Here is a 144,179-nt window from a genome sequence, read left to right on the forward strand (position 1 = left end):
TGTCCCAATGTCAGTACCATAGTATTTTTTTATTACTATAGTTTTGATAGCAGGAATTATGAGATGTCCAGCTTGTTCTTCTTTCTCAGGATCGCTTTGTCTGTTCGGGATCGTCTGTGGTTCCATATGAATTTTAGACATTTTTTCTATTTCTGTAAAAAAATGCCATTGGGATTTTGATGGCAATAATATCAAATCTATAGATTTCTTTGGATAGTATTAATATTTTGGTAAAGTTAAGTCTTCAGATCAATGAGCTGGAAATGTCTTTCCATTTATTTGTGTCTTCTTATTTTCTTTCATTGACATTTTGTGACTTTCAGTGTATAAATCTTTCACCTCCTCGGTTAAATTTATTCTTAAGTACTTTATTGTTGATGCATTTGTAAATGGGATTTTCTTAATTTCATTTTGGATATTCCTTGTTATTGTATAGAAATGAGACTGATTGTTGTATGCTGATTTTTTCCCTGAAACGTTATCAAGTTTGTTAATCAGTTCTAATGTGTTTGTGTGTGTAGGCTTTGGGGTTTTCCACATATAAGCTCATGTAATCTAGGGCCCAACATAATTACTTCTTTTCCAGTTTTGATGCATTTAATTTCTTTTCTTTGCCTAACCGTTCTGGCTAGGAGTTCCAGTCCTATGTTGGATAGGAATGGTGAGGGTGGGCATCACTATCTTATTCCTGATCTTAGATGAAAAGCTTTCAGTTTTTCACCATTGAGTCTGTCGTTAGCTGTAGCTTGTCATATATGGTCTTTATTATATTTAGGTATATTCCTTCTATACATAGTTTGTTGAGAGTTTTTATTCATGAAACGGTGTTGAATTTTGTCAAATGATTTTTCTGTACTGATTGAGATGATGATGTGATTTTTATCCTTCATTCTGTTAAAGTTGTGTGTCACGTTTATTGACTCCGGTATTTTGAACCATCCTTGCATCCCAGGGATAAATCTCCCTTGATCATGTGTATGATCCTTTTAATGTTGAAAGCAAAGTTTTTAGAACTTGAGATGTGTAATCATTGTGCTTAGGAGGAATGACCTGGATTATAACATAAAAATGTCAGCCTTACATCTAGAATAGAGAGCTAATCACTTCGATCTGAGGAACACCAAAAGTCCCTTCGTTTTTCAACTCCAAAAGTGGTCTCTCCTCGTTTGCCTATGTGCACCTGATGTTTGAAATTGAAATTATACTATTGGAGATTAATTCCTGTGGCATAAACTTTTCTTGACACCCTATTACAAAGGAAACACCATTGGTTGGGAAGGAATATGGGAAATTTTCAAATATTAATCTTTTACAAATCACTGGAAATTATGTGAAAAGCTTCTTTTTTTCTAGAGTTGTTTTTCTTTCCATTAATAGAGAGGCTGGAGAGAGTCAGACTAGAAGTTTGAAGACCAGGGTGCCTGGGTGGCTCAGTCATTAAGCGTCTGCCTTCAGCTCAGGTCATGATCCCAGGGTTCTGGGATCGAGCCCTGCATCGGGCTCTCTGCTCTGTGGGAAGCCTGCTTCTCCCTCTCCCACTCCCCCTACTTCTGTTCCCTCTCTCACTGTGTGTGTCTCTCTCTCTCAAATAAAATATTAAAAAAAAAGTTTAAGACAAACTACATACTAGATGATTGTGACGAAGATAGTTCCTGAACAAGGCCTAAAATAGAGCCTACTCAGGACCATAGTAATATAAAACATTTCATTTGTGCTCCATTTCTCTCATTTACTATTTATTCAGCAAGAATTTGTTGAGTACCTATTATGTGTCAGTCACTGTGCAGGGCACTGGACATAAAATGGTGAGAAAAGCAAGCAGGGAAGGTACAAATTTTACCTTGCATGTGAGCTCTGTTGGTAGACATTATTGTCCTCTTACTTCTGGTGTATCCAGTTGCAATTCTTGGTGAAATTTCAGGCTTTACATTTCCCCAATTTTGTAGTTTCAGGGCTAGCACAAACCAGGATCTCAAAGTATACATCTTAACCATGAAGATAAGATAATGAGTGGTTTTAGGAACCCAGACTTTTTCCATGTAGCATAACTCCATCATTTGATCTGCGTGGGGGGGGGGGGGGTTGGGGGTCACACTTCACACTGTAGTTGTTTGATAGAAGATTCTAGACCAATATTTTAAAACAATCAGGAACTGGATCTGCCAGATAGAAGTAAGTATGAACCACTTGCAGAAATACAATACTAGTGAAAAACTAATTAGAACAGCAAAGGCTAGAGAATGTTGAATGAATTCGGAAAGCAGTTTAACAGGTGCAGAGGTTTAATAAAATCACTGTCTGGAAGATGTACAGAATCCCAGAATCAATGCATATGAGAGAGGGAAGGGACTTACAGATCCTCTAATCCAGCTAAGGGGAAGAAACGAGAGAGAGAACGAGGAGGAATGAAAACTTCAATGTCACATGGCAAGTCAGTGGTAGAACTGGATTCAGGACTGGCCTCCTGATTCCACATACAGTCCTCTTTTTAAACAGCAAGGAAGAGCAAGTATTTATTTAAAGAAAATTGTGCGCTCAGCATTCTATCTTATTTAATCCCTCACTTCAAATGCATTAAATTAAATTTACCTCCAATTCACTGGTGAGGAAATTGAGAATCAGAACTAACATTCCACATCTGTACTCCCAAAATTTCCATTCTCAAAGACAAGGATTAGCTCTATATAGAATACAGTGTGACTGGCACCTCCCAAGCCCAGTAAAGAGAGCTGTCCCAAGACTGGGCTTCAACAGTAGAGCCAAATTGCTTCTGGTTGGATAATGAATGTGTTTGCTCCTCCCAGTTTACTCTTCCACCACCCCCTCATTATGTAATTTGTTCTTTCATGGGGGGTCTAAGGGAATTTTTAAAACCACAAGTGAATTAGTCAAACTTGATATGGGTAGCAAAGAAGGTATAATAATGGTCTCTGTAACTTCACGGATTAGGGGCAGTCAACAGTCTATCTGTTTTCCTGCTTAATTAGCTGGGGTACAAATCCCCATTCTACCACCGTGTGCCCTCAGGCAAGTTCCTTGTTCTTTCTGAGCCTCTGTTTCATCATCTGTAAGTGTAGGTGACAATAATACCTGCCTCAAAGACTATGGTGAATTTTTTCCTTCTGACTGAGTTTTGACAATAAGATAACACATGAGTTTATTTAGTCCAGTGTTTGAATCATAGCAAGAACTCAATAAATATTAGTCTTTGTTAACCAAATGCTAGTTTCTGGCTTAAATGTACTACTTATGAGAGAGAACTCACAAAACTGGGTGTGTTTGTGGGAAAAGAGGCAGTTGGTTGGCCACTTTTCCCTGTTGCTTGTGGACAGCACTCTTCCCCATATAGAGTTACCCTCTCTATTGTCTACTCTTAGTGGTTGAAAGAGCAAGGTCCTCTAAGGACAGAGATATCATCTAGTTCAATAACCTTATCACAATACAGATGAGATATAGGAACCTCTTCCATGCTACCCAGAGAGTACCCTGGCTCCCAAATTTTGCCATGACAGATAAAAGACGGGCAGGGGGAGAGTGGGAAGAGAAGCATGTGAGCTCCTTAGAGCTCAGCTTGTAGTGTTGGGCTGGGAGCTTTTTGAAGGTGAAGTCTACATCTCATAACTCATCCACTATGAATCTCACCCTCATGTCTTCAACACAGCAAATAGAATAAATCTATTTGGGGGAATGGAGATTGGGGCTAGATTACTCTGAAGGTCTGCAAATAGATTTGAGGAACTTATGGATATAATCAGCCCAGAACCACCTTTTTACTTCCCCCACAGTAAAGTTGGAAGTTTTCCTTTTCCATCGTATACACCCTTCAGCTTCTGGCTCATGCTGTTTTGAAACATCTCCTCCCTAAGTATTTCTTGACCCTCATTTTAACCCACTTTCACCTGTTTACAAATGTTGAGGTATACTATTGTGGTAGGTCTTTAAGATCCTGAATGTGTGCCCCTGACTGGTCTCTTGAGGAGTCAGACTTTCCCATAAAATTAGGAATAAGACTCAAGATAATAACCAACAAGACTGGCACAGGCAGAATTGTTGCTGGTAAGGAACAACCAGTTGAGCTTGACTGGTACACACCAGCACTAATTATCAGCCCTGAAGAAAGCCATGCCATTATTTTGATCTTTGTATGGAATTAAAAATTCACTAAGGATTTCCCTCATTAACACCTCCCCCCACCAAGCAATTCATTCTGCTTACGCCTGGTGAGGTTATTACTGACCTTGGATCATCCTTAATGTTTTATGAATTCATTTCACAAATATTTATTTGATAGCTACTATATTGGGAACTTGACTAGGCATGAGGACCATGAAGAAGACCTCTAGAAGTTCCCAATCCAGTGGGTTCTGTTCCCCACAGGGAGTTGCCTTTGTTATTGCTCATCGTTTGTGGTTGAAAGTATGAGGTCCCGTGAATATAGAGATATCCAAAGGTATCCATGTCAAAATGTAGACCAGAAGTAGGGGAAATTTATAAATCATAGTGACATCTTCCCTAATGGGTATAAGTATGAGGCAAAGATGGAAAAAACAATGAACTCAATATGAGGGTGTTAACTAGGTCTGCACAGAGGAGGGGACACTTCAAGTGGATCTTGAAGGTAAAGTTCATCAGAACCCAGGAGTAGAATGTAAGAGGCAGGAAGGGAGGGGGATTTCAGGCATAAGGAATGGCATTTTAAAAATCCTATGCCCGATAGGCTAAGTGATAAATGTCTGCAGGAAATTTACTGCAACATCAAGTGAAAACTGTGGGCGATGAGGGGATAAAGGCAAGGGCTAGATGGAGAACCCCTTTGCATGTATCACCTTGAAAGGGTTCTCTACATTTGCTGACTCCACTTCACTAATTCCCATTCATTTTTGACTCACTGTGCTCCCCTTAACTGGCAGCCTTACTCCGAATCCAAATCTAATGGGCAGCTCCTTTTCTATCTTTAGATTACTTGACTTCTCAGGGGAGTGTGAGATGGGATAAACATTTTTCATTGCCCAAGCTTCAGCTCCCTTGGATTGTAAGATACCACCCTGTCTCTTGGATTTTGCTGATTCCCCGGACTTGCCATTTAAGTTTTCATTATGACCTCTTTCCTCTCTGCCTGACCTTTAAGTGACATGAATTCTCGGGGGAGGGGGGAATCCTGTTCTTTACCTCACAACTCTCTTTTGTCAATCTCCTACATATCTTTAATTATTCTCTATCAATGGATTACACTCATATTTCTCTCTCTAGCTCAGCTTTCCATGATCAGATCCAGTGTGTCAAATTGTGCTGAGTATTGCCACTTGTATGTTTTACAGGCTTTATGAGTTCGCCGTGTCTCATAGAATGCATTATATTTTCACCACCTTCCTCCAGTGTTCCCTATCTCAGAGACTTGTATCATTTTCCAACCAGTTGCCTAGGTCTGAAAAGCTCAGAATCATCCGGGGGTCCTTTTTCTCCCTACCTTCTCCATCCCGTCAGTCACCAAGCTGATGTCAGTTCTACTTTCTTAATCTCCTTGATATTTTCTAATCTTGGTGGAATTCCTCTCCATTCTTCTACATCTTCATGACCCCTCTCTTTGTCTGTCATCATTTCCAATATGGAATTAATACAACAGCTTTGAACCTGGAAGTCCCCAGTCTTAACCCCTTTCCAGCCTGTTCATCACACTGCTATTTGAACAATCTTCTAAAAATGGAAATCTGATTATGCCATTTCTCTGCCTAAAATTATTGTCTACAGGATTAAATCTAAAAACCTGTGAATGGTTTGGTGACCTGGCCCTTGCCTTAGCTGCCATTATAGATATGAACAAAAACAAATGTCTTGGAATGTTAGATTCTGAGTATCTAACATATCCTCTTCTTTAAAAACAATTTTTAGGGGTGCCTGGTCTGGGTGGCTCAGTTGGTTGCGTCTGACTTTGGCTCAAGTCATGATCTCAGGGTCCTGGGATCGAGCCCTGAGACCAGCTCCCTGCTCACTGGGGTCTCTGCTTGTCCTTCTCCCTCTGCCCTTGCCCCCCCCTCATGTCCTCTCTGTTTCTCTCTCAAACAAATAAATAGAATCTTTTAAAAAAATAAAAAACTTTTCTTAAAAAAACCTTTGTGTCTTACTATATGCTGTTCCTTCTGCCTGGAAGGTGCTTAGTACCATCACCCTCATAACCCCATTAACCTGGCTAGCTTTTCTTTCAGCACTCAAGTTGGAGAGACTGTCTCTTCTCTCTCCTCACCTCCCCCTGAAATCAGAGTTTGGGTGATCCTCTCTAGTCTCCTCTGCTGATCTACATAAAATCATACTATTTTTAAAATTCTGCATTGCCATTATGGGTTTATATCTGTGTCTTTCTCCAAGAGGCATTAGGGTGGAGATAAATGAGCACATTTTAAACTATAGAAGTGATAATGATAATATCACTAATATAATGCTAACAACATGTGCTTGCTGTATGTTTATCCACATAATCCTTACAACGTTGTGAAGTCGGTAGCTGTTGCCAACGTTGAACAGGACTCGGTAACAGATTGAATGTGGGGGCCGAGATGAAGGAAGAGCATCAGCTGACTAGCAGGTTTCTGCCTGGAGCAAGGGGCCAAACCGTGGGTGGAGGTGCCATCTATTGAGACAATGAGTACAACAATGCGGGAAGGAGAGGCGTTTTTGGTCAGGGTGGTTTGGGAACTGCCATTCCTTTGCCATTCTTTTATAATCAGTCTTTCCAGAAGCTTCAGGAATAAGGCAAGTAATGAATTTCTCCCTCCTATTGACAAACATTTGGAAACACCACGGTCGGTCTCAGGAAAGCAGACTAACCTTCAGGCATTTCCTCACTAGCTTGCTGGAAGCAGGAGGACTATGTTTTGAGGACCATGGCCCTCTTCTCACCTTATGCTCTCGTGTGCGGCTCCCATAAGACAGTGAAAACACCATGGCCTTGTAGCCTTCAAGCTCCTATGGTGCTCGTGCCTCCTGGCCCTCACGTGCATCTCACAGTGGGTGTGGGCGCCCCTTTACAAGATAGGGGTAGTGGGCCCTTGGACTTGCGACCCGTTGTTCTCAAAGGCTCTGCCTGAGGTTGCTGCTGGCTTAGTCATTGAGTGCATCAACAGGGACTCATCGTTTGACGCGGGTTGCTCTTTTGAATATGTGATTCTCAATGAAGACAGCCAGACCGCCAGGGCCCTTTGCAGTTTCATTGTTTACCACCAGATGGCCTCGGGATTTATTGGCCCTGTCAACCCCGGCAACTGCGAGGCCGCCTCGCTCCTGGGAAACAGTTGGAACAAAGGGCTTTTCTCTTGGGCTTGTGTGAATTACGAATTAGACAATAACATCAGCCACCCGACCTTTTCTCGGACACTCCCTTCTCCGGTCCGGGTGTGGTAACTGTCATGAGGTACTTCTAGTGGGCTCACTCCGGAGTCATCTCCTAGATGAAGACATTTGGGTGCACACCGCCAATCGAGTACCAAGCGCTCGGCAGAGCCGTGGCCTACCGGTAGGGGTCGTCCTGAGCTCAGGACAAGACAGCCACAGCATTCGGACAGCGCTCCTGCGGATTCGTCAGGCGGACAGAATTCTCAGCGAGTGCTTTCTCCCCGCTGAGGTTTAAAACGTGGCTTCCGGGGCGGGGGTGGCGGCGGCGGAGAATAGGACAATTTCCAAAAGGTCTCTCACCCTCGCACCCTGGGAGAGCACATCAGGCATCCGCCCTCTTGGACTCACACTCAGGCTCCAAGACTGTTCGGCTTCAAGGGAGCCTGTTTGGTGAAAGGTACAAAGAACTCAGTGGTTATAAATGCCATTGGGTCCCAGTGCCTACTCTCAGCATCAAGAGCAACGGGAGCCACACACCTTCCACACCTGTAGGACCCCAGTAGTTTGAGATCAGCCAAAAGGGGTGCTTTTGTGGCTGTGTTGTGGCCCATTCTTGCCACCTGCTTCATCACCTTTCACTTGGAACCTGTCTTCTCTGTACTCCACAATATACACTTCCTTTCTGTCCTCTGCACTCACCTCCCTTGCCCCCCTGAAACAGGGCTTATCTTTTTTTTTTTAAATTTATTTATTTGACAGACAGAGACCACAAGTAGGCAGAGAGGCAGGCAGAGAGAGAGGAGGAAGCAGACTCCCCGTTGAGCAGAGAGCAGAAGCGGGGCTTGATTCCAGGACGCTGGGATCATGACCTGAGCCGAAGGCAGAGGCTCTAATCCACTGAGCCACCCAGGCGCCCCAGGGCTTATCTTTTTATGTGCCATTCCCAGGGACCTAGCTGATAAATAAAAGTATATTAAAATGAGGAGTCAGCCCAGATTTTAACCTTTCCCCTTCCAAGAGAAGGTCGATGTTGAAGGCGATTCTTGCAGAGACCATGGACAAAACCTGAAGCAAAGGGAAGACCCCAGCAAAGCTACTGTCACCAGACCTAGCTGAGGTGGTTTGGGGGAAGAAGAGCCCTTCCTGGTCCTCTGGAATCCAGTGTCTCTTACTTACTTTTATTGCAGGCCCTTGTGGCACTTGCTTTCGATATTTTCTATTCCAGTTTTTTAAAAACTAGATTTTTTTCCTGGAAAATGTCAGTGATTTGTGGGAACACGGCTCATTTCGTTATTGCAGGCCACTCAACTGCTTGAGAACGAATGGAAGGCTCAGAAACTACTTGTCAAATTGATGACTGCTAGGATTAGTCCTGGTCCCAGTCATTTCCTTAAGATAACATTGGGTTTGTTAGAGAATGGTCGGGGTTAGCCTGGCCGATAAACAGAAGTCCATTATAAGTTTCAAGTGTCACCAGTATTTGACCTTCATTATGATCATTATGGGAAGATGAGGGCAAGAAGTTTTAGTTCCTGGAACTACAGTTGTCTGCTTCCAGCTCCAGTCTACAAGATCCTATAATGTTAAGCAATCAGTGTGGCTTTGATTACTTCATAATAGAGATTGATACTTTCAAAGCAGAGCACAGAATTATTTTGAAAGATATAAAACCATTTCCAGGGAGAAGTCATGCCAGAAATAGGCTCACAGATTTAGTATAACTTTAGAATATGTTACAAATCTTCATGAAGTCCAGTGTCTCCTGCAAGCTTACATTCCATGAGAGTTTCTCATCCCACCCATTCTAAATAGTATACTCTTTGAAATGACAATTTGGCCTCTACCATGAAATGTTAAATAAATCCAGGCCCTGAAACTCTTTGGGCTGAGAGAAGTTAGGATTGAGTGCCCACCACCCACACGTCCTTTGAGGCAGAGAGATAGCAAATGTACATATTATGGCCCTACTCTTTGAGATTCATTCCTGTAGGTCGATGGTTCTCACTCTGCACACCAGAATTCCCTGGACATCTTTTCTAAACAATTGGTGCCAGAACGCTACATCCAGAGGTTTTGGTGATCTGCAATGAGGCCCTAGCAGAGGTTATTTTCAGTAGCCTCCCAGGTGCATGTAAAATGTAGCCAGGGTTAAGAATCACTGCTTTGGGGGCACCTGGGTGGCTCAGTCGGTTAGGTGTTTCCCTTCGGTTTCGGTCATAATCTCAGGGTCCGGGGATCAGTAAAGATGATGATAACAATAATAATGGCTGTGGGCTCTTTGGAGGGGAAACAGCAGGGGGGTTACTAGATGCTGCCTTTAGAGACAGTGAATGCAACCATGATACCACTTTGTATGCGAACAGCTCTCTACAGTTTACAAGGTATTTGCATATACTTAATCTCATTTAATCCTCAGGATCACCCAGAAGATAGGTATTTCCTTTAAAGTTTTACAACATCTGTGAGTCTCACATCACAAGTAGGTAGGTATAGGTCTTATTCACAACAAGCAATGTGGTGAATGAAATCCCAGAGAAGGGGGGATTCGGCAATAATCTTTGTTTCTGACCAAGTCAGATAGGGAAGATAGGAATCGAAGACAAAGGGCCACAATTTACAGTCAGGGCTGCTGTGCCTATTTATGGGAGGTTGTGTCCTGCACCAGGGGATCTAGCTGAGTGGGCCGGAGGGCTGAAATCCAGTTCATTCTCTACTTAAACCATGAGCCCTGGTAGAAGTTTTGATCCCATGGCATAAAAGAATATCCATTCACCAGGGAGAACACCTGTTGGATTGCAATTACCCAGAAGAGTTGTTGTTGTTGTTGTTGTTGTTGTTGTTCTGTTTTATTTTGTTGCCATTTCTCATAAAGGCTAGCAGGAGGCCCCACTGAAAAGCTCTTTGGAGAACTTTTCAAACCCTCCTCTCCTCATCTTTTTCCTATCAATGCTTGGCTGATTGTGAAATCCTTTCCATTTGGACTAACCAGGTTGTTGAACCATTGGGGATGCCTTTAAATTCTTTCAAATTGGGACTTCTTCATTACAATAGGATATTTAGAAAATAGGACACAGAATGGTCTTCTCTTGTTTGTACAAAATTGAAAACCTTATTACTATGCTATTGCCAGCTAACCTTTTCCCATCTATTGAAGATTACTGTACATTAAAAAAGAAAAAAAAACAAAGAAATAGCAACTTTGGTAATAGCTAATATTATCCGAGGGTTTATTGTGTACTAGTCATTTCATTTTGCAAGGGTTTTTTTTTAAGATTTTATTTATTTATTTGACAAACAGAGATCACAAGTAGGCAGAGAGGCAGGCAGAGAGAGAGGAGGAAGCAGGCTCCCCACCGAGCAGAGAGCCCTATGTGGGTCTTGATCCCAGGACCCTGAGATCATGACCCGAACCAAAGGCAGAGGCTTTAACCCACTGAGCCACCCAGGAGCCCCTTGCAAGGGTTTTGTACAGACCATCTCATTCAGTTCTTGCAACATCCCTAACTAATAAGGTTAATTATTATTTAACACACTTTATGGATAAGATTTCAGAGGCCAAAAGAGGTTAAATAACTTGCCAATGTCACACAGCTTGTGAATGGGAAAGCCAGGCTATGTACTCAGGTTGCTCTAAAACAGCGCCTCTCAAACCTTGGTGTTTACCAGGATCCCCTGGAGGGCTTGTTAAAACACAGATTTTGGGGTTCCCTCTCCAGAGTTTCTGGTTCAGGAAGAGAAAGAAAGGCTGGGGAAGGGCCCCAGAATTTGCATTTTTAACCAGTTCATAGTGGTGCCTGTGCTGCTGGTCCAGGGATCACTCTCGGAGAACAACTGGTCTGATGAAAGACTTACACTCTACTGCCTCCTGTCTACCTGAGGTATGTCCCCAAAGCATACTCACTTGAGACCATGTGTGCCACGTAGGTTGTATAATTCAGTTCTTCCATTATTCTTTCTTTTTTTTTTTTTAAGATTTTATTTATTTGACAGAGAGAGATCACAAGTAGACAGAGAGGCAGGCAGAGAGAGGGAAACAGGCTCCCCGCTGAGCAGAGAGCCCGATGCGGGACTCGATCCCAGGACCCTGAGATCATGACCTGAGCCGAAAGCAGCGGCTTAACCCACTGAGCCACCCAGGTGCCCCTCCATTATTCTTTCTTAATTGTTGGGCCCACTGATGAAATTCTTTTAAGTGCCTCAAGGTAGCCAGTGTTGGCCTTATTTTCCTATAGTCATAACAACAGTGATATTGATAATACCGTGGCTAAGAGCCTTCGTGTTGATAGGGCATTTTGTATAGGATTTGGTAGGGATAAGCCTACGTAAAGGTAAATGGTGAAAGACAACCAGCTGTCATGAATGGTTCTGATATCAGCAATGATAAAATTATTGGAGACCCAGCACACAAGGAAGTTTCTGTAGAAGTACCCAGCATCTAAGCTTTCAACATTTAAGAGGCCATACCTAGATAGCAGTTTTTAAAAAGTTCAAGAAAACATATGTTGCAAGGTGTGGAGAAATATTAAAAACTTATCTCAAGCTGGGCCGCGATGTGAAAGCAATAAATGCACTTGGAATACCAGTTATATTGGGTATAAGAAAACAGGACCTGGTGTAGGTGGAATGGCCCTTAAATGTAATGTGTGTCTGACATCATGCTGAGCTACTTGTATGGGTTCAACATGGGTGGCAGGTAAGTAAGTGGTGGTCTCTGGACTTAAAGGCAAAAATGTGTGTGTCCAGGGGGCGGGGGGGAGGTGTCCTTAGCTGATAGAAACAGTCATACATTGCCCAGTGCCCTGTTCTTAAATTGTGCTCTGAAGGCTGCCTGCACCCAATCACAGTGGGGGGTGGATCTGGGAAGCAGGCTGATTCCAGAGCCTCCCACCTTCTTCTTATGCATCCATTTTATAGACTGCATGGAAGAAAGCTGACAGGAAGATGGTCCGGGTGTACTTGTTTCACAGTGTGGTCAGATGGTTGAACCCTGGGGGAATGTGAGACTTGGGATAAATCACAGAGCATGCCCCCCTTCCTCTGGCTTGTGTACTCCTCCCAACATTTGTTAAAACGAAATAGATTAAAATATATAGTGATACACACACACACACACACACACACACACACACACACACACACACCAGTGATAGGGGATGTTGCAGAACGGTTAAAGTGAAGATAAAGAACACTAGAATGCGGGGTGAGGGGTGCTTTCTGGGCTTGGGAGCAATACTGTGGGCTCACTGTATGAATACAACTCGTAAGGACTAAGAACTTAAGTGTGAGACTGGGCCCATTTTCCTCCACTAAGGACTCTATAGCCAGTAATCTGTAAAAAATAAAAAAGTGAACTTTGCCTTCTGAGAAACACAGTTCCTCCATCTGAAGGAACTATCAGACAGAATATTTTAATAGAAGATAAAAAGTAGGAGTAGAGTGACTTAGTAATGAACTTCTCCTGGAGTTTCATGATGTTTCTTGCTGCTAGTGTTGAGGGTGAAAGAGAAGGTCCTGGAGAGCCTGCCCTAGTAGGTACCACAGTATGAAGACATAGTTGCTGATGTTTTGAGTGGGGCTCAGGAAGCACAGAGAAAGTGCTAGTATCATATCATGATGAGCTGGGATCTCAGCAAGATGTATCTCCGGATCCTTGTTTTGGCTATAGAGTGGCTGACTGTTAACAAGCAGGATGGAAACTTACAAATTAGTATTATTCAGTGATCATCCGTTGACCCAGGCCTTGTCAAGGATTTAAGGTTTCTGTCCACTAATCCTTGCCTGACGACAGCTTACAGGTAAAATCCCATTTTAATGAATGTAATTTTGAGATAATAATGCTATTTAGTAAAATCATCATGTAGAACAGACGCACCCACAAATCCCTGTTCACAAAGCACTCAATCTATTAAATTAAGATGCTGTTGTTTTAATTCAGTATTTATGCTTTCTATTTCAGTCATGTTCAATGGCAAGATCTTGCCATGTAAAAAATGGAGGAGACTGACATCATACCCTCTCCAAGGCTTTGTTTTCTCATTTGTAAAATAATGAGGGGAATGAAAGGAACTAGTAGGTCTCAAAGAGTCTTTCCAGTTATAAGAATTCTGACTCTTTGTCTAAGATATCCTTAGTGTGGGCCCATGAAAGAAAAATTACAAGGGGAGATTAAGGTCAAGAGTAAGGTATTGAGCATAATTAATGACACTAAGCATCAAGGACAAGTATGGTAGAATTTACCTGCCAGGTAAATTTCACTTCAACTTGTTCCTCCATGCTAACAATCCAGATATGCCCATGCCTTACATCTCAAGGAACCCACAAAAGATACCCAAGTGTACAACCTCTGATTTTTCAGGCATTCGTTTAAACAGTGTTCATTGGGTGCATAAGGTGTACCAGGATACAGAGATAAATAAGACACAGTCCTTGACCAGTCATTGGGTACATGCTGATGTTGAGAAAGGGGTACAATGTGATAACGATTGTTGAATAGCCGGCTCGTCAAGGGGGAAGATTGCCCTGACTTATAATGTTTGCCAATCTTTATAGAGTGATTTCCATAATCACTACCACCATGCCCAATTTCGAGCTACCAGTCTGACACTGACTGGTGCACAGAATCCCTGAAAATTTAACCACACGCTCTTCTAAACTAGTACCAGCCAGATCCAACACACTTCTGAGGGGATGTGACCTTGTGAGAGGTGGCTCTCTCTGAGAGGTATTAGCTATCATCTCCTGACACAGCCCCACCCCCAGCAGCTAGGAGAACGAGTGTGTCAGTTGTGAAGGGTGCAGTTGGGTGGTACGCCACGGCACCCACTACATAGAGTGTATGTTAAAGTATTTGCTGTATTTCAACCAACACAATTCCATTTAACGTTCCATCTAGTGAAGTAATTTTAATATTCCTTGAAATATAGTAAATAAAATTTTATCTCTGTTGGGTAATCTCGGTCAAATCACCTAATCTCTGTTTTTGTTGAAGAAAGATGCCAATACTGACTTGCTTGCTAAGGATCCTGGTGGACAAACTGGCCAACTACCTGAAACAGCTGACTTAACTCATTTCCCTCCCTCAGTGGACCTGTTACTGGACTAGTTGGACCAAATGATTCATGTTTAGTGGTGCAACCAAATTTGATTCTAGTTTTTCCTTCTAAATCCAGCTTTTGCCTCGTCAAACCTCTCTGGCACTCCATTTTCCCATTATGCAATGTGTAATTATGAACAAAGGAGTTTGAACTCCTTGAGTGGCTCATGAATTAGCTCCGAAGATATCCCAGAGTATTTGAAGGAAGATTTAAGGATCAGAATACACATAGAACCTTTTAGGACAATTATATTGAAGGAACTAATGGCCATTTGAAAACTGAAAGTTACACTGTGTGTGTGTGTGTGTGTGTGTGTGTGTGTGATTTAAATCATCATCATAACTTGCTAGTTACACCTTAAAAAACTGAAATTATCAGCTCTAGGTCAAAGGGGAAAGTTTCTGGGGGTTATTTAACGAGTGTAAAAAAGTTTTTGGAAATAGAGGAAGAAATATGTAAATGCCAAAGACCAGTCATTGAACGCAGTTAAGCGTACTCATTTCCTGAGATTAAAGGTTCCGTGAAAGCACGTATAATTAATATTTACCAATATCAATAGGACCTTTGCCTTTCTTCCAGGAGCTAGAATACTTGCCAGTCATTATCTAATTAAACTAGTCAATGTACCTGTGAAATGCTTTGGAATCTGCATTTTAAAGATGTGGGCACTGAAGCACAAGTGGGCTTAAACTAAACTCATTTAGCATACCAAGGGCGAAATTGGATAGAAGACTTTCAGTCTCATGATCTTGCTGCCATTCTTCAACCGTGGCCTCCTCTAATCCACTCTATTCTAGCATAGCCTTGCCAAACAACATAGTTTTCGCAAGTCTAGGAGGAATTAGAGAGCAAAGTAATTCCAATTACAGGGAAGTTAGATTTTTAAAAGTTGAACATATCACTGATAATATTATTAGCATTTAGAGGTGAGTGTGAGCTAGTGCCATTCATTGTCTATAATGGCCATGGTAAGGGTGGGAACAGTTGTGCAAAATCTACTGGAATGTATGTTTGCAGGAGCAGGGCCATAAGTATCAGCGGTGTTTCTGAGAATATCCCCCATCCTCACCCTTTAGCCTTCTTATTCTTAGGTACTATTTTTTTAGTACTTAGCCCATTATAAGAATTGCTCCTTCAATCAACACTACCACCCTATGAAGTACATATTTATGATCTCCATTTTATAAGTGAGGCAGAGAGAGGTAAGCTAAGGGTATACAGCTAACAATGACTAGTGATGTTAAGATATAAACCTGAATCTTCCAATCCCAAAACCTCTTCATTATGCTACCTCCCATTAGCTAAATTTATTCTTATTCCTGTCTAGTATTGGCTCTGTAGGCTGTAGTCATATCTGCGTCATCCTTTTGCCGAATCCAGGGTCCTGAGCACACCTCAGTCTTAGCTCAGTGCTTCAACATCTTGATCATCTCAGAGGCGTCAGATAAAAATCATTTACCAGTTGGTTATAACACATCTATTTATTTTTCCCGATCTGTGGTTTTTGGAATTCTATTTTACTAACATATTACTGCCATAACCCTCCTGCTTTATTGGTTTCAGTAATCATCATGTATGTGCATTCGGCCTTGATTGGGGGAGACACTCAGATGCATCTCTTGGAATGGGCTCATGATGTGAAAATGACTGATGGAAACTACGTCTTTGTTCCCTATGATGCTCTGCTCTACAGTTTACTTTATAAGCATACCCCCTACCAGGTCCTGAGGAAAAACCCGAAACTCCGGGAAGCCTACGATGCTGTGTTGACCATTACAGTGGAGTCCCAAGAAAAAACCTTCTATCAAGCCTATACTGAAGCAGCAGCTATACATGAAATTCCTGAGAAGTTGGAGTCAGATCAGGTAAGTGCAGATTTACAAGTTATCATAAGTGGAGACCCTCAAACAACAAGAAGGTCAATATTGTTCCTGTGAAAAGCCTCTATTACATAGGCAACCCAATCAAGAAGAGGCAACCACGCACAAATTAAAAACACCTTTTGTTTGAAGGAAACATTTGTAAAACAAAGACACATTGTTGAAGCTTTTTTTTTAAAATTATCAAGCTGCCCATAATGACAGCATGCAGCTCTGAAGAATAAGTAAAATAAATTTTAAAAATTTAGGAAGAGGGAAACAAAGATTTTATAATAGACTAGTGCTATTCAAGGGAGCTAGACAATTCTTATGTCTGACCCAAGTTCAGCTGGTTTGAATAGTTCTAAATCTATTCAAAATCATAGAGAGCTGGTGTATAAGACCATATTAATTTTATTATTGATAAAACTGGTATTAGAGAATATGGCTTCTGTTTGTAAGCATTTGAGCTTCCCAGTACTGAATCTGAGGATTACCCAGACTTCCCTACCTAGTCAACAACATTGCAGGACCACCATATTCCAGCACCACAATGGCGTGCCTTTTGTAAAATGTACAGCCTGGAGGAGCATAGTGGAGTGTGTGCATCCTATAGGTAGGTGGCTCCCAAGAGAAAGAAGTTAGGAGGGACTGGGCTGTATATCCTTAGTTCTCCTTCCAAATTAACCAGTTAGGTTAAAACACTCCTCTTTTGTGGGAGGGAATGAGTAAGGAGGTGAGGAGAGGTCAGATGTTTTTTGCTAGTAGGGTTATTTCTGTATGAAAGGAATAGTTTGGAATGGGGAAGCATTCCTCCCTTCTAATATGTAAGATGTGATATTTACATGTGTATAAATGAATATATGTATAAACACATTTCAGATTCAAATCATAGACACTAAAGGGCCTGAGGAAGGTAAAGGAGTAGGGAGGGGAACAAAGCAGAGAAAGGAATGGAGAGCAAAGACAAAAACAAAGAGGAAACATCCAAAAAAGACAAGGAATATGGGAAGAAGGTGGGAAGGTCAAAGATACCAGTTAGATGAAAAAAATAAAGAGGTGGTTTTTGTAGGTTGGAGGCTACATGTAGAAGGCAGTCACTTTGAGAAGTATTTAGAATAACACATGAGTAGAATTAAAAGTTCTAACATTTGCTAGCATAGTGTATCAGTTATAATGCTTCTGGCTGTAAGTAACAGACTGTTCAACACAAAATGGCCCAGGTGATTTTTCTTTTCAAAATCTGAAGGTATGGGGAGCTCAAGGGTCCGTTATTCATCAGCCCAACGATGTTATCAATGAACCATGCTTGACTCATCTTTCCATTTTACAAGCCATAGCATGCTATCTTGCCATCGTTATTTGGTTGGTCTTATGGTCCCATGATGGCTGCCACAGTTCCAGACATTACATATTATAGGTGGAACTGCCTCCAGATAAAAATGGGCAATGAACTTTTCTTGTGTCTTTTTTTAAGAGTGAGGAAATTTTTCCCAGAAGCTCCTCAGGCAGACTTTTCTCCACACTTTCTTGATCACATTCATGTCTCATATACATACCAAAATCAATCATTTAGGAAGAGGAACAAAACTATCATGGTTAACCCTATGGCTGCTGGAAAAATGTGAACAGATTTGAGATTCTGTTAGCAGGGAAGAAGGCTGTCAAGGAGGCAGCTGATTGTGTCTAACACTCACATTCTCAATGATATTCTTTTTTATATCCACCATTTATTTCTTTATCCTGTGGACTGCTTCTGCCTCTGAACAAATAATTCAGATAAAACTTAGGTTTAGTTTAAGCATTGATAACAAAGATTTTGCTGATTCTTGTTCTAATAAAAAAAAGGTGACCAGCAGAAATATTAACAGGGCAGATTTTGAACTTTATTGCTACTGAGATGTTTATAATAAATCTTTCTTTTAGGAGACACACAGATGTTTAAAAACAAGTGGTCAGTTTGGTCATGAGTTGCAAGAATCCTTCAGATTCCTAAAAATGGTTGCTCAAACCAGTTGTTTGGTGTTATTTACAGGCAAGCAAAGAGATGGTGAATTTTTGTATTTTTTAGCCAATGATACGATACCACATCGATACAGACTAAGTCTTTTTACTTTAACCATGAAACGAGGGAAGGAGAAAGGTGTGTGTGTGTGTGTGTGTGTGTATTGTACATGCATATATATGAACAGATATTTTATATAAAAAATTCAGACCTACTACTTGTAATATTTGATCCAAATATTACACCTTATTACACCACAATACCTTGTGGAAAACATAAGGTAATTAAGGCAAGAAAAGAAAAGACACCACTATCTTCGTTGCTAGGCAGCATGTACCCTGCTTTAGACAAGAAAATAGAGAGGGTTAAGGCAAAGGATCTAGATCTTATAAAACAGTTTGTTTGGATGCATTTCCTCCCCCTCTTTGCAGATTCCTAGGGTATACCCTCCTAACCAAAGACTAAGAGAAGGATGAGACAGCTATCTTTGGATTTCTGCTAAACAAAACCTTCTTTTGCCTAAATTATTTTGCTAAATATTTGAAGGCAGCTGGCATAGGAGAAAGAGCATATGATAAAGAGTTAGACACACTTGGGTTTAAGTACCAGGGTTCCACTCTTACTAGCTATGTGTCCTTGGGCAAATTACTTCCACTTTTTTGAGTCTCAGTGTTCTCATCTGTAAAATGGGTTAGTGATCTGCATCTTCTAGGATTATTGCAAAGATTAAACAAAGTCACATGTGTAAGGTAACTAGCAGAATGTCTGGCTCACAGTTTCCTTCCTTTCTACTTTTTCTTCCGTGGGGCCAGAATGGCCTTATACTTACCATCTAAGTTTGAATCTGATTTCAGCTCCCTACTCTTGAAGTTTTCTAATTTCTAGCAGAAAATTGCTCATTAGTTTTAGCTTTCAAAATTATTTTGCTTTCAGAATTCCAAATGATATTTTCTTAGATCAAAAGATGTAGTGCATTGTTTGTTTGTCCCTGGACTCCTGCTGTTTTTGCCCTGTTAAGTCAACAGATCAATAATTATTTGCTAAGCACCTGCCATGCGCCATGCATTGTGTGGAACACCAGATAGAACAGTTAACAAGACAAGATTTTTGTCAGTGGTGTGTTGGAACTTTTTTCAAAAGCTGATGGTGTGCACTTTTTCCCAATTCTGTGTCCAATGGCATAATGTTGTTAGCTAGAAACCAGTCATAGGGAGTATTTACACCACAGAAATTGGTAAATGATACAAGTAAGAGCTATTTTCCTCCTTATAGAGTCAAAGGTTTTCTAGCACATCTCTTTTAAAAAAAATTTTTTATTTATCTATTTGGCAGAGATCACAAGTAGGCAAAGAGGTAGGCAGAGAGAGAGGAAGGGAAGCAGGCTCCCCGTTGAGCAGAGAGCCCAATGTGGGGCTCGATCCCAGGACCCTGGGATCATGACCCGGGCTGAAGGCAGAGGCTTTAACCCACTGAGCCACCCAGGTGCCCCATCCTATCACATCTCTTGTTCCTGATCTTTTGGGGTATAAATTCCTGTGAGAGGGACAGTAAGTGAATAAACAAACATATGAAAAACATGGCCATATTTCTTTCTTGCCCAATAACTTCTAGTGGAGTTAAAATTTCCTAGAGGGGCTATATTGCTCAGAGCAGCACTTGCAATCTCTTTTAATTTATGCTGTTCTTTAAAAAGTAAAACTGAAGACTGTCAAAGTGATATGCACACATAGTTTTAATGGTTAAGAAATGCTAAAAAGTTTGTGTCAACTACAAAGCAGTTCCTAGGCCTCCCTCCCACCTTTCATCAGAAGCAACCACTTTCTTGTCTCTTTTGCTTTTTATTCTGGTATTTACTTCTGGGTTTGTAAATACCATACCACCACTGGTCTCTCTCTCTCGGTTATCTCTTGATTAATCAATTTATCATTTATTTATTTATTTATTATTGAGAGAGAGAGAGAGAGAAGGAGAGGGGGAGGAGGGGTAGAGGGAGAAGGAGAGTCCTTTGTGTATTTTTTTAAATTTTTAATTAATTTTTTATTTTTTATAAACATATATTTTTATCCCCCGGGGTACAGGTCTGTGAATCACCTGTATATTTTTAAAGATTATTTGAGAGTGAAAGAAAGAGAGAGCAAGAGTCTGGGGGGAGGGGCAGAAGGAGAGAGAATCTTAAGCAGACTGTGCTGAGCACCAAGCCTGATGCAGGGCTTAATCTCATGTGTCTGAGTTCTGGGCCTGAGTTGAAACCAGGAGTTGGTTGCTTAACAAGCTGTGCCACCCAGATGCCCCATGGAGAAAGAGAATCTTAAGCAGACTCCACTCCCAGCGTGGAGCCTGACACAGGGCTCCATCTCACAACTGTGAGATTATTCATGCATGACCTGAGCTAAATTCAAGAGTTGGATGCTTAAGGGACTGAGCCACGCTGGCACTCCTTGATTAATCAATTTTAGACATTATTTGTTGACTTTCTATTACAGTTGAGGATTTTTAGCTCTTATATACTTCCTTATGTTCCTTCAAACCTTCAATATACGTATGCCAAAATTTTTAGTTAAATTCATATTTGGTATTTTTTGTATTATACCTATCTAAATATCATTGATTGCTGATCCATATGGTATGTTACGGTAACAGTTCATTCTGTGTGTAACTTTTGATGTTTACTGGGGTTAACAATTGTCTAATTTTTAAATTTGTTTACATTAACTTGAATTTTGAAGTCTTTCCACACTGTCTGATAAAGCTGTGGAATTTTCACAGAACAATTTTATACATGGCAAAAATCCCTTATCAGTTTCATTTGTTTTTCCTGAAGCTCTCTGTCCTCCTGTTCCAATCTAAACTTATTGCTCTCTAAAGCTTCTGCACAACTGTTATACTAAGATCTCCTTTTTCACTACCCTGGAAGGTCCTTTTCTCTTTTTTTTCTGTGCTGAATCCACTCTTGCATGAATCTTGTGGCTCCCATTATTTCCCCCCAGTTTACTCTTGTTTTGGTGGAGCACACTCTCTAGTGAGAAAGCTATAGGGATGGTAAATTTTCGAAATTTTGCATATCTGAAAGTCATTCTTCTATCTTCACTATTGGTTGATAGTTTGAGTATAAAAATCTAGGTTAAAAAATCATTTTCCCTAAGGCACCTGGCTGGCTGTTGGAAGAGCATGTGACTTTTGATCACGGGCTTTTAAGTTTGAGCCCCACGTTGGGTGTAGAGATTACTTAAAATCAACCATCAAATAAAATTATTTTCCTTTAGCACTCTGAAGACAGGGCACACTGTCTTATTTCCATTATTGGCATTGACAATTCCAATGCCATTGTTATTCCTGAGTCTTTAATGCAACCTCTTTTCATTCCTCCCCATCTCTTCCAGAAGCTTTTAAGATTGTCTTTATTCCTGATGTTAGGAAATTTCATGATGATGTCTGGGTCCTTGACATATATTATGCAGTATATATTGTGGGGTCTTTCAATCTCATTCTACCTGGGAAATGTTTGTATATTATTTATTTGATAATTTCTTCGACAACATTGTCTTTGTTCTCTCTGAAAATACTATTAGTTGTTTATAAGATTGGGTTGATTTTTTAATTGTCTAATTGTTTCTCTTGTATCATCCATATTTTTGTTATAAATTACTCTTCCTAAAAGAGCCTCTCAATTTTGCATCTTCTTTTACTGATTTTTAATTTTTTTCCCTATAATATTGTTAATTTCCAAGAGTTGGTTCTTGCTGTTTGATTATTCTATTTTGATAGCATCCTGATTTTGTTTTGTAAATATGGTATTTTATCTTATTTCTTAGAAAATATTCATTGTACTTTGAAATTCTTTTCTGCTGCCTGTGTTTTTCTCCATTTCTAATTTTTCATGCTTCTTTGTTTTGGTCTTTCTATTTCATTTTGGAAGTTTCCTTAATTCTTAATTTCCTTAATTCTCTGGTGATCCTGAATGAAAAGAATGAAGCTCTAAGAGACAGATTTGAAGGTGCATGTACATTGTGTGTTTGTTAACCAGTGGAGAAATTGGCTATCCAGCTGAAGTTTTTTGTCAGTACCTGTAGATCTTGCCTCTTGGGCTACACTCCCTTCAGGGAAGAATACTCCCATCTTCTTGGGAGTCATAATCCTGGTTGTCACTATTCTAGGAGTCATGGAGGGGGGAGACTGGGACTCTCATTGTTAAGTATAAACACTTCAACTTCATCACTCTTTTTTGTGGCTTGCCTAACTTTTACCTTCCTTTGGATTATGTGTCCCAGCTCTAGAGCTGTTCTGAATCAGTTTAACCTGTTTCCAGCAGGGTTTGGCTTTCCTTAATAAAGGTGGGGATGGCAGATGTCTAATCACTCCTTACAAGGACATTCAAAGGGCTGTCCTTCCTTTAAAGTCCTGCCTCACTCCAACTTCTACAGTACTTGATGCCTCTAATTCCTACGCCTTTGTGGGATTCTCAGGGGGGGAAATCTGCTAGATGCTTACCAACAATCCCCCTTGGGGGAATGGTGTGGAAGGTTGGTGTTTCTGTTCCTTGTCCTCCTTGTTTGAGAGCGATATTTGAGAGGAAGAAGAGACTGAGGAAAAAAAATCTCGATCTCACTATCTTCAATCAGGAAGTCATGAAGGAAAAAAAGAAGTTACAAAAAAGTTATTGGTGGATCTGGCAGTTACTTGATTTAGCAAATATTTATTTAGCTCAGATATAACATGGTTAAGAGCATGGGCTTTGAAGGCAGAGTGCTGTACATTTACTTAAGCTCTCTGTATCTTCTTTTTTTTAAAAGATTTTATTTATTTATTTGACAGAGAGATATTACAAGTACACTGAGAGGCAGGCAGAGAGAGAGAGAAGGAAGCAGGCTCCCTGCTGAGCAGAGAGCCCGATGCGGGACTCAATCCCAGGACCCTGAGATCATGACCTGAGCCGAAGGCGGCGGCTTAACCTACTGAGCCACCCAGGCGCCCCGCTCTCTGTATCTTTTCATTATATTAAGTTGGGAGTAATAATAGTGCCTCCCTCATATAGTTGTTGTGAGAATTAAATGAGTTAATACACATAAAGAGCTTGCCTGGCACCTAATAGCTCCTTAATAAATGTTTATTATTAGTGGTATTAGTGTTGTTCTTTTTATTATTATTATGGGCTCAGCACTTTGCAGGTGATACCATGGAGAACAAAATAGAAATAAGTTCTTTTCCTCAATGAAGGGGAATGGTTTTACCATTTTAGGGTGCTAAGAACACTGGGTCTAAAATTGGGACTTTTAGGGGCACCAAGGTGGCTCAGCTAGTAGGGTGTGCAATTCTTGATCTCGTGGTTGTGAGTTTGGGCCTCATATTGGGTGTAGAGATTACTTACAAATAAGGAAAATCTTAAGATAGAATAAAATAAAATTGGGATTTTTACTTATTGGTCACAAATTCAAGACTGGGATAAGGTCCTTGACCACTATTTTTCCAGGATGGTATTATTAGAGTTCTGTGTTCCTCTTCTGAAGTACAAATAATAGCAGCTCTCATGTATTCAGTGCTTACTCTGTGCCTCGTAATTAACATGAATGTTCTCATCAGATCTGTAGATCAAGCCTACAAATTAGGTATTATTATCTCTACTTCATGGATGATGAAACTGAGGCTAAGGTAACTTTTCCAAGGTTATACAGCTGCTGGCAAGTGGCAGAGCAGGGATTCCAATACTGATCTGCTAACAGAACCATTTAACTACATAATAAATTACACTGTATCCCATGTCCAATGCTTTATTCAATGTAATATTGCTAAGCGACTAACACTTTGATTTGAATGGGTTTTTCAGATTGTTTTCCTCTATCCTAGGAAGTACTAGGACTTTATGAGGACCCATGAAAAGAGAACAGTAAATCAGGGGTGCCTGGGTGGCTCAGTCGGTTGGGAGTTTGCCTTTAGCTCAGGCCGTGATCTCCCGGTCCTAGGATCTACCTCCCTGCTCAGCAGGGAGTCTGCTCCTCCCTTTCCCTCTGCCTCTCTCCCCAACTCATGCTTACTCTCTTTTTCTCTGTCTCAAATAAGTAAATAAAATCTTTTTAAAAAGAGAGAGAGAACAATGAATCAAAATGGAGGGATTGGGGGGTAGGAAGCCAGTGACAAACTTCCTAATTTAGTCTCAGGATGATTGGGCAAGGATTATCACTTTGTACCTTTAAAATTTGACTTCTGAAGTAAGGTTTTCATGCCTATATCCTTTACTTTTGCTGTATTCCTAATGCTTGTTTTCAGGAAAATGCTACTGGCTAAAAATGCATATTGCTAGAACACACATTTGGGATAATTTTTCCAAATGTGGCCTTATTTGCCTAAGCAAAGGAAATCCTCTGGATTTCTCAGCAAACCCAGGGGCCCCTGAAGCTCCTGGAACCCACTGGTTTCTATTAGCTTAAATATATGTGCCTGTCAGGGGACGTGGTTAGGGCTGAAGCATTCCAGGATGGGGCGCACCAGACACTTGTCAGGAAAGGTTGCCTGCTGCTTACAGTGGCTACACTTTGTACATCATTCTATAAAAACAATAAGGGAATCATTCTATAAAAATAAAGGTATTATATTCCTGAGTATCATATAAAATAGATTGGGTTATTAGCCATCTTTTGGCTAAGTTCAAGGGTTGAGATCATGCATTGTTGGAGGTCCCACCTTGAATAAGAGGAATTTGATTACCATCTGGTTTCTCACATGCCTGGATTTTTGTTCAAAAGTGGTGTTGCCATTTTGTCCTTCAAATGATGCTTTCTGACCCAGGTGTGTTTCAATGTATGTTTCTAAGGACAAAATGCTTTGGAAGCCAATTTTGGGTCTTGTGAGCACAGTAAGTCGGGACTGATGATGGTCAGCTTAACAACAGCATGAACCATTAAATTGAACAAATTTGAAAATCACTGCTCCTGACCCAGACCTTGTTTTCTTGGATACCAAACTCCAAGAAGCCTAGGGTAGAAGTAGCTAAATTTGCTGAATAACAAACAATCAATTCTCAATCATTTATTCATAATTCATTCAGTCAGGTTCAGGTCCATGCAGCAGGCAAAACTAATAGATTGAGTCATGAGTGTGATGTGAACAAGGTCATCCGCCTGACAGAAACTCCTGCCAATGCTATCGTGCTTCTTTGGAGTTGTGGTCAGAAGCAGGGACAGAGGGTGTGGAGACGGCCTTTTTTCCCTCACCCCATCTTCTACCTCTTCTTTCATTATTTGCAGCAGCCGCAGCTGGAGACCTTTTGTGACCAATGTTCACAGAGTGTGCCTTTGACTTACAGGAAGGGACAATTTCTACTACTGAAGGGTACCGAAGGGCACAGTGGGTGAAACAGCACCACAAACCAGCTGGGACACAAATTCAGGCCCTCACGGTGAGAGTGGGCCCTGTGACAGTTCTTTTGCAACGGAACGCTATGAATTGCTACAGCTATGCCCTTTCCTTTAGCTTCAGGTCCCTCTATTTTCGTGGCTCTGTGTGTGTATGTGTGTGCACTTATGCACATGCACATGTGTAAGGTGTGTGTGTGTGTGCGCGCGCACACACATGCGCACACACGTACGTGGGCAGGTGTGCTATGTGGTGGAGGCTAGAGAATCCTGAAAAATAGGCTTTAGGTTTCAGTCGTCTTGGAGAGTTGCTGTCAGTCAGCTCTAGCAGGGGTCACTCCAAGAACACAGAAGGCAGCATAGGCTGACTAGCTGAAAATCCTGTGAGATGGGTCAACTCAAAGGTGAGAGTGTTGTTTTTTAATAGTTTCAATCTTTGCTTTTGGCTGTAGGTAGATACAGTCTCTTTCCCAGAAGGCTCCGTGCCTTTCAAAACAGAATACTAGCATTTTCTCTGCTTTCAGGGGCTTGCTGCCCTGTGGTTTTTTTTTTTTTCTTACACTCATTTGTTTTACTAGTATTGATTTTATACTCCACCTTCCAGCCTTAACTTATTGTCATAACCTACCAAAGCCCCAGAAAACAGTCAGGCTCTCGCAAAATTCCTGAGGACCATTAAATGGAGCATCTGAGAAAGTCAAAAGGGAAAGTTAGTGAAAATGCTATTAGGGACCTCAGTGTGTGTTAGGTGACTAATTGTGGATGCACATGGCACCTGTTCGCCATGCCTCCTTCTATAGTGTGTGTTAAGGCGAATCAGTGGAAAGACATCCCTAGACAAACACTCAGGGAACTGAAATGTTGATTTCTGCCCTGCTCTTAGTTAGCTCTGTTATCTGGGGCAAGGTTTTTCACCTGAACCATTGGAAGAATGGAGCTGCTCTTAACAAAAATGGAGAAGATCATTATAGATGAAGCAGGAAGATTTGAGGTGAAAATCAGGAACTTGATTTTGGGTACATTGAAAACTAGTGTCCATGTAAAGATATCAGAGTAGGTAGTTGGCTTATGAGTCTGGAATTTAGCAGTCTGGGCTGGAAGTATAAATCTGAGATTTATAGCATAAATGTGGTATTTAAAGCCATGAGACCCGGGGAGATCCCCAATGGAGTGAGTGTTGCTAGGAAAGAGGACCAAGGACTGAGCTGTTTAACGTTCTTATGTTAAAAGATCAGAGAGATAAAGGGAAAAATAATATATACAGTCCAAACGGAAATGTCTGCAAGCTAAATTTGGTCCTTGTGCTAGACTAAGTGTTGGGAAATTTCATATGAGTTCGCACCTAAAAAAGACTTCAGGTAATGCCTATTTCAAGCAAAAATGCTAAACTAAGAATAGATAACCTGTGTTCTAGTCCTGATTTTGTGCCCCAGTCAGTGACCTTGACAGATCATTGAACTACTCTGAGCCTCCCTTTCCTGTCTAAAGAGATAGAGAACTAGACCCAATGATCTCCAACTGTAGACATTTGTGGTTCTAGACATTTTAGAGAGGAAGAAACTGAAGCCCAGGGAGAGGGTATAAATGATTTGCCGAACATTCTGGTATTAGGAAGAGACCACAGGCCACTGTGACTTCTTCTTCTGTATTGTTTTAACCCACGTATGTGTATTAGAATGCCTGGGACACTTTAGGAATACTGATTACTAGATCCCAAACCTAAAGCATCTCATTTTGTTTGTCTGCATTGGGTTTGGCATTGGTATTTTTGATACTCCTTGGGTAATTGACAACACACTGCTCTGTCAACAGGGCATGGCATTGTCCTGCTAGCTGCTACTATAATTCTCTGCATCTTGACTTGTCTTTCCAACACGAAAATGATCCATTCAATTTTAAACCCTCTTATTCAGATGAAGGAGGAAGATAGCTTTCTAGTCCTGGTGAAACCAAAGTAGCAAGTATCAGCTTTCTCTGAAGCTCGGTAAAACGGCATGACCATCGCTTTCTTGAACTCCATTCTAGAGGTGAAATGTTATGGAAAACCAGGAAGCCATGGCCTGTGGCGGGGGTGGGCAGGGATTGAGAGAGGGATCGTTCTCTCTTCCTCCCTACCTTTTTGGAATAGATACAAGTTTGTTCCCAAATCAAATTTACTAGGTCACTAAGCAGTGTGTCAGGGATAGTACACCAAATGCTATTGCTTTTACTTTAAATGTATGGCAGGCAGAGTCACGCTATCCATTGTAGAAGCCTTACTGCTTTACGGTGGCTTCTCAACAAAGCTTTGCCTCTTTGGACACCAGCAGGATATAGGGTTTGTTGATTAAAACCCACATCCTCCATGCATTACTACACTTGGCACTGTCTTTAGGGGACTGTATGTGTATGTTTATGTATGTATCATACCGATGCACATTTACATGTATATGTGTGTGGTTGTGTGTTTCAAACTGTATTCTAGTATTCACTTTCTCCAGGGAGCACATGTCTAGGAGAAGAGCCATTTTGGACTAAGACAGGACACAGACATGGACTGTGGAAACACATTATTTACAGCCTTAACACACTCACCTTCCATTCTAGTAGTGCCAGCAAAATGATTTTATCATGCATAATGCACTGGTAATTAACCTGGTAAATCTCCTTTGTGTGCCTCTTGTCTATTCCATACTTGTTTTTTTAGTGCCCTTTATAACTCTAAATCACTTTCTTAGCTTAGGAGCATAAAAATATATTGTGTATGACTGGTTTGCTCATAAAATTGTCATATTTGATATATTTAAAGATGTGAAGGCCTGGGGGAGAAAAACAGAAAAATTCAGGGGAGATACCAAGCAAGTCCTCAGAAACAATTGTTTTTTTCCTCTGGGTCTTCATAGCTCTCCTCCACTCAGACGTGCAGCCCATAATAATGAACACAGGCTTGGAATGCACTCTGAGATTGCTCTAGGGCGACCAGGGCTCAAGATAATTGTAATTTTTAAAAATATATTTCACCATTGTTTGAAACCATCTATAATTCAATTTACTTTATCACACAAGCCATGAATAATGCCAGCCTGGTTCAGCATTCCAGAAACACGCAGTTCTATGGATTCAGCCAGTTGATAATGACAGATTCATATGGAAATGGAATTGCAGCATATGTAATCCTGGACACCGACTGGAAAGAATGGGAACGCTATAGTATTTACACTGTGGAAATGGAAATGGAGCTGCTGCGGTTTGGAGGGACCCCCCCACCCCCCTGGCCATTTGCTTCCCTGGTGGAAGGCCCCCTCAAGCAGATGCACAATGCTGGTTTGCAGAAGGGAAGATATGTCGAGGTAAGGAATAGAAAAATCACTGGTAGTCAGTTTGGCTCAGTGTGGGTTACAAGGGAACCTATTTAAGGGAAGGTGTATTTTAACACTGGAACACTCAAAGAATCAGTCATTTGCATTCCGTGGAGATAAACATCTTGGCATTCCAGGTAGTTATTCTAAAATAATGAAGATGAGAGCTATTTTACAGCCTTGGAAAATCATCTACAATTTAAAAGCCACTCCGACTCATTTTCATAATGATCCCACTTCCAGAGAGGTTACTCTAAGAAGAGGAAGTTGTGAATCTTTTCCTCAGTCTATTGTTGACAATGACCTGTGATCATTTTCCCTGCTAGAAAGATCACTCCTTCTTCCCTTGATGTATACAAAACCTGTCAGTCAGTTTGCATCAGGATATCATTTCTATACCCTATCTTCTCTGAACTCCCACTGAACTAAAAGACTGTACCTCACAGCTTAGCACAAAATTGCTTTTCAATTGTTTCTTGTGTATTGATTGTCTCTCCCCCTCCCAAACATACCGCTCCTTGAGGGCAGGTACCATAGCTAATAATTCTTATGTGCACCTCCCGCCAACCAACACAGTTGGTGTCCAATAAATACTCGCAGTTAGATTGACTGATGGAACTCCTCTAGCTTGAGGAAGAGTGGAAATTCCATCAAATCTCTAAGAGCCAGAGGGGAACTTTGGAAGGATCCATATTATTCCTGTGTGAGTGTACACCACACCCTTCTAAAACCAAATGCCTCTGTTTGAAATGGACTTCAGTTTCTAGTTTGCTTGAGCGTGACATACCCTACTACCCTGATGTTAGTGTCATCATGTATTTCCTTCTGAAATCTTAGTAATCCATCCAAATGTTTAGGTTTCCTAGAGGGTAATTTACATCTCAGCGAAACCCTAATTATCAAAACCAGACTCACACTTGAAGGACAAGTGCTATGTTTTTCATCTATAATGCACAAGGTCTATGGACTCTAGTGAATTCAAAATGTCTTTTTTATTTTATGAAGGTGACATAATACCCATCATAGGTGAGATAACCTATTTATTCTCAAAAATTCTATTGCGATCCACCTTAAATTAAGGTACTCAAAATTTTCCATTCATGGACTTTTTCCTCCAAAGCAACACCCGGGTCACCCTTAATTCATGTGATTTGTTATTGTCAGAGTGGTGAGTGGTTTTATTTCAGAACAGTGAAATTGCTTTCTGTGTCCATAAAGTCAACAAGACATAGTGTGCTGTAGAAAAATGGAATTAAGTTAGGTAGATGTGGCTTGATTTTAGACTCACCAGAAAGCACGAGGTGCTGCTTCATGGTGCCCTTTATTTACAGCTTCTCTCTGGTAATGCCATTCTTCCTCTTGCTCTCTATAGGCATTGACCATGTCTGTGTGATGGTCTGACTTGCTTTGCTTATAGCCCTGCTATTAATGGATTTGCTTACTCTATATGGTACATTTTTTTATATAAACATAAAAGGCCATAATAGCCTTGTTAGTATTTATTTCCAGGAAGTCATGTTTCAGTACAATTTTTTCATTACATGACCCACTGATTTTCTGTTTTCCATAGCGGTTTACTATCCCTACTGTCCCTACTGTCCCCCATTTTGAGTGAAGTGTTTTCATGATGCCAGGAATAACTTCCTCAGCTGTGTTGTCGGTGCTGTTGCCTGTGAGTAAATATGGCTTGCCCCATTATTGTGAAATAAGAGAACTAGTACTTTAGGGTCTGTGTACTCCCTGTCTGTGCTCCCTTTTCCACTGGCAGTCTCCACTACCCACCTCTTTCCTCAAACGGTATGGCTAGTACAAAATAAAATTGGGATATTTTAACCAGTTCCAAGAATTAGTCAGACTTTGGCAAGAATCCAGCAGTTGGGAATATGGTCCTAGTTCCCAGGATTGTAGTGAGGATTATTAAATAAACTGAAGTATGTAAAACACCTAGAATAATACCTGACTCAGAGGAGGCACTCTGAGTGGTAAAGTCCTACGTCCTGCCCAAACACATGGGATTCTCCCACTGATTGCTGGGAGCCCAGAACCCTCACTTTGACACTCATACCTTTTGCCATGTGTATTATACTCCAGATTCACACTGTCCTTCTTCCTTGGACAAAAGCTATCCTAGCTAATCATCAATGTTATCATTATCAACATGTCTTTGTCTTTCTCCCTCAGATCCCATAAAAAGTGACCAACTACTCTGATGAATGAATTCAGGATCGGGGCATAAATGGCATGGCTGAAGATGGCTTAATAGGATGCTCCTTTTTCATAATCTTGGCATTTTTTAAATTTATTTATTTATTTATTTTTTTAAAGATTTTATTTATTTATTTGACAGAGAGAAATCACAAGTAGATGGAGAGGCAGGCAGAGAGAGAGAGGGAAGCAGGCTCCCTGCCAAGCAGAGAGCCCGATGCGGGACTCGATCCCAGGACCCCGAGATCATGACCCGAGCCGAAGGCAGCGGCTTAACCCACTGAGCCACCCAGGCGCCCCTTAAATTTATTTTTTATTTATTTTCAGCATAATAGTATTCATTATTTTTGCACCACACCCAATGCTCCATGCAATCCGTGCCCTCTATAATACCCACGAACTGGTACCCCGACTTCCCACCCCCTGCCCCTTCAAAACCCTCAGATTGGTTTTCAGAGTCCATAGTCTCTCATGGTTCAACTCCCCTTCCGATTTCCCCCAATTCCCTTCTCCTCTCTATCTCCCCATGTCCTCCATGCTATTTGTTATGCTCCACAAATAAGTGAAACCATATGATAATTTACTCTCTCTGCTTGACTTCTTTCACTCAGCATAATCTCTTTCAGTCCTGTCCATGTTGCTACAAAAGTTGGGTATTCGTCCTTTCTGATGGAGGCATAATACTCCATAGTGTATATGAACCACATCTTCCTTATCCATTCGTCCGTTGAAGGGCATCTTGATTCTTTCCACAGTTTGGCGACCGTGGCCATTGCTGCTATAAACATTGGGGTACAGATGGCCCTTCTTTTCACGACATCTGTATCTTTGGGTTAAATACCCAGTAGTAAAATCACATAGGGAATTTTTCATAGGGAATTTCATAGGGAAGTTCTATTTTTAATTTCTTGAGGAATCTCCACACTGTTCTCCAAAGAGGCTGCACCAACTTGCATTCCCACCAACAGTGGAAGAGGGTTCCCCTTTCTCCACATCCCCTCCAACACATGTTGTTTCCTGTCTTGCTAATTTTGGCCATTCTAACTGGTGTAAGGTGATATCTCAATGTGGTTTTAATTTGAATCTCCCTGATGGCTAGTGATGATGAACATTTTTTCATGTGTTGGATAGCCATTTGTATGTCTTCATTGGAGAAGTGTCTGTTCATATCTTCTGCCCATTTTTTTTAATATGATTGTCTGTTTTGTGTGTGTTGAGTTTGAGGAGTTCTTTAGAGATCCTGGATATCAACCTTTTGTCTGTACTGTCATTTGCAAATATCCTCTCCCATTCCGTGAGTTGCCTCTTTGTTTTGTTGACTGTTTCCTTTGCTGTGCAGAAGCTTTTGATTTTGATGAAGTCCCAAATGTTCATTTTCGCTTTTGTTTCCTTTGCCTTTGGAGATATATCTTGAAAGAAGTTGCTGTGGCTGATATCGAAGAGATTACTGCCTATGTTCTCCTCTAGGATTCTGATGGATTCCTGTCTCACATTGACGTCTTTTATCCATTTTGAGTTTATCTTTGTGTAAGGTGTAAAAGAATGGTCCAGTTTCATTCTTCTACATATAGCTGCCCAGTTTTCCCAGCACGATTTATTGAAGAGACTGTCTTTTTTCCACTGTATATTTTTTCCTGTTTTGTCGAAGATTATTTGACCATAGAGTTGAGGGTCCCTATCTGGGCTCTCTACTCTGTTACACTGGTCTATGTATCTGTTTTTATGCCAGTACCATGCTGTCTTGGTGATCACAGCTTTGTAGTAAAGCTTGAAATCAGGTAACGTGATGCCTCCCGTTTTATTTTTGTTTTTCAACATTTCCTTAGCGATTTGGTGTCTCTTCTGATTCCATACAAATTTTTGGATTATTTGCTTCAGCTCTTTGAAGAATACCGGTGGAATTTTGATCAGAATAGCATTAAAAGTATAGATTGCTCTAGGGAGTATAGACATTTTAACAATGTTTATTCATTTGATCCAAGAGCATGGAATGGTCTTCCATCTTTTTGTGTCTTCTTCAATTTCTTTTATGAGTGTTCTGTAGTTCCTCGAGTACAGATCCTTTACCTCTTTGGTTAGGTTTATTCCCAGGTATCTTATGGTTCTTGGTACTATAGTAAATGGAATCGATTCTCTAATTTCCCTTTCTGTATTTTCATTGTTAGTGTATAAGAAAACCACTGATTTCTATACATTGACTTTGTATCCTGCCACGTTGCTGAATTGTTGTATGAGTTCTAGTAGTTTGGGGGTGGAGTCTTTTGGGTTTTCCATATAAAGAATCATGTCATCTGCAAAGAGAGAGAGTTTGACTTCTTCATTACCAATTTGGATACCTTTTATTTCCCTTTGTTGTCTGATTGCTGTTGCTAGGACTTCTAATACTATGTTGAACAAGAGTGGTGAGAGTGGGCATCCTTGTTGTTTTCCTGATCTCAATGGGAAGGACGCAAGCTTTTTCCCATTGAGGATGATATTTGCTGTGGGTCTTTCATAGATAGATTTGATGAAGTTCAGGAATGTTCCCTCTATCCCTATACTTTGAAGTGTTTTAATCAGGAACGGATGCGGGATTTTGTCAAATGCTTTTTTTGCATCAATTGAGAGAACCATGTGGTTCTTCTCTCTTCTCTTATTAATTTGTTCCATCACATTGATTGATTTGCGAATGTTGAACCATTCTTGTAACCCTGGGATGAATCCCACCTGGTCATGGTGGATAATCTTTTTAATGTGCTGTTGGATCCTGTTTGCTAGGATCTTGTTGAGAGTCTTAGAATCCATATTCATCAGTGATATTGGTCTGAAATTCTCCTTTTTGGTAGGGTCTTTGCCTGGTTTGGGGATCAGGGTAATGCTGGCTTCATAGAAACAGTTTGGAAGTTTTCCTTCTGCTTCAATTTTTTGAAACAGCTTCAGGAGAATAGGTGTTATTTCTTCTTTGAAAGTTTCGTCAGGCCCTTGTTTTTGGGGAGGTTTTTGATCACTGCTTCAATCTCGTTACTAGATATCATTCTATTCAGGTTGTCAGTTTTTTCCTGGTTCAATTTTGGGAGTTTATAGTTTTCCAGGAATGCATCCATTTCATCTAGGTTGCTTAGCTTATTGGAATATGACTGTTGATAATAACTTCTGATGATTGTTTCTACTTCCTTGGTGTTCGTTGTGATCTCTCCCTTTTCGTTCATAATTTTATGAATTTGAACTTTCTCTCTTTTCTTTTGGATTAGTGTGGCCAATGGTTTATCAATCTTACTGATTCTTTCAAAAAACCAGCTTCTAGTTTCATTGATACGTTCTACTGTATCTCTGATTTCTACCTCATTGATCTCAGCTATAATCTTGATGATTTCCCTTCTTACGTGTGGAGTTGGTTTGATTTGTTGTTGATTCTCCAGTTCTTTAAGGTGTAGAGACAGCTGCTGTGTTCTGGATTTTTCAATTTTTTTGAGGGATGCTTGGATGGCTATGTATTTCCCCCTTAGGACCACCTTTGCTGTATCCCATAGGTTTTGGATCGAAGTGTCTTTATTCTCATTGGTTTCCATGAATTGTTTCAGTTCTTCTTTGATCTCCTGGTTGATCCAAGCATTCTTAAGCAAGGTGGTCTTTAGCTTCCAGGTGTTTGAGTTCCTTCTGAACTTTTCCTTGTGATTGAGCTCCAGTTTCAAAGCATTATGATCTGAGAATGTGCAGGGAATAATCTCAGCTTTTTGGTATTGGTTGAGTCGTGATTTGTGACCCAGTATGTGGTCTATTCTGGAGAAGGTTCCATGTGCACTTGAGAGGAATAAGTATTCTGTTGTTTTAGGGTGGAGTGTTCTGTATATATCTATGAGGTCCATCTGGTCCAATGTGTCATTCCGTGCTCTTGTTTCTTTATTGACTTTCTGCTTCGATGATCTGCCTATTTCTGAGAGAGGCGTGTTAAGATCTCCAATGATTAGTGTTTTCATATCAATATGACTCTTCATCTTGATTAACAGTTTTCTTATGTAATTGGCTGCTACCGTATTGGGGGCATAGATATTTACAATTGTTAGATCATCTTGGTGGATAGTCCCTTTAGGAATGATGTAGTGTCCTTCTGTATCTCTGACTACAGTATTTAGTTTAAAATCTAATTTGTCTGACATGAGAATCACTACCCCAGCCTTCTTTTGAGGGCCATTGGCATGAAAGATGCTTCTCCATCCCTTCACTTTCAGTCTAGGTGTATCTTTAGGTTCAAAATGGATCTCTTGTAGACAACATTTGGATGGGTCATGTCGTTTTATCCAGTCTGCAACCCTGTGCCGTTTTATCGGTGCATTTAGGCTATTCACATTGAGGGTGATTATTGGTAGATATGTTTTTATTGACATCATGTTACCTTTGAAGTCTTTCTTTCTGCAGATTGTCTCTATATTTCTGTTCAATGCTATTCTTGGGCTTTTTCCTCTTTTATAGGACCCCCCCCCCTTAATATTTCCTGCAGTATCGGCTTGGTGGTTGCATAGTCTTTTAAGCCTTGCCGGTCTTGGAAACTCTTTATCTCTCCATCCATTTTGAATGTCAGTCTTGCTGGATAAAGTATTCTTGGCTTCATGTTCTTCTCATTCAGTGCCCTGAGTATATCTTGCCAGCCCATTCTGGCTTGCCAGGTCTCTGTGGACAGGTCTGATGTCATTCTGATGGGCTTTCCTCTGTACATAAGTATCTTCTTTGTCCTAGCTGCTTTCAAGAGGTTCTGCCTACAATTATAATTCTTCTTTCTTACTATTAGGTGTCTCGAGGACTTTCGAGAATCTGTAATCTTGGGGGGGGAACCTTTTGGCCTCTAGTACATGAACGCTGGTTCCATTCACGAGATTCGGAAAATTTTCATGAAGAACTTGTTCCACTATATCTTCTAGACTTCTTTCTTTCTCCTCCCCTTCAGGGATTCCAATAATTCTGACATTGGAACATTTCATGGCATCATTTATTTCCCTGATTCTGTTTTCGTGGCTTCTAAGCTGTTTGTTCCAGGCTTCCTCCTGATCCTTTCTCTCTATCTGTTTGTCCTCCAGATTGCTAATTCTATCTTCTGTCTCAGTTACTCTAGCTTTGAGAGAATTTAGATTAGATTGGAACTCATTGAGTGCATTGTGAAGTTCATCCCTTGTAGCTTTCAGCTCTTCCCTAATATTGAAAACATGATCTGGTTGTTTTCAGTTAGGCCCTAATCAATTCCGTTTGGTCCCCCATGGCTTTCTCCAACCTAGCTATTGCTTGGATAATTGTTAGCCTGAATTCTCTTTCCGACATATTGTCTATGTTGATAGCCATTAGCTCTGTTGCAGAAGGCCCATCCTCTGTATTTTTCTTCTGTTGGGCATTCCTCCCCCTAGTCATTTTGGTGAGAGATGGCTGAATGCGTGTAGCTGGGTGTATCGACTGTGGTGCAGTCAAGGTGCACCCTGGAATGCTTCTCAGCAATCAGGGTTCCCCACCCAAATGATAGGAAAAAGAAAAGGAAATGAAAAAGAGAGAGAGAGAGACAGGAATGAAAGGTGTAACAAAAGAGAAGGTTCAGCCCAAATGGGCCCCAAGGTAAGATTTATGAAGTATACAAACAAAAACACTGATAAAGTATATGACAAGAGAAAATATATATATATATATTTGCAAATATATATATGCAAATAAAGGAAGAACCTCGTCAAAAAGAACCCCGAGTGTAAGATTTATATACTATCAGGACAAACACAAAAACACAGAAATACCAGTGGAAGAAAAAGATGGGAGAGTGGTTGTAAATTCTCAGTGTGGGTGAGGAAGGTTGTTTTGATTCTTCCTGGCTGTATCTTGATATTTTTGTTAAAGGACTCAACTGTCCTAAGATAAAGGGGGATTAGGAATTGGTTTACCTATAGGGGTGGCATTGATTGGGGAAAGGGAATTACCTTGAAGTAATCTATATGAATCTATATGAATATTATATGAATCTATATGAATATTAGAAAATAAAAATTTAAAAAAGGAATAAACTAGACTAAACTAAAAATTAAAAAAAGAAATTTAAAAAAATAGAAATGCAAAAGGAAAACACAGGTGTATATATCAAAAAGTTCAGGTTAGAAGGTTATTATGGAATTTGATATACTGGACATCTCACTGTGACGGTAAATAGGTTAAAAAATTATCCATATAATAATAAAAAGTTATCTATATAAAAAAATGAGCCAGAATAGTGGGAACGAATTAATAATAAAAATTGTCCTATGAAGTAGTGGTGGTTGTTCTCTTGTCGTCTTTTTTTTTTTTTTTTCCTTTCCTGGTTGGTTTTCTGGGGGAGGGGCCTGCCACGTGGGTTTCAGTCAATGATGTTCTCTGAGTTAAGTCCTGCCGCCCCCCTCAAGGAGGTGGGCTCTGAGGAAACTGGTTTTTTCAGGCTTTTGTTCTCTTGAGGTTTTTATGTTTATTCACTTTTGTTTTTCTCTCTCTCCTTGACCGCTTCTGATGGTTTTTGTAGGTTTCGAGGAAAGCAAACTGCACCCTGACCTCCCTGTCAGAGAGAAGCCTCAGTCTGGCTGCAGAGCCCAAATAAATCCCCCCTTGGCGGCTGGCAGTGCAGGTTCCCAGTCGCAGTCCCTGGGGACTCAGGATGTTTTGCTTGTACCCAAAACCACGGCAGAGGCGGCTGTCTGGGCAGCTCCATACTGCCCCAGAAGTTCCAAGCAGCGATCGCACACTGAGATTTTCCTGCTGGCCCGGGCTGGGAGTGCCTGGTCTTTCTGGGTCCGAGAGCACCGGGCTGGCGCCTGTGTGCACCTCTCTCAGGGGAGGACACAGGGCACGACTCGGATTCTAATGGCACAGCAGGGAACTCGCGTGGGGACTGCAAAAAGGCTGTGCTTCTGTTGGCTGGCGAGGCTCCCAGTCCCTCACAGGAGCCAGGCACCAAGCACTCTCAGGCCCGCTGGTGGTTCAGGGACCGAGACCTGGTTTCTCCGCCGCACTCTCTCTGGCTCTGCGCCAGGGGTGGCTGTCCTGGGTCTGGGGACTTAAGCCCGGACCCTAACACCCCGATTCTCGCAATTTCCCGCCGATGATCCTTTGCTCTTTTTTGAGTGCTTTCTACCAGACTCCCAAGTTAATGCTGGTCCCCAGGCGCAGGGCACTCTCGTATTGGGATATTACTTTCCAATGGGTCGCCTCTGGTGGCTCCCTCCTCCTATTGTTTATCTTCCGATATCAGTCCGATATTCCCACTCTGCTTTACCTGCCCACTGGCGTCTTCTACTCCGGTAGAGATCCAGACGTGTATAATTCTGATCTCAGACTCATTTCATGGGTGATCGGTGTTCTTTGGAAGGTAATCAGCTCACTTTAGGGTACAGGTTGAAAGGGCGCCTCCTCCTACTTCCCCGCCATCTTGTCTCCCCCCCTAATCTTGGCATTTTAACAGTTGACCTCTCCCCAAATTAAGATGATTTGGGGAAAGTAAAAAATGAAATCAACCATGACCCTCCCACTTCACACTTTCCATTCTGCTAACCACACCTTTGTTATCTTTTTGTAAGAGTGGTCCTCACAACAATATGACACGAACTTGGTGGGAATGGAGTGGAGCTCCTTTGGCAAGTTCTGAAAAAAATGTCCAGAGTGTACTAAACAGCTGTGTAAATTTGGACAAGGCACTATACCTCTCTCAGTCAGAATTTTCTCATTTGTAAAATGAAGGGATTGGATTAAGTGAACTTGAAGAGCCCTTCCAGTTCTGATGTTATAATGAGTCTGTGAAATCCTAGCTCGAAACTCTAACAGGTGGTACTCTTGGCGTTTAGTATGTTGGCATCACAGCAAAAAACAAACAAACAAACAAACAAACAAAAACCCCCCAAACCATTCTTATTTAATTTCCTTATATTAGAAACTTGATAAAGCCATACAGAGTAGTGGGTATCTTATGAATTGTTAAAGCACACTTGACAAAAACATTATATCAAAGGTGGTTCTTTTTAATTTCTGCGGCTGTGACATACTCTGGCTCAGAACAGAAATTTAATGTATTGAGTTTAGTTGCTGCCTAAGACCAGAGTATTGAGTTAACATCATTAGATGCTTAGGGAAAATAAATGTCATCTAATCAGAAATCTCCCCTCTCTAGGGAGATTTGAAGAGTAGTGGGCTCTGGCTACATAATGCCAAAACATCCCATGGCAAGATTGAAAATGGAGTCACTAAGCTGCTTAGGTTACTTGTCAACCTCCCCAAAATTAAAATGACTGGCCAATGACTGGCCTCACTGGTCTTTCCCATGGAAAGGACTGGTTCTTTCAGCTTAGAGTGAGCTCAATCTGCAATTCTTGTGAAGGAAAGGGGGGAAAGTCTATAAAATCGCAAGGGGGGGGGATGTTTGGAGTTTGTGGGCTGAAGGGCCGAGAAGGCTGGAGAGGGACATGATTGGAGATGGACGTGATTGGAGAGGAATATGAGTTTGAGACAATTGGTACTTGAAGTGGCCACTGAAAACTCAGAGATGGGAGAGAGGCACATCATTTCCCAGAGTCACTTGGTCCTTGGTACTTCAGCTAACAGAGCACAAAAGATGCCCTCTCTTTGCTGCCTGCCTCCTTCTCTCGGCCCACCACGGCTACACGACTTTCTGATGAGTGTCTGATGAGTTTCTGTAATAGACGGTGATTATTTGCAGGAGAGTGACTCTCTGTTCCTTCCTTTTCTCTGTGTTTTGATTGTTTAAGATTTTTTTTTCCAGAAAGAAAGACGTGCAAAGAACCCAACCACCCCAAAACAAAGGATTCTTTGAACTCCTCCTTTCTACCGACTCTGAACCAGATTGCCTCGCCTTTCTATAAAGCTCTTCAGTGCTTTGTAAAACTAATGATGATAATGATAATAATTAGCTCTAATACTTTCATGGTGCTTCATGCTTTTTGAAGCACTTTCACATATATTATCTCATTTGATTTTCAAAACTACTCTATAAGCGGGTAATGCACAAACCATTATCTGGCTAGACAGATGAGGACACGGAGCATGAAGAGGTTAAATTATTTACCCAAGATCATCTGGCTAATTAATGACAGAATCTGCACTGCACCCCAGGTCTCTGGATTGGGAGTCCAGTTGTCTTTCTACTAGAGTGTGTAGCATGGTTATTTTCACAGGTGTGCCTGCTTTAAGACATCACCACACATATGAAACAGATAAGTTAGGGGGTGAAGCTTTACTTCGCCAAAAGATTCATGTGCTTTACCCAAGAATTCATTATAGGGTGCTTTTAATTTTCACCACAGGGCAGCAGCTCCCACAGTGATAAAGGACATACTTGTGGGCAGACAATTAGAAACACATTAATTGTTTGTTTACAAACCAGTGGACTCACTGAGACTAACAGACAGTGTTACTGGTGCTTAAAGCTACAGTGACATCGCAGACTTGCTTACAGTAACTTGACAAAGCATTTTGATTCAGTGGTTGTTTTCCACACTCTGGCACAGGCTCTAATACATTCCATAGGGTGGCCATTAAGGGGTTGTGGAAAAAGCGAAGCTAAACTGTAGCTGTCAGCACCCTCAAGACAAAACAGAACAAAACAACCACACAGACTAAGTCCAAGGTATCCTTCAGGTTCTTAAGTTGCCTGGTCGACTCAACTGAGATGACCTACCTGGCAGGGTGGGTAGACATCAAAAACTTCTGTGTCTAGTAATTGATTTATAGGAAATAATTACATTTGCTGCAAATTAATGCGCATGTTTGAAGAGAATCAGGTTTAAATTGTGTGTGTGTAATGCACAGACAAGAGACCAATTCAGTAAAAGAAAAAAAAAAACCCTAGTCAGCCCACTTGTTTGGAATCATGTAGACAAAGCAACCAACTGATTGAATTTTTCCACTTTTCAACCTGTTGCTTTGGCAACGCATAGATGCTACTTTACAAGACAAGTGATCTTTGGACAGAAATCTGGGCCTGCAGCCAGGGACCAAGGATTGGAGTGCCAGCTCTGCCTCAGGCTAGGGAATTGCACAATTTGCTTAATTTTTTTGGTTTCCTGAATGTGTTTTTGTGCCTATAAAATAGAGATGAATGCTTCTTGGCCTGGGTATTATTAGAATATGTACTGTGGCATAGGAGAAAGGGTGGTGAGTTCTTTATGAGTATTGCAAGGTGTTGTTTTGAATGTGCTCTTGATGTGGGATCACCATTTTTTGGGGGAGGGGTCACCATTTTATGAGTCTGACTTACTGTCTCCATGCAGCAGCCTCATCCTTCCCTTTTGGTGTCTCTTCAATAGCATCTTCATTTTTCTCTTTTGGTCTTTGTAATTCTGTGAGTGGTGAGAATCAGGGCTGCTGTTTCTCTTTGCTGTGGGTATGAGGGTAAAGATTTATGTGTGGTTAGTCTCCCCATTATCTTGTATATTTTAAAACTTCCATCACAGGGCAAATTTATCCTGGGTTCACAAAATGCCCAGCTCCCTGTGACCCTCTGATTTTACACTTGTTTCAGGTGTCATATAAATAAAATCCAGTTGATTAAAGGACCCAATAGAATTCTACTGACTTTGAAGGATGTGACGTTTATCAATCCCCACTTTGGCAGTAAGGTAAGGAGCAACCCCCTCCCTTGCTGTTCAATATGGTACTCACAAGCTACTGGTGCTACAGAGCACTTAACATGGGCCAAGTCTGGGGGCACCTGGATGGCTCCGTCGTTTAAGGGTCTGTCTCTTGATGTCGCTTCAGGTGATGATCTCAGGGTGGTGAGGCTGAGCCCCATTTCGGGCACTGCACTCTGTGTGGAGTCTGCCTGAGGTTCTCTCTCTCCCCCAACTCATGCTCTCTCAGTCTCTCTCAATATCTCATTCACATCAATCAGTCGATCTTTGAAAAAAAGCACATGGTGAGTCTAAATTGAGACGTGCTCTAAACGTAAAATATACCCTGGATTTAGAAGATTTAGTGCAAAAACATGTAAAATAGCTCATTAAATTAAAAAGATTAATTACATGTCAAAATGATGATACTTTGGATGTTGTGGGTTAAATAAAGCATATCTTCTGCCAGATCAGCTCTCACTTCTGCCCTTAGAGATTCTATGTTGCCACTAATGGTCTTCTCCAACGTAGACATTGCCTGGGTAATTTTTACCCTGAATTCCCTTTCCAACATACTGTTTATGTCCATATCCAATAGTTCTGTGGCAGAGGGCACAGTCCCTGAATTTTTCTCTGTTGGGTGTTCCTCCTCCTAGTCATTTTGGTGAGAAGCGGTTGATGGGATGTAGAGCTGAGTATATCAACCATGATCCAGGCAAGGTACACACACCTCTCCATGAATGATCTCCTGCCCCGGTAGAGATCTAGAAGTGTATAATCTTACATCTCAGGCTGATTTCATGGGTGTTCAGAGTATTCTGGTAGATATTTAGCTCAATTCAGGGGACCAGTTGAAACAGGGTCTCCTTCTTCTCTGCAATCTTGCTCCTCCCCTCTGAAAAAAACATATTAAGATTATTCTTACCTGCTTCTTATGTTTTTTTTTTTTAACATGACTATTAGAAAGATTAAAAATACATATGTGACTCAGGTTACAGTTCTAGTGGAAGGTGCTGTCTTAGAACAGTTTTGTGAAGGCCACGCAGTGCACTTTGAGCAACAATGTAGCTCTGACTTCATATAGCCCTTCAGTATATCTGAACTCCATGTTTGAGTGCTTATTCCTCAAGGGCAGAGATCCATTTTCTTTTAATGTTAGCCCATAGCTCCCAACCTTGTGCTGATAGTGTAATAGGTGCTTGCAAAAGTTTGGTGAATGAATCAATGAGTGAAAATCAGTTGAATGTCCCTGCGGGGTGGCGTGCAGTTCTGTTCTGATGGTTATTGTGTAACAACTGGTGCTCTTCACTGAATGCCTGTTCTGACCCTGGATTAGGCTTTGTGAGAGATGCCTTCAAGGAAATTATAGTTAAGTCAGAGATGCAAACTATACCACACAAGGGATCTGATAGCTGCCATATTGCATAAAAGACACTAGAAATATGGTGAGCGTCAGAGGAGATGTATCAGTGGAAGAGGGGTATTTTTTTAAGAGACTCAGCACTAAAGCTGGGTCTTAAACAAGGACAGATAGGATTTGTCTAGGTCACAGGTCACAAACTGGTAACCACTTTTGTTTGACCCTTATAGTTATAAAAAATAGTGGCCAGAACTTTGAAATTGGGAGATTGCACATAAAGACCTGGATTTCTGGGTATTTTAATTTTCTTTTTTTTTTAATGATTTTAAAAATTTATTTGACAGAGAGAGAGAGAGTACAAGCAGGGAGAGTAGCAGGCAGAGGGAGAAGCAGAGCCAAAGGCAGATGCTTATCTGACTGAGCCACCCACACTCCCCTCTGGGTGTTTTATAAAGGCTGGAAGATCTGTCAGCCTTGGGTATTTTCATGGCAATTGTTCAGGGCTCAGTAGTAGTTACCCTTTTCGGAAGAAACATGCTCTCTGCATTTTGACCCACTTGCCATCACTCTCTGCTATCTTACATTCGGTCTATGTGACCAATTTGTATTTTCCTTCCTGACCCCAGGAGGCAGAGAAAACAGCATAAACAAAATCTTGGAAAAAAAGAAAGCATGAGGGGGCGCCTGGGTGGCTCAGTGGTTAAGCTGCTGCCTTCGGCTCAGGTCATGATCTCAGGGTCCTGGGATCGAGTCCCGCATCGGGCTCTCTGCTCAGCAGGGAGCCTGCTTCCTCCTCTCTCTCTCTGCCTGCCTCTCTGCCTACTTGTGATTTCTCTCTGTCAAATAAATAAATAAAATCTTAAAAAAAAAAAAGAAAGAAAGCATGAGGAAGAGTTTTGTCAACTGTAGTAGTAACGGGAGAGGTTGTCTCTTTGTGCCTAGTGTATGTGGCCAAAATGAAGACATTTGCTTGTCCAAATTCTAGTATAGTGGTAGCAGGATATAAGGAGAGAATGCAAAGCACATCCTATTTGTCCCCATGTGACATTTACTTTTACTAAACCAGTATACCAGGTTTGAGAATTCAGGATCTCTGTGACCAAACTGATCATTTGTGTAAACGTGGCCGAGAAAGGTATACTTGAACTAGTTGGTTGGGTGATGATGGGATTACATGGCAATACTCTGTGCAGTTGGAGTCAGATGAAATGTTCAGCTGTTTAGCTTAATTCTCAGTTACAACCCTAACTCTGATTTGTTTTAGTCATCTATTTTTTTTTTGTAAGGTTGATATCATGTTCCTGGAAATGTACTGCTAAATGCCAAAATTATCATTGTGGCTGAAAGGTACATTCCACCCTCATTCCATAAAGATGTACTGATGTTAGTCTCTATTTTTGAAGCCACTAGAGGACCCTGGAACTCACTCAGGGTGATAGAATTTGTCTGGATTTGTCATACCTCATATGCCTCCTATGAAATTTCTGATCTTCATCAGAAGAGGCAGATACTGGAGTGCAAGCTCTGATAGATAACCTGATACTGAGAAAACAAGTAGTTACTTCTATGACAAGATATTATCCAGAAATGGGTAATCTGTAGTAAAAGCAGGTGATTAGAAGTCATCGTTCTAAATGTAGCAATCTTTACTAAAGTGGTCAAGAGCAATAAATCTGTTTTTAAAAATCCCACTTCTGGGATGGTATTCAGTTCATGCCCATTGCCTCGAAGTTTTGGCTCTCAAGTGTCAAAGCAACAAACACAAATCGATTTCGGGCTGAATTAACTCTCTCTTTGCAGAGGCCTTGCAATAGTCCAGTGAAGTGTGGAAAAGCTCCCTCTACCCTTCTCTCTTTCCAACTGAGACACAAAACATGTTTGGGTTTTGTACAGCGTTGCAAGAAATCACCAAAGATAACAGGATAGGGCTACTTTCAGATGAACAAAGTACCCAAGTTTTTAAAATCTTGCTCACGATGACAGATCCTTTCGTTCACTTGTGCATACATTTTGGTGTAGTGAGAGAGGAAAAAACCACAACCAATAATCACTTTTCACTGCATAAGTGAGAAAAATGAAGAGCAACAGGGACTGATAGCCTTATAGGGAATGTTTATTTTATTTTATTTTTTTACTATTTTGGCCCTGGTGGAAAAGGATGGCATTATTCTAAACATAGTTCTTGAACTCCAGATCCTTTTTGGCATTTGGCTTGTATCAGTTTCTGATAAGAAAAGGTAGGGGAAGTGTACATTTTCCAAATCGCTGTGTGGTCACAAACTTGCAGCTGGCTGTGTCTAATCAGTCAAGAAGCCAAGCCAAGAATTCCATCCAAATGGAATGTCTGAAAGTATAAACTCTTGGTGAATATAGAATTAATCCAGTCTAGAAAAATTGGCAGGTCAATAGAAGTCAGGTCAGGAAAGGAAGTTTTTAGAAGAAAGTAAAGCTGAAGCCCAAATGTATGTGGATTTTGGCAGATTCTCTTGCTCTCTCCTGTGCCCCTTCATGCAGAGGTCTATGTCTCAATATACAGATCTAAGTGCTCCTGCTGAGATATGAAAATAAGGAATGAAAGAGAAGTAGATTCCTCCCTGGCCTCGCTCTGTTGAGGAGAGTTCAGGTTGATGCAAGGGTTATGTGAAGAGTCAAGTTTTACATCTTGTCTGAATTGTGAGCTGTTGGGATCTCAACACATTAGGAGCTGGGTATAGTTTACTAGTGCCTTGGAACTTCGTGATAGTCTTGTCTTGATAGAATGAACTTAACTCAGGGCTAAATCGACTAGTTATCTTTAGTTTATCAAAGACCATTAAGAGCAGAGTATGTGAAAGTACTTAAGATTTATTTTTATTCGCAAGCAAGAGTGAAACAGAGTGTGGTGCATTCAAAAAAACACAAGACTGGGAATGGTAACTTCCATGTTCCTCTTCCAGTGCCAATAGCCCTCACTAGGTCTATATTTCCTTGTTGTAAAATGAGGGTGTTAGAGTTGAAGGGTGTGGGGGCTAGCCTACACAATAATAGCTCTGAATCACTGTAATTTCAAGAAAGGCACATTTGGAGACCTGGAGAAGAATATGAGGAACACGTTGATTTATGATTTTTTACATATGAAATAAGTCTGCTGGTTTAGTTGAAGATAAAGCTGGTCGATTTTAAAGGTTACTACAGATTACAGATAACTCTTCCTCTTGTCGTTCAATGGTGCACTTCCTGGTCCTCTTTTACCAGACTTATGTGTACAAGTTAACAAATCAAGGAATAAGGAACTGGGTCTGTTTAAGCATCAGACTCATAAATCATGGGCAGACGATCTACTCACTCTCTACTGTCTTATTGCTTTCTGGGATACCTTCTGCCATTAATCTTGCCTGCACAAGGAAGGCTGCCATTCAAGATGGCATAACAAAATGAGCCAGGCGTGAGAGCCAGAAGAGTGGGATTATGTGCTAGTTCTGCTATTGATTTTTTCCAAAATGATAGATGCTTGTGTTCTTATTTTTGTCTATAGAGTGAGGATCCCAGATTAAATTATGACTGGTGTTCTTCTCTGCCCCCCCCCCAAATTTCTGATTCCTTTTTAAAACATTCTTTAATTTATTCATTTGAGAGAGAAAGAGAGTCTGTGAGAGAGGGAGAAGTGTGGTGCAGAAGGAGAGGGAGAAGCAGACCCCAACTTGATCCCATGACCCTGGAGTCATGACCTGAGCCAAAGGGAGATGCTTCACTGACTGAGCCACCCAAGCATCCCCCAAATTAGAGATCAAATCCTTTCTAGGAGATGGAGGTACCTACGAACATTTACCTTTCTTTCATGGTATACAGAGGTGAAGCATGATAACAAACCTAGCCTTAAAAAAGTTGTGCTGGGGGATGGGCAAATTAACCTCATGTTTACAAAGTTCAACTCATATAGTTACTATCTGAGGGAAAAAAAAACAGAAAAAAGAAAGCCAGATGAGCACAGTATCTATACCAAGTTCATTGCTTTGTCCTAAATCATGGGAGGTTTTTTTTAATTATTTTTTTTTAGTTTTTTATAAACATATATTTTTATCCCCAGGGGTACAGGTCTGTGAATTGCCAGGTTTACACACTTCACAGCACTCACCAAAGCACATACCTTCCCCAATGTCCATAACCCCACCCCGCTTCTCCCAACCCCCCTTCCTCCAGCAACCCTCAGTTTGTTTTGTGAGATTAAGAGTCACTTATGGTTTGTCTCCCTCCCAATCCCATCTTGTTTCATTGATTCTTCTCCTACCCACTTAAGCCCCCACGTTGCATCACCACTTCCTCATATCAGGGAGATCATATGAGAGTTGTCTTTTTCCGCTTGACTTATTTCACTAAGCATGATACGCTCTAGTTCCATCCATGTTGTCGCAAATGGCAAGATTTCATTTCTTTTGATGGCTGCATAGTATTCCATTGTGTATATATACCACATCTTCTTGGTCCATTCATCTGTTGATGGACATCTTTGGCTATTGTGGACATTGCTGCTATAAACATTCGGGTGCACGTGCCCCTTCGGATCACTACGTTTGTATCTTTAGGGTAAATACTCAGTAGTGCAATTGCTGGGTCATAGGACAGTTCTATTTTCAACATTTTGAGGAACCTCCATGCTGTTTTCCAGAGTGGCTGCACCAGCTTGCATTCCCACCAGCAGTGTAGGAGGGTTCCCCTTTCTCCGCATCCTCGCCAGCATCTGTCATTTCCTGACTTGTTGATTTTAGCCATTCTGACTGGTGTGAGGTGATATCTCATTGTGGTTTTGATATGGAGCACTTTTTCATGTGTCTCTTGGCCATCTGGATGTCTTCTTTGCAGAAATGTCTGTTCATGTCCTCTGCCCATTTCTTGATTGGATTATTTGTTCTTTGGGTGTTGAGTTTGCTAAGTTCTTTATAGATTTTGGACACTAGTCCTTTATCTGATATGTTGTTTGCAAATATCTTCTCCCATTCTGTCAGTTGTCTTTTGATTTTGTTAACTGTTTCCTTTGCAGTGCAAAAGATTTTGATCTTGATGAAATCCCAATAGTTCATTTTTGCCCTTGCTTCCCTTGCCTTTGGCGATGTTCCTAGGAAGATGTTGCTGCGGCTGAGGTCGAAGAGGTTGCTGCCTGTGTTCTCCTCAAGGATTTTGATGGATTCCTTTCGCACATTGAGGTCCTTCATCCATTTTGAGTCTATTTTTGTGTGTGGTGTAAGGAAATGGTCCAATTTCATTTTTCTGCATGTGGCTGTCCAATTGTCCCAACACCATTTATTGAAGAAGCTGTCTTTTTTCCATTGGACATTCTTTCCAGCTTTGTCGAAGATTAGTTGACCATAGAGTTGAGCGTCTATTTCTGGGCTCTCTATTCTGTTCCATTGATCTATGTGTCTGTTTTTGTGCCAGTACCATACTGTCTTGATGATGACAGCTTTGTAATAGAGCTTGAAGTCCGGAATTGTGATGCCACCAACTTTGGCTTTCTTTTTCAATATCCCTTTGGCTATTCGAGGTCTTTTCTGGTTCCATATAAATTTTAGGATTATTTGTTCTATTTCTTTGAAAACGATGGATGGTACTTTGATAGGAATTGCATTAAATGTGTAGATTGCTTTAGGTAGCATAGACATTTTCACAATATTTATTCTTTCATCCAGGAGCATGGAACATTTTTCCATTTCTTTGTGTCTTCCTCAATTTCTTTCATGAGTACTTTATAGTTTTCTGAGTATAGATTCTTAGCCTCTTTGGTTAGGTTTATTCCTAGGTATCTTATGGTTTGGGGTGCAATTGTAAATGGGATTGACTCCTTAATTTCTCTTTCTTCTGTCTTGTTGTTGGTGTAGAGAAATGCAACTGATTTCTGTGCATTGATTTTATATCCTGACACTTTATTGAATTCCTGTACAAGTTCTAGCAGTTTTGGAGTGGAGTCTTTTGGGTTTTCCACATATAGTATCATATCATCTGCGAAGAGTGATAATTTGACTTCTTCTTTGCCGATTTGGATGTCTTTAATTTCCTTTTGTTGTCTGATTGCTGAGGCCAGGACTTCTAGTACTATGTTGAAAAGCAGTGATGATAATGGACATCCCTGCCGTGTTCCTGACCTTAGCGGAAAAGCTTTCAGTTTTTCTCCATTGAGAATGATATTTGCAGTGGGTTTTTCATAGATGGCTTTGATGATATTGAGGTATGTGCCCTCTATCCCTACACTTTGAAGAGTTTTGATCAGGAAGGGATGCTGTACTTTGTCAAATGCTTTTTCAGCATCTATTGAGAGTATCATATGGTTCTTGTTCTTTCTTTTATTGATGTGTTGTATCACATTGACTGTAAATCATGGGAGTTTTATTTATAACCTTGTTTTCCTAATCCTTTCACAGAGAGGAAGTTTTACCAGTGTAAGCTTCCAGATCACCTCAGAAGTCCAAAGTGGAAGGTTTCCAAGGTTCCCCTTTTCCTCAGGGAGTCTAACTCCAGCTACCTATGAAAACTCCAACATATCCATTTATGAGGTAGGCTATCCAACAGCTATCTTATCTTCTGCCTTCTTGGTTTTTAAAATGAGACAGCGATTTAGGACTTAGTCTTTGGGTAAAAATATTGAGGCTTTTGGAAAATCTTTCCAGTTTATTGTTCGCTATCCACTCATGGACTTGTTTCGCTAATCTTTTGAACAATGATTTTCCTCAGCAACAGATCTACTTATTTATGATTTCATTAATCTTTCAAATCCATCTATTTTTTGTGCATGTGAAAAAAATAGTCTGGGGGTGCTTGGGTGGCTCAGTCAGTTAAGCATCTGCCTTTGGCTTGGGTCGTGATCCCAGGATCCTGGGATAGAACCCCATATCAGGCTCCCTGCTCAGTGGGGAGCCTGCTTCTTCCTCTCCAGCTCCGCCTTGCTTGTGTTCCCTCTCTCACTATCTCTCTCTGTCATAAATAATTAAAAAAAAATTAAAATCCTAAAAAAAAGTCGGGAGATCCATGCAGTTTATCATGTCATTTATTCTAGAAGATAGAGTATAATAATAGAAGAAATGACTTCCTGACTTCCTGAGACACCTGTTTGTGATGGAATGTCTAGAAATATGTTTGTGTAAAGTTTTGGGCAAACCCTTCCCTTCAAATTCTAGTTGTTCTTCCTATACCTGTTATCCTCTGATATTACTGAAATCTTTTAAAAATCATTTCTTTTTTTTCCTCAGCCTGTGCTCTCTATTGGAGTAACAGGTGACCTGCTGTGTAAAATGGAAGTTTCTGTCTTTCAAGTTTAAGAGGCCACTCCTGGCCCCTTGTTCTTAGATACTGGAATTTGGCAACCAGAACAAATCTTGCAACAGCTGGAGAGATGAACTGTTTCTTCTCAGCAGGAAAGAGTTAAGCAGGGGGTAAGAGGGAAACTAGTCCCTCCTAAGTGATGCCTTCCCAGTGTGCTTTCCTTGTTTTGTTTGAAGATACTCCCAAAAGCAGCAAACACTTTCATCTTCAATAGTAACTACAAAGAAAGTCCAAAACTGGACAGAATGAGTTTTTTGACTGTCGAACGTATTGAATTTTCCAAGTGAGTGTTCTCCTCCATTGGCCAAATAATTGCCAGATGCTTAAAACGCCAAGATTGGCATGATATATATTTGCTCAGTGTACCTGAGGGCTCTGACTTAAATTTGTAGCAGGAAACCTCCGGATCTTGCCTTGAAGCTCATTGACTCAAAGAGGAGATTTGCTTCAAGTGTAAACTTGCGGTTTTGGGGAATTGACAGCTCTACTCTCTCAAAGACCAAAACCAAGATAATCACATAACTTTTAAATGTCAAATGCAGTGGACTGATGGCTTTAATGAGTATAAGGACACTGCTAAGATTCTGAAATAAATTTCAGTAATCTAGGGTGGTCTCTTGGGTTTTTATCTGTAAAATGAGGGGTTGAACCAAATTTTTAATCATGGATACTCGTTGGAATCTCCATGGAAACCTGAAAAACATATCTGTGCGTAGCTTCTGCCACTAGTAACTATGATTGGTTGGTATGGGGTGGGCTCAGGCATTGGAATTTTTTTCAAGATTCCCTATGTGTGTAGCCAGGGCTGGGGATAGATGGATTAAGAGATCTTGAAGGCTTCTTCTGGCTCAGATATGCTATATGACTCTCTGACGCTATGGAAGAATTTATGTATCGAGTTGTGGTATGTTTTGTTTGGTGGAGACAGAGGTTATAGTGTAGAATTGAGAAAGGGAAAAAATAAACATCTGTACATAACTGGCCTATAAGAATCTGTCAGATATTTCCACCTCTTGGAAGGAGGCAGAGAGTTGAATTAGTTCCCATAATGACTATGGTTCAGTCAGAGCATGAGGATTTCTCAACAGTGGAGGCCAAAGGGAGCCTTTATCTGCACAAAAGAAGGGTGTTAGTGAGAATAATACCACACTATGAAGTCGAGATTGGGCTGATGGCACGGTGTGAAGGAATACCACAGAAGAGGAAAACTGCCTGGCTAGGGCTGAAGAGAACTGTAGGAAGGAGTGTAAGTTAATTGAATCAACAGATCAAACAAAGAGGTTCAATTTGCTTTCTGAAACTGTCTTCTGTTGGGAATGTTTTAAAGAAGATCCGTTATCTTGATTCTGTGTGAAATAAATCAGTTTTTCATAAGAATTGTCACTGGAAGATCTGCAAGTTCCAGCCAATGGGCCTGGAGGAGCAGATGACTAATAGCAAAGGACAGGCTTCCCCAAAGGACAGGAACTTCTATCAGTGATTCCCACTTTGATTGCACACAGAGATGCGTCCCTACCTTAGCAACCACACCAGAAAATCCACCCTTCTTTCATAGATCCTCTTTGAGAGAGGATAGGAAAGCCAGGTGAGCAGATCGCTGGGAAGAGAAAACTCCCCAGATATGGTGGGAACATGGCACTGTCTGCTCTGATAGCCACAGTCTAGGGGAGAGGGTGAGGTGGGCATGAATGCAACCCTGATAGGCTCAGCAAGAGCCCACTGAACTCACCCTCCCTCTTAATCTCTGACTCCTTCTGCCTCTCAAACTCTCTCTTCTGCCTCTCAAACTCTCTCTATGTTTCCTTCTTTGTCTCCTTTCTCTCACCCCTTTCCCTGAACAGCCTCCCCATCATCTTCCTTTCCCAGAGCCTTTTTTCTTCTATTTTCTCACCTTCTTCTATATCTCCTAGAGCTCTGTCTCCATGCACCCTTAACGTCTCCTTTCCACCAACCACTTCTCTCATCACAGAATTGTCTAGCTCTGTCCATTAGAAAACTGGGCCTCAGACCTACGAAGTGGTTGCTCTGAGGCCACTCCTGAATTTGAGGCACAGCCAGATCCAGGACCTAGTTCTCTTGACTCTTAGTTAATGCTCCATGGCCTTAGTGCAAAACTGATGGACTTTAAATTACTTCTAAAAACTTTAGTGGCTAGAGTTGGATGTTTCTTCCTCTTAATTAAAAACTGAATGATGAATGAAGTATTTTATCATTCTCTCTCTTAAAAAGAAAAAACAAAACAAATAATGCATGTGTGGTGAAGATAAAACCTGCCTGTTTCCTTCCTTTTCCTCATTATTCATGAAGTAGAACACACACAGACTCAGTAAAAATCTGCTTATAAAGTTTGTGGGAACTATTTCAATCTTGAAATAAATACACACAAATCCCCAAACCAAAGAAAGCCATGAGAGAAAAGAGCAATAAAGTAGAAAGTGGAAAGGGGAAGACCTTGGTTCTGTTACTACCTAGCCTTCTGACCTTGGGCAAGTCACTTCATCTCTTTAGACTTCAGTTTCTTTACCAAAATACGAAGGGATTAGAACAGGGATACCCAAGACCCTTTCCAGCTCTCAAATTTGATGATCTGGCTGGGGGGAGAAAAAGGCTCGGCTTAATGATCTCTAAAAGGTAATAAGCCAGAGAGAGGCTATCCCCTCTCTATAATAAAGCTGACTCCAGGAAGACAGTATCAGGTACTGGTCAGAGACAGAGTTAGGGTTGCAAGTCCTGATGCCAGGTTGTGCACTGCACAAGGGCACCCGTATTTAAGAGGGTACTATTCACATTACAGACATGTACTAACTTAGAGGGGTGCAGGGTTGGGCAGAGAGGTTCTGACCTCCAGCCTAGCTCAGAAACAGGGCAGTGGGGGTTAGTTCTCATAGCTACATTTATATGTGTACACTCCACAATGCACATACATAGCCACTGGTAAAATAAAACATATGTGCACCTGATTATATGCTACCTTGACTATTTTCCAGGAGTTTTTTGAGGTTACTCCTTTCTTCTGCCTAATAATCTTGGAGGTTCAATTTCAGCTTCTCTCCTCCACTTCTACAGCCTGACTCCAAACCTGACAAAGAGGCTCCACCTGGCAGGCAGGGGTTGGTGGTATGCAGACCAGCCATGCTGCCAGTGGAATGTGTTCCGTGGTATCTGGAGGATGTAAGAGTAAATGAAGGCATGGCACATGCATGTATGTTTTCAACCAGGGCTGCCGCCCAACATCGCCCAACTGCCACCAGCTGTAAAATTATATTCTCACATGTTGATTTGTTTATTCATTGTTCCTTGTGGGAAAACACCCTTTCTAATTAGCCTTAACAGCTAGTAGTGACCAGGGGCCATGGAAAATGGTTGCAAAGGTGCTGGAAAGGCTTTATTGCCCTCCACTATATCCCGCATGTTGCTGGTTTTGTGAAATCCCAGTTAGAATTTTTGTCTTTCGGCTGAAACCTTGGCTTTGAGACCTGTAGAGGGCAAAGTCCCCTGAAGGCTAAGCCTTTGAGCTCGAGCTCTGACCTGGCCCTCCTGACTCCTATGATTAAGGAAGTTAAATGTGGGGTGGAGCCTGAGACTCAGCTTTTCTAACCAGTTCCCAGGTGACCGTGATGCAGCTGGCCTGGGACCAGGCTCAGAGAATTTCCCAGCAAGAGACCAGGAAGGCTGCCTTTCATGCTTGGCCATTTTGCTGCAGGCAGGTGCGGATCCTGGACTAACCTTGCTGGACTCTGTGGGCACTGAGCCTGGCTGGCACAGTTCTGCTCAGCTGCCAAAGTCCTCCAAGAGCCATTCCCTAGTTAAAGGGCTTCAAGCTCCTCAGCTCGAAGATGCCCTCTAACCCAGAGTGTGGGCGTGGAACTCAGATGCCCGCAGCTCCCGTTATTAGCCTTTGCCTCTGGCAGGTCTCCAGATGCAGTGCCACAGCTGGATATATTCCTTAATAAGAGAATGCTTACACTCTCTTCCTGGAATTTGACTGCACAGAGCTCTCTGTTTTATTATCTCTCCTTGCCGACAATTTGATGCAGCCTGAAATGGAATCTCCAGGCTCTAGGTAATAGATGTGAAAGCACTTTGAAGGGTAAAGAGCGCTGTGCAAATGCAAGGCATTATTATCAGGGAGAAAAAGGAATCTGTATTTGTATTGCTTTTCTAAAAAAAATTTGGGTTGGACAGAAACGAAATAGGGCTTGATGACTGATTAGTCCTTGAGGCTATGAACAGAGAAGAAAATTATCAATCAAGTGATGTTAAAGTAAAGACAATAAAATAATTGTTTTTGACTTGACAGCAGCCTTAGAAATAGCGGCTTTGTACTTAAAAAGTCAGAAATAGACTTCTGAAAGGGTCTAGCTTACTCATATTACTAAAGTAGTACATTTGTGCATCCAAATAAGAAATGTTTAATCTACACTAAAGCCAACTGGTTTATGACTGAAGCACAAGAGGCCCCCAAAATGGCCTGTCCCACAGGAGAGAAATGGAGCAAGGTAAATGCAGAAAAATGTTTGCTGCATTACATCTCCCACCATGGATGCCTGAAGGCAGTAAGAATTGCAACCACCAACCATCATCATTAATTGTGGCGAACCCAGTACTACACCACTTAGGTATGAATAAGTGAAATGACCTAGCACTTTCTACAGTTAGTGAAAGGAGTCATTGCAGAGAGTGATAACTTTCCTTTTCGGAAGTCTGCCTACCTGCTGTGGTTTCCCTGTCTTGAGTTAACTGGAATTTTTACCTTTCATTTCTCTGCATGACCTCCTTTGTAAAGATTTGATTTATCTATCATTTATCTATCTATCTATCAACTATCTATTTACTAGAACAGAGAGAGAGAGTGATTGTGGGGGAGGGTCAGAGGGAGACTCAAGCAGACTCCCCAAGGAGCATGGAGTCTGACGCTGGGCTCACCACCCTGAGTTCATAACTTGAGGCGAAATTAGGAGTCTGATGTTCAGCCGACTGAGCCACCCTGCTGTCCCTGAGTGACCTCATTTTTAGCTCAGACACAGTGTGTCCATGTGGTGGAGTGTGATGGAGGAAGAACAAAGCCTGTTTGAGTTGATGGTCTGATTATAAGCCCTTCATATGGAAGGGACATTGCTCTAGCGCTGTTGGCAACTAAGTCTCATCACTCTTCTCTGCCTTTTTCTTTCTAGGGTGATTGGGTGTGGCTGAAAAAGTTCCCCTTTGGAGGTTTTGGAGACCTTAAGTCCATCAAATCCAGTGCAAGTGATATGTTTGAAATGGTATGAGAAATCCTTGTTTATGTACATTCCCACTAAAACCAATCCTTTCTCCGAAGTAACTAACACCAGCTGTTAGGAAGACCCTTAACAAGTAAGTGTGGGGAACACTGCGACTGTCTTGATATGACCATGTGATGCTATGGCAGAAGTATAGACTCTGAAGTCAAAGAGACATGAAGGACTCCCTTCCTAGCTCTACTCACTTAAAAGCTATTTTAACTTAGGCAAGTCACCTAAACCCCTGAGTCTTACTTTCCTTATTTGTAAAGGAAGTATATTAATGTCTACTTCCAGGGTTGGCATGAGGATTACAAGAGATAATACATGTATAGCATCTTGCGCATTTCCTGACATACAACTTCTTTGTAAAATGGTTGCTATTATGATTATTATTAAGTACATATCCCATAATCATTCAGAATCTCCAGTTGCCAGGCCTAGAAAAGTTATCTTGTAATTATGACTTGCATAAGAAAAGTGGTGATTTCCCAAGTCCCACCGATTTTGTTTAAAGAGTCCTTGGGTGGTTTGTTTAAGGGAGGATTCCACCCAAACTGTTTAAAATCTTGGCTCCTTCTTGAGCTTTGAGTCTATAAAAAGATTCACAGAGACTGTCTCTGGTTCCTTCAGACTCAGAAGAGTGGGAGTTTTAGAAAGTGATAATGGATTTCTTCACATCTATGAAGGAGGCAAGTTCAAATCAATCCAACAGGTATGAATCAGACATCTGCTACATCCCAAGCACTGTACAAGTGAGAAAACAAAGGAGAGGAGGAAATGGTAGATATGTGGCTTACCATGGACAGGGTGTATTCCAGGGATCAGATGAGATGCTGTGATTTGATATTTCTCTTAGGTATGGTTTTGATGTTTGGCGCTGACACTAAAACAATGAGAGATGAAATCAGAAGGGCGATCAACGTCAGAGCTAGAATGGGCATCCCACACTGGTTTGATGATCCAGGATGCTAAACAGAGAGCTATCTTCAAATATCTTGTTTGGGTGCCCAACAGGGTCAAACTTAGGGGAAATAAGATAGGTATTGACCCAAGATAGAATGTGTCCATGACTTTTGGGTAATTTTTGATTTTGATATGTTCTCAAACTTATAGAAGTGCTGCAAGAATAATTCAAGGAATTCCTGTATACCCTACCCAGATTAAGCAATTGTTCACATTTTGCCCACTTTTCATTCTCTGTAAGCTTATGTATATTATTTTTTCTGGACCATTTCAAAGTAAGGTATAGACATCCCACCCTTTAACTTCTAAATACATCAGTGTGTATTTCCTTTAAAAGGCATTCTTGTGTGTAACTATCAAAATTGGAAATTGAACATTAATATAATAATATATAACTATTGTCCATATTTTAATTTTATCAATGGTCAAAATAAATGATAGCTAATTTTCCCCAGGCCAGTTTCCAATCCAGGATCACGTATTATAGTTAGTTGTCTCCTTAGTGCCTTTCATTTGGAACAGTTTCTCTGCCTTTCTTTGTTTTTTCTTCACCTGGATATTTTTGGAAGAATTAAGATCAGTGATTTGGTAGATAGTCTCTCAATTTGGGTTTATCCCATGTTCCTCGTGGTTAGATTTAGTTTATGTATCTTCAGCCAAAATACTACAAAAGTGATGTTATGCTTTTCAGTACTTTTAATCAGGAAGCATACAATATCAATTGTCACATTGTGATGTTAATTTTGATTACTTGGTTTAGGTGGCTTCAAAATCTACTAAATCTCTCCAGTATGGTTACTGTCTTTTCCCCATTGTAATTAGCACATAATCTAGAAACTGATACTTTAAGCTTGTGTAAATATCTTGTTTTTCATCAAACATTTGCTCACTAGTTTTAGGACCCATTGATTTTCTTTCTCTCTTTTTTAAACATTTTAAAAATTTTAATTCAATTAAGCAACACATAATGTCTTATATTGGTTTGAGAGGTACCCATTGATTTTCTAACTCCAATATTCTTTCTGTGTTTATCAGTTGGTGTTGTTAGAAAGAGCCTTACCTTTCAACTATTTATTTATTTATATCAATGTGCATGTACCGATTTAAATTTTATTCAAATCTATCTATCATCTATCTAAAACCATGAATTTACAATAATGCTTCTAATTATAACTGAATCCCACAGTTAATTTTGTCCTTTCCCCTTTCCATACTGTGACTCCATTCTTAAATAGTGAGAAAACTGGCTCTCATTATTGTCATAACATCTTTTTACATGTCCCCTTACTGACTCATGTGGCCATGTCAGGTGCAGATAGCAACTGAGCTCTAGGGACAAGGCCAGAGTTTTCCAGAATTTATCATGTGAAAGGCCCCAATTCCTTTCTAGTACTTTTATAAAGCAGGAGATAGAACTCACTGGGCCATCACTGTGTGTCCAACACTGCCAACTTATGTGCCGTCATGATGTTAATATGTTGAGACTGGATACTAGGAGCCAGACTGGAAAGCAGATCTTGGTGAGCCAGCTATAGAAAGGAGCCCTGCACAGTGAGATGGATGTTGTTGAAAGGCAAACATTTGGAGTCAGAAGGCCAAAGGACTGATAACTTTCAACATCCCTTTAGGGCCTTAATTTCTGCAAAAGTGTATGTAGGAAAATCAGGTTGTATCTCCCAGGCTCGTGCTCTTCACCACCGTCTGCAACTGTCTGGCATATTTCCTGTGCCACCTAATACCTCGGTTACTTTGTTTTTTGCCATGTAATCTCTAGTCATTTTTTTTCCATTCCACTTTGGCCACCCACTGCTGTTATTATACCCTGGGCTCTGTCATCATCTCTAATTGCTACTGAAAATGCTTTGCCTCCAAAATCATAGATTCAGACATCATACTCTGACTGTAACCTCCTTTTGTTTCATATGTGCCTGTATTTTACATCAGGTCTTCCTGCCTACTGACCTCTGCTTTCTTCCAACCCACAAACTCTTCTTTTGTCTTCTTTTGTGTTAATTTTAGATTCCATAAGCCATCATTTGAACACATTCTTATTTCTCACTTTCTGGTCAAACATATCTGCAAAATTCAGATCTTGGACAATCTTAACTCTTGACTTTCACTGTGCCTGCACTCGAATAGCTAAATATTGTGGCAGAAAGTCATGCAATAAGGTATATTGTTTTCACTATAAATTCATGTCTTTCTTCTTAAAATGTTCTTTACCACTGTCTTTTAAGTCTATTGTACTTTGTTAGTTTGCTTTCTACAATTCATACTTCAGAGATTTTTCCATGCTCCTTCAACCTCCAATGTTCTTTTCCTTTATTTTAACTATTACCATCCTGCTCCAAACCACCATCAACTTCCACTAGAGCTAATACAATTATCTTTTTTTTTTTTAAATAAAGATGAGTAATTTTCTAAAAAGCCATTTTAAGCTCACAACAAAATTGAATAGGAAGTACAGAGTTCCCATATGCCCACTGCCCAAACTACACACATGGCCTCCCCCACTATTAACATCCTGAACCAGAGTGGTACATTCATCATAACTGATGGACACCTTGATACATCATTATCACCCGAAGTCCATAGTTTACATTAGGGCTCATTCTTGGTGTTGTATTTTCTGTGGGCTTTGACAAATGTATAATGACATGTATCATTATACATTTACATAATAGTAACATGCAGAATAGTTTTAATGCCCTAAAAATCCTCTGTGCTCCACTTATTCATACCTCCCTCTCCCTAATCCCTGGCAACCACTGGTAATTGTCTTTTAACTACTCTCTCCACATCTACTTTTATCACTATCAAATCTTTTCTCCATTTTGCAAAGTGGTCTTTTCAAAATAGAATCTGATCTTGTCAGTTTTCTATTTCAATCTCTTTAAATAGATGCCTATTACTCTTTTCTTTGTATGATGATTTTAAATTACAGGTTCAATTTCTGGAAGAGATAGTGGACTATTCAAACCTTTTATTTCCTTTTGTACCACTTCTGGTAAGTTATGGCTTAAAAGAAAATTGTCCATTTCATATATGCTGTGAAACTGACTGGCACAAAGATGTACCTAATATGCTCATGCAATCTTCTAAGTAGCCTTGGGATCTATTGTGATGCCCCTTTTCATTCTTGATATTGATAATTTGTGTTTTCTCTCTCTTGATCAGTTTTTCTAGAGGACTATTGATTTTTAAAATCTTTCCCAAAGATCAATTTTTGGCTTTGCTGATTTTTCTCTAGTGTATGTGTACTTTCTATTTCATTGATTTATATTGCTATCTCCTTCATTCTACTTTCTGTGGTTTTTTAAAAGATTTTTTTATTTATTCATTTGAGAGAGACAGAGAGCAAGCAAAGCATGAGCAGGTGGGAGGGGCAGAAGGAGAGGGAGAGGCAGACTACCACTGAGCAGGGTGCCTCACATATGGGGCTCCATCCCAGGACCCCAGGATCATGATCTGAGCTGAAGGCAGACACTTAACTTACTGAGCCACCCAGGCACCCCTACTTTCTATGTATTTAATTTGTTGCTCTTTCTAATTCCTAAAACTGGAAACCTTTCTTATGTTTTAATATAGTCACTTAAAGATAGAAAATTCCTTCTAAATACTACTTCAGCTATATCCTGGAAATATTTCTTTTCTTTTTAAAACCTTTTTTTATGGAAAATAGCAAACATATATGAAAGAAGCAGAATAATATAACCAAACTCCATATGCCCATCATCCAGCTTAAAAAATTACCAACATTCTACCATTATTATTTCATCTCTAACTTGGTTATTATTGCTATTGTTATTATTTTGCATTTTGAAGTACTATTATATACATCGAAATGCCTATATTATAGATCTATGATTTTGATAAAAGGATATGCCCACATGGTCTAGATGGTTATCATGATATGGAATAGGGATCAGCAAACTATGGCCCATACGCCAAATCTGTCCATGGCCTGTTTTTTTTTTTTTTTTTAAGAGTTATTTATTTATTTGACAGACAGAGATCACAAGTAGGCAGAGAGGCAGGCAGAGAGAGAGGGGGAAGCAGACTCCCCACTGAGGAGAGAGCCTGATGTGAGCCTCCATCCCAGGAGCCCAGGATCATGACCTGAGCAAAGGCAGAAGCCCAACCCACTGAGCCACCCAGGCGCCCCTGGCCTGTTTTTCACAGCCTGGGAGCTAAAATTGTTTTTTTCATTTTTAAATGACTGTAAAAAAGGGGGGGCAGGGAGAATAAAGCTTATGCAACGGAAATAGTATATGATCTCCAAAAAATAAAATATTTATTATATGTACCTTTATAGAAAAAGAATGCTGATCCCTATTATGAAACATTTCTTTCTCTCCAGAAAGTTCCTTTCTGTTCATCAGTAAATTTGTGTCCCTCCCCCCTCACAAAGAGGGAACCACTGTTCCAGGGTTTTTCCTAATATACATTAATTTTGCTTCTTCTATAACCTCATAGAAGTGGTATCATCCAGCATCCCAAATGATATTAATCCATGTTATTGTGTGTGTATAAATAGCTTGTTCTTTTCATTGATGAGTAATATTCAATTGTATGAATACAGAAGAATTTAATTATGTATTTTCCTGTTGATGGGCATTTGGGCTGATTCCAATTTTATCTATTGTGAATAAAGCTGCTAAGAATATGCTTTTTACATGTCTCTCTTTCTTTTAACAGGTCTTTTTATGGACACATATTTTAATTTCTCTTGGTTAAACACACAGGAGTGGAATTTCCATGTTAAAGTTAGTGTACATTTAGGTTTATAAGATGCTATCAGACCTTTTCCCATTTTAATTTCCTGCATGCAAGTTATGAGAGTTTCCTTTGCTCTACATCATCAGCAATATTTGATACTCTCAGTATTTATAGTTTTAGCCATTCTAGTGGGTTTATACGGATATCTCACTGGTTTTTTTTTTGTTTTAAAGATTTTATTTATTTATTTATTTGACAGAGAGAGAGAGATCACAAGTAGGCAGAGAGGCAGGCAGAGAGAGAAGGAAGCGGGCTCCCTGCTGAACAGAGAGCCTGACGCGGGACTCGATCCCAGGACCCTGAGATCATGACCTGAGCCGAAGGCAGCGGCTTAACCCACTGAGCCACCCAGGCGCCCCTCACTGGTTTTCAAAGAAAAAATTTTTTATTAAGTAATCTCTTTGCTCAAGATGGGGCTTGAACTCATGACCCTAAGATCAAGAGTTGCATGCTTTACCAACTCAGCCAGCCAGATAGCCCTCATTGGTTTTTAAAAATTTTTCTTTTTCTTTTGTTAATTTTTAAATTTTTTTTTATTTTTAGAGAGGGAGAGAGAGCGCGCACCAGCAGGAGTAGGGGTAGAGGGGCAGAGGAAGAGGGAGAGAGAGAATCCCAACAGGGCCACATGCTCAGTGCAGAGCCCAACACAGGGCTAGATCTCTGGTCCCTGAGATCATGACCTGAGCCGAAATCAAGACTTGGACGCTTACTTAACCAACTGAGCCACCCAGGCACCCCTTACATTTTTATTTTTAATTGTGATAAAAACATAACAAAATTTACCATTTCTAAGTATACAATTCAGTAGTGCTAAGTATATTTACATTGTTTTGCAACAAATTGTCAGAACTCTTTAGTATTGCAAAATTGAAATTCTGTATCCATTAAACAACTCCTCTTACCCACTCCACTCTAACTCCTTGTAACTGCCATCTGTTTTCTGGTTCTGTGAATTTGACTGTTTTAGCTGTCTCATATGAGTAGAATCATACAACCTTTGTCTTTTTTGTGACTGGCTTATTTCACATAAATATCATTGTGTTTTTAAAATAGATTTTTTATTCAGGTTTAATTAGATGTTCTATTTAATGAATTTTGACAATTGCATGCATCTCTGTAGCCACTCCCCAAAACAAATACAGAATGTGTCCATCATCCTAGAAATTTCCATTATCCTTCTCTGTCAAAGCCCGTAGTCCAGAGGCAACTACTGTGCTGATTTCTATCACCGTAAATTAGTATTTTTTTTTCTTTTCTTAGATTTCATATAAATAAAATAATGCAATATGTACTCCTATGTGCCCGACTTTTCTCTCTCAGCATAGTACTTTTTAAGATTAATTCATGTTTTTGAATGTAACACTAGTTCATTTTTAAAAATAGCTGAGTAGTAGTTTATTTTATAAATATATCAAAGTTTATCATTCTCCTGCTGATGAACATTTGGCAAGTTTCTAATGTTCTGGTGTAATGAATAAGGCACCTATAATCTTTTTAACTGTGAAAAACCACAAAATTAGCATTTTAACATTTTTTTTAAAACAAAGAATCGACTTTAATTTCAGGAGTAGAATTTAGTGATTCATCACTTACATGCAACACTCAGTGCTCATCCCAAATGCCCCCCTTAACTCTTTTTAAATATACAGTTCAGTCCTGTTAAGTATAATCACATTGTTGTAAGCAGACCTCCAGAACTTTTTTTTATCTTGGAAATCTGAAACTCTGTGTCCATTAAGCAACAACTCTCTTTTTCCCCTCCCAATTTCTGCTAACATCATTCTACTTTCTGTTTCTATGAACGTGACTACTCTAGACACCTTATGTAACTGGACTCATACAGCATTGGTGTTTTTGTGACTGGCTTATTTCATGTAACATAATGTCTTCAAGGTTCATCTTTGTGGTAATGTGTCACTGGATTTCCCACCTTCTTAGGGCTGATTAATATTCTGTTGTATGCTATTCACTCATTCTTGATTTGATTGCTTCTACTTCTTGGCTATTGTGAATAGTGCTCCTATGAATATGAGTTTGCAAATATCTCTCTGAGACTCTGTTTTCAATTCACCAGGTATATACCCAGAAGTGGGATTACTATATCATATGGTAGCTCTTTTTTTAATTTTTTGAGGAATCTTCACACAATTTTCAACAGTGGTTGCATCATTTAATTACAATATTATCAACAATACACAGGCTTTTAATTTCTTCATATCTTTGCTAGCACTTATTATTTTCAGGTTCTTTTTAAAATTATTGATAGTTGCCACCCTAGTGGGTGTGGCATGATGTTTCACTCTGGTTTTGATTTGCATTTCTCTGATAATTAGAGATGTTGAGTATCTTTTAATAGGCAACTATACATTTTTTACATATTCTTGTGAACATATATGTTCATTTCTCTTGGGTAAATATTCAAAGAGCGGACTAACTGAAAGGTGACTGGCTGGCTTAGTTGGTAGAGCATGCAACTCTTGATTTCAGGATTGTGAGCTGAAACCCCACATTGGGTGTAGAGTTCAGTTAAGAAAATAAAATCTTAAAAAAAAAGGATAGACTAAGTGAGTCATAGAGCAGATGCAAGTGTAACTTTATATTAAACATCTAACCAGCTCTTCTAATTGGTTATAACATTTTACGAAATATATGGATGTTCCATTTGTTCTAATTTCTCAGCAACATATATCTTTTTTTTTAATTTTTTATTTTTTATAAACATATATTTTTATCCCCAGGGGTACAGGTCTGTGAATCACCAGGTTTACACACTTCACAGCACTCACCAAAGCACATACCCTCCCCAATGTCCATAATCCCACCCTCTTCTCCCAAACCCCCTCCCCCCAGCAACCCTCAGTTTGTTTTGTGAGATTAAGAGTCACTTATGGAAAACAGCATGGAGGTTCCTCAGAATGTTGAAAATAGAACTGCCCTATGACCCAACATATATCTTTTTGATATTTGCCTTTGAGGTGTGTATAAAATGGTATTTTATTGTGGTTTTAATTAACATTTTCTTCATGGCTAAAGTTGTTGAGCACCTTTACATATGTCCATAATTTATCTGTGTATCTTCTTTTGTGAATTGTCTATTCAAATTTTTGCCATTTAATAAAAAATTGTGGAGTTTTTTTGTCTTTTAATTTTTGAATTGTAGACATTCTTCATGTATCCTGGATATAAACCTTTGGTCAGATCCATGTTTTATAATATTTTTCCTCAGTCAGTGGCTTATTTTCTTAGTGGTATCTCTTGATTTTTTTATTTTATTTTAATTATCCTTGCTTATTCCAAGATTCTAGATTTAGGATGATGACTCACAAGTATTTGTGTATGGACTGAGAGAGTGATCAAGGTTCATTGTTTTTCCATAGAGATATCCAGTGCGCCTACAGTAACTACTTAAAAAAAGTTCTCCTTTTTCCATTGAGTTAGCTTCTCAATTTGGTAAGAATTCACTGACTATATGTGTGTAGGTATATTTTTTTGACTCTTCTCAGTTTCACTAACTCATTAATGTACTGTACTGCTGATATCACACTGCTTAATTATCATAGCTCTAGCGTAAATCTTAAAGTCAAGTGGTGTAAACACATCCAATTTGTTCTTTTTCAAGATTGTTTTGGATAAAAACATTCATTTTAAATTTCAGTAAGTTCTAGAATCAGCTTCTTTTACTTAAACAAGGCTTTGGGAACTTTTGATACAAATTGTATGAATTTATAAACCAACTTAGTGACAATGGACATCTTAACAATATTGAATCTTCCAGTCCATTAATGTGGTATAGATCTTCATTTATTTAAGTTTTCTTAAATTTTTCTCATCAATGTTGTGATGCTCCCACACTATATTGAGTAGCTGGTGAAGAAAGACATCCTTGCCTTGCTCTTGGCTCAATAGGAAAATGATTTAATGTTTTACTATTGAGTTTGATGTTACCTGAAGGGTTTTTCATACATGTCCTTATTTATGATTTTCTGTGAAAAATTTTTAAATCATGAGACTATTAATTTTATCCCCAATCTTTTTTCTCTGTGTTGTTCAGCTTAGTGTATTTTTTATTGATCTTTCCTCAAGTTCATTGATTTTTCTGTCATTTCCTAAGCCAACCTAGTGAATTTTATATTTTCTAGCTATAGAATTTCAATTTGATTCATATTTATAGCTTCTGTTTCTTTGCTGATATTTCCTACCTGTATATTCATTTTGTATACATTGTCTTTTACATCTTCAAATATATTTGGAATTTCCTTTAAAGTTCTTTTCTGTTGGTTACAGCATCTATATCATCTCAAGGTTGATTTCTACAGACTGCTTTTATTTTTTTGAGTATAGGTCACATTTCCCTGTTTCTTTGCATATCTAAGGCTTTTTGGTTAAAAATTGCTGAATGTTATGAATGATGTATTTTAGAAATTCTGGATTCCATTAGATTGCTCTGAAGAATGATTTTTGTTTGTTTGTTTTTGCAGGCAGTTATCTTGGCTAGACTCAACTTTTAACTTCTCCCATGTGGTATATAGTAACTAAAATCTCTGGTCCATGCTTTCAGGTTTAGTTGTTGCCTTTCCATGAGGTTCCTGGGATCTTGCCCATGCATGCGAAGATTAACATTCAGCCAAGCATTTGGGCAGATTTTTTTTTTATTTTTTATTTTTTATAAACATATATTTTTATCCCCAGGGGTACAGGTCTGTGAATCACCAGGTTTACACACTTCACAGCACTCACCAAAGCACATACCCTCCCCAATGTCCATAATCCCACCCCCTTCTCCCAAACCCCCTCCCCCCAGCAACCCTCAGTTTGTTTTGTGAGATTAAGAGTCACTTATGGTTTGTCTCCCTCCCAATCCCATCTTGTTTCATTTATTCTTCTCCTACCCACTTAAGCCCCCATGTTGCATCACCACTTCCTCATATCAGGGAGATCATATGATAGTACGAGGGGAGAATTCGAGAGATAAGTGACACCATAAGACGAAACAACATTAGAATAATTGGGATACCAGAAGAAGAAGAAAGAGAGGGGGGAGCAGAAGGTATACTGGAGAGAATTATTGGGGAGAATTTCCCCAATATGGGCAGATTTTTAAAAAAAAATTAATTTAAGTATAGTTGACCTACAATATTATATTAATTTCAGGTGTACAACCTAGGAATTCACAATTACATATTTTATGAGATGCTCACCATGATAAATGTAGGTTTGAGCAAATTTTATATGTATATTTTGGGATTGAACTTGCTTTATAGCTTATTACTTTCCAGGAATTCTTCCCTAACTTTCTAACTATTATTTTGGTTTCAGCTTTTGCCTTCTGACATTTCAAACCTGCCAGGATGCACTTTCTGCCTTCAAGTCATGGGCAGTTTCGGGAATACAGTTTCATAAAACAACAACAACCCCCCCCCCCCAAACACAAATTTTACCTATTTTAGTGTGTTTTCAGGTTTACCTTTATCTCCATTTGTGGGTTTGGTCACTCTCCACTGCCTTCATGGTTCAAAAAATATTGGCCTATATTTTATGGAGGTTTTGGTCTTTGGATTATTTAAAAGCATATTCCATTGTCTTCTGTCTCCTTTGTTTCTGCCTCTTCAAACACCTAGTAATTTTTTTTAATATATGGTAGACAATTCATATAAAGACACTATAGAGACTCCAGGCATTATGTTCTACCAATGAGGGTTTTCTCTTTTCATCTGTTAGGTGGGTAAGGTAAAGAAGTAAACACATTCATCTAATCAGAAACTGAGCTGAACTGAAGCTATGTTGTAGTTTTAATTAGACTCAGTTTTGTTATGTTTCCCAAGCATATCCCTCTGAAAGCCTGCAAGGTTCTGTATTCTCCACTTTTAAAGATTGGTATGTCCAGACTGTGCTTCAGAGCCTTTGATCCTTATTCTTTGGCCTCTACCCTTACTCCATGATGCTTCCAAATTTGGCAAATATTTTGAGGAAAAGTCCAGCCATGTGTTTGCGGCAGGCTTTATTCTTGTAAGACTTTGTGTTCTGAATATTGGGAGACCAAAGGAGATTTCAGCTCACTTTATAGAAGCTTCTTAGTCTTCCTTAGTTTCCAAACTCAGACTCTATACTGGGCTGGGGGATCCAGCTCACATTTAGGTCTCCTGAAGTTTATTAATTGTCATGCCAGTACTCCACAATTGCTAAAATTGTGCTGATTTTCTCTTTTTCCCAGCAAAGCCCTTCTGCTAGGCCAAACTTGATCTTCAGCTTGTGCCAAGGATTAGCAAATGTCCTAAGGGAAGAAAATGGCTGGCAATAATCTGCTTATCTCAGAAGGCCTCCTGCCCCTCTTAATTTCAGGGTTTTTTGTTGTTGTTGTTGTTTGTTTGTTTGTTTTTGTTTTTTTTTCTTTTTGCTTATACATATCCTTGTTGTCTTTTAAAATATATTTTTGCAATTTATCTGGGTTTTTAATATTGTGGTATCAGGAATGGTAGTCTGGCATGACTTACTATATCATCCATAGTATAAAAGTGCCTCTAATTGCCATTAATATCAAGAAAAAGCTGCTTAAAATGGTCTATTAGAGCCTTTATGGTCTGGCTCTGCCCTGCCTCTTCAGCCTTACCTCATACCACAATATTTCCCTTACCCTCTCTGCATAGAAGTACTGGATTTTTTTTCTGTCTTTGGACTGTGATATACTCCCAGCACAGAGCCTTTTCACATGCTCTTCCAGTCTCTGGAATACTTTTCTCTCCTTTCTTTGCCTTATCTTTTAACTCCCTTATCTTTTAACTCCCAGCTCAATTCTCACTTCCCAGAAACCTTCCTCAACTTTTCTGATTGGTCAAAGCCCCAATTATACATACTTACATTATGTGCCTCTCCTTTATAGGGCTTGTCAGAGTTTCAAGTTTACATTTCTTTTTTTTTTTTAAGATTTTATTTATTTGACAGAGAGAGAGAGAGAGAGAAAGCAAGCACAAACAGGGGGAGCAGCAGGGAGAGGGAGAGGAGAAGCAGGTTCTCTACAGAGCAAAGAGCCTGATATGGGACTGAATTTCAGGAACCTGGGATCATGACCTGAGCCAAAGGCAGATGCTTAAACTACTGAGCCACCAAGGCACCCCACAGGTTTACATTTCTTCATGTAATTATTTAAATTAAGAAATTAAGGACCATATACTATTTTGTTCACCATTTGTCTTGCCAACCCTTACCTCAGGACCTAACATATAGTAAGATATTCAATACATGTTTGTTAAATTAATGAAGTATTACTGGCAGGAAACAACATCAGAAATCTTCCACTAGTACCTGGTTAATATGCTCTATATGACCATTGACCTCTGGGTGGTAAAGAGTGAATAGATTGCTGGGTGTGGTGCATAAACAGTGAGTTTTGGAACACTGAAAAAAAAATTAAATTTTAAAAAAGAGTGAATAGATTGATACAAGGGTAGGAGGTCTTGAACAATAAAAATAGCTCTCTACAACAAAACAAAACAAAATGAAATAGAAGAAAGACATAGCAGCCAGTTAGTCCATGGAGGTAGAAAATCTTATTGCCAAAATAGGTAGCAATGGCTGATATAGCAATGGCAGGTACTGGTATGGAGAATTAAATTTTGATAAGGGTCCATACCTGCCACTAGGATGGTATTGCAGCTGCAGTGCAAGTAGGAATTATTCTGATGTTACAATGTCCCAGAAACATTGTCAAGCAGTTGAAGACCTCTTTAAGATTACTTAAGCTAATGCATGATTCAGGAGCATGTTCTTCTGGTGATTGTATGCTTAAAGGTTTCATGTCAGAAATAGTACTAACAAACATCTTGGAAGATAGGACAATTTAACTCTTGAACAATTGATGACTATTTTATTGAAGGGATGAAGTACATGCCTACCCAGTAAATGTTCAGATGACTGTCTTACTAAAAAGGGTATATTCCAAACATTCTCTGCTTCCTGGCATTGTCCAAAATATCAGTAGCACATGACTGAATGTAGGTATCTACCTGGTATGGGGTCTTCTCTATTGATTGTAGCTGAGGACATATGACTGTAAAGATCTAGGGAAAACCTGGGCCTGAACGTTTTACATGCTAGGGCCACTAGTGTAAAGCTAGATTCTGTAATAAATATTTATGTCTCAAATATTTAATGTTTCAAACACAGAAGAAGTTTAATTTTCATCCAAATAACAGTACAAGGTAGGTGTTCTTTGTTAGCAGGTGACTTCTTTCCAATATAGGGATTCAGGGACCCAGGATATAACCATTTTATGGCTCTACCCTCTCCTAGGACCCTGTCATCATCTGCATTCCTCTAATCAAGTGAAAAATAACACGGAAGGCATATATTTACTTCTTAAAAGCCTTAACCTAGAAAGAACATGTATTACTTCCTCTTACATTTCACTGCTTAAAAGTCAGTCCTATAGTTATACTTAGGTTGAAGGGAAGCTGTAAAATGTGGACTAGTTGTTTTCCCAATAAGAAGGGAAATAGATTTGTGTTGAGCAGCTAACAGACATAACTTTGTATTCTGTCTTCCAAAAGAAGTTTAGATCCCAATAGTTTTTGGTGCTTGTTTCCTAAGAGATGGCACAATAAAACCTTCATAGTAAGTGCCCACTTTGTTATGTGTGGGCTGAATTTACATGTCCTCCTTAGCTGGTTTAAGCTGCAGTGGACTAAGTGACTTGTAATGGGTGTCAGGCTTTTATGCTTAAAGGGCAGCTTTAACGGTCAATAGCTGCCATTCACACCAGGGATAATTTAAACCTCAGCTTGGATCCCCCTGTTGGAGAAGTAAGTTCATATTCTAAGCCAGTGTACTCCATCTCAGTTAATGCTCTCTTATGCTCTCAATGCTCAGAATAGAATAATATGTGATTTAACCCTTTCCCTTATTTCCCACATGAAAAAATATATATATAAAATTTGTGTATATATATGTGTGCATGTGTATATATATATATATATATATATATATATATATATGTATGTCAGTGTAAACATATTTATAGGTTAAGTTTCTATAATAATTTATTACTGGTCAAATTCATCAGACACTCTTCTCTTTTCATCCTTATCTTACTTCTCTGGTATTTATAACACTTTCAGTGATTACTGTCCTAAAAGTTCATATTCAAAGGGGGAGTGATAGAAAAATAAGCTGACAGCTGTAATTTTGTACTACATTTCATTTTGTTTAACTCTGTATCTCTAGCATGCAGTCCAGTTCCGTGGACATTGTGGGTACATACTAAATGCTTCTTGTGTTAGTGAAAAAATTAATGATGCAAGGGAAAATGGAGTCAAAACTGTAGATGTTTCTTCTGAAACAAATTTTGAAAATTTTGGCCTGATGTTTATGTAAGCTATTTAGTTTAATAGATAAATATTCACAAATAGACAATCTATTCTACCTTTCATTGTATTAAACTTCTTTAGTTCTCTTGGCTCACCAAGCTGCATTTCAGAGGCCCCAAAAAATCAGGATTAAGGTCACAACCTTAGCATTCACTTAATATGCCAACAGAGATCTCTCTCTAAAATCTCCCCTTTTGACCATTGCATTAATTTTCTATCACTGCCTATGATACTGTGATTTATAGTAATATATTACTATATATATATTATATATATAGTAATATAATTAATCATATTTAATATATAGTAATTAATTAATTAATATATAGTAATTAATTATAATATAATTAATATATAGTAATATAATATAATTAATATATAATATTAATATTATATATTAATATATTACTATAAATCACATACTGATGAAAAATATATATATTCTTCATCAGTATTTATAGCACAGAGCTCCTAAAACCCTTGGAATTTCCTAAGTGGGGAGAGTGGTTAAACTGTCTTTTGTTATGTTAATGAGACTTGGACCACACCTAAGGATGGGGGCTAGTTAGTTGCCTGAAAACCCACCTCGTGATTAGAAGGTTTGGTGCTTTCAGTCCCACACCCCTGACTACTGGGGAGGGGAGAGGGACTGAAGGTTGACTCTGAGGATGACCAATGATTTAATCAATCACCTCTATGTAATGAGGCCTTCATAAAAACTTCAAAGGAGAGAGTTTGGAGAGCTTCTAGGTTGGTGAACATGTAGAGATTTGGGGAGAGTGGCACACGTTTAGAGAGGTCATGGAAGCTCCACACCTTTCCCCCGTATCTTGTCCTATGCATCTCTTCCATCTAACTATTCCTTAATTATATCCTTTTATAATAAACTGGTAATCTATAAGTTAATGTTTCTATGAATTTTGTGAGCCACTTTAGCAAATTAATCAAACCCAAAGTGAGGGTCATTAGAACCTTCAGTCTATAGCTGGTTTGTAAAAGCCCAGGGGACTTGGACTTCTGACTTGTGTCTGAAGTGTGTATGGGGGAGCAGTCTTATAGGACTGAACCCTTAACCTATGGAATCTGATGCTGTCTCCAGGTAGATAGTGTTAGAATTGAGTTGAATTATAGGACATGCAGCTGGTGTAGAAGAATTGCTTGTTTGTGTGGGGAACCCTTTCCCCCAACAGACACAGTAGAATTGGTGAGTAGAACTTTTATCACCATACCAAAATAGCACAAACATAGGCTTAACACAACACCCATTTATTATCTCACTGTTCTGTAGATCAGAAGTCTAAGTGGGATCAGCTGGGTGTTCCACTTAGTGTCATATAAGGATAAAGTCACTCTGGGCTCTTATTTGGAGTCTCCGGGGGGGAAGTCACTTCTAGGGTCAGTCAGGCTATCAGCAGAATTTAGTTTTGTAGAACTGTAGGACTGAAGACCTCATTTTCTTGCTGGCTGTTATCTGAGAGCTGTTTCCAGCTACTAGAGGCTACCCACAGTCCTTGGCTTCTAGCCTCCTTCCTCCAGCTTCAAAGTCAACAATGGAGTGTTGAGTCCTTACACTTTGAATCTCTCTGACTTCTTCTCCTCCCTCCTCTTCTGATTTGAAAAGCTCATATAATCAGATTAAGCCTATCTGATTTATCTCCCTTTTGCCATAAAACATAATAATCACAGGACTAACATTAGAGATTGGAGATCATGGGGACCAAAATTCAGCTTTTCACAGTAAGCAGTCATAGGAAGGATGAAGAGAAGGGTATGTGCCCTAAACTTTGGTTCCCAATTGTGACAGGACAGTTGTGACTTTCCTCTCTCCCTCTGTTTCTAGATGAAGGACCTGCATCATGAAAATATTAACCCTTTATTGGGCTTCTCCTATGATTCAGGGATATTTGCCATTGTGACAGAATTCTGTTCCAGAAGGAACCTAGAAGACATATTGACAAATTAGGATGTGAAACTTGACTGGATATTTAAATCATCACTTTTGCTAGATCTTTTCAAGGTTAATAAAAAGACTGAGGAGGGGCGCCTGGGTGGCTCAGTGGGTTAAAACCTCTGCCTTCGGCTCGGGTCGTGATCCCAGGGTCCTGGGATTGAGCCCCGCATCGGGCTCTCTGCTCAGCGGGAAGCCTGCTTACCCTCTCCCTCTGCCTGCCTCTACCTACTTGTGATTGATCTCTCTCTCTCTCTCTCTGTCAAATAAATAAATAAAATCTTTAAAAAAAAAAAAGAAAAGAAAAGACTGAGGAAATCTTGGATTTTTCCTATAGATTAGAATTTAAAAGTTTTGGGGTATTTGATTTTCCTTGGATCATTGTGATGATTTCATTCTTCCAAGTTCTTTCCTAGGGTCTGCCCCCTAGCCCTTCTCATAGTCCCTTTGTCCATATCTGTTATAAGGTACTGATAGAGAAGGGACTTACTTGCCCCACTCCTTTCTCCCAGTTTGAGGGCCAGATTTGTCCTTACTTTCTGTTGCCATCGAGCACTCTTCCCCTTAAGCAACCTTTCCTTCCATTCCATTTCTCTGCTTTCTAGATGTGGAAAAGTATTCATTCCCAGATCTTTTGATGCTGCTTAGCCTCATCTCCTGGTTTTCACCTTGTAAAAGGTGGTTCAGTCTAGAACTAAGCGATAGGTCTTTGCACACCATAGGTATAACTATGGAACTCAGCATGACCAGAAAGCCAGAAGACCATAGGCTCTATCAGGAAGAACTTCCATTCTCTGAGACAAGGACTACTGAGAGTCAAAGGGGCTCATGGATGGGTCTATGGATAGGCTTTGGTGGAGTCCATGAACTCCTGGGAATAATATGCAAATTGTGTCCATGTGCATCTTTATGAGTTGAAATGGTTAATCAATGACTTGCTGAGCTTCTTGCATATTGACCACAGTCTTAACCTTTATACTATGGCCTAACCCTTTTCAAGGTAGCTTTATAGACATTATCTCATTCCAATTCTCCATAAAATAAGTACGATTAGCCTCTTTTTACAGAGGCTCAGAGAAGCTAAATGAGGTACATTTTGTTTTTAGTGTCTGCCATACATAGTAAGTGCTCAATAAATATTTATTAGCCAAATATTAAGTGGCAGAGCTGTTAATAGAATCCAAATCTCCTGATTTCAATTCTAGTACTCTTTCCACTCATCCTATCAACAAGGTCCCATGACTTAAGGGAGAAGGCTCTAAATGACAGTTCTCTCAGGACCATGATGAATGAAACCCAAGCATTAGACAACCCCCAGGGGAAACCTCACCCTCTGCAGATTAGGCTTGGGAGTACTGGCAACTTCAGACTTTCTGAGGGCACAAGATGTAAAGCATACAAATACAAAGGGGTGTCAGGCCACAAAATAGAGCCAGATACTTAAAAGGGCTCAGCATAAACAGTTCTGAGATGATTGCTCTAGAACATGAATTGTATTTATATGTGAATGAGTAAACCCATCAGAAAAGAGTCCCTGTAGATCACATTTGAATGTCATATAAAGCAAGCTGCAGAGATCAGCAGTATTCAGCTTTCCTCCTTTCAATTACCTATTTTTAATTACAGAAGTATTAAATTAAATTAAAAAATCAAATAATATTAATATATACAGGAAAAATATTAATATTTACTCAACCCCCTTTCACATCCTCCCCTACAGTTAACCATTGCTGACAATTTGGTGATTAAACTAGCAATTCATTTCATGTATATTTGCTTGCATTATAGATTTTGTTTTTTAAAATACATACTGTTACATAGTTTTGCACCTTTTCATTTTTCACTTACTTTATGGCTTAGACATGACTCCCTGTTAGTACATACAGATCTATTTTATTATTTTTAACTGCTGCAGAATATTGCATAGTTCATATGCAACACAATTTGGACAGTCCCTTCTTGACAGATATTTATTGTATTTTAATTATATAATATTGTAAAGCACAGTTGCCTTGAGCATTCTTGTGTATGTCTCCCTGTGCAGATGTACAAACATTTCTTTAGAGAAGAAGCACAATCCTTAGGTCACAGGGTATGAATGCTTTCAATTTTGTTATCTACTGCCAAACTACCCACCAAAAAGAATGTATCAATTTCCATTTCTTTCAACAGTGAATGAAAGTTGAACTAGATCTTTTGGGGAGAAAATCAGAATCTTCCAGTTCTTGGAAATTACATATGTATGGATCCATCCTATGTTTAAAATGTTAATAAATCTCCCAATAGCATACCATTCTCTAGACATACAAGATATGATTCTTCATCAAAAGCATAAAATCTTAGAGCTGGAAGGGACCCAGAAATATTTCTTTTTGTTACAGTTTTGCTTTACCTGCATATAAGAAAAAAAGGGGTTGAATTCTGGCCGATAATAGCTCATGCCATTAACAAGCTCAGAAATTGGCCTTAAAAGCACGAAATAGTTAAAGAAGTTACTAAATAAATCCTGTTTGTATCTGAAGGGCATGCAGTACTTACACCAGGGAGAGTGCTCATGGGAGGTTGAAATCTCGGAACTGTGTGGTAGATGGGTGTTTTGTACTAAAAGTGACAGATTATGGCTTTAATGACATCTTGGAAACTCTAAGTCTCCCAAGAGGAACCTTCTGCGGAAGGTAAGCAATGTATTATTATACTCTTCTGATGCACTCAAGGTAACTCCAAAATTCAAATGAGAGTATGCACTGAATTAAAGCCTCAGGCTGATTCAACTCCCCACTTTTGTTGAAAATTCAGCCTCATTTCCAAGCCAAAAGAGTTGAATGAAGTCTGCAGGCAGTAATCTCAGCACAGCCTAGCCTTTAGAACAAAGCCAGTGCAATAATGTTGAGTTCCTGCTGTGGCAGGATTAGGTTGTATTGTTTGGAGACCCCAGGAGTCTCTGGAGGAACTTGCTGAGCGATAGGCACACATTAGGTGCTCAATAAATACCTGTCAGATTAAATGGAAGGTAATTTGGTAGCTGGACCCCCACAAAGCACATTCTGGAATGGGATGTCACTAGAGCCTACCCTTACTGTCTCTGTCAAAGAGAAAGAAGTGAGGAGGAGGGGGCTCCCAGCAAGTAAATACTCTATGGGTTGTCTGGGATGGCTTCAGACAGAACTGTGGCCTTCTACTTAGATAAGTAGGCATGCCCATAATGTGCATTTGGTGTTTTCTGTCTTATATTTAGCGCCCTAGTGGCTGCACCAAACAGTGCCTGTAGAGGTCATAACAGATCAAAGAAGTGGGAGAAATCTGCGATGAGGAATTGGAAATGGGTGAGTGAGAAATAGGAAGGAATGAGCTGACGGAAGAAAGCAAGTAAGAAAGAGAAAGAGTAAGGAGAGAGAATGAGTAGAATTAAATACATAGAGGAAGTTTGGGCATTAAAAATTTTAACTAGCATTGCAAAGGTGAAGAAGAGAGAGGGACATAAAAACAGATAAACCGGCAACCCAAAAAAAAAAAAAAACACACAGAGGGACAGATGAAAATTACAACATATATTTTTTAAAAGAATCTTTGGCAGTGTTAGTTTTAAAACTGCTGACGTAAAAGAAACAAACACTGAAAAATACAGAGAGAATCTGGGTAGATGCAGACAAGAGAGCCCAGTTTTCAGTGGTGGTATCTTTGTGCTTTATAAAACTTGCAGAATATTGAACGTTAGGGAGGCATCTAGTCCAACTCTTTCATTCTACAGATGAGATAAAATGAGGCTCACGATTTGCCCAAGTCCTACAGCTACTTAGCAGCAGTTCCAGGAATTCGTTTCAGGTCTTTTGAAAACTGGCCCCTACATGCAGCTAAATTACAACTTCTGTGGACCTGTACTTGTTGCCAACTTAGTCTTATGGTTATTGTTTGGCTAATTCCAATTTGAAAGGTTGGAGTAGTTGCCTGGTATTAATGCTAGGATGTCGGGGATAGTAGCTGCAGATTGGCCGGTACTCAGCTTCCTGTCAAGATGAGTCATCTTTAAAAGCTAAAACACAATGTCCATCTTCCTGGAGTTCCACTTAATTCACAAGCTGGCAACTTGCAAACTTAAGAAACTCTGGTCTTAGAGTGGGGAAAGGATGGGTGTGTGTGTGTGTGTGTGTGTGTGTGTGTGTGTATACCCTGTCTCTTGCTCTGTCTCTCCTTCTTACGGTGTCATTTCATTCTCCAAATTGCAATGGCAGTCTGGATGCTCAATCCATTCTTCACACACAGCAGCCAGAGTGAATTTTCTCAACTGCAAATCTGATCGTGCTAGAGCTATGCCAAAGTTCACTGAATGGCTTCCCATTGCTCTTAGGATAAAATTCATATTTCCTTACATGGCTTAAGAGCCCTGTGTGGTTTGGGCCTTGTGGACCTTAATCACTCCCCCTCCATCTCTGGGCTCTAGCAGTGCTGAACTCATTCCAGTTGTTCATTTACCCCAGGCTCTCTCTTACTCTCAGACCTTTACACGTGCTTTGCCCATCCCTTGGGACACTCTTCCTTTCCCACTGTGTTATAAACTCCTCTGAGTCTGGCTAGATTCTACTCCTTCTTCAGAGCTAAACTTAAATACCACTTATTCAACAAAAGACTTTCCATGACCCTCTATGCTCAGCAAAGTTTCCCTCTTTATGATCCTTAGGGCTTTGAACTTTGTTGTAATTCCATACTTTGTTGGTATTGCATGTTTAATTAGTTGTCTTCTCTCCCAACTCAACTTATAAGCTCTGCAAAGGCAAGAAACAGGCTTGCCTCCCTCAGTGCCTTTCACCATACATGGCAGAATAAATGTTTGGTGACTCGACAGATGGATGTACTAAAATGAAATAAGGAAACTTGCTGCTTCCTCCTTAGATGACAGGGCTAACAAAATCTTATAATTGGGGGGCTCTTGCAGATCATCTGACTCAATGTCCATTTTACAGATGGGGAAGCAGAGGTTCTGTAAGGTGAGCCACTTAGTGACCAAGCTAAGATTTTGAACTTTTGTCTCTTGGCTTTGAGTTTTCTGTTCTTTTGCACTTCACCACACTGGCTCTCCACAGTTGATTTTTATCACCACGGCAAGGCTCAGAGTCGGTAGGGGCATCAGTGGATGCAAAACAAGCCAAAGTAATTTTTCTAGTTTCCCTGAGTGTTCAAGTCTAATGGTAGGTAGTGGATCTTACTTGAGAGTGGAGATTGGGAAATGAGGGTGGGTCCTAAGTGCATTCATTACTGTCCACTTTCAATTACATAAGTATGGTGCAAATAAAGTCTCATTTTGGCCATTAACAACATACATGTCAGCTCTTTGAAAATACTGTTTGGTAATGATTGTATTTAATCACCCAGCTTTTTACTGGAGAGTTTTGTCCTCTTTTCCCTTTTTATGCTTTTAAATGTGTAAGAGAGAGGATAGCAGAAGAAACAGCTGCATTTTTCTTGCTCTGAGATAACCCTCCTGCCCTCCCCTCCAAAGCATATCAGGAAGGTATTCTGGAAATCCCACAGTCAGAAATGCATTCCTTTGACCAAAGTAACTTTCAGTCTCTTTGGGTCTTCTTTGCAAATATTAAGTCCTACTAGGCAAGAAGGCAAAAAGGCAAAACCACTCTAGTGAGTATATCAGACACTTCCATGGGGTGCAGGAGAGTGGGGGTGGTGGTGGTGTGTGACAAAGACTGGGGATACCGGGAGGACAAAGAGAGAAGATGAGTATATGATTGGGGGTGAGGCTAGAAATCCCTGTTCTATCATTTTGATCAGGATTGGCTCAACTTTGGAATTTCCAAGGTGAATTTTATTTCCTGGATTTCACTAACATACCAGAATAATCTCTGACCTTTCCATCCTCCTTCCTGCTTCACAGGAGCTTGTCCCCTGGGCTCCCTTCCCAATACCTAAGTTAACAAGATGAAAAGTTAGCTAGCACTTTCCTCCCACCACCCTTGCCCTCAGCAGACACTGTTTTCCAGCCTTCCTTTCTGGACTTCAACCCCTTGTTGACTCCAAAGCTTTCCCCTCCAAGGAGCACATTGAGTCCATCCCCAGCCCTGTCACTAACTTCTTCATTATAGCCTTCCTGTGTATCTTATTCCCTGCCCTCCTGCTGCCACCCCCACCCCTATTCAGGCCCCTTTCACCTCGCCTCTGGCTCCTACTGTAATGACTTCTGAGCTGGTCTCCCTGACTTCAGCCTCTCGCGTTCAGTCCAGCTTGTGCAGGTTGCCAGATTAATCTTCCTAACACAGCTTTCATCAAATCTCTCTCCAGCTCCTGAACCCCTACTGCCTTTTGTATTCACTCCAAATGCCTTCATTTGGCTCTCAGGGCCTCTCACCTTCTGCCCTCATTCTTCTAGCCACCGTCCCTCCCCCACTTCATCAACCCCATTTCTCATTTCTCATTATTCCTTAACAGAGCCCTTCTCTTCAGCCAAGCTAATCTCCTTACCACCACCCCCATCTGCAATTTGCTCCTTTCTACTTCTTGTTCTTTTGCACGTACTGTTCTTCCTCCCTGCAAAGCCCTTACCCTCTCAGCTCTAGGAAACTGCATCCTTGACTTTTTTTAAAAAGCTCCTTTAAGATCTAACTTTTTCAGGAAACCTTCCTGGATTAATTTGATCAGCTCAGTTTTCTCTCTCTCCTTTTTTTTTTTTTTTAGTTTGAGCCTCATGGAATTGTCAATATCAACCATTTTTTACCCACAGAAATGGCAATTTTGTATGATTCCATGTAAAACTTTGGACTACTGCATTTATATTACAAATGTGTTTTATTTATTTATTTATTTAAAAGAAAGAGGGGGAGAGAGAAAGAGACATGAGTGGGGAGAGGGAGAGCATCTCAAGCAGACCCCTTGCAGAGCATAGTGTCTGACAGTGGTAGAGGGTGGGGAGCTCTATCTCATGACACCGAGATCACAACCTGAGCTGAAACCAAGAATCAGATGCTCAACTGACTGAGCCAACCAGGTGTCTCAGTGTGTATTTCTTTATACATTAACTTAAGTAGGTAGTCCTGCCACGTATTGCAGTTAGGGGATCACATGTCTATGCTGCCCATTACTCTGTGAACCGTATAAGGGCAAAGGCAAGGTCTAATTCAACTCTGGCACCATTCCTGCACCTAGCGTAGTACCCAGTATGTACTATACCCTCAATAAATATTTGTAGAACTGACTTGAAGGAATTGTTGCATCTTTTTGCTCTGTGAGGTATAGAGGAGGCCTGGAGATCCTCAAATCCTCTTAGAGAAGACCTGGAGAAAGCAACCTGTGAATCCATAAGCCCCAGCACAATCAAATTACCAGACACATATAGATCTCAACAAATAGCAAATCCATGGCAACCAGAGTGTCTGTGTACTTGCCTTTCCCCGGAAGCCTGCCAATTGCTACTTGCAGGTTCAAGAGAACAAGAAAGCAAGTGCCAGATAGTTTTTCTACTTCAAGCTTCTCTGCCCTGCTCCACACCTCCGCTGTGTCTGCCTGCATGGTTCTGGAGTGGGGAGAGTAGTATCCTTTCTCTGTGCACAATTTCTTAGATTCATAGATTTGGACCCCGGGGTGGGGTGGACTAGCATGCCACTCAGTCTAATAAAAATATAAAGCAGTCAATGAAATAGCACCATTGGAACCCTTGAGGGCTTTGCAAAGGCTGTCAGTTAATCCTCCCTGCATTCTTAAAACAATGCTTTCATTTCAAAGTTGCTATGGACAGCCCTGAACTGTTGAGAACCCCAAAGGGCAGCATGTTAGGTTCTTTTGCAGGAGATGTCTATAGCTTTGCCATCATCATGCAAGAAGTGCTGGTTCGGAGCACCCCATTCTGCATGATGGATCTGCCTGTCAAAGGTAAGCAGGAGGTGAGAAAAGGCCACCAAGAGCCTGCCATGACCCAGATCATCCGCCGAACCCAGGCTGTTGTAATTTGCCAGAAGAGCGAACACAGTTATGTGTTTGTGCTAACTGCCTGCTAGCCTGCAAATAGCTTGTGAGGAGCAGGTGGGACTAGAGCCAGATTTAGGCATTTGGAAGAAGTTTCCCAACTCAGGAAGCTGGTCCTTTCCAAACTATGATGTAAGCCAAGGACTTACAGGACCTATGTTGGACCCTCCTCTTTTTAAGCAACCTCCTCTCCTTTGAGACAGTCCCTGCCAGGTATTTCAGTACCCCTCATGATGGTCCTGGATGGCATGGTCATTTCATACTTTCCCCGTGACATGCCATAGGCTTTCATCCTCATCTTTCATCAAAATGATTGCCTGTTGGGCACAATCCATGAAGGAGTGGTAAAATCAGTGGGCAAAAGTTTGAGGGGAAACAGGATATTTGCATATTCTGAGAGTATGAACCCACTAGATACTTAGTAGTTACAAGTGGAAAAATAATAAGTTTACTATCAGAGGATGATGATCTTTTTTTTTAAGATTTTATTTATTTATTTGACTGAGTGAGATCACAAGTAGGCAGAGAGGCAGGCAGAGAAAGAGGGGGAAGCAGGCTCCCTGCTGAGCAGAGAGCCAAATGCAAGGCTTGATCCCAGGACCCTGGAATCATGACCTGAGCCTAAGGCAGAGGCTTAACCCACTGAGCCACCCAGGTGCCCTCAGAGGAGATGATCTTGCAGATTCCACTTTATCCAAGTGATCAAGGCTCACTAACATCATGTACCCCCTGACATGATGCACTGAAAAGGGCACAATGTCACCTTTGTGGAATTTTCGAAAAAATGCATAACAGTCTACCCAGGAGAAAACATCGGACACACCCCAAATGAGAGACATTCTGCAAAGTAATTAGCTAATTCTCATCAAAATGTCAAAGTCATGAAAGGCAGGGACAGAATAAGGATGGGTTGAATCATGGGTTGAAGGAGACAGAGACATGATAATTCAGTGCAATATGGGATCCTGAATTGGATTGTGGGTCAGAAACAGATACTGGGAATAAAACTGATGAAATTCAAATAAAGACCAGGATAGCAATATAATAGTAATAGTAATAGTAATGTACCAATATTAATTTCCTTTGTACTATGGTTATATAAGTTAATAACATTAGAGGTAGCTGAGTGAAGAGTAGGCAATTATTATACCAGTTTTATAACTTTTCTGGAAGTCTAAATTTATTTCAAAATAAAAAAAAAATAAAAAATGCGAACAAAACAAAACTAAGAAACCCAAATACTTAGCTATCTTTTGCCTCATTTGCAGTTCCATATCACTCCTCTACTCAAAACTTCCTGTCTCAGAGTCCCATACTCAAAACTTCCTGTTTCCCATCACTTGTCAAATGAAGCCCAGATTCCTCACATGACATACAAGGCTCTTTGCAGTCTGGCCTCTAGCCACTTCTCTGAGCTTATCTCCTGTCACTCCCTACACTCCAGCCAAACCACATGACTAGAAGTACCATGGTCTTACCTCTGTGCCTTTAAGAGAGCTGTTTAGAGTCCCTGGAATGCCCTTGCCTTCTCCCTACTTTGCCTGATCCAGTTTTTGTCACCTCATCTGGAAAGCCTTCTCTGACCTCTTCAGTGCAGGCCATGTGCCCCTGTGTGCTTACCTGTGTGGAATGTCTGCTAGAACACTTATATTCTTCGTCCTTGTTTAGCTCCTCCATTGAACTATAAGCTCCTCAAGGGCAGGAATTATACTGGGTCTAAGTGGAGAGATAACCCATTCAACTCTATGGTGCTCTGGTAAAAAGATAAGGACTCCATTTACCAGAGAGTGGATGAGGGCAGTCATACTCCAAGGGATTGGCTTACATGGAATCTATTATACTGCAGTAGGCACTGCAATGGAGAAAACATTACTAGTATAGGCCAACCTGGGCTAAAGGAGCAGAAATGTGATGTCACAAATTTCTGAGAAGTCAGAGGCAACAACCTCCTCTTCTTTCATGGAGGCAAGGGGATGCCTACTGTATGGTATAAAGCAGCACTGTTGGAGTATTACAGCCAATGTAGGAGTGGGAAGGGCACACTGGTGGGGCAAGCAAGGTTTGGTGCCTGTTAGAATTGGGGCTTTGGGGAGGGGGTTAGGGATATGAAATGAGCTGAAGTGATAGGGCATAGATTTTTACCTTGTATGTTATGAGAAGTCATTAAAGGGTTTTAAGCAAGAAAATGACACGGCCAAATTCATGTTTTAAGAATGCTTGCAGAAGGCTAGCCTGGAAGCAGAGAGAACAGTTTGAGGTCCGGTGTGGATTGCTGAGGACACTGAAGGCTAACTATTTTCTCCTACTTCCTGGGAATTTTCTCTCTATTAGTCTGACTGATCTGAACTTCTCAGTCACTAATGGCTTTTGGGTTTGAATAGGGAGTTTTGGAACTCCTGGTTGAAGTCTGAGGTATTTGGAAGTGGGACAATGTAGTAGATTGAGACTGCCTGGAGTCAAATTCAAATTCTGTCACTTGCTTGCCATATGACTTTCTCTGATCGTCATTTTAACCTTCTGTAAAATAAAAACAAGGGTTCCTACATCATCTGTTTGTAGTGAGAATCTAATGGAAGAATGTGTTCAAAGTCATTAGTCCATAGTCTGATACATAGTACATGTTCCACTGAAAGTGGAGTTCAAGGACAAGCAGTTAGGAGGATCTAGATGAGGTCTTGAACTATTTATTGGAGTTCTTAATCCTCTTTCCTAGGGGCCAGGCAGGACTCACAGCATGGATCTGGGCTGGGTCTGGGCCTTCAGGGAGGGCTAGGTGGGTCTACTGTGGGGACTGGAAAGTTTAGATGATTTGGGGGTGGGTGAAGGGAGCCAGATCATTGGGGGTATAGTGTTAAAATTGACATCAGATAGGTCACATCTAAAACCTAAAATTGACCAATACTTCCTTTGCTCAGAGACAATTTATATTCAAGCCACTTAAGGAGAAAGCAAAGGAGATGGCCTGTGATTTTTTTTTTCCTGGCAAACCTCTTTCTTTGCTAAAACTCAGTGATCTTTGTCAAATCTTAGCACTCTTTCTATGATTTATAAAGCTTTCTCCTCTTACTTCTGGACAGAAATCATAGACAGAGTTAAGAAGCCTCCTCCTGTGTACAGACCCATGTTTCCTCCTGAGTGTTCCCCTCCAGAATGCCTCCAGCTGATGAAGCAGCGCTGGGCTGAAGCTTCAGAACAGTGACCAACTATGTTTTTTTAAGATTTTTATTTATTTATTTGACAGACAGAGATCACAAGCAGGCAGAGAGGCAGGCAGAGAGAGAGAGAGAGAGAGGAGGAAGCAGGCTCCCTGTTGGCAGAGAGCCCGATGCAGGGCTCGATCCCAGGACCCTGAGATCATGACCTGAGCTGAAGGCAGAGGCTTTAACCCACTGAGCCACCCAGGCGCCCCCAGTGACCAACTTTTGATGAAATATTTAATCAGGTAAGGACTCTGTGAATCTCAGCACTGCCCAGAAGGCATCCTAAAGCCAGCCTACCCAAAACGAACTCCTTGAGCTCTCATCATATTGTAAAAGGAAACGCCTGCAAGAGAGAGAGAAAAGAAAAAATCACTCCTCTTGGGGAGGAAGCATTGGGGTGGCTACTTGGAGGCCTTTGATACTGGAGCACCCCTAGCACATCCTCAAAGTGTGCAATGGCTTATTTGAATGTGCTTCTGTATATGAACCTCTATTCTGGACCATTCACAACCTGACCTAACCAACCTTTCAGAAATAGAATTGAACCACTGGGCACTTGCAAGGCAATGGCATTGAGACTGTTAAAAGATGGGTTATCGTATTTGATTTCCCCTTGGCACAAGTCCTTGTAGGGCCATGTTTGCTATGGAGATGCCAGAAAACTCTGTTGAGTATACGACTGAAGTAACACCAGGTAGTTTTGAGGAGCAAGGAAAGACATAGAGTCTTTGAAAAGAGGCTCATGACAGAAAAATGTGCAAATGGGGAGTACAAAAGCAGGAGATTTTTTTAAGTTCCTAGGGAACTACTTGAGGCAATAAATTGCACAAAAAAATGGTAAACTCTCTCCTTAAGATACTGAATTTCTAAAGAGTCTGATTCTTTCCCTAGGGTTGGGGATAGAAAGGGGGAAATGAGGAAAGGACAGAGAAAGCTCTGCCAAGGGTACCTAGGGTGAAGTTCTTATATTGGAACATGCTGCTTAGGTCTTTGTTGAAACTACAGGATACTGAAACTGAGGGTACTCTCTGTGAATGCTGTGTCAGCTCTGATGGAGAGGCTTTCAAGCCTGGCTGGAGTACAGCATTGAGATGCTTTCTGAGTGGCAGGTATTTGAGGCGGAAAAAAGAAAGAGGTGGACTGAAAGCCTTAGGGGCCCTGTGTATGAAGTCATCCATGTCCCCAACTAACAATGTTTCCATTAGGCTGACTGGATCTCTTGAGGACACTCAAACAGGTATTCAATAGTATGGAAAAGGCAAAGGACCATGAAGGTCACATTTCTGAAAACCTACCATGAGGCAAGAGAAAAAGCATTTGTCCTTGTGTTGATGCTAGAGATGTTATTTCAGAAGACAGAAGAGAAGCTGGTGATAGATGGAAGGAGTGTGCATCATACAGCCTTCAAATGGACATTGTGGGGGCTGCCTTCACTGAAATGCTTTGGTGGAAGTTTGGATTGTCTGAAAGACCAGGATAGCGTGCCAACTCCCTGCAGCTAATAAAACTTAAATGGGCTGAGAAGGAGAAGGAGGTTCCCAGAGTCAGGCAATAGGGGAGCCTTAAACATCTGAGCAGACTACTGAGATTACCTGCAGGACCTTGGTAGACCTGTAGATGTGGATCAGGCTCAGAAGGAAACTCCTGGTATCAGCCTTGGGGGATTGAGTGCTAAGGGGACCATGTGTGGCCCAACTGCATAAGAAGGTTCATTGGGACAGGTTTCTGGATGTCTGCTCAGCAAAACTACCACCAGTCTTTTTATTGTTGTAAACACAGCCTTGTGCATGCTGAACACATCAGCAAGGAGGGGTTACCCCATTGTGATTCCAATGCTATGCCAAGCTCCCTGTTTCTATAGATGGACAGGGCCTCAGGAGGGCACATTAAAAAACTGTGGCATGTAGCCACCACCCTGTGGCATCAGGGCATAGAATGGGCCAAGACCGGCTGAATTTCTACATGTCCCTGATGGACATGAAGGGCAAGTGCTAAAGCACATCATTATTCCTGGACCTCCGTGGAAAGATGGTAAGAAATAGGGAGTAGATCTTACCATATAGATCTTGAGTCATATTTAAGAGGTCAAGGAACCATCCACTATCCAAAAACTGGTAACACAGTGGCATTAGAAGTCAGGATGACTTAATAGGTTGATTACCCAGAAGGGTAAAACAGTACTCCCTGCCCTCTCTCTCCTCATCCCACTCATAAATGACCTAGGCTCAAGACAATATCCTATTGCCTTTGAAGTGGCTACTACCATGTGACAGCATCTGAGAGCTGGAGAATCCTTCCCACAACACCTTTGCTCAGACTTCAAAGAGCCAGAAGTGTGGGGGAAGAGCTTCAGGGAAAAAGAACCTTGTGAATCGGACAGGGTAACATTGAGTTTGAGTGGTGACTTTTTCCATTCATACCTCAGTTTACTTCTTGTGCCCTGGCATTTTAGAGGAAGGAGTTTGTGATAAGGGGTCCTACTCCATCATCTCTGAGTTTGGAGAATAAAAATTTCCCTGGGTCCTTTTTCTGTTTTACTTTCAGTTTAAAACTTTGAATAAAGGGAAGAAGACCAATATCATTGACTCCATGCTTTGGATTTTGGAGCAATATTCTAGCAACTTGTAAGATTTGATCCAGGAACAGACTGAAGAGCTGGAAATTGAAAAACAGAAAACGGAAATCTTCTAACACAGATGCTACCACTGTATGTGTGAACACCGGAGGAGTGTGAATCCTTGTAACAGTGTGTTCTATTAGAAATTGAAAGAAAAAATTACCCATAACTAACTGCTCCTTCCCCCTATCCTGAACCCTTTCTACTTCCAGTAGGTTTGAGCCACACCTTCAAATCAAAGATGAATTGGAAACCAAGGGAGTAGAGCACACCTTTCTAATTTCCCACTACCTGTGGAGCATGCTGGTCATTTATGTTTTTGGTGCTTAAGTTTTTCTATGTGTAACTTCATGACTTTGCCTGGAAGCTGACCAATTAAAAAGAGTCAGTTCTTTGAGGTCCTAGAGGAGAGTAGCAGAGTTGTTTTTCTAGGTTTTCCTTCCTTGTTCAAAGCCTTACCTTTTGATACTGTTTCCAAAATTTCCAAGACACCTGATCATATTGTAACATGATTGTTTAGGAGATAACTGGGAAAATTGGTCTCATGTAAAAGCAACCACCTGGGATCATCCCCTGAGTGAAGGGATAGCTGAGGAAAAGCTCCACAAGGGGTTCCTTGGTGGCTCAGTGGGTTAAAGCCTCTGCCTTTGGCTCAGGTCATGATCCTGGGGTCCTGGGATTAAGCCCTGGATTGAGCCCTGGATCGGGCTCTGCTCAGCGGGGACCCTGCTTCCCCCCTCTCTCTCTACCTGACTCTCTGCCTACTTGTGATCTCTCTCTCTCTGTCAAGTAAATAAATAAAATCTTTAAAGAAAAAAAAAAGCTCCACAAAAACACAGACCAAGGCTGTCTGTTTGGTGCTGTGTTCCAGCATCTGGCATAGTACCTGGCACATCATAAGCATTCAAAATATATTTATAGACTAAATTAAAGAATTAATGTTTTCACCCAGATGACATCTTCTTCCTACTCATTTACTTGGCAGTGGTTTTTGGAGAAATTGTGTTTTAGCAGATGTTTGTGTGGCATGCCGGGAGGCCTGTGTTCTCTGAGGAATAGCTGTCTTTGCTTTTGATCACTTGCCAAATCCCTCAAAAAGGACTACATGGTTGAACCTGAGGGCTTTGACTTGATCACCTTGTACTTCAGTGACATTGTGGGCTTCGCCACCATCTCAGCCATGAGTGAGCCTATTGAGGTGGTAGATCTTTTAATGACCTGTACACACTCTTTGATGCTGTCATAGGCAGTCATGATGTCTACAAGGTAAGTTACTGAGCAGAGAAGTATATTCTAGAGAGAAATTTTTATATGAGACTCGCAATCCCAAAATTAAAAGGTGGAGTTTTACTGAATGCTGTTATGTAGGAGGTAAAGTTTATTTATGTATTTATGTGTTTATTTATTTATTTTCGTTTCAAATGTAGAATTCAGTGATTCATCAGTTGCATATAATACCCAGTGCTTACCACGTCACGTGCCCTCCTTTATGCCCAACACCCATTTACCCCCTCCCCCCAACCTACCTCCCCTCCAGCAACCCTCAGTTTCTTTCCTATAGTCAAGAGTCACTCACGGTTTGTCTCCAACTCTGATTAAGGACGTAAAATTTAAATAGTATAGCACTTCCATTGGTACCATATTAGAAATGAAGGCCAGACAGAATGCATACAATCTCACACTTTATAAAATAACAGTATGAACTGAGCAAGAGATCACCAGGCAGATTTCTCTTGAGCTGTTTTCTAGAACTGAGACTAAGAAGAGGCTGGAGCCAAAAGGGTTACTGTACTTCAGTGGCTAAGTAACCACAGTGTAGGTAGTCTCATGCTAGATATGATACAAGGGCGATAGAAGAAGCATTGGTGCTTGGCCCATAGGTGGTGACAGCTACAGAGTTCATCTTGGTAAAACTCATGTAGATCTAACACATGCTGTTAAAATTTGGTTTGTTCCCCTAAGTACCATTTTTATATAGGAGGGAACTCTGGCATCACATAGGTCAAAGGGATTGCTATAGGGTAACCATGAGCCCATTTAGCTTTGACATTTAGCTATCATACCTGCTATCCAAGGTTGCTGAATATGAGCAGAGAATAGATGACTACATTCACTCCTTTGGTTCCCATGCTTCCCTTCCTTTGATTCTTATATGTTGTCTTATCTCTAGGCAGAAAATGACTAAAAATCTTATAGCTGTGCAAGGCCATTTCCACGTTGTCTGAAACATGGATACTTGTCTTATTGATGGAAAAACATGCCCCAGGAATCCCAAACTTTAGACAGCTCCTCTATCCTAGGAACCAAGGTAGAGCTGGGGAATGAGTACCTCTATTCATTGGATCCTTCACAGTAGTCTGAAATGTTCCAACTCTCAAATCACACACAGGGCAGTGTGTTTATCTCAGATTAGACAGGGCCCTTTCAGGTCAGGTAGAGAGCCTCAGGGCTAGGCCAAGCCATCTAAATAGGGCTCAGAAATAGATATCATACCTGTCAATCAGCCGGAGCTGCAAACTTATCAAGAAGCACACATGGAAGCCACAGTGGAGGAAAAATCCATAGAATCAGACTACCTGTCTTAACTTGTTGAACTCAAGCAGCCTGAAGAGGAAAACAAATCACCGAAAGCTAATTCAGTTGAAACTAAAATCAAAGAGGATTCAGCGTGGGCAGTAACACAGCCACTGGTTTAATCAATGCAGCTGATACTCTCAGACAATTGTCTGAAGTCTTAGGGATGAGGCCATAAGATATTTTGGTACTTCATGGCTGCAGTAGGGAGTTCGTGGGCTGTTTCCAGGGTAGAGTGGGGCTCTCCAAATCCAAAAATGAGAAATCTAATTTTTCAGTCCTGTTTATTAAATACAACAGGGCAAAGGAAATAAAATTGAACCAGCAGTGAGTCACCAAACCCATTTGTGTTTTCATTTTCTTTACCTGTAAAATTGGAATCACCTCCCAGCTCTTGATAATCTGAAATGGAAGTGAGAAGGTTACTGCAAAATTACAAAGCTGGTGATTTGTTTTCAGTTTCTGTTCTCCTGCCACCACCCATCTCAACCAACCCCTTTTCTTTACCTCCCCTGCCCTTTCTGTGTCCTCCTGCTGGCTCATGCCCCCCCACAGTCCCCCACAACAGTCTTTCACCAAGGCTAGGCACTGCCCATGCTCCCCATCCTTCTATTTTCCTCACCCATGTGTGTGGGGACTCCTGAATGACTGACTCATTTCGGGGAAGAGTCAACCACTATTCTTTGATAACGGCCAGCAAGTAAGTGAGTCTCTCCCTCCCATATAACATTTGGAGTGTACCTGTTCCCTTCCTCTATGCAGGCTGGCATACTTATTTGAGGACAGGGATCCCTTTCTCCAATTGTACGAGAAAAGGGAGGCCCTGGATGGAAGCATGGTGAGGTACAAAGTCTCATGTATTCAAAGCATCATTGTTACTGGCTATATAGAAAGTCAAGATGAGAGGCCTATTGCTGATTACTGAACTTTCTCTGGAGCTGAGTCATAGCCACCATCCCATGGCTTGCGTTAAGACATATTAGTTTGATGATGGTAATGATGATTATGATAGCTTACACTTATCCACCAGGCAGGTTTTAAGTGCTTTGGCATATGTTATTTAGTCCTTAGAAAACTCCATAAGGCAGATACTCTTATTATCCCTGTTTTGAAAATAAGGATAATAAAGCACAGAGAAGTTAAGTGACTTGGCAAGGCCACACAGTTTGTAAATGGTACATCTGGGATTCTGACCAAGGCAGTGTGATATCAGAGTTTTGTGGTCATAACTATTGCACTTGTGAGTGCAGTTCTCTAGAAGAACATGGATTTTAATTGGATCCAAACTTGTCCTAGCAGAGTCAGACTGGCACATTTCATGGAAGTCCTTCCAGTAGACTTATCTTTTGGATTTACTTGAAAAGCTTCTACTTACTAGTCACCTTAAAGAGTGAGCACACCTCTTTCGGGAAGATGAGGAATACAGATTTGCCTTTCCTTACAGGTGTCCAGCTTAAAGCAGCTGAGGGCGGGTTCTGCTGTCCTTTGACAAGTGGCATAGCAGAAGAGGGGATAGCTGGTGGAAAAAAGACTCAGTTCTCACACCCAAGGGACTACAAAACTAACTCCATCATATTAACAATGCAAAGCAGAAGGAACTGTCTCTTCCACCTCCTTCCTTTCCCTTTCTCTATCCTTGTCTTAAGGCTGCTAGCTCATTTACCTAAAATCTTCTGGAGAAATACTTGCTAGAGGAATATTATATGCACCTTCTCCTAGGGTGCTCTTCCATGGGTATCTATGGATATTCCTACAAATCTCCTCTTTTCCTTCCCCCAGGAATTACTTGCGGGCCTGATAGTTCTCTAGGGCCAGCCAAGAAACTGCAAAGTTGCTTATTTCAGAATCTATGGGTGTGGGACCTAGACATCAATTTTTTTTTTTTTGTAAAGCTCCTTAAATGATTCTAATATGCAGCCAGACCTTGAATCTCTGGAAGTCTCTCCATCTTCCTCACTTTACAAGAAATAAGCCTTCTTCATCTCTCTCTCTCTCTCTCTCTCACACACACACACACACACATAAACACACAATTTGTCTGCTCATTCTATTTCCTCTGATTCCCAAGTATTGACCATTGGAGATGCTTACATGGTGGCCTCAGGCCTCCCAAAGAGGAATGGCAGTCGGCATGCAGCTGAGATTGCAAACGTGTCCCTAGATATCCTGAGCTCCGTGGGGACCTTTAAGATGAGACACATGCCAAAGGTGCCAGTCCGGATTCGAATAGGCCTGCATTCAGGTAACAACAGCCAGCTACAGGAAGAAAAGACATTCCCATGCATCTCAAGAGAAGATTAGAAAAGGTCAGAGAGGGTGTTGCTCCCCTGATTACTGGCAGTTGGATCATCCAGATGTCTAATGGTGCCTAATTTCTTTATGCCCAACACCTTTACTCTCTTCCCAACACCTATACTACCCCATTGGGCAGAAGTCCTTGTTCTAGGTACCAATACCTTTTAATCTACCTTTCTTGTTAGAGCCAACATTTTCTATTTGCTTCAGGGGAAGACTAGAAAAAGGGTAGAGTGCCCCTGAATAACTTTATGCCTAAAACTTCCCTCAACTGGCTTTTATGATATGATCCTCACTCTCTGAATGCTTTTTCTCCATTTCATTCGCTGGCTGTCTTGGAATCTCCTGCTCTCTAACTGTAGCTGCCACCTGATTTTTTGTAAAGCTCTGAGTTGTGGTCTAATTGCTCTCCTCACATCTTGATTTTTGTTTCTCAACCCACTCCAACCTGGCTTTCATTATCTACCATTGTCTGATAATCTCTTCTTTCTCTGTCTATCCCTTAAATATTGATGTTCCCCAAGGTTCTGTCTTTCATCCACTTTTTTTTCTCCCCTTACATACTTTTCTTTCATTCATATCTATGGTTTAAGTACAACTTGTATGCTGATGACTTCCAGCCCTATTTTTTTTTAAGATTTTATTTATTTATTTGACAGAAACAGTGAAAGAGCATAAGCAGGGGGAGCAGCAGAGGGAGAAGGAGAAGCAAGCTCCCCAATGAGTGGGAAGACTGATGCGGAATTCTATCCCAGGACACTGAGGTCAAGACCTGAGCTGAAGGCAGTTGCTTAACCAACTGAGCCACCCAAACTTCTCTCCATCCCCACTTCTGTATATGTCTTCTCCCTTAAGCTTCAGCCTTCTATATCAAACTTGCTGCTGAAATTTCCACCTGAATGTTCTACACGTACCTCAGACTCAATCCCAAAACAGAATTATTTTCTTCCCACATAAGCTTCCTCTTCTTCCTGTGTTTATTCTCTATTTCAGTTGATGGTATAACTATTCACCTTAACTCGGTGAACTAGAAACTAGCTCCAGTTAGTTTTGGGAGTCAACCTCCTTGATTCCTCCCTCACCCTTACACCATTCAACCATTTACCAAGTCTTGAGCATTTTACCTTTTAAATATTTCTTGAATCTGTCTTGTCTATACTTGACTCTCATAACTCAAGTCTAGGCCACCAGCTTCTTTTGCCTGGATCACTGCAATAACATCTCCTTGCTTCCAATCTTGCTTCTTTCTATCCATCCTTCTCATAGTCATCAGCATAATCTGTGTTTACTTGTTTCTCCTTCCATTAGACCAGAAGCTTCTTAAAAAAATGTTTGGGGGAAAGGTGCCTGTGTGGCTCAATTGGTTGAGCATCCAACTCTTGGTTTTGTTTAAGTCATGATCTCAGGGTCTCAGGATAGAGCCCCACATCAGCCCCACATTCTCAACAGAGAATCTACTTGAGATTGTCTCTCCCTCTCCTCCTGCCCCTCCCCCCTTGTTCACTCATGTGTGAGTGCTCGCTGTCTCTAAAATAAATAGATAAAATCTTTTTTAAAAAGTTAAAAAAATTTTCTCTGCTTGACTTATTTCACTAAGCATGATACAAAACAAACTGAGGGTTGCTGGGGGGAGGGGGGTTGAGAGAAGGGGGGTGGGGTTATGGACATTGGGGAGGGTATGTGCTTTGGTGAGTGCTGTGAAGTGTGTAAACCTGGAGATTCACAGACCTGTACCCCTGGGGATAAAAATATATGTTTATAAGAAATAAAAAATTTAAAAAAAGTTAAAAATATTTTAAGTAGACTTCATGTTAAATGTGGGGCTTGAACTCATGACTCTGAGATCAAGAGTCACATGCTTTACCAACTGAGCCAGCCAGGTACCCCTAGACTATAAGTTTCTTGATGGCAGGAACCATATCTTACCCATGTTTGCATCCTGAATGCTTATGTTCAGCATTTTTCTTTTAAAGAAAAGACTTCAATCTCTCCTTTGTGCTTCAGTTCCACATCTTCAACCTTCTTCAGCACATCTTTTCTTAGATTATTCACCATTATTTTGAATTCAACATATCTAAAAGTTCAAGTCATCTTTTTCCATGAATTATAAGCCCATGCCAATTTCCTCATGGTTGTCAGAGAGCCAATAAGTCTATTGGTTCTCCTTTCATGATGTCTCTGTTTCATCTCCCCTTTCTGCCCACCCACTCCCTATCATCTCCTCCTTCCCAGTGTTCATGACCTTGTGCTTGCATTACAACAACAGTTACCTAACAGGTTTCCCTGATTTTACTTTCTTCCCGTTCAATGCATTCTGTACACTGATCTGAGAAGAAAAAAGGAAAAATCATTTTTGTCATGTAATTCCCTGCTCAAAATTATCTAGTGGTTCAAGGTCTTCCATCTGGTACAGCCCAATATCCAATCTTGTCTCCAGTTTTTCCTGAGCCCCTGAATTAGGCAGACTGCTTTCTCTGAGAGCTTCCCAATATTTCATGGTCAATTCAAACCACAAATATTTGATTCTTGTCCCTTTTCTCCTACTCAAATCTTACCCACCCATCATGATTCAAATTAAATCCCATCTTCTCCACTGGACCTTTCTTGACTGAACCGGATCCTATTTAGCAGCCCCCCCCCCTTCATTTATCTTATTTCAACCATACATTGTTTTGGGTTGTTGCTTACTTGCTTCCTGTTTAGTAGTCTTTTATCTTTAATTAGACTATAAACTCCTATAGAACTGAGATCAAGTATGTTACATTTTTTTTTATTCCCCTTGGTGCCTAGCTCTGTGTCCAATGAATGCTTATGAATGGGAAGAAATGAATCAAAATGAAAAACACAAGTTTTGTAGTTCTTATTTATTTTTATTCTTATAAATTAAAGGAAGAACTTCTTGAAGCAAAAACATTTAATTACTTTCTCTAACTCAGGAAATAGCAAAAAGATAATGCTGAACAATTTCAAATAGAAAGGGAGCAGAGGCCAGAAAAGTAAGGGTGAAGAATTTTTTAAATACTTCTTTTTAAAATTTTTTTTTAAGATTTTTAAAAATTTATTTGAGAGACAGAGATCACAGTAGGCAGAGAGGCAAGCAGAGAGAGGAGGAAGCAGGCATCCTGCTGAGCAGAGAGCCAGATGATGGGCTCAATGCGGGGCTCGATCCCAGGACTCTGGGATCATGACCTGAGCCGAAGGCAGAGGCTTTAATCCACTGAGCCACCCAGGCATCCCAAATTTTTAAAATACTTCTGAATTACGTTTTCATTATGGTTGCTGAAGTTTTTTGCAAGTAATGTTCACTGTCTGAACACCCAACAGTCATAATGAAATGTAAGAACAAAACACATTCTAAGGACAATATAATATATTCTTGGGTTATCTATATATGCTGCTTGTCTGTGCCCCTAACACAAATGATTGAAAGCCAATTCTACTTCTTTTCAGATTTTCCAATTGTCTTAGTAATAATTCTCCTGGGAAATAAATAACCCATGAGATCCCTTCTTCTGACCCTAAGACATATAAGAAAGGGTCACTTCTTCTTTATTGTAACAAACGTGCTTGGATCCTGAGTCCCTGCCCAGGCCTTTCTGGTTTGGCTTTTATGCTTATTTGTCCCTATTGACAGACATAAGTATCTTGGGTATAACTGTGACTTGGAACAAGAGTGTAAATCAGAAGGGTAGTCATGCCTGCATCATTATCAGCTTGCTTTCTTGTAGGGCAAAGAGTTTATTACTCACTGTAGGGCTTCCTTCAGATTCCCAGAGCTATTTGGTGGCAACTTTGTTCTTTTATTCAGCTACATTCCTTCCCCTTGGAAGTGCTCCTCTGTTACCATTGGACATATACCTGTTGACTGTAATCCCAACTGACTGCTACTTTACAGGGCCAGTTGTTGCTGAAGTGGTGGGGCTCACCATGCCCAGATACTGCCTGTTTGGAGACACTTTGAACACAGCTTCTATTATGGAATCAACAAGGTTACATGAGTACCTGTGATGGGATGGGATGGTAACCTCCTACTGTTGGAAAAGTGATTATTTTTCTAGAGAGGGAAGGAGAACAAGACACCTAATATTTTAATGTTTTTTAAAGAAATGAAAGATAATTCAAGATTAAGATTTTACACACAAATTTCCTGGTCTCTAATGATAAGCCAGTAGGGGGGGATATTGGATTAAATATGTACCCTTCTTGTTCTAGCTATGAAGCTGTGTAGCTAAGTGACACTGAAACAGTCAATTTGATCAAAACAACTAGAAATGTCCTTTGGGAATAGAAAAAAAAAAAATTGGCCAGCATGGTGTGTTCGGGGAAGTCGTGTTGAAAAAAGAAAAAGTATGGGACTGGCATATTTAGTTTTTCAACTAGTTTGTGGAGACACAACCAGAATCAGCTGCTTCCCACCCGACTGCTGTTTACTGCTCTAGTCCTCTTTCTGAACTAGTTAGGATCCTAGGAGTTCTGGTTTTATCAAATAGCCCTCTTGAATTTAGCTGGCAATTATCCTTCAACCTAAGGAGCTTGGAAATCTGAAATAAGTAATTCCAATTAGCCTGTATATAAAATCTTTAGTTTTTATCAAAACAAGCATGGTGTCAAAGATACCATTTCTTTTCCCCCTTCTTTGAGAATAAAACTGTACAAATCTTCATGCCATCTGTCTGTTGCTGGCACCTCTTTTTTGGTTATTTACTGCCACTACAAGGCAATGTCAGAAACACAACATGCCTTGCCCTTTATCAGGATTGAGCAAAGGAATTTGTTTATGCTACTATAGGAAAGCATAGAAAACAATAATAGGTTCTATATACAGTTTTCATGGGTTTTATACTTAAAAAACACTTAAGCTCTTAGCAGTCTTGGCTTTAGCAGCTACTAGGCAAGACAAGATCTTCCCAAACTTCAGTAGTATACTCAGACTAGTCTCTGATGTTATGGTGGCCTATATCACAGTGGGTGGTGCCCTGTCTGACCCCACTCTTCATCACTCATGTGCAAAAACAGGCTTGCACAATGGGTCCAGTCTTAGTCAATCTAGCCTGTGCAGCCATGATTAAGGAGGCAGCACGGAACTTAGAAGCTGTTGTCAGAATAAATTTTCTGACATCTGGGAAAGTCTTCGAACTCCATAGACATGGCAGAAGCTATGGAAGTAGTCATCCAGGAACTGCTGCATGTGTATGACTTTGCTCTTGAAATGCAACCCAGGATGAAGTGAAACTGATCATGGAACCACAATGCAGATTTGGCATAGCACTCTGGACTGATGTAAGCTTGTAGAAGATTGAAGTCACATTCTGGTCTGCAACAGGGAAACTCCACTCATTTCACATTGGAAATATAGAGCTGAGAGCAGAAATAGAATTTTCAGTTTTAGGTATCACCTTGTCTAGTGAACAGCTAAGAAGAAGAAAATGGACTGAATCATGCACAGCAGGTGTTTATTAAGTACTGACTATGCAAGGAAGGCATTGTGAGGGATACAAAGAAACAAACGCATGTCGTCTCAGCACTAAAGGGGCTGGTTAGTATGCTTTTCTGGAAACTAATGACTGTGACCAAAATAGGGCATTAAGCTCCACACCTGATTGAAGATTTGTAAAGAGATAGTCTCATGTTGGATATGAGACCAGGACATGTCAGAGGTCTACTAAAAATTAATTTCATCAGTATCACCATTATGCCCAGTTGAATTCACTGATTCTGGAAAGGAAGTAACTAGTGACCTAGTGCTGGATGTTTATTGGAACGAGCTCTCTCTTTTGACCCGTGTATTCCACACGAGTAGGATTATGACTGACGACCAGATGCTAGTGGAGTCATATACATAGGGCTGGCAAAGGGCACCTAGACGAGCATGCGGCCTTTAGGGACCCTTTTTTTTTAAAGATTTTATTTATTTATTTGACACAGAGAGAGAGATCACAAGTAGGCAGAGAGGCAGGCAGAGAGAGGGAGGGACGCAGGCTCCCCGCTGAGCAGAGAGCTCCACACGGGGCTCAATCCCAGGACCCTGAGATCATGACCTGAGCTGAAGGCAGAGGCTTAACCCTCTGAGCCACCCAGGTGTCCCTAGGGACCCCTTTTGAACAGAGGTTTTGGGTGACCATGACTTAGCAAAGAAGACAAAAACAACAGTACGGAGCTGGGAAAAATGTTACTAAGTTATTATGTGAAAGTTATTATGAGAACACATAGCAGAAATTTCTTGCAGTTCTTTCTAGCCTTGCCTTCCTACTTTGATTGTTTTCAGCTTCTAAAAGAATTATTTTCTCAAGTGTGTGTGGGAATAAGTCTTGGACTCTTATTTAAGACTCAACTGGAACAGGTCTTACTTTATAAGATAATAGTTTTCGAGAAAGTCAAGGATTCTACCTGAGTTAATAATAAGTGACAGCTCTTCACTGAAGAGTTACACTTAGTTGCTACATAAAATTTTTAGTCATAGTTTTCCATGTAACACTCTTATCCTGGGTTGGGCTCATTAGTTGGAAAATAATACATTCGTGTGTATATACATATAGATGCATCTACCCACAGGAAATCTATAAATGTACAATTGTCACAGAATGTTGACCAAGGTCTTGGGACATTATTTTTAATTGATGTTCTATTTTAAGTGCAGCGATACTGTAACATGGTTGTATGGATGCGTATGTAAAAAGATACCCTGCTGTCTCTTAAGTAGGGTATGTAGACCTTGGAAGCTCTGCTTTAGCAGAGAAGAAGCCACTGACACCTAACTTGCCTCTGAGGAGGTCACATTTCAGCTGAGAGCACAGTAGTGGTAGCTGGTTTCTCAATCACAACCTTAGAGTTAAATTAACACCTTTCTGTTGCATGGCCTTTCATCTGGGATAGCGTCTAGGAGGCTGATAAGTGCTCTAGCTAACACCTTATTTGGGCCTGGTGAGGAAGGCCACTCCCCGTTCCTCCCCCTTTTGAAATCCTAACTGAAGTTCTCTCTCAGGGACTTTTCTTAGGGTCTTGTTCATTTAGGAGTGGGGCCATCTATTACATTAATATTTTCTCATTGATTTTACCTGGAAGAATACAGTCACATCTGTCTTTCTTTTACAGCTTACTGCATTCATGTCAGTCACACAATTCTTCAAGCTCTGAGTGAGGGCTATGAAGTAGAGCTTCGAGGAAGGTCAGCGCTCAGGGTATAATATCCGGTTTTTTTTTTTTTTTTTGGTTTGTTTGTTTAAATCAAACCACTTGAACACACCTGCTTCTAAAGAGGTCATGGTCTGCTGAAAGAGTTTACCTGGGTTTCTGAGACTTAGAGCTATAATTTGGGCAGAATTTCCAGCCATATTTGCGGTTCCCAAGAGAGTGTTCACTTTTGCTTCAGTTTTCTTCTCTTTAAAATATGGCCACAGTGAGGAGGAGTGTTACAACTCCTGGGTTTTTCAGACTATGAGCTGCATCTTTCTCTCTGAAAGGATTACTCAGAGTTTGGGTTTTCAGTGAACTGCACTATTATTTATATCTTCTAACTTCCATTTTGTTTACTCTTTGGCTGAAATTCAGACATGATTCAATAAACTAAAGTATTAGTGAGTTTGGGTTTTCTATTTGCCTGCTCAGTGGCCACCTTTCTAATTTTTCATGCACACCATTGACCCCCTCCCATTTACAGAGGGGCTTTATGTCTTCCCTGAAGGATCAGGAGGAATAAAGTCAGTTCCCGTGAAAGACAAACATTTTGAAGCACCTTTTCTCTCTGTTAGGACGATCCATTGATCTGGGATTCAGGATTAGAGTAATCTTACCTTTTCTTTCTTTCTTTTTTGCCATCTCCACTGGATTCTTTTTATCTTCCTCTAGGTAGCCCCAAAGCCCCTGGCTTCCCCATTTGTAAGAGGCTCTAGAAAGTCGATCATCTAACTTTTTCATTTTTAGACAAAGAACAAAAGCCCAGAGAGGTGAAGTAATTTGATCAGGGTCACACAGTCAACTGATGACAGAATAAACCAAAACCCAGGGAAGTCTGACTTCCCACTCAGTATCGTTTCAATGGTACCATTGTGCATGAAAATTATTTTCGCAGTGATTATACTTCGGCAAAGCAAAACCCAGAATGATGCACAATTTGTTTCTGTCATTGGCAAGCCTTCCTGGGATGGTGGCAATTTACACGTAAAAGGATTTCAGAAGTTAAAGTTTGGAAGGCTTGATTCTGATTGATCAGTTCCTTTTCTGGCTAGTTCTGGTTTGTCTCTTCCAATAGATCTGAGTATCTTCTAGAAGATGGGATGGGTCATTTATGAGGGGGTAGAGGTTCTTTTCTCACCTCTGCAGAGAACTCAGTGAGATGATAGAAGTGGCAACATTACTTGAACAGCGAATCACATTACTCAAGGCTTTTGTGATTCCTCTATATATTGACATTTCTTATCAGAGGACGACAAAGGTGGCTTTATTTCCCAAGGCACTTTCCTCTCTGGATTGCTGGGCACAGATTCTGTCATTTAAAAGCTGAAGAGGTGACACTTTTGAAACTGAAAAGGAAAAATATGTCCCCCCCCCCATGGCTTTTATTGCCCCCAAATTCTAGTTAGGAAGAATCATATCTTTGGGTGTTTTGAGTATAAAAGCAGGACTGCTTCAGAAGGGCCCTTTGAAACTTCACAGTTTCCCTTACCCCAGGGAATTTGGGAACCTGCTACAGCAAGATGGAGGAAAAGGCAGGGAAAGTCTTTCCCTGAGGCCATGTCAGTCCAGGTGTTAGAGGCTTCCTGATAAAAGGGCAATACTGAGAGAGAAGAGAGGGGGCCTCAGGGGAGAATGTGAAGGACATTACATAGTAGGGACTGGGGGATATGAGATTCTTTGTCACGTGGGGCATGCAATATATCCCCAATATGACCATATTACCAGCACACTTCAGAAATTCTGATCCAACATTTCCATTCCTCATTCACTCTGTGCTGCTGGAAAGCAAGAATGGCTTTAGTACATGGGTCAGAAGGGCCGCATTTTGATAGCCTGCCAGATGTGATAGCAAAGAGGATGGTTGAAAACACCCTCTCGTTCCAGCTGGCTGGTATTTGAAATTCCTACATCAGAACCTCTTCTCTTGGGTTCAAGGATTGGATCCAGTAACAACACTCTTTTCCCACTCCATCTCCTTCACGGGAATGATGACACTTTAAGTTGTTTCCCCTAGTGGATTCAAAAGTGTGGATTGGGTTGGGTGAGAGAAGAGAACATAGTGCAGTTGAATAATTAGGTGGGTGGGGTTAACAAAGAAAGACATCAAACTGAGGAAGCTGAGGTAGATTGGAGGAGGACTCATTTAGAGGGGACAAGCTCAGCCTCTATGGGGAGTTGGCCTAAGGCCCACTCCAACCCCCTCTTGTATTGTACTGGCAACAAATCATCAGTGCTTAACTGGCCAAGTCAGCTTTTTTCAATATTTCTCTCCTAATGGCCTGGTGATAAGTCATCTTATTACCTCTTCTCTTACATGAGTCCTATTTCAGTCACTGTTTTTTTGACAAGTTTGAAGCTTCTTGCTGAGACTTTATATATATCTAGGCTTATCAGTTATATTTACCAGGACCTCTTTAGGTAAATTTACATTCTGAGAAGACTTTCCCAAATGGTTGTTCTCAGCCAGTTTATGTCCTTGCAGGGTGGACACTTGTAACATTCTGGGGATAAATAGTATTTGATTCTCAGGCCCTTAAGCAGTAATCCTGTTTTATTTGTGATTTCTCTTTTCCCCCCAACCTCTTCCACCCCATCCTCAACCCCTTGCACTCACATGCAGAAGTTTGGACATGTGTAAGTGTGTGCACACACACGTGCCTCCCCACCACCACCAGCGTTTGATCTAAGAAGTAATGAGGTTGGGGGCACTTGAGTCGCTCAGTCAGTTAAGTATCTGACTCTTGATTTTGGCTCAGGTCATGATCTCAAGGTTTCAAGATCGAGCCCTATTGGGCTCTGTTCTGGGTGTGGAGCCTGTTTTAAGATTCTCTCTCTCCCTCTCACTCTGCCCCTCCCCACCACCCTCTCTCTCTGAAAAAAAAAAAAAAAGGAAAAAAGAAAAAGAAGTAATGAGGTTGTATTGGCATAGTCATGAAGGTCAGAGGTCTGGTCTGTAATTCTTGTCCCATCAGTGACTTAATGTGTAACACTGGACAAGTAACTTTATCCTCTCTGTGCTTCCATTTCTTCACATAGAGTCCTCTTATGACCCGTGATTATCAGGAAGCTCATTAATCACAAGATTTGAAATTCCCAGCCATTGCTTTTTGGCCTCTAGACCTTCCCTTGACTCCAGTGTGTTGGAGAAGCTATGTGGTATAGAAGGAAGAGCATTTAAAATTTGGAGTCTAAGATGTTTACTAGACTTACTATGATGAGCATTTTTAATATATATACATATCAAATCATTATACTGTATAGCTGAAACTAGTGTTGTATGTCAGTTATATCTCAGTAAAAAACAGCTAAGTTGTAGTAAAAAGAAAATAAATAAAACCTGGAGTTTAGTAAAATTGGGTTTGGGTTCCAGCTATGCTTGGAAATTTCCATGAAACTCAGTATCCCTATTTGCAGAATGAGGTTAATAATAAACTCACCTTCCAGAGTTTTTGTGAGAATTAAAAAAGACAGGAGATGCCAAAGTGTCTTAAAAGTGTCAGACCAAAGTAAGATACTATTATTTGTGGGGAGGGGGGTGTCTCTGGGACTGCTCAGGGATTGATACCAAGTCAAAGGGTTTGCTTTAGGTTTTGGTTGTTGCATACTTGTTCTCCCCCACTTTCTCTCTCTTCAGCAGAATTTTGGAAATAGGGTGGATAAATAGAGATCTAGGATTTTAAGAATCCTGGATAGGCTCCCAAACCTCAGAGAACCCCTGGGGCTCCCCTGCATACTGTTTGATTTGGAAGTTTGCCTGAGTCCATAACACTCCCATTCTCTTTTGCAACCATTAGTTTTGGCATCCCAGCGTGTGTCCCAGGACTCATCCAGATATCTGGACAATCCTGGCATCCACAAAGCTCCCTTGGGTATTGGCACACTGTCTCAATAGCCTCTTGATCTCAAGATAAACACCCAAATACGCCTGAGGGTTGAGATCCTCAAGTTTGAGCCTTAAGAGTATGCTTTAACAAAGTGAGGTCCAATGACAACTTGAGTATTCTAATTGCTCAAGGGTTGAGTTTTCTAGTGAATGGAACAGTATATCTACTGAGCAACTATTCTATATGAGACACTGCACTAGGTACTGTGAGGAACAGAGTTTAGGAGGCAGAAAATTTGGGTTTGTATTTAAAGCCCCAAACGTGACCCATCAGTGTTTTTATTTAACTGCACTGTGAGCTCCTGAAGGACAGAGCCATTTCTGTATTTCCACACCTGGTACAGTGAGGGTAGAATAAATGTAAAAATGAGTGATATGAGTATATTTTAAAGTTGTTCACTTCTTCTGAAAACAGAGTGGCTCCAAACAGTCCAATTATTTGAGTTTTAGGGTGAGTTGGTTGTCAGCTAGTGAAGATTGAGTTGTTGTGGTATTCTCTTCGTACTTGCCTATGGTGGGCTTGTTCAGAGCCTTGAACCAAATACCTGCAAAATGCTTTGAGATTCTTCCACTAAATGTGATTATTATTATTGTGGTTGTGGTCATTATTGCTAAGGGATGAATGTATGTGATGTAAAATAGAAAACAATGGATTTGATATTTAAAGGGGGGGGACCTAATTGGAATTTCTAAGTTAAACAATTTAGAACTGTTCCAAATGAGATCAGCCAAGAGTGAGACCATATTTCAGATTAATGAGTTGGAAACACATCCCATTACTTTTCTCAGTTTTAGTAAACACACTTTTTTCCTTATGGATTGGAGGAAATGAAAGAACAGATGAAAGAAAATTGAAAGTAGAGTGAAACACATTGAGAGGAGGGTTTATTAGAAAAAGGGGAGGGCAAAGCTGAGGCAGAAAACTTGGCTCCTCTGAGGTAGTTCACTTAGGCCCTGGGGTGACTAGCTAGAATTTATACTCCCTTTTTCTTCTCAGACCATGATTCTTGACAACCAAGAAACCAGGCTGTAGATGGAGGCCTCCATGTTGTCTCTCTCTAACTGTGAGAATCCCTTGGCAGGAAGAAAAGAACACTGCAGAAATGCAGACCTCTCTAAGCAGCCAAGATGCCCTGGCCTTTAAAGTTGTGCAGCCTGCTTTCCATTTCTATTCCAATTTTTGGTTTCTGTGAGAGCCTTTGGGTGACAAGTATTGGGGGAGGTAGACTCTGAATATATGTACTCTAGAAAGGAAAGACAATGGGATGCCAACAGTCAAAAGATCAAAGCAAAAATGACAAACAAATTCTTGAATTCAGCATCCAGATGTTTGGTTACTATAAAGCCAAACAACCACACGTACTCAGCAATGGAGCTGTGTGGCAGTGTGTAGACAAAACATCTGGATGGCAGCTTCAAATGGTGTTCACTTTTCTTTCTCTTTCTTTCTTTCTTTTTTTTTTTTAGAGAAGGGGGAGGGGTGGTGTGAGAAGAGTAGAGAGAGACTCTTAAGCAGGCTCCATGTTCAGCATGGAGCCCAAGGCAGGGCTCCATCTCATGACCCTGAGATTATGACCTAATCTGAAATCAAGAGTTGGATGCTTAACTGACTGAGGCAGCCAAGGTCCCCCAAATGGTGTTCAGATTTTGTCTGTCTGCTGTGTCAGCTTATGGAGCTTGTCAGGTATATATAGCAAGGAAGCTGTGTAGGAAGGAAAACTCCAGGGAATGGTGACAAGGGGAAAGCAGAGGCAACTTCTGAGCCAAACTGAATGCTTATACACTGTTGATCAGAAGCACCTCTTTGGGAAAACTGGTTATAGCACATTTAAGATTTTCTGTATTTTCTATAATAAGGGAAAAGGCACAGAAGAGACCTTCTGGCTGGTTGGAAAAAAGGCTTTACAAAGCTCCTTCTTGTGCCCTCACCAATGTGCAAAGATGGGTAAGTACACACTTAATTAAAGTCTTCTTATGCCCCACTATGTTCCACTGTCTTCACTATTTTTGTGTCTCTCCTGTCTCACAGGCAAGTGGGCCATGGCTTACAACCAACAGAGATTTCAGCCTTCCAAAGAAGAAAAGCAGAAAGGCAACTGGTGAGAAACAAGCCATAAGGTAATGGCCAGCAGGAAAACAGAACACTAGAGTTTGCCAAATTTTCAGAGCTGGGGCTCCCTTTGGCTTGGGTGCCAGTCTCAGCCTACACTCTGTTGGCAGAGTGTGATGAAGTTGGTGAATTTCCAATCTCCACTGAGTTGAGCAAAAACCCTGTGGGGAGGCCTTTTGTAGACCAAGCTACATTTGAGGGAGGTCAGCTCCCCTGGCCTGAAAGACTGTTGCCTTCTGCACTGATAACACATTTGAATGTTAACAAGGCTGGCCTTGTCATCCAGTTATCAAACAGGTGCACCTTTCTGTTTAATTGTCAAATACCAGGACCACATGATGAACCACCTCACATCTTTGGAGATTCACATCTATCTGAACAATGCAGCAATATTGTGATGACCCCCTTTTCCCAGAATCCATTGACAAGACCATCTTGGAGGGGATGTTATGTCATTTCCTCTGGAGGCACTGTTTGATCCCTTCTGAGGTTGGCACTGTCAACCAAAATAAGATTTTTTTACTCCTTGACTGCCTGAATTGAATTCAGGACAATTTTCCCCATCGCTCCACTTACTACTAGAATGGTATGATTCTGAAGCAGCACCAACATCCTGATTATCAAGAATTCTCCCCATGTATTTATCTCTGAGGAATCCATTGCTTTCTGGGGCTCCTTTCAGTATCTCGTCTCTATCTTGCTTTCTAATTTTTTCTTTTATGGAGACTTTGACCCTAAGACCCATTGTTCCCTCTACATATCCTCAGAAATCACAAGATTATGAAGTAAACATTATGACTTCTCCACACACTCCTGCTCCCTTGTTTTTTTTTTAGCATGTTTCATAATAATAACAGTTCTAGCGGCAACTATCAAATGCATAAAACATACTTCTTGTTTTCCCATTAGCTTCTGTTGACTTTGTCAGCTCTCTATGACTGTTTTTTTCCCCTAAGGAAAACCAGTGTATCTTCATTTCTGCAGCTCTCACAGGTACACTCTGTAAGTCATAATATTTATGCTTCTGAAAGTCTTCAGTACTGAGCAGTACTCCCCTATAGCTCCCTGTACCAGCCTCTGCCATCCTGCCACCTGGGACTTAGCTCTGTTTCTTCCTATTGGTCAATACAAGCAGATTAAGCAGCTGAGATGTACATTCACCTAATTTCCAGGAATGCTCTTTCCCAGGGGAAGGAAACACACAGACACGCATAGACATACAGACAGTCTCTTTTTTTATCTTTCTTTCACGACAAGAAAGGTCTTGGAAACTCTTGAAGGGTTTTTTTTCCCTTTAGTGGGGTGGCATAGACATTGCAGGCACTGTGCGAGAACCTATCCATTCCTTAGAATGTGTTGGAGCTTGTAGAAGACACTGCAGCTGACTCACCATCACTGACTGTGTGTATTGTAATGTTTTCTCAGCCCTATAGATGGAAGTGGCTTAGGCCATTTATACTCACTCCTCTGCAACCCCTTGACAGAGGGCATGTTTCTGTGGGCTGTGAGTATTTGGGACAGGTTCAAGCCAATTGGCCCCCAAATGGATTTGACCTCTGATCTTGGCCTAGTTAGCACTTATGCTTTAATCAGCATGTTAATTGACCATAGTGGCCTTGGCAGACTGTGCAAATAACAAATATCCTCAAGAAGAGCACCCTTGACAAATATCAGAAGGCTTGACCCAAATCCAAGAGCTCTCAGACATTTCACTTCTTTCATTAAATGTCCTAGTTGATGTCATCTAGTAACACCACCTATTCCACAATGTTTCCCACTCTCTCTGAATTTGCAGGCTGACTGCTAGTGAGATGGACCATTGTACAGAAGACCCACAATACCAATGAATGCCTCTCACCTGTTGTTGTCATCATGGAAGTTGTTAGGGGGAAGTCTGAAACATTCAGAGAGTCCTCTGGGGTTGGACAGGGAGGAAAGAAAGATAATGTGAAAGGGGCACAGTTCTGGTGAACTGGCTGCTGTGGCTGCCTCTCAGGAAGAGCCCTGCTATCTCCCAAGCAGCTTCTTCTTCATGTTCCCAAATACCCACCACTGTCCAAACCTTCCTAAAAGTTACCGCTTCATCTAGTTACTTTCCCTAGAATTTACCAGCTGGGCTATTTGGGGTTGATGAGTCTTTCAATCATAGATGTAACTTTTGGAGGGTAAGGGGTGATGAATCCCTTATATCACAGTGAAGGTGAATTGAGCTAGGTGTTCAGGAGCACTTGGAGGTTTCATGTTGGTTGGGACCAGGAGAAATGAGGGAGTTTGGCACTTATGACAGATGGAAGGTCATAGTGGAGGTTTTTGGACAACACAAGAGTAACGGATCCCTGGGAGATGGGAGAAGGGTGAAAACAAGTATGGGAGTGGAAAAGTCAGTTTAGATTCCCCCACTTTTAAACCTTTGCTCTGGGTTTTCTTTGGACGTAAAGAATGGGAAGAAAGCATGCTTTTCCTTCTGCTCTGAGAACCTAGGACCCCTGCCAGAGCTCTAATATAACTGCTCCATGTGGGTTAAATCAGCCTTTGAGGACTGTCCTAGAAACCTGACCACTACATATATATAAAACACAGTTCCTATGGAACAGAGCATTCCAAGTTCCAAATCATTGACTTATAAATGTTTAGGACACATCTCATTAGTAAGTTGAGGATTACTTATATATTAACATCCCCCCTTTTTTGTTAAATTTGTAAAAAAAAAAAACACCTTATAAATAGCAACATTTAGCTATGAACCTGACAAATATAATGTTTATTTGTTCAGTGATCCAGGAAGGTTTAGCAATTTTCAAGCTCTTCGTGTTGAGCAGTGTTGTGTGGCTTGGAATCATTCATACTGAAATCCTGTGAAAGGCTAGAAAGGAGAAGGTATACTTACTGAGTTCTCCTTCTCCCACCCACGAGTGAAGGGCTGTGAGATTGGAATCTTTTGGTGAGGCAATGGAAAACCACACTCCAGTTCAACAAATTGTTCTGCCTAGGCAAGAAGTTAGTGAATGACTATACCTCTGAGGATGACCAGTCTACAGGGTTATTCAAGCCTAATTCTTGTGTAAGGGGGCCCCTGGGAAGTAACTTTAGTAAGTTTTGTTCATTACATAGCCATTACCAAAAAGACCATTTGAATGTAAAATGCAATGGATGTGAATCCTAAGAAAGGGTAGAGAACCACCTCCAAGTTTAGTCATTCCCAAATAGCAGGCCCAACTTGGACTAAGATAAGAAGGTCTCTATTTTCACAGGAAAAAGTAGGAGGCACTTTGTTTTCTTTTTCATTTTGTTTGAATCTCTAGAAAGTATTTAATGAGTATAATTTATAACTCAGATACTATGAGATTAGTGCCAGGAAAAAAAAAACAAAACAAACAAACCTTCCAGCAAACATACATCTGAATCCCAGTCCACTGTGACCTTAGTTAACTGGAATGCATATGGAATAGGGGGGAGGAGAAGAGTCTGGTTAATTGTGTTGTTTGGATAATTGAAGGCTAAGAAGTTCCTTTGTTTTCTTATTGCTTACTATTCAAATCTTTCCACAACTGTCATGGTCTCTTTTCCTATCTAAGTAAGGAGGATCTAAGCAACATAATTCAATTGTCCTTGCTAGATAAGTGAGTAGCTCACTGGACCTCAGGATTATATTCTGAACTTGACAGAAGAGAGGTAAGAGATATTGTCAGGGTAAAAGATACAGAAGTAGTGGAGTGAATTGAGCAATTCCCTTTAAATTTTGTTCTTTTTCTCCCTTCTCCTGCCCACTCTGCCTTTCAAGTCCCTACCCTGGCCCCTAAAATAGATCCCTTTGAACATTTGTATTTACTTTGTGCTTTTAGTTTTCCAGATTCTACTTTCAAGGGGTTATTGGCAATGGCTTGCTACAGTCACATGGACCAAAACAATAAGACTTAAGTCACAGACATGTTTAAAATAGTTAAGTAAGCTTTTCCTCCCTTTTATTATAAAAATAAATCTCTTTATCAAAAGAGCTGAACCCAAACATATCAGCCAGTAAAGCAGTTAATTCTTTAGAACAAGACTTTTTAAAAAAAACTCCTAGTGAATAATTTGATACCTTTCTCACTCATATTTAATTTCTCCATTCTCAACTTACCCTGAATCTAAGCTTAAAGTCAGAAGCTTTTCCTGGCAGTTTCCCTTCCACTTTCAGTCAAAACACCCTAGGACTGTTCACAGAAGCTTAACCTCTCTCAGCCTCAAGTAGTCTATTTACTATGCTAAAGCTGTTCAAAAGCATGCAGAAAAGGCTGAAGCTGCCTTTCAGCTTCCTTGATCAGAGTTTCTAATTCCTTTTTCTAGACACGGCAGAGGAGAAGGAGACATGAAATATTATTGTCCATTTGTGGCTAGGTCTTAGTCAAAAGCTGAGCTTTTAACAATTCTAGAGAGGCCAAAAAAAAAAAAAAAAAGAATTCTAGAGAGGCAAGGCCTAAGGGAAGTTTCCAAGAAAGATAGCAACTCAAAACAGAGGACTTCACTTATACAGGAGGTGCCACTGCCCTCTAGTATGTACTGCAAGGATCACTGAGGGCAAGGGAGGGGGGTGGGGCTTCAACTATAGGCTCCATGGATATTGTGATTCTCCCAAACCTAGTCCAGTCCCTTAATGCAGGAACTATAGCCCCAGGGCTAGGTCTGCAAAAATATTGAGCAACAAGACCCACTGAGGGTGATACATTAACTCTGTGTCTGATCCTATCCCCTATTCCCTTTTTGGTATTTCTCAAGCCCAGCATGTCAACCAAACTGCCTACTAATCTTGTCTTGTGCATGATCGTGTCTGCCTTTGCTTGATGCTATCATGAAGCCCTATCTAAAACCAGCCTATCCTTTCTTGGATTCTTTTTTATTAAGGCCTTCTGCATGGACCAAAACTAAGCTCTCATTAATTTGCCTGAGCATTTTACTTATCTGTGGAGAAGAAAAACACTCTCTATTCCCATGAACCACTTGACTTACATAGTGGTAAAGTCCACTTCTTATATACAATTGATTATTTTTCTCTCCACCTGTTACTAGTGCACAGTGGCTTGAGTTAGTGGCTAAGAGGAACCAAAATGATTTTTTATCACAACTCTTTTCTTGCTTATATTCCTTGTACAAAACAACATCTTTAGAAAACAATTTGCACAATGTTTTCATAAGATTTGAATTTGTTTAATCACCTCTCTTATATTTTCTTGTTTTCTTGTGATTTGTCTCTTCTAAGAATAGATTATTAGAGAAAGAAAGTTAAGTGTTAATGAATTGCAAGTTAGGTTCTGCTTATTTGAGGTTTTCTTGTACTTTACAATGTAACTTAATAAAATGGTCATCCCATTGGGCATCATTTAAATCCCTTGAGATTTTTTTTCTTACTGATCTCAATGGCAATGCAGGTTCATTATAGCAAATTTAAAAAACACAGAAAGTTTTGTAGGAAATTTAAATTGCTCAGATTTCCCTTATATCCTTTATTCTATTTTATCTTTGTTTGGGCTCACTTCATACATTATTGCATGTTATTATAACACCCACTTAGCCAAATAATACCTTAAGTCAGCTGATTCCAAAATTAGCCTGTTTCACTTTTATTGTATTCCTACCCATGCTACTTATACTTTTGGTGGTAAGAGACTGAACCTGCTTAGAATGTGGGCAGCTTTCAGTGACCCACTTGTTCCTTATTTCTCTTGGCATCATCAGTGAGCTCTAACTTGGTTTACTACATAAAGCTACTCTACCAAAAAGTGTTGTTCCAGGGACTTCCATTCTATTTTGTTTGAGACTTACTATAAACAGCTTTATTACCAAGCTACTCATCTCATCACATTCTTGTCCAATCCAAATGGAATCAACTTGCAAGGAGAAGGAGGTGGCAAACAGCCAAATAGTAATACTTCATGCACTTGGTGGTCACATCTATGTGACATCAAACAATTGGATATAACTTAAAAACTTAGTTGAATCAAGTAAGCATTAATTAGATGAAAGTCCACAGTGGATTGACCATTTTATTTTAACCTGTTCTCCAGTTGAAGCTGGTTGACCTAATCAAACACATTTCCTATTTGGTTGGTTGCTTCTAGCCCAATTAAAATAGTGGTAACTCTGTCATAGAATTCTCTTTACCCCCTTCCTGGTCCATGTCATGCCATTTTTTTAGGTCAAGATAACTGATAGGTAGACCACAGACACAAACACAAGTTACCTTTAAAAAATACATGATATATTTGTTCATGTGTTGCTTGGGTTTCTCTGGAGTGGTTTGTAAAAAACCTGCTATCTCATCCCTTTTCCAGTTTGAATGTGCTGCAGGCAAGTGATAGTGGATCTTTTTCAAAGAGACACTGAGAACAGAGGTGACCTTTAATCTATATTCTCACTTTGGCTCACTACAAATTAGAATGGCTTCAGGAGCCATTAAGAATTTTTCAAAGGTGACCTAATTCCAAGTAAATATGCATATAGAATCATAGAGTTAGAAGGGCCTTGGAGATCATGAACCCTATTGAAATATAAGAAAGGATTCTGGGGTCCAGAGAAGAGAAGTCATCTTCTTATGGTTACCATCTAGTTAATAGAAGAGGAACTGCTCTTACCAAAGTCAAAAAGAGATCTCAGTTATCAAGGACAACTCTAGACCTTAGGAACACTTTTTCTAGAGAACCTGGTGTAAGACCTCTAACCATGTATATGGGCAGAAGTTTGGCAGGAATACTTTGGTTTAGAGTGTTTTGAGCTGGGTGACTGTACAGATATAACAGTCCAGAGATAGAGAAGATTTCAGATTCCTAAATCACCTCTACCATGCAGACAGAATCTTATTCATAGCCATAAATATTCCTAAGTTGATTTGGCCCAAGTGTATGGAAAACAAACTTCCAATTTTTCCCAACCCTGTGGATTCATTTGTAGTTTATAGCACATGACCTTAGCCCCATTTACAGAATTAGTTTCAAAAATATCTGATTACAGAGGACATCTTAGGAATATTTTCACTGTGCCCATCATCCAAATAATAACTCCAGTATATAGTAAGGGACGTCAGAGGGGAACTAAGCCCACAGACTTTAAAGCAAGATAAGAACTAATTCAGATTACTCTTGTTGACACCACCTTGATCCTCCAGAACCATGAAATCTGAGTTGTGGGCATTGTTGTGTACCTAGTGAATATAAGCTAGCCAAAGAGGGACTTTACTCCTGTGCCCACTGACTTTAACTGCTTCAAGGGTGATGGGGCCTATCATGTGGAATAGTCCTAGGGGAACCTCTCGTGACCATGCCTTCCTGGAATGAAAGATCAAAGAAAAGGAATGCAATTGCTGGGAGCCCATTAGGGGGCTAGCTGATGGAGCTTGGTTCTTTACAAGTGGCAGTGTGGTTAAGAAGCAAGACATGCTGCTTCTTTTGAGTATTCCTTGGTCCAGGAACAATCTAAAGTTAGAGTAAATTCACTGGGAAGGTTGTGAGTCTGTAGAACCTGCCACATTGGTCAGATTTGGATTGACTTAGTATGGTCCTACAGGACAAACATTAATATGGAATATCCTCATTTATGCCTATAATTTGAAAATCCAACATTAATTTAATGGTTTATAGTGATAGTATTCCAAAAGAGTGTCATTAAGTGGTTATGTTACTCCAGAAGTAATTTTTTCCCTCTCTGTGTATCTCTGTCTGTATTCAGTGTACTTTTCTGGGATTAGAGTTGAGATCTTGTTCCAAAAAATTTTAATGTTTGTACATTTTTATAAATTCCTTAGTGAAGTTCTAACCTAACTTTATCCCTCTTCTTACAGTTTATGCTCTAGCCCAAACCTATTACTTGCTCTTTCCCTAGAACTTTTCTGATTCCATGTCTTTATTCATGCTTTTCTCCCTATCTAAATCTCTCCCCTGCCTTCCACCACTACAGGCCCCAATTCAACCCATCCTTGAAAGTGCAGTCAAATATTACTTCCTCTATAAAGCCTTCCTTGTTCTCTCTAGTGATATGTTCCTATTTCTGAATTTTTATAATAGTTTTTTCTAATTTCTTTAATGTTTATATAATACTTATTGTTTTATATAGCTGTTTGTTTAGTTATCCCTCTTATGTTTTGATCTAGAGAAAATAATAAATGTTACAGCCTCTTGAGGGCAGGAATCATGTTTGAGTCATCTTGAGTACCTGACACATATAAATGGCACTCAATAAACATTTGTTAAATGAATGTTTCTATGCCTGTGTACTTTTCTCTGTGCATTTTTATCTCTTTTCCCTTTTTACTTTAATGTTTTTCTTCCCATAAAGCTGTCTATCTCTTATCACCCTTTTTGGTCTCTATTTCTAGATATGTAAAATGATATATTTATATAATTTAGCTAACTATTATTTAAAAAGTATATTTTGTATTTGTCACATTTGTTAAATTGAGGCTAAATACATTGCTTCTAATCTGAAAACCAGTAGTGCTTTCATATTTCCCTCATAAAATTCTGAAGAGATAAATCAAGTCACATTTTTATTATACTATTGTTGGTTAGCTATTTTTTCTTGAAGGTTACTAACCTTTGATAGCAAAAATACTCCCCATTCATGCGTTGGATTCTATTTTAAAAATTTTTTGAGGAACTTCCATACTATTTTCCACAGTGGTTGCATCAATTTGCATCTTCACCAGCAGTGCGTAAGGGTTCCTTTTTCTTCACATAATCACCAACACTTGTTATTTCTTGTGTTCTTGATGATTCATGCATTGAAAAGAATCCAGTTATTATTGTGTCTTTCCCTTGAAGCTTTGAAGAGAACCAGTCTTAAGAAACACACTATTTACCCAAGAGAAGTAGAGACTAAAGTACTAAGAGAAGCCATGATAGCTCTCTTGATATATGAGAAAAGATACCATGGAGAGCAGGGTTTCGCTTTGTATTATGGGTCCTCAAGAGATACAATCTGAATCAAATGATGGAAGCTGGAGGCAAAAGGTCAGTGTAAGGAAGAATTTGAATGGCCATGTTGTGAGGAAGAGTAGATGATATTTCTAGCATTGTGTGGAATATTGGTATAAATGGTTGTTTGATATTTCTTCCCACTTGAGTCTTTGATTCCATGATTTTCTAACATGCCTCCTTAAAATAGACTTAAGCAGTGTTTAAATGTTAAGAACACATGAAAATAGATCAATTCAAATTAAAAGCAGACAAGAAGTAATGAGAAGCAGAATTAGAAGCTTTAGATAGCCTCATGATAAATCACTGCATTTGACCACTAAATTTTACTCTTGAATTTCTTGGCAGTAAGGTAGAAAAAGAAGACGACAAAATTGGGTCACATGGTCCTCTGTCAAGTAAAAAAGTAAAATCACTATGAGTTCATCTGCCTAGATAGATTTTTTTCCCTCCACCACTTAATTCTAGGAGGAATTTATCATGTAATTCATTATATGATAGGTAATATATTATAATGGACAATGCAGTTATACAAAAGATATAGAAACAATCTTCAAATGGAAATGTCTTTGCTTCCCCTTCAAAAAAAAGTTGTAAAATGTCACATCTTAAGCCAGTAGGAGTCTTTTTCTCTTAGAAAGCTAAGATATTATGGTTAAGGTAAATTGCTTTCTGTTGATCTGGCTTAATATAGAGACATGGCACAGAGTACCTAGAAGAATGGACAGTTAACATGATCCCTATCTGCTCTCAAGTATCTCCTGTATCAAGTTATCCTTTGGATCACAGATAATTTATTGTTGAATAAATTATCAAACATATAAAAAACATATAAAAAATAGAGATTAGGAATCTAAGGATTTGTGGTCTCTGCCAGTTATTTGCTGGCAAAGCAGAGTAGAGATATGCATTCTGGTCCTACCTACCTCATAGGGATGCTATGAAGATGGAAGAAGAGAAAATTGATGCCAAAGCAATGGGAAAGTTACAGTTTCTAACCAAATGTCAGGGATGAGGGATAGTGCTATTGCCACTAGACTGCATCTCACCAGGGCCTAAGCCTAAGGGAGGGCTTTGATGGTTAGCTACTGGGAAAAGACAATTTGTCAGATCTACTATGAAGTGTCATTGCATATCTACAGGGGTAGGGCATTCAACCTCAGAGAAAGATGATTTTATGAAATTAATGAAACTTTTTTGGAGTAAGGACCCTTGCTGACCAGTGTCAGAGTAGTGTCTTGGTCAAAGACATAGTCTAGCCACCAACAGAATTTCAAAATAATTCATATCCTTGCACTAATCAAAATCCATGAAGGGAATTCAGAAAAACTCATTGAAATCCCACTTTCTCTCCTGTTTTTTCTTCCATCATATTCCACAGGTCTCTAGTGTCTCTATCTCCAGCTCATCAGCCCCTCCCACTTTTCTTGGACCTCCGGGCAGAACAATTCTTTTTTCTCAATATTGCCTTTGTTCCAAGCATTTTATTACGTATATTGACTTAGAATTCAGCTTAAGTCCTTTCCCCTGGCCTCTGATGTATGCCTGTTCTTTCTCTTCTTGATTCTTCATCATAAAAAGCCAAAAATCAATTTGCCAAACACAGAAGAAAGAGGATAGAGTGGTAAATATCTGAGAAAAGAAAAGTCAACCTCTGTTTGAAAGAGGAGAAAGTTAACATATGCACATTAATAATTTTCACACCATGATATGGAAGCTTAGTCAATTCTTCATTATGGACAGATGAATTACCAGAATCACTCAATTTCACTCCCTTTTGTTATTAATCCAATTTCTCTTCTTTTCTACTCCAATTTATAGAATAGGCTTCCCCAGAAGAGTTGGAAACAAAAATATTTGGAAACAGTAGTTAGATATAGCAAAAGCCTGTGGGTGGATATGGTCAGAAAAAGCAGCAAGCCTAGTGGAAGTGCTAAAGAACCTCTTGAACTTGTTCTATGCATCATTATGAAAGATGCCATCTTCAACACACAGAGAGAGCAAAGAGGGGCTAGCTAAACTTCCCAGTGTTTTCTATAGCCCTTTGCAATGCAGCTTCAATATCTGGCTTGTGGTGTGAAGTCCCTAAGCATTACGAATACCTCTTGAAGCAAAAATTCAACACAAAATTCTAAAGCCAAATGTAAATATTTCAGTAACCAATCATAACATCATTTTCTATTAACAAAAAATTTGGCTAAGAGATAGAAAATTGAATTGAAAGCACTTTAAAGTCATGAAGAAAACATTTTTATCCTCTCATTTATGGTCCTAATACTAGCTGTAGGAGTAAAGAAATGCCAGCTTCTATGTATTGTAGAGAAAGGTAAATTCTAAATTTAGTATGCCTAAATTTCTAGATCTCTTCAAGATTACTCCCAGATTAACAAAGTAAACCACTTCAGTATTTATTCTAAACTTACTATCTCATGCTGTAAGTCATTGGATTTTAACACCAGGTGGGATTTGCACTCTGATTGTAGATATGGTGAGTAGTAGGTGGCATAAACGCAGCAATGAGAATAACTCAATGATTCATAGCAGTGTTGGCATACTGTTTCAAGAACTTAGCAAAGGCTCTTGCACATATTCATAAAAATGCAAGTCAAGCTTATTGGTTGATTACTATGATACACATTCTTTATCATCTACCCAAATATCCTACCTACAGACACCAAATATACAGTTTTTATACCTTCTTATTCCTTTTTCTGTTCCCAATAAATAGATTTATAGAATTTTAAAGGTGGATCGGACCACAAATATCATTTAATTCAACTTTCTTATTTCATGGACAGGGAAACCAATCCCAGAGAAGAAGTTATCCTTTCTAAGTTTCCACAGCTGGTTAGTGGCAGAGCCAGGACTAGAACTTCTTCTCTGTTTGAGGTGAATAGTTACTATTAAATTTAAACATTGGCAATCAGCAGGGTATCTGCTACTGAAAAGTTACCCAGTGTCCATAATGACTTTTTTTTTGAATGATTTTATTTATTTGTTTGACGAAGAGATCACAAGTAGGCAACGAGGCAGGCAGAGAGAGAGGAAGGGAGGCAGGCTCCCCACTGAGCAGAGAACCTGATGCAGGGCTGGATCCCAGGACCCTGGGATCGTGACCTGAGCCAAAGGCAGAGGCTATAACCCACTGAGCCACCCAGGCTATAACCCACTGAGCCACCCAGGCTCCCCTCCATAATGACTTTTGTTCTTCAGTTTGATATATTCTGACCCTGTTCCATAAAGAAGCCAAGGAATCATTAATGATTCATTAAATCTTCATGTGGCAATATAATTTCTAGCCCATTCCATGATCTTGCATTTTCTCCCTTCCTCTTTGGCACTGACTGAAAAAGCTACACAAATTATTTTTTGGATAAGCTCAGTTGGTTAGTTGTATCACATCATAGAAAGGAAAGGCCTCAACTTTTGATTATTTAGTCTACACTCTTAAGAATTTCCTGACTTACACTTTCTAAATAAACTTAGTCTTTAAACTTTACAAGGAAGTAAATCATGCTTATGTGAATAACGTATTTACTTGGCTTTCTTCTCCCCCATGGGAGAAAGATTTGAAGTTACCAATCTATGGATCAATTTAGGATCACATATCAACTGTTTAGTTTCCATAGTTTCCATAATCCTCTGGCCTAAATCTTCTGACTGAAAAGTTAGAACCAGATTGAGAATCTGTGAAGAGCTGCCATATCTTCTAGGTAACAATTTTCAGACTAAGTCCTTAGAATAATGTTTTCATGATATTAAATTAACTGATTTCAAGACTCTATCTTGTACTTACGCCAGTGAGTGCTAATTCACTTATTTATGACACTCACTAGAGTGGTATTCTCTGGTATTCTCTATCTTGGGAAAAAAAGAATTGAATTTATTCGAAGTCACTTATAGGCAGTGATGACATTAAGTTCAGTGGAACTGTAATTCTGACCTGTCCTCCCTGTCTCTCTCTCTGGTCAGTGGCATAGAGAAGCTTAGTTTCCAAAGGACACTTGAATATATCAAATGTTAACCAGTGAAACAGACTAATAGCCAGAGGTCTGATAAACCATCCACCTACCTGACTACAATAGAACTATTTGGAATAAACTGTCTCCTAGAGTCTGTCCAAAGTCTTCCTCATTAAAATAACTCAATGGTTAATCCATATCCTGTGACATCAGCTGGGTATTCATACAGCCTGGCAATCCTGAGCATGTTTGGAAATTACTCCAGTCATTTTTTATTACAGTGTCAAAGAGGTAGTGCCAGATGGGTAATAGTTGGAGTTTCTTTTCTGCTTCTTTTCCAATCCATTTCTCAGCCAAGGAATCAAGGTAAGTTTGATAAATACAGCAAAAAAAAAAAATTGGCAAATACCCTTTTAATCAAATCCACAGAAGCAGCCAAACCAGATAAATGGTTTGCAAAGTGGATTTTTTTTTTTTTGTGATAGGGGTGTTGAAATTATCTCAACTATCAAATCAAGTCGCTGTAGACTTTTTAAGACTTACTTCCTTTTTAGCTGATCATCCTTGGAGTAAACATCAATTGTGGCTATTAATTCCAAACATTAGTTTTCTGAAGAGCCAGTTAACAACATTTTCAAATCCAGAAATTGCTAATCTATTCCGTTTAGCAGAAAATCTCATTATTGTCATTAGCATTATCACTGTGTACCTACTATGTGCTAGAAACTGTACAAACATGATCTCTTTTGGTACTCATGACAGTCCTGGAAGGCAGGTACTATTATGAACCCCAATTCACAAATGAACAAAATGAGGGTCAGAGGGGTTATGCATATTACCTAAGACTACAAACATAAGTGGCAAGCAGAATCAAAACCAGTTCATCTTGATTCCAAAGCCCATTCACATTCTACTATACTCACATCATGTGAAATTATCCAAGGAGACCAAAATAACATTTTCACTACAGACCTTGCAAGGCATTGGACTATTTGGAATTCTGAATTCTGGGATTTTTTTTTCCCACTTGAGGGAACAGTTTCCTAGCTTTCAGACACTTGATGGACAAAGCAGATATTGGAATACACAGAAGGGTCGGGGGCAATCATAGTCAGTAACCAGAGTCAGAGTGTGTGCTCCCTGGGTTTTTTCTGGCCAGGTAAGTGGAAATAAGTTTCCTTAAAATGTGAAAGGAAATATAAAAACACAAACCATTAAAATCATAGTGCTGTTAACCCAAGTTCCAGCCTCTTAGAGGTTTTGTTTCAAAACATTTGACATAAGAAAAATCATTTATTGAAACATTAAAAAAAAAAAAACTTTCATATAGGGGCTCCTGGCTGGCTCAGTCAGTGAAGCATGTGACTCTTGATCTTGGGGTTGTGAGTTCGAGCCCCATGTTGGGTATAGAGATTACTTAAAAATAAAATCTTAAAAAACAAAAAAATACTTTCATACCACCAACACCATCAATGCTTCAAGAAGCTCTACCTCTGCTTACAGTAGGGGCCTCTGACGGATATTGAATACTGGAATTTGGATGGAACCAAATAAAAAACCAAATGCTAGGACTAGCCACACGTATTTGTTAAGCCACATTTTACAAACTGAAGCCAAATATTCTCACTGAACTGATATCTGAACCAAAGTGTGTTGTTTATGCAAAAGAATGATACTGGGTACTTTCTTACCAAACACAAAAATAAATTCAAAATGGATTAAGGACCTAAATGTGAGACCTGAAACCACAAAGTCCTAGAGGAGAACACAGATAGGAAACTCTTTGACATCAACCATACCAACTTCTTACTAGGTCTGTCTCCTGAGACAAGGGAGACAAAAGCAAAAATAAACTACTGGACTTCATCAAAGTACAAAACTTCTGACAGTAAGGTAAACAATCAACAAAACTAAAAGGCAGCCTATGGAATGGGAGAAGGTATTTACAAATGCCATATCTTTATATGTTAGTATCCAAAACATATAAAGAATTTATACAACTGACCATTCCAAAAATACATAATCCAATAAAAAATGGGCAGAAGACATCAATAGACATTTTTCCAAAGAAGATGTAAAGATAGACAATAGACCCATAAAAAGATGCTCAACATCACTGATTAATCAGGGAAATACAAATCAAAACTACAGTGACATATCACCTCACACCTGTCAGATGGCTAAAGTCAACAACACAAAGATCAAACAGGTGTTGTCAAGGATGTGGAGAAAATGGAACCCTCTCGCATTGTTGGTGGGAATGCAAACTGGTACAGCCATTCTGGAAAACAGTATGGAGGTTCCTCAAAAAGTTAATATTAGAATGACCCTGGGGCACCTTTGTGGCTCAGTCGGTTAATTATCTGCCTTATGCTCAGGTCATCAAACTGGAGCCCCGGGATCAAGCCCCGGAATGGGCTCCTCGCTCAGCGGGGAGTCTGCTTCTCCCTTTGCCCCTCATCCTATTCGTATTCTTCCTCTCTCTCTCTTTCACTCTCTATGTCTCCCTCTCTCTCTCAAATAAGTAAATAAAATCTTAAAAAAAAAGAACTACCCTAGCAATTGCATTACTATGTATTTACTGAAAGAATACAAAAACACTAATTTAACGGGGCACATGCATCCCAGTATTTATAACAGCATTATCTACAATAGTCAGACTATGGAAACTACCCAAGTGTCCATGATGAATGGATAAGGAAGAATGTGGAGTAGAGAGATATGTAATGGAGTATTACTCAGCCATCAACAGGAATGAAATCTTGCCATTTGCAACAAAGTGGATGAAACTAGAGAGTATTATGCTAAGTGAAATAAGTCAGTCAAAGAAGGACAAATACCATATGATTTTACTCATATGTGGAATTTAAGAAACAAAACAAATGAGCAAAGGGGGAAAAAAGAGAGAGAGAGAGAGGCAAACCAAGAAACAGATTCTTAACTATGAAGAATGAACTAATGGTTACCAGAGGGCAGGTAGGTGGAGGGAGTGGGTTAAATAGGTGATGGGGATTAAGGAGCGCACTTGCGATGAACATAGGGTGATGAATGAAAGTATAAATTACGTTGTACACCTGAAACTAATATACACTTTGTTAAGTAACTGAAATTTGAATAAACTTTTTAAAAAGCGTGTTGTTGTTTTCTTAACATATAGTGAATTGATTCAAACTGGGACTGATGTTGTGCATTTTCTAAAGTGCAAACTAAAGCCAAAACTAACACAGAACTTCAAAGTAATCTTAATATTAAATTTGAATTGAATTGATACAGATGTAGCACAGTCACTTTCAGTTCTTGATGGATGATGCCACTGAGCTACCAGAGTTAGAGCCCTATTCTGTTTGGAGAACCCGGCTCTGCCTTGACTGAGTTGCTCCCTGAGTCATATTATTGATAAACCCACCCAAATTCTGAAAGCATGAGTAACAGTCTAGGGTGGGAGAGTGTTGTCTGCTCTCATATACAGTAGGATGTCTGTGGATGTCATCATAAAATATACAATGACCTCCTTACTGTTCCTCAAACACATTATGTATATTCTTACCTTAGTCTTGCTGTGGCACATGCCATTCCCTCTGCCTGGAATACTTTGCCTTCATATAATCTGACTTTTCCCTTTTTTCAGGTGTCTGCTCAAATATCATCTTAATGAAGAATGTTTTCTATAATTATCTTATAAAAAATGGCACCCATAACACTTTTCATCTTCTTTAAAAATTTTTTATAGCATCCAACACCACTCGACAAATAATAACTTTATGTTTAGTTGTTTAGATATTGTTTCTTCTCACAGGAATGTAAGTTCCATGAAAGCAAGGACTTCTGTTTGTTGCCTTATCCCCAATTCTTAAAATAGTGCCTTGCATGTGGTAGGTATTCAATAAATATTTGGAAAAAAAAGGAAACTGACTTAAGAGAATATAGCACAAAGTATAACTCTGGGAGTTAGAAAACTTCAGAATTAGTCTAAATGCTGTTATTAGCTTGTTGCAGTCTGGGACAAATAATGTCACCTCTGTGGACTTTGGTTTTCTCACTAGTCAAATAGGACTATTTGTTTCTACTTCATCTCATTTATGGAGACATTGCTAAATTCGAAAGAAATAACATATATGGAAGTCCTTGGAAAAATAGAAGTTACTAGATATGTGTATGTTTCTTTCCAGATTATTGAGGTCAGGTGTTCTGCAAGAAACCATTTTCACTGGTTTAGCCTTGTGCAAACGTCATGTTGTCTTCTCATATTCCTAAACTAAGATGTGCCCCTGGGAACAAAAAGCAAGTAAGATACTAGTTAATGGGCCTGGTCAGCCTTAATCCTCAGAAAAGTATGCCCAAAGGCCAAAAGGCCAGTCTAATTTGAAGACAGAATCCAAATTGATTCTCTTTGCCAAAACTCGCACTGGCCCTGGGAATGGGCTGCACATTTGCAAGAGAGAATCAAAGCAATGACCTATTTGGTTCAGCTATGTCAAGAACCAGGCTAGAGGCCCCTTAATCCTTCAGAATTTGGGCAATAATCAGTCTCTTAGATAGCCTAAAATAAGTAAGCTGGAGAAAGTAAGCAGTTCGCCTCTTTCTTGGCATTTTGTTCTGCCCTCCTGTGGCTTGCCATGGGCATACACTGAACAAGTCATCAGAAGTCACTAGGTATCTCAATGTCCTGGTGGGTGTCAACCCACCCCAAATCCAAATCCAGTACAGATAAACAACAAACTGTTGATAAAGTCCCTGAATTAAATTTATGTGAAAGTGTTGGGTCCATGGTGAAAGGAGCGAGACTGATACAAAGTGAAGGTCAAGCAAAGCTTTATTTAGCACTAAACATCGAGAATCAATCGACCAGCCAGGGCCATCTCTTGCAAAGAGGCGACCTCTCTCTGCCTTACAGAGTAGCTTTTAAGGGCAAAGGCCATGTGGCTGGGCCTGGCCACGCACAGGTGGCCAATGAGATTGTAACACACAGAGAAAACTGCATAGTTATGCTAGGTCACACATAAGTGACCAATTGAATCAATTGAATTACAATTTACACTATAGTAGATATTTGAACTAGCCTATCACCTTGGTCAGAATTGGCACCCAAAGGGTGGGGCCCATACTCCTTGGTAGCTAGGGAGACAGTATGCGTCCCCACTGATTGGATACCTCCACCTGGCTTGACCCACCCTTGTATTTGGACTTTGTTACCTGGGACGGGTTTCCGGGACTTGTTTTTAATTGGATGGAATCGCTCTGGCTAAATAGGCCCTTACATTCCCCACTTTTCTTTGGAGATTAGTCAAATCTTTGACTTTTCAGCCAGTTCTATGTCCTTTTTTAATGGCTGCCAGACTGTTTTTAATGACTCCAGTGTGATTTACCCAAAAAGAGCATTCCTCTCCTAGGGCTACACAGAGCCCCCTCTTTTTCTAGAAATAGTGTGTCAAGCCCTCCTCTATTTTGCAATTGTCTATATCTTCCACCTATACTTTAACAATAGGAGAAACAATGAACTCAATGAACTCATTCTTTTTTGAGTCTTAGCTTTAGTCCACGATCGGCAGGGTCCACCGGTGGCAGCATCCATCTCTGGGGGGCGTCTTCATCCTCAGCTCATTTGACGTGACCTGTGTGAATCCAGGCCCTGATGCCTTCTACTTTTATTGCCATGGGGGTGGTCAGGATGACAGTAAATGGTCCCTTCCAGCGAGGCTCCAAGTTTCCCACTTGGTGGCAATGTTGGTAAGGATGTGGTTCCACCTCAGTCTCTGTCCCAGTGTGGGCAGTTTGGATCCCTATGTGGGTTCTTTTTAAGATAGACTGTAATGCCTGCAGTGACTGGAGTACAGATTGATCAGTCATTTCTGCTAGGACAACCTCTTGTAGCCAAGGGCAGAGCGGGGGGGGAGGTATTTCCCGAACATGATTTCAAATGGGGTCACCTTGTTTAAGTAGGGTGTACATCGCACCCTGAGGAGGGTGAAAGGAAGGAGATCCACCCATCCACCGCCAGTCTCCAGAATTAACTTTGTCAAGGTCTCTTTAAGAGTCCAGTTCATTCTTTCTACTTGCCTGGAGCTAGGCACAGTGTAGTTTCCAATTAGTGCCCATGGCCTTGGCCAATGCCTGTGAGACTGAACTCACAAATGCAGGCTGTTGTCTGACCCAATTGCAAGAGGTAACCCAAACCTCTAGTAACTTGTTGGCTACCACTCATGACGTCTTATGTTTGGTGGAAAAAGCCTCTACCCAGCCTGAAAAGGTATCCACAAAAACTAACATATACTTGTGTTTATATTTTCCTGGTTTCATCTCTGTAAAATCTATTTCCCAATAAATTCCTGGCTCCTTACCTCTTTCTCTTTTCCCTCTTCCTATTCTAGTTCCTCCCACATTGGCTGCCTGACATTGAGCACATCTATCAACCACATTCTGAGCCATATGCCCTGATTTAGAAACCTAGAACTGCTTGCCCATAAGCTCCTTAAGCTTGCGTGTCCCCAAATGAGTGCCCTAATGTATTTGGCTTACTAATTTCTTCCTAGTCTTCGAGGAAGAATTAACTTTCCTGTTATAGTCTTAGCCCAATCCCCTTTATAGTCTAATTTAGTCCATTTCTGTAAATATACTTGCATCCTTGACCAGGAGGGCCGTAGCAGCAATTATGCGGAGGCAAGGGGGAACCCAGCCACTACTGGATCTAGCTTCTTGCTAAGATAGGCTACTGGCCTTTGCCAAGGCCCCAGAGTCTGAGTCAAAACTCCTTTGGCCACCCCTTCCTTTTCATCCACATACAAGTGGAAGGGCTTGATAACATCTGGGATAGCCAACGCTGGGGCACTCAGTAAGGCTGTTTGTAATTCCCAAAATGCTCCTTCTGCTTCAGCTGTCCACTCTATTATAGTGAGTCCTCCCTTAGCCAGTTCATAGAGAGGTAGCACCATCTCTGCGAACTGCAGTATCCACAGACTGCAGTAGCCCACCATCCCAAGGAACTCCCTCGTGGAGATCAAAGCCTAAATAAGTGGTGTGGCTCTGACAAAGCTGTGCTTTCGTTGCTGACACCTGATACCCTTTTTCCTGCAGAGTTTGTAAGAGAGCTCTTGTCCCCCGCAAGCATGACTCAATCCTCAGTGGCTATTTCCACTATTCCCACTAACTCAGTCAGATTCTTCCCTGCAATCCTTCAATTTTTTGAAGTTTCCTCCTTATATCTGGGGCTGACTGACTGGCAGAAGCAAGATCATCTAAACGAGCTAATGTGCAACTTCTCTGAAGTTTACCTCAAGTTGTCTAGCGTAGGTAAACAAACATTTAAAGACAACCAAATCTAAAATTTAACATCCATAAAGCCATGTTATTAATAACCCTCATTTCCAGACATAGCCAAATCAGGACTAATTTATTTGAAAAACAAGTCCAGTTTTAATAAACTTGGCCTAATTATTTACATAAGCTCAGTAAGAACAGTGAGTGTGATCATATAGCTCTTTTAGAATCTGCTTTGCTGGAACTTCTTATAAGGAATCTCTAGGTTGAACTTTTAGTAGCCTCTCCAGGCCAGAAGCCACGTAGTTGCCATCAGACATGCCTGCAATACCTGTCGGATTTAGGCAAATTCCTCTTCCTGAGGTCCTGCACCTGCCAGGAAGTGACATCCTTTACTCATCTGGTGAGGCTGCTGGGAACTCTGTAAGCAAGTTATCAGGCCAACAGTTCCAAAGGGCTTTACAGCTCCAGGTTTTATAAAGTCAACTTTAGTTCCTTTAAACTGTCTGGTCATATCTGAGTCTTTTTCAAATATGACATTCCAGTCAGAGCCTTGGTAAAATAACCAGTATTTCCAATGGTGTCCTATTACAAGGAGAACAGATTCTTATTGAACTTATGCAAATGACTGATTGCTATGGAAGAAAGAATACTTTCTGAGACCTTTTGATTTCAGAGGGTTCAGATACAGAGAAAAGTTGAATGCCTTGATTTGTTTACAAATGAGTACTTTTACATCTTTGTAAGTTACAGATAACTTAAGAAAAAGTTTCCCTAAAGAAAATGTTACCCTAGTCTGGAAAAGCAAACATTACAGAACCAGTCATGTTTAAAATAAGACAAAACATTAAGAGACACAACATTACAATCTTTCAGTTCATCTAGTCCCATGTTGCTAATTCTTGTTTAGTCCAAATGCAGCCCTTACTTCTGTAAATTCTTACCCATTTCAGTTCCAGAATTTTAACATATCAAAGACTTGTGTTTGGCCTGAAAGTCTCCCATATGAATTTCCTTTAAGGAGGAATTTATCTTACAAGAGAATAAAAACAACTACAAATGACAAAAACTCAGAATAGATATGGCTAAATATCAAGTGATGACCCTTATCAAAACATTAAAACTTTAGGAAATGTATAGAACCTCTAGAGTAGTTACAGCATTTACCCAATTGTAACCTAAGGTTTGTCATTAGTTTAGCAATACTCCCTGAGTAACTTAGCATATCAAGGAAAAGCCTTATGAGTCAAAGGGATCTCATTTACAACTCTGGGCAGGCAAAGAGAAAACCATTTACATTTTCTTAGAACCATCTCAATCTCTAGTGAAGACTAAATATTAATCAATTTTGAACTATTACAACAGAATTCTTAGAAGGCAAATTTATGAATCAGTTAAGCACAAAACATGTTTACCAACAGATTTCAAATGCACAAACCTAGTTCCAGCAACCAACACTCCAGCATTTTATCCCATTTGGTTTAAAGTTTCAGGTTACCAAAGACTTTGTTAGCTACTATAACAATTACCCATTAAAACCCTGAGAAAGGGGCGCCTGGGTGGCTCAGTGGGTTAAAGCCGCTGCCTTCGGCTCAGGTCATGATCCCAGGATTCTGGGATCGAGCCCCACATCGGGCTCTCTGCTCAGCAGGGAGCCTGCTTCCTCCTCTCTCTCTCTGCCTGCCTCTCTGCCTGCTTGTGATCTCTGTCAAATAAATAAAATCTTTAAAAAAAAAATAAATAAATAAAACCCTGAGACAGACAATTAACCCTCAGTTTAGTCATCTCTTTGCTAACAGATTTCACATTCACATGGGCCCACTCCACTTCAGATGCTATGCTTTCCCGCCAGCAAGGGGGAGAGGCTAGGTAGTTTACATGGGGCCAGAGAAGGCAAGGAATTCCCCGAAACAAAGGGAGTTTTGGCAGCTGCTTGGGAGTATTCCTTAAAGTCTCTGTTAGACTAACCACAGTTGGCTCCAGTTATAGCCATTAAAAGTCAGAGTCCCCTTACTCTCTGCTTGCCCCATTCCTTCAAACAACAAACAACACAACAGACAACAAAAAGACAAGACAAAGATAACCGCAGACCCAGTGGCCCTTTCCCAGAGCCTGCCACTGGTGGGTATTTTCTTGGTCCCCTAGAAACACTTGCTGGTGGGGATTTTCTCTGTCCCCAGTGACCGCCTAGGGGGACTCAAACCCCCTGACCGTCTAGGGGGACTCGAACCCCCTGGTGATCTACCAGTGGAGGGAAATAGGCCCTTACAAAAGGTGCTGTAGTCTGTACATAAAAAGATTCTTATTCACCTTCCATCCATCACCTGGGCATGCCTTTAGGGATCACAGGCTGGCATGGTTACTTTGACTGAATAGGAAAACAAATCTGCTTTCTTCCAAAGTTTTAAATAAATTGACTGCACAGCCATTTGCTAATGCTTCAAATGAGACTAACTATTCCATGCTGCCAGAAGGATCCTGAGCTTTTAAAGGTAGAAAAAGGTGGGGTGTCAGAGGGGGTGGATGATGAGTAGAAGCTGAGGCTGTGTGAGTAAAGAAGAGAAAAAAAGGAACATTTAAAGAGTCCTCTGCCTTCTAAGTCCTTTGAGTATAAAATAACTTTAAGGATAGGTTTTGAGCTAGGGGAAAAGGGACAGGAAACAGACTTCTTCATTCTCTCTGCTCCCAATTCACCCCATTACCACTTTGATTTTTTATTTTTGGTGGTAGTGGAAGTACATTGGTGTTGGTGAAACAAGTCCTTCAGTGCCCCCAGGAGTCCTGCAACTCCTAGCCCCAACCTAACCTGGGAGGAGCCCTCATTGCTTTACTTCAGGCTGACAACACCAATCCCTGGCCCAGAAATTTAAGTACTCTTGGCACCTCTTTCTTTCAGGTGTCTTTTGGCCTAAGTCTGCCTTCTTTCTTCAACCAGTTTAAACTGGCACCAAATCTGTATTCACATATTAAGTTATTTTAAATTACAAAAGACATGCATACTTGTCAAGTTTTCAACAATACAAACATGTATAAACTATAATGGAAAATACCCCTTTTAGTCCCCCAATCTCTACCCCATGAGTTAATGCTGTATGCAGTTTGGTATGTATAGGTCTAGAAAATTTTCTATGTATTGTAAATTGAGCAACTGAGCCAGAGAAATTCAATTTTGAATTCTGGTAATGCCAGGTGCTACAGACCACAGGACAATTAGGAAAGCTAAAAAACAACAAAACAAAACAAAAGTTGGCTGGAAAGGAAACAGTCAACAAAACCAAAAGACAACTGACAGAATGGAAGAAGATATTTGCAAATGACATATCAGATAATGGGCTAGTATCCAAAATCTATAAAGAACTTATCAAGCCCAACACCCAAAGAACAAATAATCCAATCAAGAAATGGGCAGAAGACATGCACAGACATTTCTGCAAAGAAGGAATCCAAATAATCAACAGACACATGAAAAAGTGCTCAACATCACTCGGCATCAGGGAAATACAAATCAAAACCACAATGAGATATCACCTCACACCAGTCAGAATGGCTAAAATAAACAATCAGGAAATGTCAGATTTTGGCGAGGATGCGGGGAAAGGGGAACCCTCCTACACTGTTGGTGGGAATGCAAGCTGGTGCAGCCACTCTGGAAAACAGCATGGAGGTTCCTCAAAATGTTGAAAATAGAACTGCCCTATGACCCAGCAATTGCACTATTGGGTATTTACCCTAAAGATACAAACGTAGTGATCCAAAGGGGCACGTGCACCCGAATGTTTATAGCAGCAATGTCCACAATAGCAAAACTATGGAAAGAACCTAGATGTCCATCAACAGATGATAAAGAAGATGTGATATATATATATATATATAGACACACACACACACACACACACACACACACATACACACAATGGAATACTATGCAACCACCAAAAGAAATGAAATCTTACCATTTGCAATAACATGGTTGGAAATAGAGGGTATTATGCTGAGTGAAATATGTCAATAAGAGATAATTATCATATGATCTCTCTGATATGAGGAATTTGAGAAGCAGGGTGGGAGGTTGTGGGGGATAGGGAAGGAAAAAATGAAACAAGATGGGATCAGAAGGGAGACAAACAGAAACTCTTAATCTCATGAAACAAACTGAAGGTTCCTGGGGGTTGGGCGGGTAGGGATAGGGTGATGGGGTTGTGGACATTGGAGAGGGTATGTCGTATGGTGGGGGCTCTGAAATGTGTAAGCCTGATGATTCACAGACCTGTACCTCTGGGGCAAATAATACATTATATGTTAATAAAAGAATAACCAGATGCATGCAAAACAACAAACAAACAAACAAAGACATTGGCTGGCATGGTTCTTTGAGACCCCTGCTATTTGGTGGCAATGCATGTGATGGATAACTTGCTGGCTGCCCATTAATAAGATACTTGTTGATACACATATGGGACCCCTTTCCTTAAGCATGTTGTTACTAAAGTAGCCTAGAACACAGGATGAACATTTTTTTTAGCTTACATGTGCTGTGGCTGAAGTCAAACATCCATGCCAGCTTGAGAGATAAGATATCTTGATGAAGATAAAACCCAGCATTTTTGGTGACATGAATTTTGTAGGCGACTTTTCATGCTCCTGCTTGCTTTGCTCTGGTTCCTCTTCCTAAAACAAAATGCCTTAGTAAAATTAGTTAACTTGGTCAGTTAAAAGTTGTCAGAAAGGACCCAAATAAATAACAATCAGAAAGTAAAGAGAAGAAATAACAACTGACACAATAGAAATACAAAGGATTATGAAAGTAAAATGAAAAATAACATGCCAACAAATTGGAAAACCTAGAAGAAATGGATGAATTTCTAGAAACATAGAATCTTCTGAAACACAATCATGAAGAAGTATAAAATCTGAACGAACCAGTTACTAAAAACAAAACTGAATTGGTAATAACTCCCAATAAACAAAAGTCCAGGACCAGAAGGATTTGTGGGTGAATTCTATGAAACATCTAAAGAGGAGTTAATACTTATTCTTCTCAAGCTATTAAAAAAATAGAAGAGGAAGGAAAACTTCCCATATATTCTATAAAGCCAGCATTAACCTGACATCAAAATCAGACAAAGACACTACAAAAATAGAAGACTACAGGCCAATATCTCTGATGACCATAGATTAAAAAATACTCAACAAAATATTAGCAAATTGCATTGAACAATACATTAAAAGTATCATTCATCACAATGGAATTTACTCTGGTAATATAAGGATGGTTCAATATCCACAAATCAATCACTGTGAAATACCAATTAAACAAAATGAAAAATAAATATCAAATGATCATCTCCATTGGTGCAGAAAAAGCACTGGACAAAATTCAGCATCCATTTATAATAAAAATTCTCAGTGGGTTCAGAGGGAACATATCTCAACATAATAAAGGACTTATATGAAAAACCCACAGCTAGCACCATACCCAATGGTGAAAAACAGAGCTTTTCCTCTAAGATTAGGAACAAGACAAGGGTGCCCACTCTCACCATTTTCATCATTCATAATACTGGAAGTCTTAGTTGCAGCAATCAGACAAGGAATAGAAAAAAAGGCACTCAAATTGGTAAGGAAGATGTAAAACTGTTACTATTTGCAGATGACATGATATTATACATAGAAAACCCTAAGAATCCACAAAATAAACCTATGGAAGTAATAAATAAATTCAGTAAAGTTGCAGGTTATAAAATTAATGTATAGAAATGTCTTTCATTTCTGTACATGAATAATGAAGTAGCAGAAAGAGAAAAGAAGGAAAAAATTCCATTTACAATCTCACCAAAAAGAATAAAATACCTAGGAATAAACTTACCCAAGAAGGTGAAAGACCTATACTCTGAGACTATGAAACACTGATGAAAGAAATTAAAGATAATAAAAACAAATGAGGGAGCACCTGGGTGGCTCAGTGGGTTAAAGCCTCTGCTTTCGGCTCAGGTCATGATCTTGGGGTCCTGGGATCAAGCCCCACATCGGGCTCTCTGCTCAGCAGGGAGTCTGCTTCCCTTCCTCTCTGCCTGCCTCTCTGCCTACTTGTGACCTCTGTCTGTCAAATAAATAAATAAAATCTTAAAAAATTAAAAATAAATGAGGATATTCCATTCTCATGGGTTGGAAGAATTGATATTGTTAAAATGTCTGTAACTTCCCAAAGCACTCTTCTTTGTCATAGATTAATTGAAGATCTAAGCATGGATTTATTTCCCAGTTCTCTATGCTGTTCCATTAATCTATGTGTCTATTTTTGTGCCTGCTTTGATTATTGTAGCTTTGTGGTATACCTTGAAATCTGGGATTGTGATACCTCCTGCTTTGTTCTTCTGTCACAAGATTGCTTTTGCTTTTCAGGATCTTTGGTGGTAACATACAAATTTTAATATTATTTGTTCTAGTTCTGTAAAAAAATGCTATTGGTATTTGATAAGGATTGTATAATAATAATCTATGCCAAAGAAGGTAGGAATATACAATGGGGAAAAGACAATCCCTTCGATAAATGGTGCTGAGAAAATTGGACAGCTACATGCAAAAGAGTGAAAGTAGGCTACTTATAGTATACACAAAAATAAACTAAAAATGAATAAAGGACTTAAATATGAGATCTGAAACTGTAAAACTCCTAGAAAAAACATAGGCAGTAATCTCTTTGATATTGACCTTAGCAACATTTTTTTACGTATGTCTCTTCAGGCAAAGGAAACAGAAGCAAAATTGAAGTATTGGGTCTATAGCAAAATAGTAAGCTTTTGCACAGTGAAGGAAACTATCAACAAAACAAAAAGGAAACCTTCTGAATGGGAGAAGATATTTACAGATGATATATCCAATAAGGGGTTGATATCCAAAATATATAAAAAGATTATGCAGCTCAACACAAAAAAGAGTGAGATCTTGCCATTTGCAATATGGAAGGACCTAGAGGGTATTATGCTAAGTGAAATAAGTCAGACAGAGAAAGAAAAATAGCATATGATTTAACTCATATGCGGAACCTAAAACAAACAAACAAACAAATGAACAACCAGAGTGCTATAAAATAAAATAAAATTAAATTAAATTAAAATTAAAATTAAGTAAAAAAAAAAAAAAGTACAGAGGAAAACTGATGGTTGTCCAGGGTGGTGGGTAAAATGTGTAAAGGGGAGTAGGAGATACAGGCTTCCAATTACGGAATGTATATATCAGGCGGATGAAAGGTACAGCATAGGAAATATAGTCAATAGTATTGTAAAGGTGTTGTATGGTGACAAATGAAGGCTACATTTGTGATGAGCATAGCATAACATATAGAGCATATAGAGCTGTTGAATCACTATGTTGCACACCTGAAACTAATGTAACATTATGTCTCAGCTATACTTCAATTAAAAATAAAAGCTCTTCTTGGAAGAGTCCCAGATGCAACTGAGAAAAATAACATACATGCATACATGGTGGGTTCATGGCTAGGGATTAACCAAGCCAATTTACTTCAGAAGGGATGAAGATCTGGGAGTCAGAATTTTGGAACACAGAACATCTTTACTTTTAGTCCTTCATCCAGAGCACCCTCCAGTCTTACATATTTAAGCACCTTTCCCCGCCGCCCACTCACAGATTTTATAAACTGTTTTCCTTCTTGGGTTACCAGTGAAGAAACACTGCAAGGGTGGAGATCAGGTATTTAGCCTGGAGTAAGGATTGTGGAAACCCCAGTAATGGGCGAAAGAACCGAAAAACTAGTGGAAGCCAAGTGTATATTGCACCCTGATGTCTACTTCTCAGATCAGGATCAATAGAGTTAGATTTTTAGCATGCTTGTAAGTATTCACTTAATCACTCCTCACCTCATTTTACTAAGTACTCAAGGAAGTTAAGAATCTCAGTTGTCCTATCCTACTTTAAAAGTGCCACACAATGGGAAATGATACCTCTTTCTCCAAAATAGATAACTACCAAGCAGCAGTAAGGCTGTGTCTAGGATTTGTAGAACTCAGGAGATTATAAAACTCACTGGTTTAATATGTTGCCTTGTAAATATGTTGCCTTGTTCAGGGTTACTAGTCTAATCATGTTTAAAGATCACTGCAGTTAGCCAGCTATAGTATATAGACCCACAGAATGGCAAGGCTGCAATGGAACAAAAAAAAATCATACAATTGATCTCCCTAATTTTATCCTAGCCCTGGGAACACCAAGGTACACCGATGCACATAGTCTCATTGGACCATGGCAATGCCATTCATCCTCTCCTGTGGTTACCACTGGCCTAATAGAGATAAGATAACTTTGGGTTATGAGAAAGGGTCCTTTTGCCTTGCAGGAGTATCTCCACTCCTCTATGGGTTTTGTATTTGTCTTGCTTCCCAGCTCTAATCATGAGAAGGAATCACCTTCATGCAGACTACCCCAGCCCTGTGCCATTGTCAAATTTCCTTTTGGGATGTCCCCAATATAACAAATTATTTCTTTTAATCTTGCCAATAGCTAGGAGGATAAGCCTGAGGGGTGTGTGAGGTTCACATCATGGAGCAATTAATTTATTAATAATTCTGTGGCTATCCTCAGTTCCATTAACAAACAGACATGGCATATGTGCCTTTCCCTAGGTGTCTCATTAAACATTTGATAAAGCAGTGGTTAGCATTAGCATCACTAAACCTAATACTGGCTGTGTTCCTTGCATTTGAAGATTTACTTTTCAGAGCAGGAAGCAAAGTTGAGAAAATAAGCAGCAAGCAGAGAAAAGGTCTAAAGAGGGGGGAGATCTGTTGTTGGAAACAGACTGGGTAGCTTATATCAGGGCTTTTCAGAATTTAGAATTTTGTAGAAGAGTACAAATCATTTATTTAGGAATGCGTAGGTTGATTGGCTTTTATTTTGTGGAACAAAAAACCACTATAAGCAAAAATCTCTTTATTTCATTTAAAAATTAAAAAAAAATAAAATTACACTTTAGCTCCAAAAAGGTAGCAAGGACAGAATAAATTAAGAGAAATTTAATTCATAAAAAACTCACTGCATTGTCCTGATTCATAAAATTTCTTTAAAAATAGATTTTATTTATTTGCTGGAGAGAAAGAGAAAGCACAAACAGGGGAGCAGCAGGCAGAAGGAGAAGCAGGCTCCTTGCTGAGTAAAGAGCCCTATGCAGGACTCAATTCCAGGACCCTGGGATCATGACCTGAGCTGAAGGCAGACGCTTAACCAACTGAGCCACCCAGGTGTCCCCTGATTTATCTAATTTCAACACAGACCAGTGGAGACATGGTCACAGACTGAAACTGGTCCACATACTGGTTTCTAGAAAGCTCTGGTCTATATGAGAATTAACAATCTCAGCTGTTTGGAGGCAACCTTCTGGTTGTTCTGGGGTGATACTGGTTAGTTTTCTAGAAGAGCAGGTGTGAGGACATAGGATAGGAAAATTCTGGACCAAAAGGGTAGAAAGATGGGAGGATGGTTCTTCCCATTACCCTTCTGAGGCATGAGGGTAAAAGCAGGGTGGTCCTGTGGGTAGAAAAATGGGTTTTCCAGAAACAATCTTGTACCCATCCCTGGGTAAAGCAATGTAGCACAAGTAGTCTTCCCAAAATATAATCTCTTCCCTACATTTCCAAATGTGCACACTGAGGAGGACCCATCTTTTCTAAATACTGTTTGCTTGCATTAAATATTGACAGAATGAAAAGAGTCTTCTAGTTAGAGTTCAAACACCCAAATTCTAATCTTTGTTCTGACACTAGTTAGCTGTGTGATTTCTGGCAAGTCCTCTGCCCCTTTCCTTTGAGCCATGGTTTCCTTATTGGGATAATGAGGGAGTTAGACTAGACATATCTGCAGGCCCCTGTAATTTTAACAACCTCCCTACACTACTCCATCCTTCATCCAAACTGGCCTCAGTTCATTTCTTGGCCACTGCTTCACTTGGAGCTGAGGGACCCTTCCCTGGTAGCTCAAACCTTGTTTACCAGCATGTTTCCTATTTGATCGCGGCTGGATTGGTGGCAGAAGCTTCCTCATCCTGTTTTTACTCTTCTGCCCCACTAAAAATTCAGCAAGGTCAGCTCAGGACTCCCCTACAGCTGTGTATTATATCACCAAAAGAATGCTTCAAGCTGGGGTCTGCTAGCTGAGAACTAAAGGTCACTTCACTAATTGCTCATGGCTCTCTAGGTATATGCTATTTTTTAAATAAATTAATTGGTTCATTTATGATAGACAAGATTGCCTTTGGTCCAAAAACCCTTTCTGAGTGGTCTGTCTCTATGGTCTGGAGGCTTCCTCTAAACCAAGTTATTCTCCTACATTACTTATTTCTGGATCTGTGCTATCAAGAGAAGGAAAAGTGGAGAAAGTAGGAGTTCAAATTGGAGTTGGAGCAGAGGAAGAAAAAATGCAGTTGAAGCAGAAGGGCTCACTCTTCCAAATGCTATTTTCCCTCACTGTCTCCCACCAAGGGGCCACTATAGGCCAGAGAGACCTGGATTCATACTCCAGGTTGGCCGCTTATTAGTTGTATGATCCTGGGCCATTTTCTTAACTTCTCTTCAGTTTTCCATATTTGTAAAGTTTGGCGATTTTTATGTAGATTAGATGTCAATATACATATAAGTCATTGGCATATAGCAAGCATTCAAAAAATGGTAGCTATTGCCATTCCTTAAAATAGCTCTATGGAACTTTCTATTGCTATATAATGAAATCTTTACTACTCTTCTGGGCAGACCCAGATAATCTCCCCAACCTAGGCATGCCTATCAGTCTCATCAGAAAGGTGAAATATATATACTCAGGCTGACAGTGATATCCAGGCAGCCATTGTCAGTCCACTTATCAGGAAATAGCTCACTCTAAGATCCTACAGGTTTCACTGTATCCTGGAAAAGCCAGCCTGAGAGCTTCTGGATTCATCCTAGTGGTCATGAATTTTCATGGGTCAAAGTGAAGATTGTAAAGGTGTCCCTTTTCTACTTGTGTCTCTCTTATGGTATTTCTAATACTGATAGCACTGTAAGATAAATATTACATCCCATTTTCCTACTAGAGAAAGGGGCAGATTAGTTTCACATGTTACTATGGTCGTGGGGGAGCCACGCTGTACTTACTAGGTTAGCTCTGAGATAATGTTCATGCTCACCACATGGTGATACCCATCCTTTTGTACAGGGGCCCAGGAAGTAAGGTGCTCCCCTAGAGAACAGACACCAATATGAAAAAGGAGGCACAAAGCCACAGACATAAATTCTGTCAGAGACAATTTTATGTATTCACAAAGTCGTTTTATTTTCCTTTTCTTGGACTCACAGGAAAGTTACATTTCCCATCCTTCCTTGCAGTTGGGTGGGGGCCCATGTGACTGCATCCTTGCCAATGGGATGTGGAAGAAATGATGTACACTTCTCTACAGTCGGGCCTTTAAAATATTTTTAGCCCTCCTTCACGATGCTGCAGAGAACTTGGAACTCATGTTGAAATGGTGCCATCACAGAATGGAAAGAGCTTGGATTTCCAAGTTGTCCAAGTTGGAGGAGAACCCCTGATATCCCTCATCAGATTTTATATGTCACTGAGATATAAGAAGAGCCTATTTGTTATTACTCTATAGTCTATCATATTCTGATTAATGCACATTCCAGTCATATACAGTTAGCAATACGTATATAATCTAAGGAGTAAGTAAAGAAAGAGATGGCAGAGAACATGGTTTGGCACGCCAGGGTGAAGGAATAATGAATGACAAAGTGGATGGGAGTAACATAAGATGGGCAGACAGTGCAGGAGTTTTTGGAGTGAAGATCAAAAAAACCCAAGAAAGCCCGGCCCTCTCTGCTTCCTGTTTCAGATAGGAAGAAAAGTCATCTTTAGCTCTCACTGAAGCTGCTCCCCCAACCAGAATGCTGGAGCAATGCTGGCTGAGAAATTTGCAGCTTTTTAGATCAGGCCCATGTATTACAAGCATCTTGGTTGAGCAGATGCTGATTGTCAGCAACCTCTTGAGCTAAAAGCAATTTTACAGATTGCTTAATGTGTTTTCCTTAAATCTTCCTAAACAGAAAGGAATTTTCCTGTTTTCTGTCCTGAGAATAGACCAAAAAAAAAAAAAAAATCTCTTCTGGTTGGGCACAATAGCCCAACCCATCCAGATTGCCCTCTCAATCAGAAGTACCAAATAGTACAATGGAGTAGTCTCAGCACTCCAAGCAATTATGCGCATCTAGTTCCCAAACTGCCAAAGATCCGCTCTGGAATTGTTGTCTATGTCTTCCTTCAATCCTGGTCCATTGCTTGCCAGCAATTCAGACTGTCTCCTGAATTTCCCCTAAAGCCCATATGCTTTAGTTCAAGAGCACTTCCTCTCACGTTGTTGTCAGTAGAGATTGGGAATGCCTATTACCCATTCTGGATAATTGCCTCCATCCAGCTTAGCTTCTTCCCTAGGCTGCTGAGTTAACTGCCTTTCATTAACCTAGGAAAACTTCTCTTCTTGGAAAGCCTCTCTTGGTGAGTATTCCGAGCCTGACAGCAGCTGTATTCCTTCCAGTGTCTAAGGAAGTCTTTGAGCATTTTACAACTTCTTGATGAAGTCTTAAGAGGAAGTGAATTCTCAGCTAGGCTGGTCCATCCACAGTCTCCCAAGGGACTGTACAGTGGCTTGAAGAAAAACTCATCTTGGCCTATTACAACAGTGCTGTCTTGCCAAAGTACACAAGGCTAGCCACTGCACTCTGCTGTGAGCTGAGCCAAAGCAATGGAGGGCAGAGTGCAAGAACAGTAGGGCTTCCCTGACCTGACAAGTCAGGTGGCCAAGCCTCAGAGGCCAGTCAGTTCTGTGCCATGCAGGAGTCGTTGCAGTCAAGTTAGCATACTTGTTTCCACCCAGCCATGCTGAATGCAGCACGGATTTCCAAGAAATGCCTTTTTAGTTTTTGCTCTTAAAAGAGGTGTTGGAAAGAACTAGAGAGAAAGAAAGGGTGAAAAAATGAAAGAGAGAACAAGAGAGAGAGAAAGAGAGACACTGGTAGAGAGGGGAGAGGGGAGGGAATGAGAAGGGAGGGAAAATGAAATTAAATAAAATAGAGCAAACCTTCCCTCCATGTGTCCCTGAGTCATGACAGTGAGCTGTGTTGAGATTGTATTTGCACATAGCTGGATAGCCAGAATGTGTATATCTGGCAAATTCACAACATTGGAATCATGGCAGGAACTTTAGAAGCAGGAGGTCCTCCCTGCCCTTGTATGCCTTATCCTACTATCTAAATACACCCACATGGACTTGAGGACAATTCCAAGAAAGTATAGCAGATGTAAAGTAAGATAGTCTAAGTGGATTTATAGAAGTATTTAGTTAATTTCCCTCATGCAGCTTAGCACCTCAACCTGGGGATGGACAACTAGATTTCTTTCTTTCTTTCTTTCTTTCTTTCTTTCTTTCTTTCTTTCTTTCTTTAAAGTTTTCTTACTTATTTAAATAATCTCTACACCCAATGTGAGGCTCCAACTCACAGCCCTGAGGTCAAGTGTCTCACACTCTTCCAACTGAGCCAGGTGTCCTTGGACAACTGGATTTCTTAAGTCCTACTATCTTACCTATTGGCCCAAATTGCTATGTTTTCACCTTCAAGTCAGTCATAGTCTCTCCCTCTGGTGGCAGCTTTTGTGGAGTTCTGATAAAAGTTTCAGTTGAAACACCAGACAACAGCAACCCAGTATCTCCATTATACTCCATTACCCCTTTAAGCAGGGGAGACTTAAAGGCCAACATTATGAGGAACTGTGAACTGTGCTGGTTCTGGTGACATTGAAGGGAAGTTCCATCTTCAATGGACAGAGAGGAAATAAACACATTCTCTAAAGAACTAAGGGCAGGAGTTCTGGAACAGATTTGGATTTTTTCTAGATCCCTTTCACCTCCAAAATTCTGTCATTAGTACTGCTATTTAAAAAACTGTTTTATATAGAAAACTTTAAACTAGTCTTCCTTGACCCCTTGCCCTTCATTACAATGTTGTAGTTCTATTATTCAGCTTCCTTATAGTAGTTAAGCCTGTTTGGGAAGGCTGTGTGTATTTGTGCATATGCCTGTGTAACTCTGTGTCTATTTCCTCCCAAAGAAAAAAGATAACTGAAGAGATATACAGATACACCTAAAGGTGCCCCCCAACCCACCTCAACTCATCCACCAAGATAGGTTCAAATTCTAAGAATTCCTGAAACTAGGGTACCCACACTTGAAATTGCTCCCAGTGTTGCCTTCCACCTTCAACAAACACAAAGCCATCAGGTTTAAAAGGTAAACAAGCAGGGGAGTGGCAGAGAAGAGGTCAATGATCCCCTGGATCTCTAAGGAGGAGGACATTTACATGACAAGATCCAAGGACAAGAAGAAACAATGACATTTAAGCCACTTCAGGCAGATGCCACAACACACTGATTTTATTTATATATTTGTATATTTATTTGAATTTATTTTTTATTTATTTTCAGCATAACAGTATTCATTATTTTTTCACCACACCCAGTGCTCCATGCAATCCGTGCCCTTTATAATATCCACCACCTGGTACCCCGACCTCCCACTCCCTGCCCCTTCAAAACCCTCAGATTGTTTTTCAGAGTCCATAGTCTCCCGTGGTTCACCTCCCCTTCCAATTTCCTCCAAAACACTTATTTTAAATAATTTTTTAGAAATTCCCTTAATTAATGTTTGCAAATGTTCCCTTTTGTCTAACTTCTATTCCTTGTGCTGCCACAAACTCATTACTTCTGGGTTTGCTGGTGGTGATGCAAGTAATGGTGAGTGGGCCATCTCATGTGAGGCATTAGGGGTGTACAAGGGAGGTAAGCCTTCAAGATCAGGTCACCCTCTCTGTTTGATAGAGAATCTGGTTGCAGTTTGGACAGCTCAGAGCCCCAGCCTGAGGGAATGGGATAGGTTGCTGGCCTCAACAGGCCAGGATAATAAGAGCCAGCAAAGAAATCTCACTGAAGTATGTGACACTTGCCTAGAAAACATTCAGAACCATTTTTGCTGTTATGATTTCTGGGAAGTCCTGCAGGAATCCTCGAGTCAGAGCACTTCTTAATTTTCTGGGTATTTTAGAAATTCCTGGCACAACAAAGAAAAACCAAACCAGAAACCAACTTATTTTTCCAGCTTGTCTGTGAAGGTGTTATTTTCAGTTCTCTGCATCTAGCTTGGGGCTCCCTTTCTATTAGGGCTTTGCATCCTAGAGGAAAAACTGATTCTTGTTTGATTGATAGGTCATGTGTTTCCACTTAGCATGTAGCAGTCAACATATTATTTTCATGCCATCTTATTGGTGCCAGGAGCTGTGTGGATTGGGACCTGTTAGTGACATTTCAGAGAAGATGTGACAAAGGCATTAATTCGTTGAGTAGCATCCAAGCTGGGACACAGTGTGAAAAACAAAAGAAAGTGAAAATAGGTAGACACACCCACACCCACACAACACACACACACACATTCATGAGGTTCTTGGCTTTTCTAACCTCCTCTCCCTAGCACACCCCTTCACACACACATAAAAAGCTACAGCAGCAAAGCTTTGCTTCCCATAGGTACCCAGGCAAGGTAATCTCTAGACAAAAATGGGGAGGGGAATTTTGTTCTTCCTCTTAATGTCCTTCTCCCTGACCTGTGCCCAACTTGCCTGCCCTCACTGCCACATCCCTCTAAAGCATTCACCTATTCACCTATCCTCAACTTCTTCTTTCCAGTGACCTCTTCAGGGCCTGACCTTTCCTCGTGTTCTTCCTTCCCAGAATACTGCACATCAGAGTGGCAACCTGGGTGGAAAAGACTGGCAAAAGCCGAAGGGACTGTTTGCACTTCTGTGCCCTTTCCAGACTCCTCTATGGTCAATCACCTATGAGGCCTTAACGGAAGGAGTCATTATGGATTATGCAAAGGAGGAGAAAGCAGGTTCTGATCTCAAGAACCACACATTATAGCTAGGATGAAAAGGTTAACATACCCACTGGATACTGAAAAACTGGACATAATGGTGGAGAGATGTATTCACTTGTGAGAAACTGTATTCTTACTGTAAGTTCTGAGAGGCCAGGGAGGCTTCCTGGTGAGATATAATAGTCTGGGAAGATTTTGTATAAGAGATAGGAATTGAGCTAGTATCCAATGAGTCTCACCATGCAGCCCCATACTGTGATGGGTTGGCAATCTGCTCTGCCTGGGTGTGTTGGGATTTGAAGTTGGAACAGAGGGGCTGAGCAAAGCCATAACATAACACTTCTAAGTCCTTCTGTGGTTCTTTTCCTCCCTAGCTTGGCCTTCTATATCTCTACCTTCCCCACCAGGTATCGTCTCCTTGAGCTTGGAAATTTTATCAAGCAGCAGCTGGAAGCCAGGCATTGGCTGCTAGAACAATATGGGCTGGATTTCAAGTTGTTTTCAGACCTTCACAGGGGGAAATCTGCTTTGCTATTGCTCATTCTAATCAAGACCATGTGCTCTGGGCCCCATGGAAACATAATTGGTAGAATACTTTCTCCAATAGTTCATCCTGGGGATTCAACAGCAAATGCAAACTTGAGTTGCTGTGGAAGGGATGCTGGCTGCCTGGGATCAAAAGCAATGTTCCTGAGTTCCCGGTGGAATTGTTTGTCCTCAGAAGAGAAGATATTAAGTCTCTGGAAAGGGTGTAGGACTTTGATATTTCTCTCACTCCAACCACTCCCTTTTTTCGTTGGGAAACACAAGAGTATCTTCTATTAATAGCCAGAGGTAACTAGCATGAGAATAGCGGCCCACTTCAAAAAGTCTTGGGTTTACACTGAACGAGGAGCTGGGTTTTCTGCAATCAAACGCTGGCCAGAAGATGCCTGAGAAAGGTCAGGTGTTCACTGCAGTGTGCTTTGGTGTAGTGGGAAGCCAGGGACCTGAGCTCTAGCCCCACATGGGGCCGTGCGATTCCTTGTGGGATCTGGGAGAAGGCCACTCCTCACCCTGCTCCTTCCTAGGTCCCAATTTTCAAAATGAGGGAACTCTCCTCTCTAGGGGTTTTGGCAGCTCCAAAATTCTATAATTCAAAGTCCAGCTCTTTAAATAGTGCCCAGCACTTGAGGGAAAGCAGCCCACAATAGAGCTCACTCCAGGCACAAGTTCATGCACAAGAGTGGCAGATATTGTCTCTATGGGGTGATTTGTCATACCTTTTCTTTGCCTAAAAGTATTCCCTTGTTGATACATCAGAAGTTTCTGCTGGTTTGATCTCTTTCCCTTTGGGAAAATCACAGCCCTGATGCTCTCTTCTAAAAATGCAGATGACCTGTATAACTCTTTAGCAGGAATGCAAAAATCAGTCACACTTCTCCCTCACTGGAGAACAGGGAAATAGGGAGAAGGTGGTGATGGGGGAGAGGTACAGATTTGGGAAAAGTGGTTGCCAAGGATGCATATTTTTCTGCCTTCACAATGTTGCTCAGGGACAGCTCTGGCTTTCTTACAGTCTTGCTGTTGTTGTTTTGTTTCCAGAGTGGATAAGAAGTAGGGAGTTCTTACCTCCTTCCACTTATACCCTATTTGGAAAGTCAGTTTTCAGAGATGTTGGCAGATCCCCAGTTGGACTTGTCCGGAGAGAAGTACCAAAGCACAGGGAATTCTTATTGCCATCAAGCAGCACTATATTTATGTCATCTGTGAAGGATTTGGAAAGACCTTTAGGGATGAAGAACCAACCCATGCTCCTTTGCGTATCCATTTCCATTAATTAAGCCCCTTTGTCATCAAGTTTCTCTGTTAGTTGGCTTCTCATGCTGCGATTTGCAGGAGACACAGGGTCTAATGCTAGTTTGCTTCTTACCTAATCTTATAATCTTGGCAGTAGTCATTTAACCTCTGTTTACACCTGGCTATGAGCCATGCAAGAAAAGTGGTCTTAATAGATCACAGTCACACTTTGAATGGAGGGCAGAGCTGGAGAGATGGAGAGAGGGGCAGGTAGAGTGAAGGTGGACAGGGAAAGAAATGGAGAAGAGAGGGAGTGGTTGTTTGTAATTAAAAACTCTATTACTGAGCTTGATCACCCACCTTATTCTCTAGACTTGGCTCTGAGTGACTATTTCTGCTTGTTAAAATCAAATCCACCCTCAAAGGACAAAGATTTATCACCACTGAGGATATTCAAACAAATGTGCTGCAGGTTCTGAACTCAGTTGCTAAAGAGGAGTGCCAAAAACATTTTGAGCAATGGCAACATCATTGCAATAAATGTACAGGGATTTAGCCTCCCAAAGTGTTAGTCTGAAGGGGACACTACTCCTTTAGATATGCTTGTATATCCAACTGATAACTGATAAGCTTGTAAAAAAGCAGCAGTCGCATTACATTATGGTCACATTTCAAATTATTGCCTGTTTCCTCTCCTTTTCTTCTCAATGGGGATTGGTAACAGCTGGTTGCCAAGTTTTGTAGGGAGCAGCTGAAAGCCATGTGGGATTTTTACCCTAGCTTATGCTGTACCTATGGCTATTAGCTTTCCTTAACTGTATACATATACATATGGTATATATATGTATACATATATATATTAGTGTGTGTATGTATGTATATATACACATATATACATATACATATGGTATATATATATATATGTATACATACACACACACACACACATACATATATATATATATATATATATATGATTTTTTAAAGTAACTAGATAAAAGTCAAAAAGGCAGAGTGGCCACTGATTACAGGATGAAATCTGAGGCGGCATCTCCTTGCATTCCAACTTCCAATCCCATGGAACGGAGCTAAACAGAGGCCCATGTTGGCCTGTTTCCTGATTTCAGAAACATAAATCCAATCAACTGAAATGCCTCCTGTTTGTACTGGCTACCCAAGGCCCCTCAAGATTTTACACAGGAAGTCATTAAAATTCCTTATATTCTCCCTAGGCAAAGGCATACCCAGTCAAGCGTCTTCCTTCTATTTTTCTATCCAGAGGAGATCTAGGTATATAGCAGTCTTCTATCCAGGGAAGACACTTTCTCTCTTTTGGAGACTTGCATATTGTCCTATCTGGGAGTCCCGAGTGGCAATTTCAGTGAAATACCCAATGATTCTTGGCAGGTTCAGGAATGGCCTTTTATCTCTGCCATTGTACCTGAGAAAGCCCACATTCTTGCCTCACAAGGCCTACCCAACCTGATTTCTCTTTTTTTTCTCCTATAGTCACACCTGAAAAAACAGGACCTCTATGCAGGCTGAGAAATACAGCCCCAGAGAGCCACAAACCCTTCAATCTTCAGTGTTTAGAAGACCAAAGGACCAAATCTCCACTTCTGTTTGACCCTTTGAAACTCAAAGCCTGAAACATCCTGTTCTTTTGCCACATCTGCTTCTTTACCATATAGCTGGAGCTGCTCCAGCAGCACAGAAGGATGAGTTTGAAAATGCTC

The 144,179-nt window shown here is 40.3% G+C and overlaps 1 protein-coding gene across 1 annotated transcript; it reads left to right on the top strand.

The window, feature by feature from the left end:
• Window positions 1-6,444: 6,444 nt before the first annotated feature.
• Window positions 6,445-104,549, top strand: GUCY2F (guanylate cyclase 2F, retinal; the record flags this gene model as incomplete). Its single annotated transcript, XM_082716510.1, is given in 33 exon segments — window positions 6,445-6,525; window positions 7,003-7,387; window positions 7,390-7,412; window positions 7,416-7,437; window positions 7,440-7,592; window positions 15,984-16,285; window positions 28,624-28,869; window positions 28,872-28,961; window positions 28,964-28,998; window positions 30,386-30,418; window positions 41,675-41,771; window positions 49,515-49,646; window positions 55,587-55,676; window positions 72,618-72,737; window positions 72,741-72,794; window positions 75,248-75,264; window positions 75,266-75,370; window positions 75,372-75,400; window positions 80,451-80,597; window positions 83,768-83,885; window positions 84,103-84,104; window positions 84,107-84,132; window positions 86,435-86,515; window positions 86,519-86,570; window positions 86,573-86,597; window positions 87,582-87,715; window positions 87,718-87,777; window positions 91,150-91,323; window positions 95,272-95,380; window positions 98,446-98,554; window positions 104,290-104,323; window positions 104,326-104,377; window positions 104,462-104,549. Coding segments are annotated over 33 exon segments (3,225 nt in total).
• Between the last annotated feature and the right edge of the window lie 39,630 nt (window positions 104,550-144,179).

This window comes from Mustela nivalis (genome assembly GCF_964662115.1).
Source record: "Mustela nivalis genome assembly, chromosome: X".
NCBI classification, from domain to species: Eukaryota; Metazoa; Chordata; class Mammalia; order Carnivora; family Mustelidae; genus Mustela; species Mustela nivalis.